Consider the following 118,486-nt stretch of genomic DNA (forward strand, 5'->3'; position numbering starts at 1 on the left):
TGTTTTTCCCAAATCAAAGGAATCTCTCTCACCGGGCCGAGCCATATTAAGATTTGAGTTTGAATCTGAGTTCGTGGATCTCGTCAGAGGCGATCCAGACGGGTGAGCAGTCCTCCCAACTCTGAATGTCTGTAGAGGTTTGGAGGCTGAGCGAGTCCTCGTCCTAGTCCTAACCTAGTCCTCAAGACTATCGTCCCTGGTCACACCGTCCAGACGACCTGCAGCAGATCCTGTTCGTGACGCCAATTTCTGTGGTGGAAATTTTCCTTAAAGAAGCAGATGAGAGAGTTGTCCTTTTGTGCGATTTATTGAAATAATAAAGAAAATAAAAATAATGGGGAAAGCAAATAAAAAGCAAACAACAACAAAAACAAACCAAAAACCAGCTAGGGAGATCAGTGCACACACCACGAAGGTGTGATGCAAAGAGCCCACGATCCTCAAGTTGCTTCTGCCTTTTAGCTTCTCTGTCCGACTAGGGTGGAATGTTTTTCTAACCCAATCAAATTACATGCACCATCTCCTCCCTGTCACAGTGTGTGTGAAGATATTTACATTCTCACACCTGCATCGCTGACGTCCAACTATCTGTGAGAAAGGAGCACCAAGTCTCAACAGACAGAGACACAACTCCCCGACCTTGGGTTTGGGAGCTAGAGTTGAGAGTCTATCAGGCAGAGACAACCATTGAACAATGTAGGTGAAATGTCAAATGCATACAGTAAGACAAAACATAAGATATTAATTGCAGAACATAAGTCATAAATCATATAATAACTGCATAGAAATAAGGAAGAAACAATTTTTCCCATAACATCTGTGTGTGTTTTTTTAATGAAAAATATACCTTGGCTCAAAAAAGGTTGAAAAACTATGCTACAGAATAGTTCCTGTCACAATGTTTGCTCGAAATCTAACCAAGTGTAAAAAAAGACACGCTCACATCATCCAAACAAATTAACATCACTAGAAGATTGGGGCATGTGACACACACACAGGGCTACACCTTTTACTGACACAATGAATCTATTCTGTCTGTCAGTTTGTCTGAGACCTCCAGAGAAGAAACCTCCATCAGAACCAGGCTAAAGTTAGACATGACTTTAGCCTGGTTGAATCTGAATGATCTCTGTGCTGATCACGTCAATAACCCTCCCTCCTTGGACTTGACAGAAATAAATGATTATGAGGCTCTCACACTTACAGTAATTTAGTGACATCACATAAAACAGTAAATATGCAAAGCCTACAGAGACGTTCCAATTTTGATACTTTGTTTTACACTGATTAGAGACAGTGAGCATATTCTCAAAGTTTCGGTTGACAGTGGGTCCATGGCATGTATTGAAGCAGCTGATGTCATTGTGACTTGTGGTGGCTACTTTGTCCCTCTGTAATGACATGACTTCACACAATCTAGACACACCAAGCTAATGAGGGGCATAACCTTGAAGCCCAAGTTAGAACATTTAGCATTTACCGGCCCAAAGCAGCAATAGAAATCGTTCAGGTCATTGGCCAGATGCAGGTCGTTCAGAGAGTGGGGGGCTCTAGGCTTGTAGTTGATTGTCTTGAGCCCTTTCCAGACAGAGGCAGAGTCATTGGCTGAGAATTGCTGTTCCAATCTCTCAACATGGGCTAATTTAGCTTTTCTCACCTCCTTGCTAAATCTGTGCTTGGCCTCTTTTTATTTGTCTCTATACCCACTTCTGAATGCAGCTTATTTCTCTGAGCTTTGAGTTTATCGTTGTTGTAGCTCACCCTGGTGCGTGTTGGAATGACGCTGTCCTCACAGAAGTTGATGTAAGACATCACAGTGTCTCTGAAAAACCTGAAAACGTCCCAGTTTATGCAGTCTGGACACTCCTGAAGTTCCGCCCTAGCTTCACTGGTTCACATCTTTCAGGTCCTCACAACTGGCTTGCAGAGTTTTAATTTCTCCCTATAAGCTTGAATCAGATGCACCATGATGTGGTCAGACAGGCCCAGTGCAGCGCAGGGCACGGCACGATAAACTTTAGATGAACTGTTTGTATTTAAGAAGTTGGCTTTATTCAATTGAGAACTCATGGAGTGAAACTTGTACAAAATAGCAAGTAAATCCACAGTAAAAGTGAGAAATGTTGGAAATAAGTCCACGGGGGTTGTAGCTCTGATATTGATAATAAGCTCATCTCTGGAAAAATACCATTATATAACTGTACCAGTCAGAGACGGAATTAAAACATAAAACAGGACAAAGTAGAGCGCACACAAATCACACAGAAGACAACTCTCTCATCTGCCTGTTTATGGGAAATTTCCAGCACAGGTTCTGCTGGGGTGGATGGCGTTGATAGTGGTCCGTTTTGACTTCGAGTGTCATCTCTGTGGCTGCTGTGGCTCTGCCTGGGGGGTTCTTTGTGGATGATTCAGGTGACACCTGCCCTGCTAAAACTCAAGGTGTGTAGGCTCCCTGGAGACTGGGTTTCTTCCCTCCACTCGTCTGACTGGGAGTGGCAGCCGGGCTTCTCTCATGGCTTTCACAAGTTGCATTGTTTATGAAACCAAAATCTGTCTCACCCTTATGGCGAACAATGTTACAGCTTTACTAACCTTGATCGATAAATAGGCTAAACTTAGCTGTAAATATTGCTGTCATTTACATATATCACTATTAATAATGTTTGATTATGATAGTTGCAATATTGTATGTCACAGTTATTAAGTATTATGTGATTATGTATAATATATATATATGTATAGGTGTATGTATATGAGTGTATTTATGTATGATTGTATGCACATGCCTAAACATTAACTATAGATATAAATATTTAACTATAGTTATTTAGTTATGAATGTGTTTGGCTAAGGTGTATTTTTGTTTTTTTTGCCACATTGACTTGTTTGTTTTCAGCAGCTGGTCACACTCTCTGAACCTCCACCTACCCTCCACCCACCCACACACAAACTCAACCTGTCCACCAGTTCTGCAACATCAAATGTTTAGGAAGAACTAATAAAAACTAAAAAAAACAGCAAGAGGACAGAAAACAGAGAAGATCTGCGATATCTCTCCTTGACACAGCGAGGGTGGATCAGTCTGCTACTGAAGCTGCTCTCCAGAGCAGACAGTGAGTCCTCCAGTGGGTGAGAGTTCTGGTCCATGATGGATGTCAGTTTAGCCAGGACCCTTCTCTCACCCACCTCCTGCACCGTGTCCAGAGTGCAGGCCAGGACAGAGCTGGACTTCTTGATGATCCTGTCCAATCTCTTTCTGTCCCTCACCGTGATGCTGCTGCTCCAGCAGACCACGCCGTACAGGATGGCTGATGTCACCACAATGTCATAGAAGGTCTTCAGGAGTGGCCCCCTACTCCAAAAATCTCCAAAATATTTCTGAAATTATATGAGACTGACAAACCTATGTTCCCTTCTATGTGCAGTGATCTCAGAAATATGCTGAGAAGTCTAATGAAGAAGTTTATCAAACCCATGAAGAATACACATACCACTACTGTATAAAGCCTCTTGAAGTTGACTATGCAAATGCAGTTAACAGAAAAAGCCATGGAGGAGCATATGAAGAGGAAAACTAGGAGCTGAAAAATATATGATATATATATATATATAGACTGATATTCTGGCAGAACTGTAAGTTGTTTTTGCTGAAGATGGTCTCAGAACTTTTAGAAAAGATTCTAATGTCCTCTCGTTTAAAGCCTGTGTCTTCATGGTGTTTCCTCCAAGCCCATCCATGGTTTCCTGAACTCTGAGAGTGGGCTGTCTGTGAGAGTGAGTCCAGGGCCACAAACCTCTGCGTGTTATTAAAGACAAATTCCACAGAGGGGCAGGTTTGTCCCTTCTATGATAATCTATAACACATTTTAATACGTACACCTTGGACAGAGATGGAAAACACTTAAGAGAGATTATTTGTTAAAATCTTTTTTTTTTTGTTTCTGCACCAAGAGTGGTCTTCATTTCTTCATGTCCTGAAAAATAAAATGGACTATTATTTACATTGCTTCATGCACCCACACTCAAATTGTAACATTAATGTTCAGATAAAGTCTTAACCTTAAGGCGATGCTCCAGGATTTCGATTTTGAGTTTAGCCTTTTTGATGGCCATTCTCTTCTTTTTTGAGCTGTATAAGGTCCATCTCCAAGTCATTCTTTTTAATTTGTTGAAGTAATAAAACATTGTAGAAGCCTATGCAGCATATGCAGTTAAATAAAACAAGCCTTTACAATAAAGGTAAAGGTAAATAATAATAATAATTTCAATTTAAAATGTGCTGCATATTTAAACAAATGTCGAAGTGCTACAAATACGTTAGACTAGAAAGCTACGATAAATACATATGTTGTTCACTCTCTGTATGTTCTTGCAGAGTAAACATATGTAGAACAAACTACTTGCTGCATTGATGAGTCTTAGACCCCTGCAGCCGATCATGCCGTCCGATGCTGCCCAGTCTCCCATGGAGTTTTGTCCCGGAGCTGAAGCATTTCTCAATTCTCAATTCTCGCTATATCTAGTGCATCACTCCCCTGTTCCTCTCGTAGCCTGCATTTGCACATCCATACATTGTGTATTGGTCACTCTCTGTCTGGACACATGACTCCGAAACGTGTCACATATCACCCGTGTCTTTGTGGTGGAAATTTTCCATAAACAAGCAGATGAAAGAGTTGTCTTTTGTGTGATTTATTATAAAAATAAAGAAAAAAAAATGGGGAAAGCAAATCAAAAACATGGATGTTGATCATGCACAGTATCAAACCAAAAACCAGCTGGGGAGTTTAGAGCATACACCTCAAAGGTGTGATGCAAAGAGCCCGCAATCCTCAAGTTGTCTCTGCCTTTTAACTCCTTTCCCTGGCCCTGATGGAATGTTTCTCTGGACCAATCAAATTGTTTGTGCCACCTTATCTTGCCATGAGTAAGAATGTTTACATTCTTACTTCTGCATCATCTGTGTCTTATTATCAAAGGGAAGAAACACCAAGATTCAAAGACAAGATGCCTTCACTTTAACAGCCTTGGGTTTGGTGGGGAGTCAGATAGGATGGAGCCAGAGTTCGGGTGTAAAAGACAAACATATATCATAAATTATTAGTCAGTTAAATGGAACATCAGATGTTTAAACTTGATGTACGACAGGGCACAAGAGATTAGTTGTTTGTGTAAGAATGTTCAGTGTTGCACCTAACCAGCAAATGATGACTGTGTTGGATAAGAAATAACACCACTTTTCCCACCACAGTCTTGCGTTTTATTCAGAGTCAGTGATTGGTCGTGAATGCAAACTATAGGCCATTAAGGTTTGTGTAAGTTTTAAGAGTTTAATGTCTCCACCAAAATCAGAGGTAATGAGAGAACAACCTTTTTTTGTTTTCCATTTTTCTCTAAACAAAAAAATATCTTAAATCCAATTACGTGTCTTTTTGTGAAAAACAAATATTTTTGCCTGGTTTATTGGTTTGTAAGGTTCTGCTTTGATTAAAATCCCTTTGCCGCTCATACTGTAGCAAGAGAAATAAGAAAGCCGGTGAAAGTGGATGGATGGGCGTGTGGGAAATAACGAGCTGATTAAGTGATGTCCGCCACTCATTCAGTTAAAATGAGACTTGAAGTCAAAAAAAGCCAAACTGCAGTTCTGCAGACACAGAGTAAACACGTCCGAACAAACATGTTGCTGTAATGCGTCGCTGTTGATCTGCTGATTTCTGGCGTCCTGTCAAAGTTACGATCCTTATTTTTTTCAGCCAGCTGCAGGATTAAAACTCTTTAGTCAGCATCACACCTATTGCAACGTGGCGACGCAATGGTACTGCAGTGAAAACGCTAGTCACTTTGAACTGCTACCATACCAAGTACCACACTTTGCCGTCGTCACACTGCAGCCCTTCATTCAGCACTACTTCAGCATGGCCTTTTTTAATAAGCTGCTCCATAAAGAAGTGATATTTGGCCTTTAACTCTTTAATTTGGTCCTTTTAAAGCTTCCGCAGGTAATGTAGTGTTCCACCATTTTTCTGTTGTTCAACATCCTGATATTGCTGTTCCTCCATGGTAAAGCAATCTGAAAATGACCGTTGATGACTGTCACAGAATGATCCACTAACTCCAGGAACTATAACTATTGACATTGCAGAATCCTCTGTTACTCATCAAACTCAAACAAAACATAACGTAACACATGACCATGACACATGGCATAATCCAGTGAATTATTACAAAGCCATGTACAAAAGAACAATAATAATAATAACCTATAAAGTTCTAAGCTATAATGATTTAAATAGCACAACCATGAACACCAATGGTGTTTATCAGTAAGACAAAGAGTGAGAGTTGTCGCTTTACCCGCACACTGAGCACTGTAAGCTGAGGATATATAAGCTGTGGAACTCCTTTGTGTTGAATTTTATTTATTCAAAAAACTTCCTCTCAACCGTGGAATAGGATTTCAGAACATATGGCATGGATATATATTCATCAAGAAACCTTTAATGTAGTGGGGACACAACCGCACTGCAGTGAAAACAGTCATTTGAAGGAGCAACAACTGTACATACAAAGACAAAGTGTTACATTTAGTTGCTTACAAGACAAAACATCTTGCGACCATATCTGGTAGTTGTACCTTTGTCCATATGATATATTGGCTTCTTGTTGGGTAATTTGTAGAACTGTGCTGCTGGCGCTCATTTTACATAACATTATTAGAGCTTAACAGTGCGTGCATGACCATATTGTGATGTAAGTTGTTCTGGTAAGTGGTAAATGGTTTGCAATTAGTGCTTTTCTACCCCTTGGTCAACAACAAACCAAAACCTGATGTTGAAAGCCCTGCCAATAGATCCTCAGTCAACAATCACTCTTTAAGTCACGTGTACACACTGTCTCACATGTACCAGAACAATTCAGGAAACAGGAACGAGCAAATTGGCTGTGGTCGGGGCATGTTCTAACGGCAGCTTATCATTTTGTGTTGTAAGAAAGTACAGCAATTATTACTTTCTGGCAAAGTAAAAACAACTTCCTCAAATTGTTGCAGCAGCACATGGGTAACGACAGTATAACAGAGCACTACACTTACATAGATAGATAGATAACCATTATATGATGTTATTACCCACTACACATTTCCTCATGAGGACAATAAACTGTACCTAATCTAATCTGATATAGCTCTGTTCTGTGTGGAGAGCACTGTCCTAGATTGGAGGTGTGGTGTCCTCTAGCAACAAGCCATGGGTGAACCTTAGCCTAAAGCTACCGAATAAGGTGACGGAAAGGAGCAGATGTACTGTATAAGATCGTAAAGTTGTGGACTCTTCCCTGGACTGTGTGAAAGAGATGCTGGCCAACCTGACGTCCATCATGACCAACAGCTCTGACCACTGCATCAGGCAGTGGAGGCTTTGAGCAGCTCCTTCAGACTGAGACTCCCCCAAAACTGGAAGGAGCATTACCAGTGTTAAAGTGAACAACTCAGTTTGACCTCCACCTGATATACAGTATAAACTATGTGCATGTGCTTTTTTTTTAAATGTATCTTCATGTGCATTTGTAAGTTTTACATTCCAATCTGTAATTGTAAGTATTTGTGCATTTGTTATTGCCTTTTTTCATGTATTTGAATTAAATGGTGCTTCACCAATGCCTACTAAACTATTCTTTAATGGAAAAACCAAAGTTAATGTAATTTCTTACTTGTGACAGAAAGTGGAACAGTGTGTTTCCTAGTTTAAACTTGCATTAAGTCCATTCTCCAAGGATGTGCTGGCCTGATTAAAGCCTCTCTCTAGGCATTGTCTATACTGCTGATCCTATCAAGGCTCCGACTGGGTTATTTGGACAAGGATTAGACATGGAGACAATGATTCATGGTCACCGCCCCTGTAAGATACTGTAACAGCACCTCTGATTAGGGAATGTTTGGGTCTGATACAGATAAAGCTTGTTTCTGTAGTTAACATCCTTGAAGGTTCACCTATACTCATTTCTTTGTAATATCTGTAGCATATCATAAAACGTTAAGATGAGGTCACTTCCTTATGACTGTCGGTGTCTTCTTTGAGCCCTGCACCCCCCACCCAGTTCTACATCTGTATAAAAGCAGCTGTCAGTCACAGGATATAGCAGCAGCTTCCTTCACCTTCATCTTTGTAAGTGTGTTCTGACTACTACTCACATGTTTGGCTGTTTACTGGTGTACTGTACCTGCTCTAACGCTTCTTCTTCTTGTGTTTAGGAGACACTGAACGAACAGGTTTTCTACCTTCATTTACTTGCCAGCTAATAGTTATTATTACAATGATAATTGAATCAATCCATCAGATTTGTGTAATAAGATGCATGTTTTTTGTCCACATAGCTACAACATGTGCAGGCTAATTCTAACTGCAGGTAAGGAAACTCTGATAAAGGACAGGTTTTCTAAACCAATGTTTACATGATTTGCACAAAAAATATGTTTGAGTTGAGTTGTATTTACTCTAACATTCTGAGCAATATTTATTAGTTAGTTTTAGTATTAATAGGTTTCAGGTGTGTAAAAGATGGAGCACAATAAATTCACAATAAGTTCACTTTCACTTCTGACAGATTCAGGTAGTTAACTGTTCATTCACCTCTGAGGCACTGTAAAAAATCCAAAAAGTAATTTGTTCTTTAGAAGACTTCTACAAAAACTGACTGTGAAAATTTCCTACAGGTGCGTGTTTGATCATCGCTAACTTGGGTGAGTGAATCAGAGTGTCACTTCATTTTTAACATAACCTACTGCAATGGTTTGCACAAAGGTACTAATAGAATTAGAAACTAATTGCAGTCATATTCCATCTTTCAGCTTCTTCAGCCAGTCTCACTGACACAGTTCTGACCACAAAAGGTTCTGTTTTTTCTTGAAAACTCTGCATTCAAGGCAGAAATTATATCTACAGTATCTATATCATCTAGAATCATCCATTTATTTACTGATTGTATATCTATTTCATTTTCCACAGCTCCCAGTGCCACTGACAATTTCTGTGAAGGAAAGACGGATGGGAATTACGCCAACCCCAGTAACCCAAATTCATTCTATGGCTGTTCTAATGGGCTGACAAACATCTTGTGGTGCCCAGAAGACCTGGTCTTCAAACAGAGTTGCAACTGCTGTGACTGGCCCAGAACCAGGTCTGATGGACTCGCCAGAGATTTCTGTAAAGGAAAGAAGAATGGAAATTACTTCAACCCAAGCAACATCAATTCCTTCTACAGCTGTTCTAATGGGCTGACCTACATCATGAAATGCCCAGAAGATCTGATCTTTAACCAGCGATTAAACGCCTGTGTGTGGCCCTAGCTCTCTTTGTTAGAAACTAATTAATGTTGATTTAAAGTAACTAATTGATCAAATCTAATTGAATCAAAGTAATTTCTATAATGATCACGTTGTATCAGTACATAACGGCTTTTACTGTGATTTTGCTTTCATTTGTTGTTCATTTTAGTTAATAGCTTGGTTAATCTGCCTGTTGTCCAACAAGAACCGTCTGCTCTCCGACCTTATCTAACTGTCCTGATGTATCCAAGAAAAAAATCCAGCAAGGTTTCCACTTGTACTGTGTGCCACTGTGTGTGTGCATGTGTTTTTTGTATTGTATTGTTTTGTACTGCAACTTGCTTCCACAGTCAGATTGGACATGGCGCCATAGACGGCTGCCTGGGTGTGCCAACACCAAGACAAGTTCCCAGTTCTGTAGAGTGCACTCTACAGGACCTGGCAATAAAGCTCTTTCTAATTCTGATTCTGATTCTGAAGTAACAAGCTACTACACATGTATGTAGTCAAATTAGGGTTAGATTAGATTTGTGCATGTGTAAACCGATCTGAGCGTGTGTAACCAGATTTGTACTAGAGACTTAGTGGAGCTATACCATGCTTACACTTTGGGCCGTTAAAATTACGCACAAATCGTGGCTAAATTTCCAAGTAAAATTACATGACCTTAATTTGCCTCCACACTCTGAATGGCTGATGAACAAAGTTGTCGCAGTCCTTTCTAAAAGCAGCAACAAGCCAGTCCACTGACTGATGACTTTGATTATATTGAATGATTTAATGACAGGGCGGTGGGTAGCACTGTCGCCTCACAGCGAGAAGGTCCTGGGTTCGATTCCCGGGTGTCTTTCTGTGTGGAGTTTACATGTTTCCCCCTTCTTCGCGTGGGTTCTCTCCGGGTTCTCCGGCTTCGTCCCACAGTCCAGAAACATGCATTAGGTTGATTGGCCTCTCTCCATTGCTCATAGGTGGGAGTGCGTGTGTGAATGGTTGTTTGTCTCTGTGTTGCCCTGTCCGTTTCCATTTGCAGCACCTAGTTTCACCTCGTATCATCTTGTTTTTAGTGACGCTGTACTATGCACATGTTATATAGGCCCATGTAGAGTTATGTGACAGCGTCTCTGTGGTGTAATAGTTAGTTTATTGTTTAACAGTTTTGACCCATCGTTTTTTTGTCCCAGGTTCGAATTTCGGTGGGAGCAGAAGTTGTAATTACTGAACAATCAGCGTTGTTATCTCATTTTTATATTTTCGCCTACAAGATAATAACAAATGACTAATAGGGCTGGCTGCCTGTTTTATTTAGCAGACGATTGTAGTATTTAGTATAGTAGTATTTTCAAATGATGGCAGTTCAAAACTGAAATAAGCAGCTGTATGCTTAGGCAGACCGAGTGCGCGCCCACGTACAGCTTTCGATTTTATTAGGATATTATTCCTGCAGGAGAATCAGATGTCGTAAATAAATCTGAGTAACTCTGGACTTTGCCTACTTTGAAAGCTTGTCTTCGGCTAAATAAGTGTAAAACAGTCCTTATTACTCATGCAGAATCAATATATGTAGAACAAACAACTTGCTGCAATAATGAATCGGAGATCTGCTAACTCCTGGCGTTCTGGCATACCATAGAGAGAGTTTAATACAATTTGTTTATTTTTATCATATAATGTAATTATTATAAATAATTATAATATTAATTATTAATTGAGGCCCCCATTCAGGGGGCATTTTGGAGGCACTGATGTCATTCTCCAAGATTAAAAACAAAAAAAAATATATAGCATTTTAGTTATATTGTCAGTAGCAAGGATGAAAACAGTTGTGAGGTTGTGATCTCAGTCTAATCTTTCTATATATCACATATAAAATGTAATAAAGACTTTATGCAGTTCCTGTGACAATCAGCCTCCACGCCACTAGAGGCGCTCCTGGGTTTATGTTGTGGGTCATCACCTGAGTTTAATTTCCTGTTTATGTAATTAGTTGCCTCACCTGTTTTGTGTATTAAGTCATGCCTTTGGTTTCACATATTGTTGGTGTGTACACGGTCATAGCTGGATGCTACGCCACGTTACCAGTCAAAGAGAGGAGCATTATTTAAATGGAGTTCTTATGGTTTTTTTTTATGTCTGTCTCCAAGGTTTGCCAGTGTCATGTGTTTTATGTTCCATGTTTAGGTTGTTCTGCCCATGGTTACAGAGTGTATTTATTTAGCCGGCGTTAGACCGTGCTGTAGTTGCAGTGATTTTTAGTTCTTGCCTTTTGTGTTTTGAACTGAATCCTGCCGTGCAGTGAGTTTATGTTTGTGTTTAATAAATCATTTGTGTTAAACCTAGATTCTCTGTGTGGGTCGTGCATTTGGGGTCTTCCCTCTTCCTGTTTCCCTGCAACCTGGTCAGCCGGTTGCGGCCAGGTGAGCGTGAAGGGTGACTGAGTGTTTTATTAGCGCGGCGTGTCCGCGGCGTTGTGCTGGATGCACATTGGTCGCAGTGCTAAACTCCAAGTTTCTCCTCCCGGCTTCCGTGACAGCTGTAGCTTCCCCGCTCGGAGTGGGTGCTGTCGTTCGTCCACGCCACTACATCTCCTCTCCTGTCGCCAGGGTTCCGTCAAGCCCCGCCGGTTTGGAACTGACCGAGGAAGTGTTTAGTAGGTTCCCTGTCAAACCCAGCCGGTTCAGAACCAACGGGGCGGGTTCGTAACAGTTCCAGAACTATGTTCACCAAATATACAAAACCCTTGTTCTAAAAGTGTACGAGCACCTTTCATACAAACATGGAAAACAATTATTATTCCAATAATATCCATGCTTTAATATTTGAAACCTACTTAGTAAAACTAAGGGGCAGGCCTTCCAAACCACATTCTGCATCACCATTCACTAATAGAGAAATGGAAACATATCAGTTCATGTGTAAAGGGAAATGTAATTAACATGATTTCATAGATCTAAAAAATAAACAAATAAATAAAAGAATACCTCAAAAATTTCCACAAAACCAGTGCCAAATTAATGTGCAGACAGGCTATGAGAAAAGCCAAAAGAAGTGTTTAAATTTCAATAAATATTATGTCTAGTCATGGATAATTTTAATAACAGTCGAAAAACAGCAACTTGAGAGTCCAATGACTTCCACATCTGTTTGTTAAAATCATTTGGGTATGGCACATTACAGTGATCAGAGTGGGTCAGAGTTAACATCAGTGGACTTTTTCTCACAAAAACACTAAAATTGCTGGATCTGATCTAAATTCAACTTCAGTTCAGTTAGAAAATTTTACTTTGTTAGTTTACAAGGCTAGATTTACACATACTGTCAATGGTCAGAACTATAAATAATATGCTCACCCAGTCCATGCAATGAAAAAGCTTGTTTGTCAATTTGCAAAATCAAAACCAGAATAAAAGTAACATTATTATTTTAGCTAAGCAAAATGCAGATGGAACCATGGCTTCATTCAACATCCATACAAACATTATGCACAATGAACAACAAACTAATGAGTCTGATGGGAAATTACAATAGAAATATACATAAGCGTTCAAAGAATAAGAGTACTTAGATAAAGGTGCATGAAGTTTCTCACCACAGATCAAGTCTTTGCTGAGGCTGCAGCAGAAGCAAGGGAGTTGCTTGAGTAGCATACAGGCATTATGGCTTAGTATTTACAAAAAATTGGCTGGTTTTCCGTGTTAAGTTGCGACCACGTTAACTGGCGACGGACTTCCTACTTACTGTAGTTACCGCAGCTGTTTGTAGCAGGAAGAAGGCATGTTAGCTGTCGACGCCGATACCGTGTCGCAATGTTTTTATAATGTCTTTTCATCTGTACACAATTTAAGTAAAAGTTAAGTAAAGTTTTAAAAGAAACAACCTGACGCAGTCTGAACGCTGCTAGTGTTACAGTTACGTACTGTAAGTAGCTAAAGGAAAGTGAGGACTGAGTGAGTCTGCTCATGAATTGCTACGCTCTGCTTTCAATAAAGGATCAAATGTTAAACCTCTGCGTTTTGTCTTCGGACCCTTAACTAAGTTTAATATTCATCAATTATAAATGAAAACATTCACAAACATGTTGTGAAATTAACAAATTTTAATGGAATTCGATCCCGTTGATATTGCGATAAATCCACTTGTTTTATAAAGTGTCTTCATTTGCTACGTTGGTGCCAGCAGCTGTTCTCGTGTGTCTGTTGTTACTGTGTTGTCAGATCACACATTTAACTTGTCTTTTGTGTCGTGTTTTTGACAAACAGTCACGGTCACTTCAACGTCGTGCAGAAGTGGAGCAGCCAGCAGCTTCTCATTCATAGGTTTGGTCTATTTCTACATATAGGCAGCGTGTGCTCGCTCTTGGTTTTTTTTGTCCGTGAGCATTTCTGTATGAAATTAAACTATTTGGTGGCAAAGACAGGACGAGAATTAAAATGTCAATGCGCAGCAACGAGGGCGCCAGTTACAGTAAACAAGTAAGACGCATAGTAAACAATCTGTCTGTGACCAGACCGTCTACTTCATATTACAGAACCTTTCTTTTTTTTTTTGTTCTGTCAAGCAGTTCAACAAGCAGCATGTATTAGGCTGAATGCCGTATTGTGATGGACAGCTTTGCTTTTACAAGGGGAGTATATATAAGAAATATATACTCTTCTTGATTAATGGTTTATTCAATGATTTATTTAGCCAATCCTAAATATGCGTGAGCTTGCTGTGTTGGTGGACAGGTTGAGTTTTTGCGTTGGGGTGTGTGTGTGCGGGAGGGGGGTGCAACCAGCTGCTGAAACCAAGCAAATCAGTTAAGCAAACAATCGGTGCAAAATAAATAAGATGTTTCTTAGGCTCACACATTCATAACTAAACAACTGTTGTACTGTGGTTTACCTTTGAGATTAATACTAATACCAATAATAGTGTTAAGGTATGTGCACATACATATACATATATCATATGCATACACATATGCATATTTCATACTACTTAATAATAGCCATGACATACAACATCACAATTTCTATATTTACACATTATTGATAGTGGTAGTGATAAGTATCAGTAATAGTTACAGTTAGGTTTAGAAAGCCTGTTTATCAGCTCAGGTGTTGAGTGTCGCACTACAAGGTTGATGGGAGGAGCTCAGCCACTATGCCCATCCGACGAGCAGAGGAAAGAATCCTAGCAGCCAGGGAGCCCACACACCTTCAGTTCAGGAGGGCAGGTGTTGCGACCCAAGCCGCCCACACAGAACCCCCCAGGCAGAGCTGCAGCAGCCACAGAGACAGCACCCAAGGTCAGAGTGGACCACTGTGGGTCAACGCTGTCCACTCCATGAGAACCAGGGGCAAACACTCCCCCCGGTGGGAGGGTCGGCCTGAGAGAATGGAGCCAGAGAACCCACGGTCCATAGGGAGCCCACCAGGAGATGCCCCTGCGCACTGGGCCCACCCCCAGTCCACCAACCCCACATGAGCGGAGCAGGGCCTACCCCATCGGTCTGACCATATCCCCTGGCCCACATGGGGCCCGCGGCACAAGGACAACAATGGGGTGGGGGTCAGCAGAAAAGAGACAAACCAGACAGCGGATCCACGTACCGCTGGCGGAAAACGAGACCCCCCACACTCCAACCACACAACACGCATAAACACACGTACTGTACATCAACACACACTGCCATGCACTCTCAGATACATTCTCACACCCACACCATTCGCTTTCACAATTCTTGTTCATGGGGAGGGTAGGTCTCTGGCCTGCCACCCATGTAGTCCCAGGCAGGGACAGCAGCACCTCCGAGCCATCAAATTGAAGGTTCTGTCCACTGGCCCCTGGAGGCAGCCCCCAAAGTCCTGGATGAGTGTGTATGACTAATGCAATTAAACCTGCAGAGAATCCCACTTAGGAGGGACAGAACCACTTTTCAGTATCCCCGGTCCCTCCATCAGTAGGACGCCCCTTGCAGATCTAAGTGGATGAGTGTGGAGAGATGTAGTGCCAGGTTCCAGACTAGCTCTGCTACCCATCACACCGCCCCCCACAACTCCCAGCCAGGAAGAGATAGACGAGATCCAGGGACTGCAGTACTACTGCCCAGGCACCACACGCAGTGCAGCCAGAACCATCGTCACCCCTCTGTCACACTTACCCATTCTCTCGCTCAAGTATGCTCATGCTCACCCCGTGTAGTGCTCCACTCATCCCAGGTCTTCTTTGAAAGTCCCTATTAAACGTAACACACAGATGACATATTATGAGATGCTAATCTAATGTATTGGGACAATGGTACAATGCCAGTCACAAATTGTGAGCGCAACATGTGAACTTGAAAAACTATCAGATGCAATATCAACACTGCATGTAAGTCATGGTGTTGGAAAAGAAAGTGACCATTCTTTGACCACCTGACTGATACAGATCATACAAGTAACGTCGTAAACGAGGACTTGATGTTTTGGACCACAAACGGTCACAGGCTGGCGGTCACAGGTTAACAGTGACAGGCCGACCGTTGCAGGCTGATTGTTTAATAGAAAGTCAGGGATTGCTGCTGTGGTGAATTGCTATTTTGACTGATATACTCTTCAGCCTGTTTTCCATTTACAGGAGGTTTCATTTCTACCACTATAACTTATGTGCAGTGTTGATATTGCATCTGATAGTTTGCCTTGTTCACATATTACGCTCACAACTTGCGACCATCAGCCTACAAATCATCTTAATTCTGTTTTATAGGGATTTGCAAAACGCTAGTTTGCATATACTGACTGACATTTTACCATTGGCCCAATACGTTACATTAACACCACATCTAATATTTCATTGGTGTGTTATGTTTAATAGTGACATTTTAAAGAAGACCTGGGGTGCTTTCATGTTTTCATGCAATAATTTACAGCCTCCTTAGCTTTTTTTTGTTCATTATAAAGTAGAAAACTAAAAGCGAGCACACACGGAAGTTCACACTTCATAATAATTGCTGTGTACGTCCCACCCTCCGCTAATGCTGGCACAGCTTCTGAGACCCTGCTCTCAGTCACCAGCAGGCAGCAGACACAGCACCCACAGGCCCTCTTCCTGATCTCTGGGGACTTTAACCATGCACCTCCTTCAGCTGATCTGCCTACATACACCCAAGTATGTGACCTGCCCCACCAGAGACAACAAAACCCTGGACTTACTCTATGCCAACACCAAAGAGGCCTACACTGCATCCTCCCTCCCACCACTGGGCAGAGCTGACCACAATATCCTGCATCTCCTGCCTGTGTATAAACCTGTTGTACACAGGCAGCCGGTGGTGCCCCGCACAGTGAAGCTCCATCCACTGTGTGGATGTTAATGTCCTCCCCACATGGGGAGGACATTAACGTGATAACAGACTGTGTAACGGATTACATCAACTTCTGCTGTGAAAACACCGTTCCCTCCAGGCGAGTTTGGTGTTTCACCAACAACAAGCCGTGGGTCTGCTAAAGGAGAAGAAGAGAGCATTTAAATCAGGGGACAGGGAGGAGCTGAGGAGGGTGCAGAAGGAGCTGAGGAGGAAAATCCGTGAGGGGAAGTCCAGCTACAAGAGGAAGATGGAGGAGTAGCTGCAGCAGAACAATGTCAGTGAGGTGTGGAGAAGCCTTAAAACCATCTCAGGCTTCAAAGCTCCACACCCACAGGCTGAGGGGGACCTGAGCTGGGTCAACGAGCTGAACTCCCACTTCAATAGGTTTGACCAAGCACCCGCTCAACCCCCAGCAGCTGCCTCCAAACCTTTTGTCACCTCATCTCACTGGACTACTACCCCCCAGTCTCTTACACCTTTACACAAAGCCCTTTACCGTCAGCCCCGCAGACTGGTGACTCATCCCAACAATACCCCCTCACTTCACATCACACTGAAACAATCCTTCAACCCCTGTCCTTCTCCAGCAACAAGGTGAGAAGAGAGCTCAGGAAGATCAAGGCCAGGAAAGCAGCTGGACCAGACTGCATCTGCTTCAGACTCCTAAAGTCCTGCGCAGGCGAACTGTGTGGAGTTATGGAGCATGTCTTCAACCTTAGCCTCACGCTGAGGGTGGTACCACGGCTCTGGAAGACCTCCTGTGTGGTAGTGCCCAAGACACTGCACGCCAAAGACCTCAGCAGCTTCAGAGTGGCTCTGACATCACACCTGATGAAGACACTGGAGAGACTGGTCCTGGGTCACCTCCACTCTGCAGTGGGAACCTACCTGGACCAGCTGCAGTTTGCCTACCAACCTGGCATAGGAGTAGAGGACGCCGTCATTTTCCTCCTACATCGAGCTCTTTCTCACCTAAAGAAGCCCGGCAGCTCCATGAGGATCATGCTTTTTGATTTCTCCAGTGCTTTTAACACAATCCAGCCGATGCTTCTTAAACACAAACTGGAGGAGGCTGGTGTGGACCTCCATTTAATGGAGTAGATTATGGACTATCTCACAAACAGGCCTCAGTGTGTGAGAGCCAGGGACTGTGTGTCTGACACTCTGACCTGCAGTGTGGACCTGCAGAGGTTCTCTGATGACTTTGTGATCGTCGGACTGATCACCGATGATGGCGATGCAGAGTACAGAGGACTCACTCAGAACTTTGTGGACTGGCTGGCGGAACCACCTCCGGATCAATGCAGGGAAAATTAAGGAGATGGTGGTGGATTTCTGCAAGCGGCAGCCTGCTGTCATCCCACCGATGCACATCTAGGAAAGGGACATTTAGAGAGTGGACTCACACAAGTACCTGGGTGTGCATCTGAACAATGAACTGGACTGGACTCATAACACAGATGCACTGTACAGGAAGGGTCAGAGAGATTGCGGTCTTTTGGAGTGAGGGGGCCACTCTTGAAGACCTTCTATGACTCTGTGGTGGCATCAGCCATCCTGTACGTGTGGTCTGCTGGAGCAGCAGCATCACAGTGAGTGACAGGAAGAGACTGGACAGGGTCATCAAAAGGTCCAGCTCTGTCCTGGGCTGCACTCTGGACACGGTGCAGAAGGTGGGTGAGAGAAGGGTCCTGGCTAAACTCACGTCCATCCTGGACCAGAACTCTCACCCACTGGAGGAGAGTGACAGACTGTGTCACTCTCCTTTACACACCCTCGCTGTGTGAAGGAGAGATTCCGCAGATCTTTCCTGCCTGCTGCTATCAGACAGCACAATCAGAACTGTTAACCACGTCCCGCTACATACTGTGCCAACACGAACTGTTCTGTCGCTGTATTCTCTCTAATCTGTACTGCTGTTGTGAGAAGTAATTTCCCAACTGTGAGACTATTATCTTATCTTATCTTATCTTATCTTATCTTATCTTATCTTATCTTATCTTATCTTATCTTATCTTATCTTATCTTATCTATGGAACTAAACCAAACGTATGAATGAGAAGCTGCTGGCTGCTCCACTTCCGCACAACGTTGAAGCGATCGTGACTGTTTGTCACAAACACAATACAAAAGACGAGTTAAATGTGTGATCTGACAACACAGTAACAACAGACACACGATAACAGCTGCTGGCACCAAAGTTGGAAAATGAACACTTTATAAAACAAGTGGATTTATGGTAACATCTAGTCAAAGTGGTCACAACTTAACTTGGCTGCTGTTGTTACGTGAGACCACCTTATGCTTGTTAGATACGTTTAATGCAGGGTCATAATGGCAGACCTACCTGTGGCTCAGTGGTTCCATATGTGGACCTATGGCCTGTTTTTGTTGGAGTGCTTGCAGGATCGAATCCCATTAAAATTTATTTATTTCACAAAGTGTTTGTGAATGTTTTTATTTATAATTGATGAATATTAAACTCAGTCAAGGCTCCGAAGACAAAACACAGAGGTTTGACATTTGATCCTTTATTGAAAGCAGAGCATAGCGCTTCAGGAGCAGACTCACTCAGTCCTCACTTTTCTTTAGCCGCTTACGTAACTATAACAGAAGCAACGTACCAACTGCATAAGGTTGTTTCTTGTAAAACTGTCAACTGGAGAGGACCGGAGTAAACTGACAAGTGGAGGCAAATCTGTTTCTCCTTCAATTAATGGTGCGCAATTTGCTACATATCGTCAGAAAATTTGTGACGATATATGAACTTGATTGATTCACTTGACTCCAAATTCAGAGACTTGTGTTTAGCCAAAATAAACCAACTGTGTTTATGTACTTTCTCTGCACATAGCTTAGAGTCTACACTATACTATTACATTTTTCTTTAAAACACAAAACATTTGATTAAAGTTCACACAAGATGCTCATTTAAATCCTACAGATGCATGGCTTCCTCTTCTTTAGTGTAGAGTTAACAGCTGGTCTCAGATGTATAGGGCAATGTGTAGAGCTAAGTTAGTCCCTCAGTAAAAAAAAAAAGAGTAAAATAAAAAGCTAAAAACAAAAGAAACAAGAATGTTCTCCCTGTGTGCATACTTGCAGCACCTGGCTGCTGATGTTCTTGTTAATGTATTTATATCCAATTTAAGCCAATTTCAGGTAAATGCCTTTACTTTTGACTCATCCTCTCACCAGCAACCATATGTCCACTCAGTCTTACCCTCACACCTATTAACTGTACCAACTAATTTGACTGCCTGTCTTTGGACCCAGGGAGAACCCCACACAGGCATGTTGAGAACACATCTGTCTGGATGGCGAATCAGACTGATAAAGCTACCTGGAACCTAGAAGCGGTTGAAGCATCAACAATAATATGCAGTAAAACACATTATAATAGCTAAAACCATTATCTACGCTAATGTGATTCTCTTAGCTAAAAACAGAAGCACTGTATATAAAATATTAGTTTCTTGTCAATATGGGGACATTTATTGTAGCAAAACAGTCTATATTAAGTTCAATAAAGTACTGAGAAAAATTTTAAGGAAGAACAAAGATTAACTTAAGTCGTGGGCAGTTTCATTGGATGCCACTCAAGTTTTTAGGTCAAGGTAACAGAGAGATCGCCCTGGGAGCCATGCAGAGGCATTTATACAACACACACTCAGCTTTATGGCTCAGACCAAGATAACATGACGTGTCAAAACGGTTTACACCACAAAGTTATTGCTGCTTCGCTTTATTTGAACAATACAAAACACAGTCATAAGGAACAAGGATTGAGTCAGGTGGTGTCTGAAAGAGCAATGTGACCCAAATAAGAATTCAGGGTTTATATTAGTTTAGTGTTTTGTGTTTCTCTGATTTGTTCTTGCACATCTCCACTGGCAAAATTGTCTTGTTTTTCAGCAGCAGTACAGACAAGTCAAAGCACATCTGTTAGAATACAAAACAACAATGTGCAAACAATAAAAATAAATATATGAAGATAAGATAAAATGTATTCATCAAACAGTGGGAATATTCAACTGCCAAAGCATCAACAAAAAAACAGCAAGATGCATAAATCGTATGAAATAGGAAATGGTTTTATTTTTCATTTCATCATTTCGAAATTTGTGATATCCAATATATTAGTGCTAATAATTTTGGTATTATTAATTACGCTGGTCTCTTGGTTTGGTATGCGTTCTCACCAGATGAACCGCATCAGAGTTTGCTAGATGATACAGATTGAGACCACCTCGTTTTCGGGGTCTGGTGCAGTTGTTTTGGTGCGCACTCGAGTGCGATTGTGGTGTACACACCAGACAAAACAAGCTGCAGCAACAGGGAAAATGAACTTGAGTTCAATTTGTAGGTTTTATTCATCGCGTTGACCTGTTTTACAAAACTAGTTTCCACTCAGTCTTCATCATCCCTATTCCAGTAGATCATCAGACACATTTAGCAATTTGTAAACCCATTCTCGTTAACCTGTCATTCCTCATCAGCTTGTTGAGTATGTTCCTGTCCTGGTCTGTGCTGCCTGCACACCAGCAGACTACAGCATAGTGGAGAACAGAGGTTATCACAGAGTCTTAGATTGTCCTTAGCATGTGCCTGCACACGTCAAAGGACCTCAGTCTCTTTAGTAAATCCTAAAGTGTCTTAAAGTCAGCGAGTGGCTCACAAGGTAAAAGAACACTGGGTCTCCAGAAAAGTGACAGGGTCACAAAGTAAAAGAAGACTGGGTACTCATAAAATACATTATTAATACAGTAGCTTGTCTGATTGAAGCAGCGGCAGAGTGGAAACCTGATGATGTTAAAATAAACTCTGTGATCATCTGAAGGAAATCAGACTATATAAATAGGTGTCATTGCTTGTTGGTCTCTAAGTGAATTTTAACTTCTTAGAGGAATGACATTTTGTGTTGTGTGTCAGATTATGATCAAAATTGAGTAGCATGAGTAGCACTCGCTGCCTCACAGTGAGAAGGTTCTGGGTTCAATTCCCGGAGGCAGCAACTTTCTGTTGTGTGCTGCTGGTATGGCAGCTGGTATGGCTCCATCAGCAGTTTGGAAAATGGATGGTTTACTGAGACAGCTATGCAACTAGTTGATGAACTAAACACTGTGACTCGTAGTGAAGCAAATCAAACAACTTAAAAATGGGAAACAAAAATACTAAGGTTAAAGAAATTGCTGGAAATGTGGAAAAACTAACCATATTTAGCAAAATAGGAAGATGAGGTTGTTAACAGAGTTTATGATTTGCAACCATAGCAAAAGTGTGAGTACAGCTCGATGACGGGCTGGAAGAAAAAAGCTTTGAACTGGATAGTCCAGACTGTGCCCACAGCCCACTATAGAAGAAATTAATTGGTTTGCTCGAAATACACGGTAAGTTTTGAATACTGTGCTTCTGTGCTTTTGACCCTGCCTACAACGTTGTAACATTTATTCCATGTTTTATGAAGACTGCATTGAAAATCAAAACAAGTTGTGCTGTTTTGATGTATACCTGACTGTTTAATAAATGTTTCAGGAAGGAAATGTTAGAAAAATATTGCATTTAATCATTAAAGCATATTTTGCTGATTCATTGTAACCTTGTTAGCTGTGCTCATCAAGAACGGGGAGTACCTGTTTGTATCATTTTTCCTTTGTCCTTGATGTGCTTGATGCTTGAATATTCCCACTGCGCTGTGTGACTATGCACTGCTCCAGGGTATACCAGTAAGCTGTACTCTTTTCTCTCTTTGAATGAGAGGAAGTTGCCTTTGCTGTAAACTGCTCATTCATGCGCAAGTAAAAATCCTAAAAGGTCTGAACTGTTTGTGTCTCCTTTATATAAAGGGGATAAAATTTTTCCCCAACAGTGACTGAGAATCTTTACTGACACCCTCTATTCAGGATGATCATGAACATGAACATGAGACACACACTCACATCATCAGTGGCTCCTCACCCGTCAGTTTGCCTGGCAGAATCATTCTGTGGACAGTCAGCTGGTCTGTGCCCTTCAACTTTGCAGTATGGGCACCGTCCCTCAGTGGACTGGCAATTTTGAGACCAATGTCCCTCTTTACCGCATTCAAAGCACGCTGTTGCTGATTGTTGGTTTCCTCGTCCAGTTCCTCCGTGGCCTGCTCGTCCTCAGGTAGAGCAATTCCCCCATGGTCGTTAAATATTTCCCTTAGACGAAGAAAATCATCCACTGATTCTCCCACTTTTTTGTCTGCAATGTTCATTCTGACAGGGAATGCAGTCTTTATGCCTTCACACAGTGTTACAAACACCCCCAAGACCAGACAGGACGGAACCCGCAAGCAGTAACAGGCGAGGATGGCAGAATACAAAATGATATTTATTATTACTACACAAAACAGAGGGTCACTACAGAGTAGGAAAAAGGTTCACCAACTAAACTGAGGAGCACTGCGAAGCAGGACCAAACTAACTAAACAGAGCAATAACACTAAACAGAAGTAACTACAAAACTAAATCAGGACACAATAGGTCGCTGCACTGAGTAGGCAAAATATAACCAAGAGTAACAAGGCTTTCACAAACTACAGAGTCAGGCTCTACACCACTCTACAAACGTAGCCAAATTAGGAGTAACAGGGCTGTTCACAATCCAAACTAAACAAAAACCAACCGTCATACAGGAAGCCAGATGCAAACAGAGAGTCCACCATGACACACTGAACTGGAGGAGTCTCCATCCTCCACTTAAATGGTCCCCCATGATGATGGGGGCAGAAGGAAACCAGAAGGAAACAGCTGCTCAGTGCCGCCCTCTGAGGTTGGGAGGAGACTCACAACACACAGTTTGTCTACTGCAGCACAACATAGGCTGTTACGATCCCATTGTAGCGTAACACTGTGGATTTGGGGGTCTGGCAGGTTTCCTTGAAGCTTATACATATACCCTGGCTTGACTTTAGAGGTCATCAGTTGTCGTATTTTTGCTCTGCGAAACTCTCAGAAATTGACAAGGGCGTTGGCAAGTTCTACACCGAAAGGTATGGATCTGGCAGATGTTTTCCAGCATTTCTGACATGATTGTCTGTTCAGAGGCAGAACACAAGCTGTGCTTCTTGTGCCCCTGAGACCTCAACCATGAGCATGGACATAACTGAGCCCATCGCGGCTTGTCTGGTCCTGTTTGCAATCGGGCTAAAGTGCAGGCTGGCCCTGCCTGTGTTCGTGATGTAACCTGTTCCCCTGCAGCTCCTTGCAATCCTTCTGTGGTTGAACAGACAGCTGCATGCAAGGGCTGACCATTTTAAAAGAAAAATAAGACAGACCAAACAGGCAAAACATTTGATTAAATGCCAAAATTTTATTTCATAATATAAAACAGTTATCAAAGAAAGGAGTACAAGGCGCATTCCATACAGTATAATTTAATTGGTACGTGTAAAGCAACAGAGGCAGGCGTAGAAAAAAATTGAATACGGCCCTTTTTAATCTTTCAACAGGATTCTCGGCTCATCAAAACTTGACGCGAAGCAACTTTCGCTGCAGCGCCAGCGTCAGCGTCCCGCAGCGTTGGTTGTGGCTCTCGCTCCGCGGCGATCCACACACAACGCAGAGCATCTTGTAGCCCACGCCGACATAGCCTTCCACGGCCTCCTCCAGCATCAACTCGGGGAACGCCACGTAGCCCCTTCTGTAACGCTCCTTGCCTACCATAGATTTCCGGTCGCTTTCTTTGCCAAAGACCTTTTTCGCTAGGAAGCCGCACTCCTCCACTCCGGCGACGTGCACGTGATACACGTGCTCTCTCAACATGTTGTCACCTGTACGAAATGGGACATCCGGACGCCGCACACATCACACACGTTAGTGTCTATGGTGTCCAGCTCATACGACATGCCCTCACGGCTGCCGAGCTCCCTGAACATGTCCGCAGTGCGAGGGCCGACCACGCTCCTCTCACTCTGCATTTTCGTGTACAGTGGAGCCTTGCGCAAACAGATTTACGTTTAGCAGGTAACATTCGCCTCCGCTGGCAAATAAGAGGGCATCTGGAAACGCCACCATGCCGCACCTCCGTCCCCGCCACAGGCACCAAACCCAAAATCTGAATCAGCAAGGGATCCTCCAATCGGCTCATCGTCATCTCACCACCAGACAACTCTGAACCGTCCTCCACTTTGTCCAACATGGAAAAATCCTCCGACCCGGCAATTTATCCCACCAGGAGGATCCTCCAACTTGGAAAAATCCTGGAAAATCGAGGGAAAACTTTGAAACTTGTGTAAAATTGGAAATGCGGTGGCGACTGGTCAATAGGTTCCGCCGCAGTGCTCCTCACATTGAGACTGGTGCAATAGCGTTGACACAGCGCAGACCTCCAAGCCTGCGGCAGCCACGCTCCCCATACATATAAAAAAATGACGCCGGTGATCTCCTACCTGTAGCTCATATGGTCGGACAGCCAGTCAGAGGCAGAGACACAAATTACATCATGAATTTTACACAGTAACAGTCACAAGAGTCACAATACATATATGTGTGTGTGTGTTTTCACAGGCAAATTATTTCACCACCCACCCGTCCCGCGTCCTCCCGGGGTCTGACATGACCCCACGCGCACACACACACACACACACACATTATTTGATTATTATTATATTGTGAGGGAGAAAATAAAGACCAAATAAGCAAAACTTTTGATTAAATGCTAAATATTTATTGAATATAAAACAGTAATCACAGAAAGGGGTACACAATGCATTCATATGCACTCATATTCATAATAATTTTCACATTACATGTATTCATAATCCAAAGGTGTCTGGACATCTTAATCGGCACGCGTAACGACAGAGGCAGGCATAGGTAGAAGCTCAATACAGCCAGCGATGTAAGCCAAAAGCTCAGAGACAGACTTGAACGGGACTCTCCTAGAGCCCTTCACGAGCATGTATTGGAAACCGCACGGGTCGAACAAAACAAAACGCTCTGAGTACACTCGTCGGTAGCAATGTCAAGCAGGTGTCCCGCGTCGTAGCCGCCCATATAACAAAAGAATATCCCCGTGTTTGGCTTCAGCTCGGGCAGCTTTTCCGGATCGGCGTACAGTCCCCACCAGGTGTCGCCCAGTGCTGTTATCACGCCGCGCACCTCACTCAGCAACCTTGCGCCAGACAGATCCTCAAAGTGCACTCCGTCTTCCTGGGAGGGGAATCGACCTTCCGCATGTTTGTGACCCCGGCGGTGGAAAGGATCGTCCTGGAGAACACTAACCTGGAGGGCTCTCGAAAGCTCGGGAGCGCCTGGAAGGGCATAGACGAGGTCGGCCTGAGAGCCTACTTGGGCCTCCTGATTTTGTCTGGCGTCTACAGGTCCCGAGGCGAGGCCGTGGCCAGCCTGTGGGACCAAGAGGGGCAGGGCCATTTTTCGCACCACGATGTCGCTCAACCTGTTTCACGCTTACTCAAAGCTGTTGCGTTTCGACGATCGCCAAACGAGACCCGCCAGGCGAGCAACGGACAAGCTGGCAGCCGTGAGAGAGGTCTGGGACGCGTGGGTGGAGCGGCTGCCCAGCCTCTACGACCCGGGTCCTAACGTGACGGTGGACGAGCTTCTGGTACCTTTCAGAGGTAAAGCAAAAAACACTACATCTCACACACGCAGACATGCAGACATGCAGACATGCAGACACAAACGCAGACACAAACACAGACACAGACACACACACACACGCAGACATGCAGAAAACACCTCTGTAAAAAAATATATATTTTAAAATCTTTCCTTTATTTTTTGTAGGTCGTCGCTCTTTCAGACAGTACATGCCTGCAAGCCAGAAAAATACGGCCTCAAGTTTTGGGTGGCGCCAAGTCCAGCTACGCTTGGAAGATGCAGCTTTACACCAGCAAGCCAGGAGGAGGAGTAGAAAAGAGAGCTTCTGAAAAAAAGCAGGGCCAGCGGGTCGTGCTGGACGTCACCGAACGGCTCGCCCGGCCTCGCAATGTGACGTGCGACAACTTTTTCACTTCCTACGAACTGGGCCAGCGGCTCCTGCGCAGGGAGCTCACCATGCTCGGTACGGCCCGCAAGAAGATTTGTAGGAAATGAAGAAAACCAAATAAATTATGATTTGCATTTATTCTGTTCCTTTTATTGTTGGTGGTGGTTGATTAAGACATTACAGCATATTACATCTCTGACTGTCCTTCCATCCCGGTATTCTGCAGGGATGATGGAGCCTTCCTCAGGGTTCACATTACAGTACTTTAGTGCTGCATAGAAGTGCTCCTGTGAGTGTGTAGTGCATGCATTGAAATAAGTGTATAGGACATACATGTACTTACCACAGTTCAGCCTGTTACTTAAGGTTTACTCAGGATATATTCATGAGTCATGACCAGACCCGGGTCACTTGACCTCCACGTTTGTGATAATATGTGCAGCATCACATATGATCTGTGGTGTAAAAATGATACGTCAGTTACAGTATGGTGATGTAGTCTTTGACCATTGCAAAGAGCAGTCAGTGTACCTGCACATTTATTCGTTTATTTCCAGATGTCACAGCAAGATGATATTAACTGATCATCATTTTTCAGATTAGTGTTACTGAAACAAATTAAATACCACATACCTGCAATCCTGTGAAACTCCTCCTTTTTAATAGTTCTGAGGAGTTTGTTATAAAGAAAACTACCATTTGCAAAACCTTGTAACGCAACACAAAGAATCTGCTCGGATGTAAGAGCACGGCCATGATGGGTGATGTGTCTGATGTTTGGGTGGATAAGATTATTGATATATGTTATGGGGTCTCGAGAAAAACTGTACCGCTCAAATAAATAAACTTAAGGACATGACAAAAAATCAACTTGTGGCCTCAAAATCCTATCGCGGCATAAATTCAATGCCGTGCAAATTAATACAGCCTCCTCATCTACAGGATTGTCTAGAAACGGACGTGCCATTTTAGTCTCTGCGCAAAGGAAACAGGTGAAATCTATGAATGTACTGAAAGATTAAACAGTGATATTTAAACAGTGTTCACTTTAAAAAGGGGCAGGGACCGAAGGAAACTCTGGGTTTCCTGAATAAAACCTGCTTGCGACCAGGTTAGGTTCATAGAGTAAATTGTCATAGTAACTGACTCTGAGTTTAGATTACCTTTCTTCTTGAAACGGGTTTAAGTGACCTCCCTGTCTGAAACAGAAAACTTTTGAGTTTTCCTCATTTCGGGTTTAACAAACTCAGAGTTTCAACAAAAACTCCTTCTTGAAACGGGCCCCTGGTGTCCTGGTCCTTGTGTGAACACAGTCCTACGGGTTGGGTGGAAGGTAGAGGACTCTGTACCAGTAGGACTGTTGTCATGGATCATTAGTGCCACCGAGTGTCCAGACAGGAGTACAACGCCTGGATAAAGTGATACCTCCTTAATCTTTAAATCAAGTGAATCATAACCATTATGAAGTTACAGTGTTTCATTATATCTGCTTTACAGGCTTCTGTGTTCAATCCATCGAACACACACACACACACACACACACACACACACACACACACACACACACACACACACACACACACACACACACACACACACACACACACACACACACTCTCTCAGCAAGACTTTGTCAACTGAAGTACAAAGCTGCTGAGGAATGAGATGCTGTGTTTTGGCTCTTATTATGGCTCATATAATATATGTTAGTGGAAGCACAAGCTTCTGTGAGTTTTCAATAAATTGCTCAGTGTGAAATGAGACATGAGGAGCTAACAGTGGGTACAAACAGAGCCTGAAACTACTGATGGGAGGGAAGATGTCCCAAAAGGACTCACGAGCTCAGTCATCACATGTGTTAAAACACTGCATTTTGGTTCCAGCTGTGCTCACTTTGATTAGCTTATCATGTAAAGAGCTCCTGGGTAACAACCAACTCTGGTTAATGAAGCACCAACAAAGTATTTCAGAAATTAGGTAGGGGATGGAACCAAACCAATGAGCAGATGGAACTGGCCACAACGTGTAAGAGCCCCAAGGCCCCCAGCACAATCGACAGAAGAGGCCTTACAGCGAAATAAGGTGAATTATTTGTCCTCAACACGAACAATATGATGAGACCATCAATGGCATAATAGAAGGTGAAGGTCAATAAACAACAAAAGACATTTTGGTGTGTGTCCAACATGACTTGCTGTGGCAAGAGTCATTGCTTCTCTGACTGCTGGTCTCTAATAGTTAATAAAACTTTAGATCAGGGTTTGTAGACCAGCGGTTTATTGTAATATGTTTCAGTCTGACGGCATTCAGTGAAGGTCTCACCACTAAATGAATAACTGAAGTTCAGAATACGCTGTGATGCTGTTTGAAAATGATTGTTTTCGCGATGGTTTTGTGAATGTAGGGACGAAGGGAGCTGGGCCACCAGGTGGCAGCACAGAGCAGCAGCTGAGTCCCCCTAAGATGGAATTGTACGTTGGTATAAAAACTACTCACATGATGAAACAATTATAAATTATAATAAATGATCAATTTATTTATTCTGATGGGAAAAGTTCAAAAATCCAGATTCTCTAAAACCCTGACATATTTTAAACTATTTAATATGGACGCAGATACTTATATTATATTCCAGGCATGCAATTGGTTTCTGAAGATTTTTTTATGTAAACTCTGATATGCTCAGTTTTAATTTTGTGACTATGTACATTCAATTTGAGTTGCCTTTTTCCTTGATTTTCTCTTTCAAATTACCTAGTAGTCCAATATACTTCCAAGTCATCTATGCATTTGTTATTTTATTTTCTCTCATTTTCATGTTGCAATATATATTCACTGTTGTTATTAATTAGATAATGTATGTTAAATATACATTATACTACAAATACTGGCTTGTAACTATAAAAATACAGTTGAAAATAAAGTTGGCGTGACTTGGCTCAGCTACAGGTGGGTACTCGCCTGTGTTCTTTCCGGAGAACTGGCTTCAGGGCGGGTGGAATTATTTCGTAAGAGAGACCGGACAGACGTTGCTGCTGACGTCACCGTGGCGCACACCACCGTCGAGGGGAGAGACAATGCGGCTATGTTGACGTAGTCTACTTGCTCTGTCTGCAGAGAAGGCGAACGCTGCTCGCCACATTCTATACAACCGCCTGCATTTCCCACAGAGCTTGGTTTCGCTAAGTTGGAGCATCTGGCGGATTTTGGAGCGGCGGCGGACTGGACCATGTGCAGGAAACCCCTCAGCAGCCGTTGCTCCGTGACACACTGGGAAATGACGCGAAGCTTCCGCGTGTTTCGGCTTTCTCTGTAAGAACAGTTGAGTTCTTAGTGGAAAAGGGAACGTTGCCCGCAGCTTCTCTGTCGTGTCCGCTGTATCTTCCAGGCCAAGAATGAAGCCGGTTCGCCACTGTTCAACTCTCCTCAACCAGCTGTGTGCGGTACCGGCATTGGCACCCGGAAGAGCGTATCCCGCGGGACTACGGCAGCTTCGGCCCGGCGTGAGAGGAGGGGCGTCTGTCACGGAGCCGAAAGCAGGTGGGAGCCGTGATGAGCTTCAGGGCTCAAAACACGGGTGTCACAGGCTGGTCCTCTGAGCCAGCTGTTGACTCACTTAGGTGGAAGTGGCAGCAGCAGGTCAAACACATGTGGAGGCTACTCTGTGCAGAAGACGAGCCAGTTTGGGCTTTAGGGACATGTAGGACTTGGTGTCTACCTCTAGAGGCACCAAGCCACAAGTTTTCAGTCTCCTCTTGAACTGGGCTGGAAGCCACAATGTGAGGGACAAGATAATCTACTGCTTTATCGATGATCTGTGTGTATTTGTAATGTGATGTGAAGTTATGAATATCAGTAACAGGACAGGTTGGGTGAAGGGGATAAATATAGGAACGCAGGGAGAGACACCAAGAACTAAACATAATACAAAACATCAAAGTAACACAAAAAGAGAGGGTTTAATGTTTTATGAAGCAGCAGCTAATAACTAAAACATTGATTCTTCCAGAGGCGCTGTCATCTCGTTGTTATTAAATACAACAGAACCATTTGATTTGTCAGCTTCTCAGTGTTTATTTATCACAGGCCAATGCTGCTGTCATTACTTTTATATATTGCTTTTCTGAAACCATGACGTAGGACGCGATGGGCTTAATCAGTTCAGCAGATTTTTCTGCATCCAGGTTATTGTGGTTATTTTAAAGCAGCTGTGTGTTGTTATATTACATGCTGTGTCCTTCAACACACTCCTTCTTTGAAAGCTCAAGTCAAAGCTTTGAGTCAGTCAGGGCTGACTCAAACCCTGGAGCTTCCTAGTAATTACCCACCCTGCCTCATAGAGTTTAGCCATCTAGCTCAGCCTTTTGTCTTCCAAGAACCGATATATGTGAACAAGGCGTTAATCTACACTAAACAAAATGCTTTCAGATGTTTACTTCAACATTGTCACAAAATGGCCTACAAGGTATCATGAAATAATAGATCAAATGAAAATATTCACGCTTTGGATAAGACAACATGAAGACAAAAAGCCATCTTCAGCAAATCTAATGAATTTGAGAGGAGATTTGGCAGCCCAGCGTTCAGATGCTAAATGAAGCTACTTCCCTTCCCAGCTCCAGTAAAATCAATCAGCCAGTGCTTCACTACTGAACACACATACACACACACTTAGTGGCAAATTCACTGTTCTGATAAGAAATGGCAACAACAACAAAAATAAAAAGACCATTTATTAAGCAAACGTGACAACCTGGTGCAGCCTCCCAACAAACTGCCACATGCCAGCGTCCTGCTCCACTGAAGACGTGCGCCATAAAATATCCTACATCCCTGTCCACCAACCCAGCGACATCACATATATTTAGGATGGACTTAATAAAACAAAAAACAAACTGTTAGTCAAGGGGAAAGCAAAACTATCCATCACAATACGACATGCAGCCTAACACATGCTGCTTGTTGAACTGCCGGACAGGACACACAAAAAAAAGCCCTACACTGTGACCGGTAGAAGATCGCTGATGAGATGGTGAACTGGCCTTTGTGCACACAGTGCTGCCTTCTCACATGCGGAGGTCACATTCCAGTTCAGGATGTTTCCTGCATAGCTGTCATTTACTCTTGGTGTCTCGTGAGAGTCACGCTGTATAGACCCACACCCTGCAGGCAGTCCTCTGCTCAGTCTGGCTGTTGGAGGAGTGACACAGACGGAGGAGTTCAGACTGGTAGCGGCTCTTTGTTGGTTTCCTTCTATGTGAGTACGTGTTGTTAATGATGACAGTGAATGTAACAAGGGGAGATCAAATGTTGCTCTTCAGGACTCTGCTATGACGATGATTGGTGTCTCTGTTAGATTGGAGTCTAAACGCGTCAGTCAATGCGCCGTGAACTAGGATCCAAGTTCCAGTCCTGATTCCTGCTACAGCCCGTGTCAGTGCTTCTCCAAAGCACTTGATTAAAGTCTAGGCTGAACCCTGACGCGTGTGCAGTTTACGGTTGCTCCAGTAGCAGTAGCTTTTTGGTAACACGCTGAGTTGTTTTTCCACCTGGGGTAGTATGTGTGACCCTGTGTCAGCAGAGGATGAGGTCTTAGCCTAAACCAGGGGTGTCAAACTGTGGTCCTGGAGGGCAAGTACAAGCGTGCATGTCTCTGTCTGTGTGTGTCTCTCTCTCTCTCACTCTCTATCTCTCTCTCGTCTCAGACAGGCTTAATGCTTGTTCAGGGGTCATTCTGTCACACGTTGACTGGGAGGGAGTAACTGAGACAGACGTCCTAGAGGATGAGAAGGATAAATGATGAGTCAGACAAAAGAAAGAGGATATAGTAGCAGACAAGTGCAGGAGTGAGCGCTAAGGCACAGAGAGAGGAGGGCACGGCATTAGACATGGAGGCCATGGGTAAGAAACTTCAACTTATATTAAACCACACACTGGTGTTTGTCTACTATAGCATTGTTATACTTTCAGCTGGCCTCAGGCTATATTTCCACACATTTTGTGTGCATTACTTGTCTGAACACGAGCATGTTAGTGTCTTATGCCTGTTTGATCCTGTCTATAGAAGTAGTGCTTGGGCTTGTGTTGGCACTGAAGGTTTCCTGCGCAGTTGAAGGTTGACTGAAAAGGACGTGGCCTGGTAGCTCAGTAGGTAGAGCATTAGCCCTCCAGGTCTCCAGGTGTGTCCTTTAGTAAGACACTTCACACTTCGGGTGCCTTGTACAGCAGCCCCCTGCTCCCCCAGGGGATGGGTTGAATGCAGAGGACAAGTTTTTTTGTGACATTTTAGCAGATGTGATAATGACAAATAAATGATTTCCTCTTTGCTTCGTTTTTGTTTCTAAATGTAGAAACATTGAAACATTTTCTCTTCTGCTTCCGTCAGTGTTTTCAATGGGCGGCGGCAGCAGCAGGTTGTTTGGTACGTTGGCCCAGTCCCTGAACAGCATTACCTTGGCCCAGTCGGACCTGTACCCTGAGGAAAGCCCAGACCACCATCAGGAGTTGGCTGAATTAGACCCTGACCAGCTGCTCAGAGAGTGCGAGGAAGCCCTGCAGAGGCGCCCGGCCCGCCCACGCCGGGACCTGGTCTATCCCACTGGAAGGGTCCCTCGCCGCTGCAAAAACAACCCTTCAGTTCGCATCATGCAGTGGAACATACTTGCACAAGGTTGAGATTTTACAGTCAGGATGCAAATGTAGAAATGTGCATTTAACATTGCCTCGCAAAACATTTTGTGATGTGTTATGTGTTGTGCTGATGGGGCTAAGCTGTGTGGCTTTGTGTTTCCAGCTCTTGGAGAAGGGAAGGATGGGTTCATCCGCTGTCCAATGGATGCCCTCAACTGGCAAGAAAGAAAGTATCTGATCCTGGAAGAGATCCTCACCTATAGCCCTGACATTGTGTGTCTCCAGGAAGTGGACCACTTCTACGATACCTTTCACCCAATCATGTCCAGCCTAGGTTACCACAGCAGCTTCCTGCCCAAACCCTGGTCTCCCTGTCTGGATGTAGAGCAGAATAATGGCCCTGATGGCTGTGCTCTGTTTCATCGCAGTTCCCGTTTCTCTCTTGATGCCTCGTCTCACCTGCGGCTGTCAGCCATGATGCTGCCCACCAACCAGGTAGCTATTGTCCAGATGCTGAAGTGCAGAGTAACGGGCCGGCAGCTGTGCGTGGCAGTCACCCATCTGAAAGCTCGTAGTGGCTGGGAGAGGCTGCGGAGTGCGCAGGGTGCTGACCTCCTGCACAATCTACGCAGCATAACGTCCCTGGGTGTTCAAAGCAACACAGGGCCGGTGGCTGTGCCTATAGTAGTGTGTGGCGACTTTAATGCAGAGCCCTCGGAGGATGTCTACTGGCGCTTTAGCTCCTCCCCCCTCGGTCTGAGATCTGCATACAAGCTGCTGAGCTCTGACGGACAGACTGAGCCGCCCTATACTACGTGGAAGATCCGGCCCTCTGGCGAGAGCTGTAGCACGCTGGACTATATCTGGTACAGCCATCATGCTTTGAGTGTGGACTGCCTATTGGACATTCCCACAGAAGAGCAGATTGGCCCTGATCGGCTGCCCTCCTACCACTACCCCTCCGACCATCTATCATTGCTGTGTGACATGAGCTTCAGGGAGGACGTGTAGCTTCTTGTGGACGACAGCTTATCCAGGAACTGAAGCGGGCTATAAAGGCAGCAGACGTCCTGGTAACGGACAATTTGACGTCATCTACTCGAAACAAGCTGGTGGGATTTAGCAAAAATGTTTTGTTCCTTTACCTTCAACTTTACCTGTTACGGCAGCTAAAAGATTTGTTTGCTGAAGCTGGTTTACTGAAAACTAACTGCAGCTCTTTATTTAATTCCAGTAAGTACTGGATATATAAATCTAACTTTATTTTACATATTATTGAAATTTCTATGGTTCTAACAAAGTTGACTCCTTCTGTTGTATGGTTCTTCAATGTTACTGAACATGAAATATATTAACTTATTAAATAAACGAATTATTTTAAATCTGACTGTCTTTTACAGTTCACTACAGGTTTAGTCAGTATATAGGCTCAGTCATCTGAGAACACGGTTTTGTCCACTGGTAAAGACACTACATGCTAAACAGTTTGAACATCACAGTGGTTTCTCTGGACAAACTGACCACAATTCTACTCATGTTGGATCTGACTAATACTGTCCTTTTAGAGAATGAGCTACCTGGAGTCCAATTTAACATCTGGATGTTCTTCAGCGCTGCTCATTTCAGGTCCACAGTACATGTCTGGATCAATTAAGTACATTCACGAAGAATATTTTAGTGCAATGTTAGACTGGTATTGGGCACCTTCTTCCCTCACAATGAATAAGATGGCTTAAACGCGTCCTGACCTGGGCCACTCACCAGAATTCTGGTGCAGTGTGAATTAGGGCAACTACACAGATCTGTAACTCTCTAAACCTCAGCTCACTGTTTCGCATTGATTGTTGTTCATTTGGTTTTATCAAAGTGTCCTGGAGCTGTCAAAGCAGCACAGTGCCTCCCTGTGGCCACAACAGCACAGGGCCTGACATGAATAAAACAACTTCAGGCAAATTTCACATTTCTTTTTTTTATAATATGTTTCAGTAAAATCTACTTCAATACACTGAGTACAAGGAAAAAAATAGGATATTATACTTCAAATGTGGAGCATGTCATTCATTTTTTCCTCTGGAGGCAGACTCCCTTTCTGAGAACAGTAAAAAAAGACACTAAGTGTTGGCAGAAGGAGACAAACAAACCAGAAAAGGAACCAAGGAAAGGATTTTATACTATGTCTGTACTGATACATTTCCGCTGAGTATCAAAAGATGCTTTTTCCATTTACAACAAAGTCTTGTCGGGTTTATTATATTACGTTTGATTACAAAAAGGAGATGTCATTCATTTACAATACGAGGCTGCCCACGTCATTTGAACGCAGGATCTCCATGTGTCCCTTTAATCCTTTGTGGTGCTTCCGCAGGTCCACGGTGAGAGCCACATTATGCTCTCAGTATGAGCCAATGAGAAGGGAGGTGTGGAATGTGTCCTGCACTTCCTCAACAGTGTCCACAGTCACTTCCTGTACCTCTCCTCACTCGGGAAGGACCTCTCAGGATGATAGGGTTTCAGTTGCTGGTGAGCTGGAAGGAAGCAGCACCTCAACCTCTGATTGTGCTGCGTCAGGCTGACTGGACAGCTGTGGGTCTTGGGAGTGGGTTCTCGGCAGGACGGGCTGAGTTTGGCTTACCTGAACAGAAAGCTGAGGCAGTGGCTGGGCCACTGCTGCTGGTTTGGCCAGGATGAGCTGTGGTGCTGATCGCCCTGCCGTTAGCTGAACCGTAGGTGCGGTGCCTGCAGCAGGTTTACCGAAAGCTTGTGTTAGTTGTGTAGCTACAGGCTTAGCCTGAATGAGCTGTGTGACTTGGCCTGACGCATTGGCCTGCATGAGCGTTGCCAGCTGGTTGGCAGGAATCGTGATTATGGTGATCTTCTCTCCTGCCTTCGAACCGGCAGGCAGCATGGTGGGCAGAGCCTGGATCACCAGTTTAGGGGGCGCGCTGACTGAGGCATTAGCCACCGTTACTGGGACTCCCGTGGTAGTGGTGAGGATTGGGGATGAGTTTAACGTCATTTGACCTAATGAGTTAGTCATTACGACTGGCATGGCTCGAATGGGCCTGCAGAAACACAGAAAAGGAAAGACATTACAATTGCCCAGATGACCACTATTGCAGTGTCTCATTTTCTAATAGGAAAACAACCTTGACAAAGACTGAGAGGGATTAATAATAAAAACTAACACGTCAGACCTGTTGCTGGCGTTGTTAGGGATGACGGTGACGAAGGTCTGCTGTGGCTGGGTGGCAGCGAGGGACTTGGTGACCAGGCTGACAGAGCCTTGCTGGTGAGCCGGTTGCTGGCCTAGAACAACCCCCTCCCCATCCTCTACTTCGTCACCCTCTTCGTCATCGATCACACGGATGTTTTTGGGCATGTCTTTAAACTGGTAGGCCAAACGTTGCCCCTCCACCTTTGCCAGAATCCCACGTTGGTAATAATACCTACATACACACACACACACACACATTAATGCTGACAGACAAACAGACAGAAAGAACTCCCCACACACCTGACAGTCCTGACCTCAGCGCTCGGCCCATGGTCTCATAGTTCATGTCAGGCTTGTTCTTGTGTTTTCCCCACAGCCGGGACACCGCCTTGGAATCCACCAGTTTAAAGATGCCCTTCTCTCTCTGCATCCATTTAATGTACTTGGGACAGGTGTTTTTATCTTGCAGCAGCTCTAGCAGAAATTCCCACAGGTAGGTGGTGTTGCCTGAAACACACAAGCACACAGCACAAAGGCATGAAGCAACATACAAGCCTGTGTCTCTACACTGATGATCCACTGTAGCCATCACGGACCTTTGCCTTCCCTTGGCCTCTTTTTGATGCCCAGGTCAAAGGAACCATTGGAGGCAGGCTGGTGTGTCTTGGGCTTGCGTCCACCTGCACTCGACACACAGGTTTATTATTAGGGGTGTACTAAACTTAAATATCATAATACTGTGTTTTGTTCCACTGTATCAATTCAAAAAACTTTGACACTTTGATTTCATGCTGAAATGATAACTTCCAATGAAAGACTTGTGGCAGTTTGTCTCATGTTGCATTTATCTATGTTTGTATGTTATTAATCTAGCAATTAATTGAGCTTTGATCCAAAGGAAGGGTTATTGTGTTAGACAGTCTCTCTTTGCAGTGCAGTTTTAAATATGAAATTGCTACTGACTGAATAGAAAATAGATAATTTTCAATTCAAAAGTAAAACAAAAAAGTGTCTAAATGTTTACTATGGCTAAAAGTGAGCGCTCACAGACAGAACAGCATGTAATGGGCTTTAGCTTTGAGTCCTCTGGACCAACACCAACCTCCTCTCTTCTTCTTGACAGCAGGCTCACAGTCAGGAGGAATGGGGAAGGACTCTTCCTCTATGGGCCCACACTCTGTAGACACTTCTACCACCGTCTCCATCATCACATCCTCTGCTGGAGCCAAACAAATCCCCAAGTTCACACTTCCACTTGACTTTGGACCAAGAACATCAGAGACGTGTCCAAAGACCAGACTCTTAATATCAGCACTAGTTTCCTTACATGTAGAAAAGTTCTGCAGCTAAAAATTGTTCTATGATGCACTGGTTGTCTGCATCAGCCTGCCAAGCACTGGACATCTGATTACCTGTGTTGCGTTCACTGTGTAATCCTCCAGGAGACTCCATGTGGAGAAGAGCCTCAGCTGCTTCAAACGTTTTGTCAAAACACACAATGTCTTGACCCGACATTTCCACTACAGACAAGAGACAGACAAACTCAGTCAGCAGACTGAACCACACATGCTTACTGAGTTACTCCATGTAACAAGGAAACAAGGATTCCGAGTCAGGTGAAAGACTGCTGCATTTTCAACAGAGCTGCAACTATTTTGAAATGCAGACTTCCTTGTTTGTGCTTTGCATTGGCAGTCTGTTCCTTCCTTCCTGTTTCCTGTCATCTGGGCCATACGTTATTCCTGCCAGCAGAGCGTGGACAGCTTGTGTCTTGCAGATTTATATCTGACAAATTAAAAGGAACAGCTGCACCCAATTTCTTACAAATCCAAACAACTATGTTGTTAATTTGACATCAAAGTCAATCTTCTAGACAGATCTCTACAGGCACTCTGAATGTTGTGTCTTACTTAGAGCTCTTAGAGAAACAACTCCTGCAAAATTTGGATGCAGTTAAAAATTACCCATAACTACCTGGTTTTATAGTTTAAGTTCTTATACGGAGACTACACAAAATAATATGGACAGCCAGCAACTCAAGGCAGATCTGACATTCAAGAATTGAGCCTTACCAGTCTCAGCCACCTCAGTGACCACCTCCTGCTCCTCTGCCACATCTTGCATCAGGTATGTCTCGTCATCATAGACCAACACCTGGGCTGAGTAGCACTCCTCCACCTGGGTGCTGGGTATTTCCTCCACAATCACTGCTGGGCAGCTGTCCTCCTGCAACACCACCGCCTCCTCCTCTTCCACAGCCTCCTCCACCTCCTCACCGCCCTCTACGATCACTGCCTCTGACTCCTGCTGGACCATCTCTTCATCCTCCTCCTCCTCAGCGGGAAGCTGCTCACACTACAAAGTTTTAAATGATTCCAAAATAGTAAGATTGTTTTTTCTTCAGTCTGAACTGAAATAATGGCCAAAGACAATGCAATCATTGACATTCCTAAACAAAATACTATAAGTTAGTGCACAAAGGTTTCTTCTTGATCTCTCTCTCGGTGTGCTCTTAATGTCATAGATGTATGTGTGTTGGTTGCATTCATATTCTTAAAAACACTAACCCTAGAGCAGAATTGATTTTCTACTGCAGCCTCTTCTGCTCATATGCTCTCTGTGATGGCGGGTCTCAGCTGACAAAGCTCAAGACTAGTGAGCCAGCGCACATCACACATTGTTACCACTCAAGTGTTCTAGGTCATTAGGTGAGCTGTTACAGTTAGTATGCCCTAGGTATGGTTCTTTTTACTAACTTGATTTGGCCTTGTAGCCACCAGCTAATGCACCTTCTGACCGACCAGTATCATATTGTTTGTAATCCTTAACAGGAATATTATTAAAAGCTGTGTGCCAATGAAAAAAGTGAAAACACTAGTCACATCACACGTCCCTGGGCACAATATCTATGTTCTGTAACAAGACCTTTACTACTTTTCTTTGTTGTAAATGAAATGACAAACAGTCTGGGCTTACCTGCTGGGGCTCCTCCACCACGGTGACATACTCCACTATGTTCCCTCCACTGTCTGACACTACCACAGAGGTCATCACTCATTCCTAACAAATTCAGAGACAGTCAACAAAGGGAGCACCAACAGTTCTGAAATACATACATCATCCACAACATAAAATAAAGAGGTATTAAAACACACACTCAAATCACATATTTGCTTCAAAAATAAACATGCAGTGTCTCTGTAAAAACACATACAGTGCAGTACATTGGTTGTGTCGTTTTGCCTGTGAGTTTCCAGTGGTCCTTGGTATCCTTACGACTTAACCCCTAGTGATGTAGACTTTAATTTGATTACAAAGACAGATTTGGTAACTTCAGTGTGAAGAAAAAGGCTTTTTAGTTTACACTTACTCACGCATCCGTCAAAAGTCTAACTAAACAAATCGATAAAACTCAAGAAATAAATTCGTTCGCTACCAATGTTGTGCAACACACCTGATCTGAAAGTTTATTATATGATCACTGAGCAGATCGACACCTGTGATATGCTGTAATAGCCAAGGACAGAGCATAATAGCAGAAATATAGAGCCTAAACAATATGTAATTGTTAGCATGTGAGTTAAGCTAAGCTTTGGTACCGATTTACCTTCACTTATTCTGGTATGAATCAATAGATTGATCTGACAGTTCATTCTTTACAATAATCATAAAAAAACAATTAGCTCACAGTACGGTGCATTACAGCGGAACTTTGGGCTAAGTATCAGCTTCAGTAAATTCGAATCTGTGTGGGCTGCTGTTTCTGACAGACTCCAGGCACCGATCATCCTCAACGCACAGGCTAATGTTTACTTTCTGAGCGGGCTACAGTTCAAAACTCTACAAGCTAACTACTTGTTCTGCTATCTACTTAACAAAACGTTTCCAACATACCCACTTACACTAGGAATCTCGTGTAACTCATCATAATTAAAACAATAAGGAATCAATTAAGACACACACTGCTTTTAGGCAGATATCTCGTCCAGTCTAATAAGTTAGCAAAGCCTAGCACGAAACAGTTAGCAGACAACAAGCGAACAGAAAACTACACACAATTTTATGAAAGTGCACACAATGGAAAAAAGAGTTGTCAACAAATAAAACAACAACGTTTTAAATGTTTGAGGTGTGATCAGGTGGAGCCCACTGATAGTAATGTAGTGAGTTTCCTTCCCTACCTTGTTTTGCTGTTGCTAGTGAAGTAAGCACCACGGCTAGCGCTAGCTGGGCCTGTTAGCTAACGTTAGCAAAGTTGAGAAGGCCAAAACGTTTACTTCTTCGCAAAAACAAACGTTTGCAAGTCCTCGATCCTTAAAAATTCACCTTGCGGACACTTAGACACGTCCTGTGCAGACCCCAGTAGGTGAACGCGCGTAAAGCCTCTGAACTACTGTTTGGATTCTGCTCGTCGCTTGCTAAACCGTAGCCTTCCGGCGCGCCGCCTCTTCGCTACAGCCGATCCAACGGGTCAAAGCGCAGGCCGCCGTGACGTCATGGGACAAACCCCCTCCAACAACAACAACAACAACCGTTAGCCGCTGGAAAACGGAGCGGCGTCCAAAATAAGCGCCTTTGGATTCAATATTTACAAAACTACATTAATTAACAAATTTGGTTTGCCTGCTATTGATTGCGCGCAACACATAGCGACAAACCGGAAACCAAAAGGACTAACAGGACACCTATACACACATGCGCACAGATTGGTATGTATTCCCTCCTTCCCAATTTAAAAGGCACACGATTTGCTCAACTCTAAGTAACTAATAAGAACTAATGGAAAAGCCAAAAATAAAGCTTTACAAAAGAGGCCAAGCGTGGGATGAGAAACACTTATGTACGTATGTACTAACGTGTTAAATAATGTGTTTGTTGTACACTGTCAGTAACTGCCCCATACATCCATCACTCCTACTTTGTAACAGTTCTATGAAAATGCTGCTTCGACGTCATGTTCTGTAAGAATATACTTATATAATATACTAAAGTTACATGAACCTAGAACAATTGGTTATACGTATTGTATCTGTAATGTCCTACATTAATCTTAGTCTTGCTCTGGTGTTGTAGAAGGAGCTGAGATGCTCAGGAGTTTTCTGGTCATGGGTTTCCTGCTTATTTGCGTTTTTTGCTTTCTTGGCCATATTTATTCTCGTTTTTGTTTACGCCTGCTTTTCCTATTGCTGAACTTTAGCTCCCAGGTATTTCTGCAAATGCGAATCATGAAGCTTCAGTCCTCGTCTTCTCCATCAGGTGGAGCATGTTCTCCTTCGTGTGAATCAGTGGAAAACAGAACGTTTTCATCTAAAGGAGGTCATGTGTGGATGGTTAGCAGATATGAAGTCCAAATCTCCCTGCCAGGATTGTAGGGTCGAGGCTATTTTTTTGTGTTCAGTGAAGTACTAAATTCTTGCCCCTTGAACCTCCCTTCATATCATTAATTTGGACGGGAGTTACCATAAATATGATGAATTTCAGACACTTCCCAAAACTTGCATATAGACTGTTCAGCAAGTACATCCCCTTCAGCTGTTTCAGGTTCCACAATTAAAATATATAGATTTCGTGGTTACAACAGGCAACCCTGAACTCTGGCCTCAGTAATCGGTCTGGAACAGGGTATACCAAGTAACAAAGCCAGAAACAAAACAGGAAATGAAATGTGAAAGAAAAAGTACACATCTTTGCATATTTCTCATATATTTATCTGATAAACAGTAACTTAACACTGAATGGACAGAGAGAAACAGCCGATGTTCTGCTCTCTGTGGGTGAAACATGAACACACTCCAGTCTCTAATGTGTTTACTAGTTTGTTGAAAGACACAATACAAGACACAGCAACATTTAGTTCAGTTTCTTCCAGTTAGACCACACAAAGGACTAGTTGTTTGGCTTAGAAATAATATGCTTTTATTGAACATGGAAGATTGTTTTTGGCTCAGGAACTATAAAACTGGGATCTAGGGTAGGTGTGTAGTGTGAAAACACAAGGAAAACTGAGGTAGAAAGACAGCTACATTGAGGAAAGCCATTTAGCCCAAAGTGTTACTTCACAGAAAGTAAACAAAAATAACGTATGTTCATGTCCTTAGCCAGAGTAGCAGAAGCTGATACCTGCCTAACAGGCTCATAGATGCCAGGTACCAGGACATGATAGAGTGGAGTGATTTCTGACTAAACACAGTGACTAACAGGCTCAGATAGCTGTAAATACTACAATTCACAGATGTAACAGGAAATGTAACTACAAAAGAATTGTGTTTATTATGGAAACCACTGCTACTGTGTTGGTTCCATCAAACTGGCACTGGTCTAAACAGTGTACATCCTGTCATTAATATCAAGCTACATGGAAGTGTTTCAGGGTGAAAACAGGAGAAAGGCACAACCTCCTCTTCTGCAGGGCAGGAAGTCATCCTTATGATCTGCTTACTGTGAGGAAGAAAGAAGAACCAAGGTGAACGCAGAGCACTGAACATTTTGTCTAACCTGCTGAGGATGTTAGACATCAAGCACACTCTTACCATTTAAGGAAAGACTCAGTACTCAGAAACTACTGCATTTGCATCCTAAGAAGACGTCGCCTCCCCTGGGCAGCCAAATTTAGAAATCCAGGTTAGAGTGGTACAAAACCTTGTATTACTAATCCTGTACTTATTCTGGCAAGGACAAATCACCCTATTTCTCTATAAAGGAAAGCAAATATCTGACCCTGGTCTGAGGGGATCACAGCAACTGACTAGCGTAAGGTGCATGTCGATGTGACCGCTGCTGGGGAGACTTACACTGCAAAGTGTTAGGAGTGATGCACCTGTATTTAGCACTGCCCACTATCCCTGTAAAAAGGCTCTAATGCACTAAGATGGATCCGTTCATCAATAAAACATTACGTGATACCTCCGACATGGGGACTTCCTCGTCATCCGGAGCCGGGATGACCCTTCCAGTCATAGGACTCACTCCCAAAACCTTGGGCATCTTTTCTGCTTTGGGTTTCCCCTCCAGAACAACAACAATGTACTTTGCTTCAGAATCTTCTGCCAGGTTTTCCACAGGGCCCGCAGCTGTGCTGGTGGCCACTTCTTCCAGTGAGGTTTCTTCCCCCATTAGTGCTGTAGCCTCTTCAACGACTGCATGGGTCTGGTCAGGTATTAACAAAACCTCCTCATCTGGTCCAACAACAACTGGTTCTGAGGCTTCAACAATGACTGCAACAGCCAGTGTAGGAGCCTCTTCTGCTGCTGCTTCCTTAGCTGCTGAGAGAGACTCCTCTGCTGGTGCAACATCCACTGGTACTGAAGCATCTTCTGCGGGTGCAACTTCAACTGGTGCAATCTCAGCTGGTACAACATCCATTGGTACAGAACCCTCTTCTGCTGGTGTAACATTAACTGGTACAGGAACATCATCTTCTGCTGGTGTAACCTCAACGTGTACAGGAACATTTTCTTCCACTGGTGCAACATCAACTGGTGCCAACCCAGATGGTGCAACATCCACTGGTACAGGAGCATCTTCTGCTGGTGTAACATTAACTGGGGCAACTTGATCTGGTGCAACATCAACTGGTTCAATCTCAGCTGGTGCAACATCTACTGGTACAGGAGCATCTTCTGCTGGTGCAACATCAACTGGGGCAACCTGAGCTGGTGCAATATCAACTGGTGCGATCTCAGCTGGTGCAACATGCACTGGTACAGGAGCATCTTCTGCTGGTTCAACATCAACTGGGGCAACCTGAGCTGGTGCAATATCAACTGGTGTAACCTCAACGGGTGCAAACCCTAATGGTGCAACATCTACTGGTACTGAAGCATCTTCTGCTGGTGTAACATCAGCTGGTGCAACATCAACTGGTACAGGAGCATCTTCTGCTGGTGTAACATCAACTGGGGCAACTTGATCTGGTGCAAAATCAACTGGTGCAATCTCAGCTGGTGCAACATCCACTGGTACAGGAGTCTCTTCTGCTGGTGTAACGTTAATTAGTGCAGCAGTTTCTGTTTTTGGTGCAGGTTCTATTACCACTACATCCTCTGTTGCTAACTTAGTAGCCCCATTTCTTTCAACAGGATCTACTGGCACCCACTCTTCTTGCCCTTCAACCATCTTCTGTACCTCCAGAGTTGAGGCAGCTGCCAGCAGCACTGCAACACAAAAAGCCAGCCATTCAAAGATCACTGATGCTAGTTATGCTTTCATACAGCTACCACTGACCCAAAGGTGGTCAGTTGTTGGGTGTGACAAATTCGAAGGTGCAAAGGATTTGATGCCGCTAATAAATATAGGTCATAAAAATGACAAATAGATCCCCAGTTATGCAGCATTAAATGCGGAACGCATGAAACACCTGAGCAGCTACTAGGGCAGGACTGTGTTGGTCAATTACCTTAAGGTGTTACAGAAAATTACTTCTAATACATGAAAATCAATATAAGAAACTTGTGAAGACAATGAAATATAAAGATCATCACAAGTCAGACAAATCAATGACTGCAGTAAACCTTTGTGGTTTGGTAAAAAGCTTTATTGTATGGCTGAATTATTTACCATATGATGTTCACAATGCTCATTCAGTTGTGAGCAAAATAAATATATGATCACATCTCAACCTATTGTGTTTCACAGTCTCTTCAGGAAACAAACACACTCTAGCAGTAGTTTGTACATCGTGTCTGTGTGTCATCCTGCTGAAGATACACCATGATACCTGGCATAATAGTGCATCATTGAAGCCTAATGGAATAATACAGTGTTTTGTCTTATGGCATAATGCAACAAAGATACAAATGGATGAGATACAGATGGAGGTCCGAGGCGTTTCTGCAGATGTGCATGTAAAGGATGGAGCTTTGGCTAAGAACTGCAAGAAACCAGTGCTGATGTGAATTTTTGATATGTTCACAGTGATCACATTTATTTTACCCATAACTGTAAATGAGCGTTGCGTTAAGATCTTACTGACGTTAACGTCAAATCACAGGACCTGCCCAGGGGGTTATATTTAACTGGAGCAAATACAGACATCAGCAGGAACCTATGCTATGTCATTTTCTGTGAAAAAAACCCTACAGAGTGCTGCCTTTCATACACTCTGCAATAAATATGAGAAAAGACATATTCTTAGGAAGACGAGAGAGAATGTTCAAGACGAGAGAGAATGTTCAAGAAGAGGGAAAACTGCTAGCCTTGTGATTCTACAGGAAGTGTTGTACATCACGTTTTATCGTTTTCAGTTTTGTTAGACACAAAACCACCCACTGTGAAGCCTTTAATTAAACTGGTCTATAGATAATTAAGTTTGTGTCTGTTCATGCCATCATTCCTGCAGTGAATTAGCAGAACCTCAGGCCTCGGAGACAGTTGCCTGCTCTTCAAGTGAAGAAGTCGTACCAGTGCTTTCAGGCTCCTCAGAAGTGATGACCAGTTCCTGGGCAGCCTCCTCCACAGCTTCAGCCACTTCTGCAACTGCCTGCACCTCCTGCGTAACCTCGGGAGCTTCGGCCACGACCTCAGGAGCTTCGGCCACGACCTCAGGAGCTTCGGCCACGACCTCCGGAGCTTCAGCCACGACCTCCGGAGCTTCGGCCACGACCTCCGGAGCTTCGGCCACGACCTCCGGAGCTTCGGTCATGACCTCAACCTCTGCTGCGCTGTCAGCAACTGCAGCCTCATGTTCCTCAACATCACTCCTTCCAGTTGGTTCTTCCTCTCCACCTGCAAGAACCAGACACTGTTTACAAGAGCACTAGTTTGGCAGCCACTAGTGTTAAATAAAAGTCATCATTGGTGCAGTCTGCACAAGCAATTAACATATCATATATCAAAGATTATCTAGATCACTTTAAAAATGCATTACACAGTCATATTAATAATGTTATTATAATGTAGCTGGATTTCCATCCAAGGCATGTGAAACAAAACAATGGAAAGAAGGCTGCTTAAACTTTCCAATTTTGTGAGAACTAGTCAGAAAATGGGATAGAAGTGATAAATTGAGAAGCACCTTATTTTGACCTCAGCTATACATTTACAGTCCACCAGGACATTGGTTCAGTGTAGCAGTAAATAAACTCTCTGAGGAACAGTCCCTCTCCATACTCAAGGTTTATGGGTCAGGCCATGTTTTGTGGCTTACAACATCTGACTAACATTTGTTATGGAATGTGGAAAAACATTTAGCTGACCCTTTGTGAATATGGGCTATGATATGATCACCTCAAAATTTAGACTTGATAGAAACATTAACAACTTAAAGGTTTGGATCTGAGGCCAGCACGCCAGATCTAGAAATCATTCAGCTTCCTTAAGCTTCCTGAATCTTGAATGGATTCAACTTCCTGAAGCAGACAGAGACAGAGCCCCAGGCTGAGACAGAGCCCCGAGGACTGAGTGGCAGCCTGTGTCTACAACAGCAAACCAAAACACAGCTAATGACAGCCCTGTGGACGGACCTAGTGCCGGGCCAAGGACATGCCCCACTAGACTGGACCAAACCAGGCCAGAAACAAGAGGAGACGTATTCACTACATGCAAACGGAAAGACTAGTAGGATGAGAGACAAAGCGGGGGGGAGGGGTTGGGGGCAGATAGACAGAGACAGACAGGCAGGCAGGCAGGCAGGCAAGCAAGCAGGCAGGCACAGACAGGGTTGTGCTTCTTTAAGCTTCAGCTCAAGTTTTCTTGATGCCACTGGCAAAGGAATCGATTGCCTTAAGACCATGAGGAAGCGTTGTCACCTGTATCTAACACACTTGGGTTCACTGCAGGGATCTGATGTCTGGTGCATGTAATGTTTTATCAGCCGTGAGATGGAAGTAATTTTAATGAAGAAACAAAAATAAGGTTGAAACTAATTTGCTCACTGAGCTCATTCAGAATGAAAAAGGTGTCAGACCAGTAGTCACAGCATTACCCAGAGGCTTAAGCTTAGAAGAGGATTCTTTTTGCAGTAGAGGAGAAGAGGAAAAGGGAAGAAAGGGACTTTTTCTTGTTCACATCCAGTGTAGATCTAGGACGAATATCCATGCGGCCACAGAGGACCTTAGCTTTAGCATTAGCTGAAAAGAGCAAAGAGAGACGGTTAGAGAAATAGGAAATATTTATTTACAGTCACTCTCTAAGTTCTTGAATCTAAGTTCAACTACAGTTAAAAATGGATATACGCTGAGCAAAATGTGCTGAAGGTCAATCAAAGGTTATGAGAGGAAGCCTCTCCAAAGTCAGCAGTATGCCTCAGTGGTCCGCTACCTGACCTGAGCTCGAAATGGTGCAAAGCTCTGTTTCTATTTGACTACTCCTACCAAGGTAGGTGAGGAACACAATGAGGGACAAAAGGGGTCCAGTGGGTCACATTAGTGAATGAAGCCTGAGGTCAACAAGGAGGACACATGTTCAAACGTCTACGCACACTGTGCTGCACCGGCCACCTTCTTAGGTACTGAGTCCAAAACAGCAACTCTGAAATTTATTCTACTTTTATGGTTTAGTTCTCTAATTCATGTTTCCTGAGGCCAGGGAGGGGTTGTAGTCCAGTGGAGCGAAGTAGAGATGGTTCTAACATGGTGGTCAGCATGGGGTTCAAATCATTTTTCCCTAACTGTAAATGTATTTATGACTAATCGTGTGATGTATAGAACTTTCCCAATGACCAGCAACCTGTGAGCTTCGCCCAGCTCTTTAATGTAACCTTGGCTAACAAATCTTTGTGTGTGATTAAAAATGCAGTGCTTAGATTAAATCACATTAATACAACTTGTGATCTCAGACTGATGAATACAAGCCATTTCCCCATGCTGTCGTTCCTTTGATCAGGTCAATGTTTAGTAAGCATTAGGTGCCATCAGGCAGTGAAAATTACTAATTATGGTACTCACCATCTTCATCATCCTTGCCTGTAAATGGAGAAAGAGTGCATTTAGACATGTCACACACGACTGCCGTAAGTCTGCCCTTAATGTGTGTACATACATATACATGAGGCCGAATCTCAGTAAAGACAGAGTGGTGGGTCAACTAGGTGAGCGGGGAATATGTTGCTGGACCAATTATCTTAAACATCTTCTACTACTACTGTACTACTACTACTACTACTACTACTACTACTACTACTACTACTACTACTACTACTACTACTACTACTACTACTACAAGGAACATTTAGACGATTGTAATGTGAATAAAACTATACAAGAATTTATGGGGAAAAAAACTGGGTAAACTCTGCCCAAAGGACAGCATTCACATTTGTGAAAATCCTGGGGGACAGACATGAGTGAGAACTATCTACTCACATTTTCTGTTACTTAGTGACTGTGTTGTCACTACTATTAGTGATGTCACAGAAACAGGAAACCGATGACACTGCTGATTTGACTAATCAGTCTCTGGAAAACGGTGAACTAACAGCTATACCAGATTACATGACAGCAGAGTTATGTCATACAGCTGAAGTTCAAGTTCTTTACACAATCGTAGGCAAACATGGCGACTATGGAGCTAGGTGAACTCTGAACAGTTCTTGATGTTGTTCTGCTCCTTTCACAGTGCCTGAGGCCAAATCCCTAGCCTGATTTAACCTTACATACAACTTTAATAAAACCAACCAGCTGTGGCTGTTTATCTTACAGTATGCTTTTTTTGGGGGGGGGGGCATGCGATTCGCTGGAATTAGAAGTACTTACTCTTAGGTGGCCATGGTTTAGGCACCCACTCTGCCTCTAATTTGGCATTGAGTTGTGCCATGCGTTCAGCATACCTGGCGTTGTCTGCGACCACGTTGTTGTACGCCTGCAGACAGAGGAGAAGCTATTTGAGCAGCTGCTGTTGTTGAGAACATGCCGTTAGCCTTGTCAAGCCTGTTTGGCTTATTACGATCAAATGCCCTGAAGCTTAAAGAAGAACTTACATATGACACGGCACCAACAAAGGCTCCACCACATAGCACAGCATAGATCAGGTACTCCCTTGACCCACCGGGAACAGATGACATCTGCCGTTGCATGGCTGGAAAGGGTTAAAGTTCACATGTTAGATCAATGAGGTGTCACTGATTTAGTGTGTACTACTATGAAGTAGGAATGATATACCTATAAGCCTCAGCTCCAGAAGCCTACTTCTCAACCATGCTTCAAACATTATAGCAATGTAAATAAGTAAGTAAACTTTATTTATATAGCACTTTTCACATATAAAATATAAATATATAAAATATAAAAGTGATTCATAAGGTTCTTAAGCAGGTTTTGTGGACGATCACTATGTACTTATTTGAGGAACAAAGAGTACGTAATGTAAAGCAATTTCAGGTGAGTAACAAGTCAAACCAACTGATCCCACAGCTCAGACTGGGAACGACACGTCAGACTGGATCAGAATCTTCACCTTTTCGCTACCGACTCCACTAACAGTTCATATGTGCTGGGACTTACTGGGGGCCTGACTGGTTGTCCCTGGACAATGTCACAGGTTAGAACAGGAGAGTACCCATAAATGCTAAAACTATGAGAGACTGATCATTAGAAGAGACTGTGTTGTAGCCATCTGAAGGGGGTCTGTCAATGATACCACTGAAGCACTGTTCTGTTTCTACAAACGTCCTCTACAAGGCAGCACTTATCCTAGCATTTCAGATGGAGCAAGCAGGTTGAGCTTGGAGCTCAGGTATCACACGCAAATCCTGTGACCTCTTAACCCGTGTTGCCTCCTTTCAGCACCATAACCCTTTAAATGGACTTGAGCTCAAGAGCCCAAATGAAGCAGTTGTCAAATACAACCGATTTCTGACATTTAAGGTTTAATTAGTATCTGGCCTGGAGTCCAATCACTGAGCAAACCACACGTTTTGAGAGGCAGGTCCTCGTGTTACTAACTGTTGGAACTTTGGAGAGAAGCAGCCAGGCCACAGCTGGCAGCACAGGGGTCGTCACCCTGAGTTGAGGGTTAAAGGTCAAACTAGCAAAACACAGCAACAAAAGTCAGAATAATAGACTACATATTATCACTGAATAAAGAAAGGTGACTGTTCTCACGAAGCAGCTCTGTCCACAAGGTGGTTCAACATACAGCTGCTTCTGCCCTTTACAGACTGTCCGCTGTCACACACGCACTCCACGTGACCACGACCATGTTTTACGCTGCCGTCAGTCAGTGAAGGTCACATACAAATGTCGATCGCATATATTTATTATTCTAATAATTAAAGGCTTTGAACGACAGTGATGTCGGAAAGCAGAGGTCGCCTGTCACGTAAACGTGCAAGATACTTCAGCTGAACTACTGTGAGACTAACCCTTTGGTAAACAAGCGGATTATCGGCAGAGGACACGGCAGCCATCTCCCGTGAACACAAACGAATGTGGCCAGGCTCAGGGATCGCAGCCACGCGGACGCATTCCTCCCGTGGGCACAAAGTGTCCTGCTCCGCGCCACGCAGCGTACCGCGTAGTTCGGCGGCTCCTGTCACGCTCGTTTGTGGCTGCTGAAACTCACCGTGTTGCGGCAACCTGTAGGCGGCTCCCCGAGCCAACGGCCCGCACCTCCGCCACGCTGCTCTGCAGGCAAACATCGCTGCTCTCCGGGCTACGCTGTGAAAGCTGCTGCTGCTGCTGCTGCTGCTGCGTGAACGGCTTCTCCGCTGTGGCGAGCGCTGCTCGCGAGAAGGCGGAGAAATGGAATGTGTTGCGCAATGTATGGAGCGCCGTGCTGCGCCTGCGGTATATGACGGGCGCTTTACGCCACAGACAGACGCTCGCTGCGCGAATGATGAGATTGAGAAGGAGAAGGTGATCTAAGGACGAGCTAGAGCACACGAACTACCGTAGAACAGAAAGTCTATCAACATAGCGCCGCACATTACCGGTTCTTCTTGTCTTTACAGGGGGAGTTCATTTCATTAGGTGTATACGTTTGTAAACGAAACGAAACTACATAAATCAAAACAAGTTCTTCCCCATAAAAATACTTTTCACAGAGCACTTGAATAATTCTCTATGGAGCCAAATTAACTTCTGGTAGTGATGTCTGCCTTTACTGATCCCACATTGAGGAATTACCCTCTGCATTTTACCCATCCTGAGGGGAGCAGTGGGCAGCCACAGTGCAGTGCCTGGAGAGCTAGTGCAAAAGTGTATTACTCAAGGACACACTTGGTGCTCTGGAGGGCTTGAACCTGGGACCTGATCACTTATGAAAGCCAGGGTGATGAGAGGAACCCTGCAACTACACCCAGTTCAGTGAGTGGTAAGAGGAAACCTAGTAACCAGGGAGCCTACATACCTTCAGTTCTGAAAGAGCAGGCGTCGTGACCCAAGCTGCTAACACAGAACCCCCCCAGACAGAGCCACAGTAGCCACAGAGACGACACCCGAGGTCAGAACGGACCATTGTTGAGTCAACGCACGCCTACTCCCCACACACCCCCACCAGAGGGAGGGTCAGTCCCTGGATTTGGAGCCCGAGCACACACGGTCTATAGCGAGCCCACCAGGAGAAGACCCCGGCCCGCACCCAGGGAACTGTCAGCACAGACATGCTCATCTGGTCTGGCTACGTTTTCCTGCATGCAAACACTGACAATGACAGACTGTGTCCAGGCTGATGTGCTGTGATATGCTGATGTGTGGTCGAGCAGCTTCTCCAAAGCCCCGTGACATCACCACTGCTGAGAAAGAAAGTAAATACAGGTCCTGCCTGAATGCTGCTTTTAACAAATGATCTCATATTTTTTTATTGAGAATGAACCAAGGTCTCATAGATTCATGGTGTTGGAGGTACACTCTTAGTCACAGACCTGATGTTCATTTTGTCAGTTCAATGATGAAAATATAAGGCTTGTTTTTCTTTTGAATTATTAATGTTCTGTATATAGAAAAAGAAATGAATAAAATTGTATTTGTATGCAAACAATCAACCCCCACAGAGACCTTATGTAAAACACTGTTCACTTTCTGGTGGTCATGGACAGACAATGCACTGACGACGTTTTATTTTAAAGCATTGATCGTTCGATATAATTGTTTCATAAAGTTGTGACTCTGTACGTGTGCTTAATTAAATTAATGTCTTTTAAAATCACTATCTACCTAACAAAAGGCATGAATTGAATTATATAGAAATACTTTGTGTGGGGTCAATTCAAATGGGCAATGACAAAAAAAGCAACAATGATAAGTAATAAAATATGTATCAGGCATACTATGACAGCCGGTTGGAATGAATGTGACCTGTTTGTGTTTGGTACCTTACATATTTTTTATTTCATACAGAATAAAGAACAAAGAACAGGAAACAACAGAAACGAGAGAGGAACAGATGAATCCTATAGACAGAACCTGGTGACATCCTGCACAAAAAAGGAATAGCAAAATTATTTTTTTGCTCATTCATTTACAAAGTATATTTGTACCTGACTCACTAGCTACTTCATAAGATACTTCTCACTAGCTACTATATAAGATAAGATACTTCAATGGCAAATCTGCCAGTGATTCTACTTTTTCATGGCTATAATTTTGACCTTGTACCTAATAAGATGGTTCTTGAGTATATTGCACTATAGGTGTCAGATCACAGTATATCATATATTAGAAACACTTACGTTACATGTTACTACTGGTTAATCCAGGCCATTCCTCACTTTGTACTCGTGAATGTCTGTATTGTGCTGCTTGAAAAGCTGAAATTTGAACAGACAAAAATACTAGGAGGTCAGATTAATGCATGAATTATACATATTTATATGAATGATAAAACCTGCCATTATAACAAACCACATCCCATGACATAAAAATGCTCAAAGCTTTACAGTTTAAAAAACCTGCATGGTGACAAGATGGCGCTCAAACCAAAGATAGAATTTACTAATTCACAGAATACACACAACACAGACAATCTTAGCAACTAAACTAATGATCAGCATGAAACAGAATGGTTGTTTACCAGGCCCCAAAGAAAAGCAGATGATCCAAAGGCAAAGCCCACTCGCACCCAGTTGGGATTGGCCATGTCAGGCTTGGAGCTCTTGAATATAAACCTGGAACCAACTGCAACGAAAAGAACCATGATTTTTTTAACAATACGATAGATAAGATCATATATCTCAATGTCAGCAGGACAGAGAGGAAGAATTCAATGCAGCATGACCTAGTGGGACTCAGGAACAATCACTAACTTGTGTCCTTTTCAATAACACTATTTTATTAAACAATGCAGTAATTCTAAACACACACATTACAACTGAAGCACTGTCTCTATTCTACTACAGCCACACTATTACTTGTAGTGATTAACTATATAACACATGAAAGTGTTGAGTGTCTCATAGTGTTTGTTTATTTATTTAAGGTTTGGCAGCACTGTCACATGAGCGCAATCAAAAATAGGCAAAGCAATTACCCTGTGGGATTAATTAAGTTTTTCATTAATCCAGCAAGTGTGACTGCAGTGCAGAATGCTAAGCTAAGGTCAGGCTTTAAAACAAATACGTTATTCACGCTATAAATAGCAAGCTAAAACACGTCCTATCCAAAACCATAAGCACGAATTGTTGTTATTACAATGGCGTCTTACCCTTGTTGACCACAACAGCTCCAGATAATAACCTGGTGGAAATCATTTTCGCAGTAAAAGAGTTGCCTTCCTCTAGCTAGCGATCGTGTCGCTCTGCGGTTGATTACATTTCCTGGCAGTACAAAGTAGCTGACCGTCAAATCACTGAGTTATCGAGCCACACCAAGTGTTCGCTATTATAAAATACAAAGGAATTAAAATGTAATCTTGAAGTTATGGTCAGTGATGGGGTCAATGCATTATTTACACGAAACGGCACGTAAGAGGATATGAGGGGTGTAGGATACAATAGGCGGCAACATTAAAGATGCAAACCGCCATAACCAGACCAGAGAACGTAGGGACTCCAGGATCAGCCTTTCAAATCTTTCATTATGTAAGAGGTCAGAGCCACAGGTCTGTAGTTGTTGAAGACTCTGGGACGTGGCGTCTTATTCACTGGCACAATACATGACTTCTTCCACCCAAGAGGAACTCTCTCCAGCCGCAGGCTCAGGTTGAAGATGTGTTGGAGGACACCACATAGCTGGGGAGCACAGACTTTCAGCAAACTTGGGCTGATTCCATCAGGTCCTGCAGCCTTTGTTGGATGAAGCTTGTTCAGCTCCTTCCTCATCTGATCTGCTGTGATAGTATGTGAGGTGTGGGTGGGGGAAGACCCCCTTCCCCTCCTTGATCTTGACTGACAGCACTGTATATAGTCTGTACATAACTTCATTTAATTCACCCCTCACTGTACTATTCAAACTAATCAGACACTAATCACTATTCAAATTAATCGTATTGTGTCATGTTGTTGTACTGTTTGTACTGTACTGTTTATGCTGAGATGTACTACCTGCCAACACGTCAAGTCAAATTCCTAGTTCTGTAAAGTGCTCTCTAGAGGACCTGGCAATAAAGCTTTTCTGATTCTGATTCTGAACACGGCAGATGGCGGTAGTGCAACTTTAAGGATGCAAGCAGCCATAAAACGCCGAAGAAGAACATACAGTTTTTATTGCAACAGGTTTCAAGAAACATTATAGTTTTCTTTATTACTGTCGTAAAGAGCATTTAAGATCTACGACGAGCTTATGTTGGTTCACATTAAATAAAAGTCTACAGCCCTTTTGCTAAAAACGACATCTGTCGAATTGTTTGTCGAATCAGATAGCGACGTGACCCGGACGAGAAGTTCCTCGGCCATTTTGCTCGGAAGGGGGCCTGTGCTTCAACACGTGAGCGGCAGGAGCCTGAAGACACTGAAACAAACCTGGATATCTGACTCGGAGAGGACAGATTCATGTGCGAACCCACAGAGACATAGGAAAGCAGCGCGATGCCTACACTCACTCTACCGCCGAAGGAGAATGCGCTCTTTAAGAGAATACTGGTAGGCTAGACGCTTGACAGACGTTAGCTGGCGGGCTAATGCTAGTTTGCAATAGTTAGCCGTCAGTTCAGTTTATTGGCTAGTCAGTTAAGCAAGGTATTTCATACAACAAACGCACTACCAAGACAGCATCTATGTTGTTAACCAGTAGCTGCAGCATTACTACTAAGGAAATAGAATAAGATGTCTAACTTTAGACGTGCTGTGCCTTACTACACGTCCAAGTTTTAGTGACGAAGCTGTTTGACACATGACAGCCAGACCAACACAAGATTCATAACCGTCCAGTCAGTTTAACGGTTGTTTTCTACGGTCCGCATATAAGCTAGGAAAAGTCGCGTCAGACTAAACGGAATAATCAATATATAAACATGTCATTCTCAGGGTAAGCCACATTTATTCTGGCAAATTGGTTATAAAACTGAATCCCCATCAAACCACTACTGCTGTGTGGCTATTGATTTTGAGGTCAGGCTTCAGACTACCTGTTTGATAGACTAATGCCGGTGTACGTGTATGATCATCATCATTTGAATCAGTGCTGCACACTGACCTGCCCATGAGGCAGTGAGTTGTATGTGGTGCTCCACCACCAAAACTGGTTTTATTCCACATGGCGTGATATTAAATCCCTGTCACGAATGTGCAGCTCTCCAACAGTTTCCACCTACATAGCGTATATCAGGAAAAACAATAATGGAGCCTGCTCTGTCTTTTGTTGCAGAGATGTTACGAGCACAAGCAGTACAGAAATGGACTGAAGTTCTGCAAACAGATCCTGGGTAACCCGAAGTTTGCTGAACATGGAGGTAAGAGGAGCGATTTAACATTATTCCTTATACCAAATTGGTTTGAAACTGTGAGAAGCATCATGCTTCTTCCTACTTTGTTCGAGGTGTTGGTTTCCTATTGGTTATCTGGAAGTATGCACATTTTTTTTCCAATTATTCTGATGTGAGCCAGTCCTCGCCTGTCTCCTTGGCAAGATCAGGTCACGAGGTCAGCTCTGCTCCACGTCCCAAAGGTTCTTGTTGGAGTTAAAGTTTGTGGTGTTTATGGGTGAAAATTATATCTGATTCTACCAGAATCACCTTTCTACTGTTTGAGACGACCAGACCCTGGCATTGTTCTCCACTGCTGGAAAAAGTCATGTCATTCAGTACATTTAGGTAGTGAGTCGTGAGCTGAAACACGTTGATTAGTGAAGTATTAATCTGATGCTTGTTTGCTGTGGACTGTTCATGTTCGATCCTAACTTGGGCCGAGACCCAGTATAGGACTAGGTTCTCTCCATTCTCTCACCATTGGGATGAACTGGAATGCAGACTGTTAGGCATGCTCTAGCACCCATTGATGCTGACATTGCTGAATAGCTATGCTCCAGTCAGCTGCTCGTTAACTAGTGACGATGCTAGTGAAAGCTGCTTCTGTGGAGATCGTATGATGCTGCTCAGGTACGAAACAGTGCAGGATCACAGAAGATGACTACTCGTTGAGGTCCAGTCCTAAATGTGTGGAAGATGTATGCTTTTAGCACCTCTAGAGTCATACGGGGGTAATCTAGATGAAAGCTGGTCACAGTTTTGTCCTTTTACATGAAGCAATGCAGTTACTTTGCTTTTAGCTTACACACGTTAGCCAGCAGCTTAAAAAGTTTTTTTTTTATTCATTTGGTATTTTATTCATATTTGTGGATAAATTCTACGCATGTTGCTTTTGCCATCTGAAACATACACAAGCTTTGTATTTTGTGGAGGCGAGCAGCAGTGGCATGTGAATCCAGCAAAATCCCAGTCATCCCAGCCATCCCCACAGGAATGTGGTTTAAAAGAGTTGGAGTTTAAATTCATTTTTGGGATGCCCATTTATCATTTTTAATAAACCCACTTAAAATGTACAAACCTTGCCTCTTCTTTTGTGAATTTGGACATGAAATAATATAGGAATGATCACTGTTGCAGGCTTCATGCTTAAATTGTTTTAATCTACAAATTGTTTAATCTCTGTTGCATTTTGATTTTTAGTCTGCTGCTGAAAACAACCAAAAAGCTCAAAATAGACAATAAGAACAGCGGTGAAGCTGTGGGCTGTCTCTGGTGGACAAACTATGTCATAACCTCAATGTTTGATTTAAAGAGTAGTCCTTCAGTGAATTGACAGATATAAATAAAAAAAACAGATGTGCTTGTTTAACTTTCTTGTATAATTATCATTTATGTACTAATAAATTAACATTGTAATGTTTCTTTATAATTTACTTCTCTCTGCTTTGGAATTCAGAGACACTAGCAATGAAGGGTTTAACCCTTAACTGTCTGGGCAAGAAGGAGGATGCCTATGAGCTGGTCAGAAGAGGCCTGCGCAATGACCTAAAGAGCCATGTCTGTATCCTTCTAATTCACCTTCAGTGATCCTGGCATCTATCACATCAGCCTGATGATCTGTAAATTCAGCCAGTGTGCTGCCACTTGCTGTGTTTGCTCTTTGCTGAGCTTTAACTCTTGCCTTTTACCTGTTTTATATGTGCTTGCGTGTTTTTCCTGAACTCATCTCTCCTGCCAGGTTGGCATGTGTATGGTTTGCTACAGCGTTCTGACAAAAAGTATGATGAGGCCATCAAATGTTACCGTAACGCTTTAAAGTGGGACAAGGACAACCTGCAGATCCTTCGAGACCTCTCCCTGCTGCAGATTCAGATGAGAGACCTGGAAGGGTACAGGGTGAGAGCAATATACACTATGTAGATGAAGACAGCATAAATATGGAGTAGGAATGTGCTCACAAGTCAGTGTGCTGTGGCTGTCCTCTCAGGAGACTCGGTACCAGCTGCTGCAGCTTCGTCCAGCCCAGCGAGCTTCATGGATTGGATATGCTGTTGCCTATCACTTGCTAGAAGACTTTGAGATGGCCGCTAAGATTGTGGAGGAATTCCGTAAAACGCAACAGGTAGGCCAGACCTGAGGCTCCACACATTCTTACCCTGGACGTTCCACTCTGATGTTGTCCTGTAGTGGTGAAATGAAGTGGAATGTTTCACACATGCACTTGACTCTCTGTTAGTTCACATCTGGGCACATAGTGCTCAAGCAAACATGTCCCGTAGATGCATAGTTTTCTCCAACATCTGCATTATCGCTGTAAAACCAATAATGTCCATGGTTGTATTCTTCTGTGCATCGAGCATGTGTTTGTATAAACATCATTCACATGCCTAGTCAAATCCTTAACACATGGACTCGCTGTGATGCCACACAGACTAAGGAGCTTGCTAGTGCAGGCCTTCAGCGCTCACATGCACTTCACGTGTGTAAAGTGCAAAACATCTGTGATGGTTCTCCTTCATCCAGATCATGTTTATCCAAAAGGGTCTGTTCAGTGGACTGTGTAAATGCTGCTTTTAACATTTGTGGAACTGAAGGTTATCAAGTTTAGCAGAATGCTTCAGTCTGTAATTCTACCTTCATGTTCATTCCAGACGTCTCCAGACAAAGTGGATTACGAGTACAGTGAACTACTGCTCTATCAGAACCAAGTTCTGAGGGAGGCAGGCTTGCATAAGGAAGCCCTTGATCATCTCAACAACTATGAGAAACAGATATGCGACAAACTGGCTGTAGAGGAGACAAGAGGTATGCTGATGCTACATTCATACGCAAACATTGTTTGAGCCGAATCGCCTTCTTTAAACACCTTCTGCTGTGCAAAAAAACAAAACTTTCCAATTGTTTTGTGTGTAAAAATTTCCCCTCACACTGCCTTTATCTGCATGTTTGTGTGTGTATAGGAGAGCTGCTGTTGAAACTAGAGAGGCCTGAGGAGGCTACAGAGGTCTACAGTAGACTCCAGGAGAGGAACCCTGAGAACTGGGCCTACTACCAGGGCCTCGAAAAAGCCTTAAAACCAGGTGAACAGATGTCTTTACTGGCGCTTAAATGAAACCAGCCAGATGACATTAATCTGATGCAGTTCTAGTCATAATTCCACATTAATTTCCACACTTTACCTATTATGGGGTGATTTAAGTGCCACAGTCATGCACCTCTTACCAAAAACCAGCTGGACCAGCTGGATGCAGCTAATCCTAGCTACAGTGGAAAGGCAAGTCGTTTTAACAGAAGACATCTCCAGTAGAACAAGGTTCAAGATTTTTATTTGTTGTAAGACTCTGAACTTTCTCTAATTGTTCTGGTTTTATTTGTGAAGTAGTTTATATAAAGTCATTGCTCCTGAGGTTCAAAGGGACACTAGGTTCAACACTGTGACTCTTAGTCAATATTAAACTATATATACCTATAGGACTGCTGAGGCCACCACAGTGTCATAGAAAGTCTGTAACAGCTCTCTGCACACACCTGAGGACAATCCTTTCCATAGCTTTCATCAGGTGGGAGGTTAAGGCCACAGGTCTGAAGTGTTTGGGCTCCTTAAGACGTACTACTTTCTAGTACTTTTTGAACTAGAACCAGACAGGAAGTCCCCCAGAGTACTGGTACCCTCTCTAGGCTGAGGCTCAGGTTAAATATGGACAGGACCAGCTCACAGAGCTGGTCTGCACACTCCCTGAGGAGCCTGGTGCGCGTGCGATCAGGGCCTATTGCCTAACTGCAACTGCATGCTGCTGAGCTGCAAACAGCTGATAGCTGGAGAGGTGTGAAGAGGGGGGCAGTGTGTATGGAGACTGGGGGCTGGGTAGAATCACATCTATTATATTCTTTGCCCAGGCTTGGTCACCCATGACCTGGCGACCATTCGCAGCGTCACCATGGCCTGAGATGTGTTTTAGTCCTCTACACATCACGGACATTGTTCTTCTACGAGCGATGCTCCAGCTTCTTCCTGTAGCTGTCTTTGCACGTGCTTATTTTATATTTTAGTTCCTGCTGCACTCTGCGCAGCTCCTCATTGTCCCCTGAGAGAAAGGCCCTCTACTTCTCATTTAAAAGGGCACCCAGGGGTCTCAGGGGTCACCCAGGGCTTGTTGTTGGGATAACGCCACACTGTCTCACTGAGTTTTCCACACAGAAGCGTATTTAGTTGAACTTGTTATATATATTTATATATTTCCCATAATAAAACATGGTAAATATGGCTTGTACCACCGTCTTCTCTCCAAGCGCTTAACTCCAGCTCTGCAGCCTCGTCCATTTCTCCATATCTCGGCTGATATCTCTGGCTTTCCAGCATGCAGAAGCTTGAATCTGCTAAGAGCTAGCAGCTGATCCCGAGTGTAAACAAATTAAAGGGTCCTCTGAGCATGGCTCAAAAAGTTTACAAAAAATAATAAAACATTTCAAGCAATTAAGTTTGTGCCTCTAGTTACACGACTCCATATGGATTTGTAGGAAATACACACACACACACACACTGGAAATAAACATAAAAACATGCAAATAAATCAAATGAAATGATCAGTTTCAACCCATATTCCATATGTTAGGACAAGATTCAGAGTCTGATTAAAACAGAGTGGGTTCTTTTATATGCTGAGTAAAAACAAAACACATTCATACTGCTGCAGTCAGGTTGCAGTAAGACAATCTACAGAATGTGTAAGACTGACTGCATCCTGGGCTCCATCCAGGATGAATACTCTCTTTGCAGGCAGTCTGCGTTTCCCCAAAACAGCTACAGTAATCAATTTATTTGGTTCAAATTGAAGATAGGATTTCCTTATTGGTAGTGCACAGGGGAAACTTCCACTTTATAGCAGCAGAATGTGTGTGTATAAGGCCAAACCAATGCTCTTCCCACTGAGTCAGTTCTGACTTTTCCACGTTACTGGCACTTATTCAGGCCAAGCATATTCCATTTAAAGACAATGCGAAAGGGTGACACTTTTTTTTTTTTTTTTACCTGGAGCGCAGGTGATGCTGACTCTATTACATCACAGGAGTGGGTGCTGACCTCCTGACGCTCTATTACAATGTAGCTGCTTCAGGCCTAATAGCTGTCAGACAGCGGATGGTGGCTGTGCTTCCAAATTCAAGCTTGATTTGAATTTTCTGGTCCTTTCAGGTGCAGAAAGGATTTAATGGACTGCATAAAGATCTACCACAGTCAACCTCTGCTATTACTTTTGGCTTAATCTGTTGAAATGTTGTGTTCATACCAGTTTTTTTCTGGTTTATTTATGATTCATTTTACATTTTCAAGCATTACTCTGTCTTCAGACATGCAGCTGTTTAACATTGCTCCAGATAAAGGCATGTCTCTCTAATAAAGAATTAATCTTATTTCCAACTTAATGTCCCTGAAGTATCCCTCTGTATCCTTTGCCCGTTCATTGTTAGAATCGTACAATGCGGTCAGTGCTGCTCCTTCTGCTTCTGTTTCATTTTTAATGGGCAGTTGAAGGATGGTTTTCTGTACTTACTTTTTTTTTTAATCCTTATTGTAATTTTGTGTTTCTAGGCAGTGTAAGTGAACGCCTGAAGATTTTTGAGCAATCCTGGGTGAAATTTCCCAAAGGACTGGTTCCCAGAAGGCTGCCCCTTAATTTCGTCACAGGTAACCTAGTGTAAGCGATGTGTTAGTGATCTACTGAGATGAGATAAACTTTATTTATCCCATAGTGTGGAAATTCTATTGCCAGAGCAGCCACAAAGAAACCGCAAGATGCAGAAACAATAGGAACAGTAAGACACAGGAAATGCAGAATTAAAAAGAACATGTGACAGATCCACAACTTATATATTCATAGTCACCTTTAGTTTGGTGGTTGTATTGATTTTGATCGTATTAGGGTATGAGTACTCAGATACTTGTGTATTGACATAAACCATTCACACCCACACTAATTTAGAGTCTCTAACTAATGTGAAAAATATTCAGACCCCAAATAAAGGATCCTGTGGGACCTAGTTTGACCGTGCAGTGCTGCTGAACTCTGTTCCATAGAGCAGAGGTTGGTCACGGTTCTTTGGGGGATACCGAAGAGAGAGGGGACTTGCCATAGTCAAGCTGAGACATGGTTGGATTGTGAAACTAAATTTTGTGAGGCACTGACATGGTCGGCTGATTAAAAATGGAAGTAGCCCGACTGCCTAATGTGTTTAAACTCTACAATCAGACTATATCCTGAGGGAAGGGGGAAACAGAGGAACTGTCAATAGATCTTATAAAACCATCTAATATTTTTCTTCCTGTCATCATTGTTGTAGTTGCGGGAATTGCCTATGAGTCATGATTTCATGGAGGGTGGATGTAGTTAGGTTTTGTAGAAAAGTAGTGTGTGATATGAAAATAAGCACATGACAGGTTGAACATTCCTGAGATGCGGTTGGAGTGGGGAAGGTGTGTTTTGTAGGAGTTCAGGCAGCAAATGGAAGAAGCCAGTGAGGTATTCACTAATAAAACCTCAGCTCTAGGTTCTCTCCAAATAGTAAATTAGTTTATTGTTATCATTCAGTGTTGTGGATGGTCATCATTCTTGCGACCTGTATACCTGGATCGTAGCTGACTGTAGCATTGTTAGTATTTTGTACCTTAACCTCTTATGGTGCCTTTGCTGTGTGTTGTGCTGGCCAGGGGAGAGGTTTTGTCAGTGTCTTGACAGCTACCTGAGGATGAACTTCAGTAAAGGCTGCCCTCCCGTCTTCACTACCCTCAGATCTCTCTACACAGACAAAGAGAAGGTCAAATATTCATTTTCAGTTGTATCCGGTTATCTCCAGGTGCAAAATGAAGCAGATGTTGAAATGGTTGTCTTCTCATGCAGGTCACAATCATTGAAGACTTAGTAGTAGACTACGAACACTGTTTAAAAAGCTGTCGGATGTTCAGTGAGAATGGTGAGTGTTTGTGATTTATTTGCTTAAATTGGTTCAGGCCATTTTAAACACAAAGTAAAAGGTTTGTGTCCACACAGATGATGGGAAGGAGGAACCCCCAACCACCCTGCTGTGGGTGCAGTATTTCCTGGCACAGCACTTTGATTTCATAGGACAGACCAGCCTAGCTCTGCAGTACATCAACACTGCTATTGACAGCACACCCACACTTATCGAGCTCTTTCTCATCAAAGCCAAGATCTACAAGGTTTTATAGAAGGTTTTTTTTTTTCATTAAATTTCTGGTTACCCTGTAACATCTTCTAACCTGCTGCTTTGCCACGCAGCATGCTGGCAACATAAACGAAGCAGCTCGGTGGATGGATGAGGCTCAAGCCCTGGATACTGCCGACCGCTTCATCAACTCAAAGTGTGCCAAGTACATGCTAAAGGCAGGCCTCATCAAAGAAGCAGAGGAGATGTGCTCCAAGTTTACACGAGTAAGAGAGAGGAGCGAGGGGGATTTATTTAATTTAGATAGGTGAGTTTGAAGCTTAATGAGGTGTGTTTTGCTTTCAGGAGGGGACGTCTGCAGTTGAAAACCTGAATGAGATGCAGTGTATGTGGTTTCAAACAGAGTGTGCCTTGGCTTACAAGTCTATGAACAAGTTTGGAGATGCTCTAAAGAAGTGCCATGAGATCGAGAGGGTAAGTCTACTAATGTTATCACTGTAAACTGTGAGTTTCCCCGTGGGTTCGGGACTTGTTAAGCAGGTTTATTGTTGTACCTGCGTGCCAAAGGTATTGGCACTGGTATTGTGGTGATCGGTGTTTCTTCACAATTTCAAGTGTAAGGAATATGGTGCAATATGCATTTAAAAGTGAAAAACAATTAAAAGAGAAAAATAAAGGAAATGGAACATTTACAGCAACAGAAAGAGATGTGAAAACCTTTTAGCATGATGTTAGTAGTGTTTGTGTAGTCTCTGCTATAGTATTTTATACTTCTGCCATCTTGATATTTGAGTTTATTATTACATAATCAATGTGATGTGAAGTTGTAGGTTCTTATACATCTTATGTCTCATCCTTTGTTTTATTCATCAGCATTTTGTGGAGATCACTGATGACCAGTTTGACTTCCACACCTACTGTATGAGGAAGATGACGTTGCGGTCCTACGTGGACCTGCTGAAGCTGGAGGATGGCCTGCGACAGCATCCCTTTTACTATAAAGCTGCTCGAACAGCCATCCAGATCTACTTAGCCCTGCACGACAAGCCGCTGACTGACGACAACAAGGAGAGCCAGGCAGACACGGGTGAGGCTACGTGTGTCAACTACAACTTTCATTACTGATATAAATGCCAACTCTTGTGGTACCAAGGGCACATGAGTAGTTGACATTATGTCTCGCAGCACATCTCAGACAAGAGAAATTTTTGAGTTGCAGGCTAAATTCTACAATTGAAACAATTTGCATGTAAAGTATATCTACTTTTTTAGCACATTCAAACTAATTTCTGAGACCACCAACCCCTGCAACACTTGGCAGTAATCATTAAGTAGAGGAACGTCATTGTCACAGCCTCCTAAACGTGACTGAGCATTAAAAAGGCATTGTATTAAGACAAAGTAAAAAAATGCTGGTGGCTAATTTGCTATTTGTAGAAAACCTTACCGACAAAGAGCTGAAGAAGTTGCGCAACAAACAGCGAAGAGCCCAGAAGAAGGCACAGCTAGAGGAGGAGAAGAAGAATGCAGAGAAGGAGAGGCAGCTGAAGAACCAGAAAAAAAAGAAAGAGGATGATGAAGAGGAGATAGGCGGGCTCAAAGAAGAGCTAATACCAGATAAACTGGCCAAGGTCTGTCAGCAGTGTGAATAGAGCTGGCTTCATGAATTTACTAAAAATGATTAATGGCACATGGTCAACTGTTTTACCAGCCAGAGAATCCTTTAGAGGAGGCTGTGAAGTTCCTGATTCCCCTGAAGAATCTGGTGCGCAACAAGATTGAGACTCATCTTCTGGCCTTTGAGATCTACTTCAGAAAAGGTCAGAAAGCATCTGCGTGCTTCTTATCTGGTCAGATGTTGTGTTTGCACTATTATATTTATTGTTGGAGCCTTGTGTCTAACTTCCTTCCCCCAGAGAAATACCTGCTGATGCTGCAGTCCATAAAAAGGGCTGTAATCATAGAGCCTTCCAACCCGTGGCTGCACCAATGTCTAGTGCGCTTTTTCAAGAGAGGTGAGCACGCCTGTTGCATGTTATTGCGGATGTAACTCTGTACTACCTAGCAAATGCAACTTGGCCTGAAATCTCTCTTAACCAGGTTTTACTTGTTTTCACCCTGTGCAGTGAGTGACAGTGCAGATTTGGCAGCAGTGGTGAGGACAGTGTTGAAGAAGGAGATTGCCAGACTCTTTGGAGAAAGCAACCCTCAAAGCTTCAACAAGAGCTACCTGAGTCAGCACTCCAGCTCAATCCCTCACCGCTTGGCAGGTACACACACTTACACTTCAATTCAAACATAGGTCCAAGATGTATTAAAATAGTTAGGCACAGAGATGGTTAATACTGCTTGAATTATATTTAGTCTTGTGCTACTTGTATAGTGTTAGTAACCTAACTAAACAGAACTGTGTATCCAGACATGAGAACTGCTATATTAAGGCTGTCACATTTGTTTTTCCAGCTGCTAAGATGATGGTCTACCTAGAGCCTTCCTCTGATAAGATGGCCTGTGAGATAGCTACAGCTTTAGATGAGTCACTGTCTGGAAGGAGCATCCAGGTTGGTAACAGTTCACCAGCATCCATCATTCATCTAGGACCTTTGTCACAAATAGTGGGGGATCCAAATTAGAACCAAACACAAGATGAAATTTGGCCTGAACAAAAACAAGTTAGTTGACAACAGGTTTAGCTGCACATGACATCAGACGAAAACATTCAAAGCTTCACGGAACCTAACCTGTCTTTGGACACTTTAAATTATACTGATTGTGTGTTTTGCAGGTTTGTAATGAGGTGCTGGAAGCTTTGCGTGCCGCTCAGCTGGGGGAGGAGCAGCAGAAAGCTGCTGAGCCTTACAGAGTGGCATGCCATAAGCTTTACCCCTACAGCTTGGCCTTCATGCCCCCAGGCTACCAAGACAATAGCACCACATTTACTGCCAACGGCGACCTGTCGGGGGGAGAGCATGACGACATCTCGAATGAAATGTGAGCTTGAACACCGCCAGACGCTTTGACCCATCGGCACATCCATTTCCCCAAATCCTCTCTGTCCCTGGGCAATGGCTATTGTGAGCCGCCCTGCATTGCACTGATCTGGATGGACTGAGCACCAGAGAAGGAGCTACCACATGGAGGAAGATGATGCCCACTTAACTTTTTTTTTTAATTAAAACCCTTTCCACATTTGTTGTGAGAAACTCCAGATATTTGCAGTATCGGGTGGAAAAGCGGGCTTTAGCTGCTCAGATGGCTTTAGCAAACAGTTAGTTTGCTACAACTCCGGTGTTTCACATCATGTCCTTCTTGTAGGTGCATCTGCTTCTCACGTTTTTAAAAAGTAATTTATATATTACAAACCGACAGATGGATTAATAAAACAATGTTTGCAAAACCACATAGTAGCGTAGTGGTGCTGCTTTTTTGTTTTTGTTTGTTCGTTCTTGTTCCTGTAGACATCAAGGGTCCAAACAAATGCCTGAGGCTGATTGTTTAGCTTGGCTGCTTCAGTTTCAGACGAAGGAGCGAAAAATCCTAAGTGTTTTGTATTTGTAAATTGCATGTTCAGAATAAAGCCGCGTTTCTGAAAGGACACACAGTGAGGTAGACATTGAAACTACAACATGTGAACCAAGCACATGTCGTAAATTAAAGGTCGTGAACATTGAACCTATGCATGCATGACAAGTTATTTGCTAAATTTGAATAACGGGAAGCTACAATTCAAGAGTCAAATCATGTCTTTAATGGTTTCCGGAGAATCAAACATACAGTTTAAGATTTCTCTAAATTCTTTAAAACTATTAGTGTACTGAGCTGACTATGGACCCTCTTGAGTAGTGTCCGTCATACCAAAACATCTCCAATCTCCAGGTGATTCACTGGTGGTCACTGCCAGGAAACCAGGAAACTGAGACCTTGTTTATGCAACAGAGCCTGGACTTGACGCCAGTTCAAATAATCAAAAGAGAGCTGTACCAGCTAGTGTTAATGGAATTGCAGATATTATATATATTTTTGATCTTTAAATTTTCTGAAGTATTAAACAGGAATGTACATACTCTGGAGCCGTTCTCTGGCTGAACCGTTACAGTTTAGATTTGCTTGCCTCCAGTGGTCCTATTTTCTGGGAGCTGAGGAAGGTGTGCTCCACATTCAGGTAGGTGGTAATGAACTCTGGGAAATGTCTCTTGAGGACCACCTCCAGGAATATGTCTGCTGCAGTGTGCAACTGCTGTTCAGCTCTGAAGGAGACAGACAACTTCAATTGTGGACTAGAAGGTCAAGGTAAGAACAAAGAAGCTCCCGTGAAAAGGATTTCAGCACAATAGATAAACACAGTAATGAGACAATACTGGGAGTTGAAACTTGTTAAAGCATTTCTCTGCATATACAATGTATTTCTATGGCACAAATTCATATATCTCAAGACACTGCACAAGGTTAAAGGCCTGACACAATGGAAAAACAAGTTTCAATTAATTGTTGGAGGAAGAAATCTCCAGCAGAACCAAGCTCAACCAGTTGGATGCTAAATTGGGTCTGATTTTACTGCAGGGCGGCCCAAGATCATGGTTTGAAGGATTTTTTTCCACCTCCACCAACCATTTTTCTGGACCTTTTAATGATTTTATGAGATTTAGTCTCTTTCCTATAATGTTTGTAAGATGATTTATTTCAAGAATAATGTCCAAAACAGTCAAAACACAGTGTATTTGTGGCTTGAACCCTTGTAATTAATGTGGCAGTAACTGTGATTCACTGCCTGTCTGCTCACCTCACAGAGTGGCAGCCACAGCTGAGTTCCATCCTGACCTCTCTGGTGAGGTCTGTCACCAGCGCCCTGCTCACCACCCTGCTGTCATCCTCCAGCCGAGCCTGATGCCGGATCCACTGCCACACCTGACACACACAGTACAATACTGTAGAGGTAGAGCTTCAGCTGTGCAATAGTAGTAAACAGTTTAACTTGCTGGTTAGTTAAGTAACACAACTACTGGAAATAGTAGTGTCTGAGGCTGTGGTGTCGGGATCATCTGATACCTGTGATCTTGAAATCTCTGCTGTGGCTGAATCTTCCACTTGACCTCTGTAGAAGAAGTGACCTTTACCTGAGAAACAGATATGAAATCATGAATTCTTCCCATTAGCTGCTAAATTTGAGGAAGGAATAGTATGTGACTCTCCTTGTACCTGACAGCCAAGCATCAATGAAGAGGACACCAACTGCAATGTTATACTTCAGCCCATAAAGAGTGACCCCTCCCTAAGGAAGAGCACATCACACCCCATCATTAGCAATATCACCGGTCTTATAAAGCATCAACATTTGCTTTCTATCATCCTGAGTAAGTGCCCTTTTACATGCAGGATGACACACGCCCACACTCCACTAGGATGCTGTACAGACCATGTGTGCAAACTTCCGCAAGGGGAGCAATATGGGCTGTCCAGAAATCTTAGTGACTGACCAATGGCATGGACAGCAGGTCATCAGGAGTTACAGCAACATCTTTTCGAAGCTGCTGAAGTTGATTGTCACCCTTAGTGTGGAGCTGGAAGAGCTGGAAAGGTAGGGATCAGCATTTGGCAAGTCAGCGCTGGGTGTCCTACATTTACAGTATGTTCATACAGCTTACTTTCTGCATAGGCTCAATCAAGCTCAGGTCATACACCATGAACCCATCAACACCTGCCTTGATCTCCAGCAACTTCATTCTAAGCAGAAAACAGAGCAGTAGGCATGACAAATGATTCATACGTTCTGGAGCCGTCTCGTGTAATTAAGTATTTACAGCTACGGGAGATCTTGTATTTTGTTCCCCTGACTACCCAGAGTCACTGTTGATTTTGTTCAGATATAAACTTTGGTGTCCTGCCTGATGACAGAGCTCAGCACCGTCCTGTAGGAGTCAGAGTGCGGGTCCTGAGGCAGCAGCAGAGCAGCCATGCCTCCTGTGGCTAGAGCTCCCCGACGATGACAGGTCTGAACCAACAGGTCCATGTAGCTGTGCAGGAAGAGCTTCTCCATGTTGACGTATTTACTGCGGTCAGGCAGCAGGAAGTCCTGTCGGTGACCTGCAGGACAAACAAGACTGCTTGTGTCTTTTATGTATGATTTTCAACGATATTTTTGATACTATGAACAAATGTGTAAACTCACCAAACTTACTGACAAAGGAGGCTGAATAATCCCAGATGCCACAGTTGAGCCCTGCTGAATGATCTCGCAGCTCATAGAGGATCTCCTCCATCTCAAATGTTGCTAATACATTTTCAATAAGCACCGTGGCCTTTATGGTGCCCAGTGGAAGACCCAGCTACAACACACACACACCATTAAATATGAGCAACACACTCACTGCTTTTCTTTTGAGGCAATGGAGCCACAAGGCAGAGGCTCATTCATGCTGTTTTTAATGGTTTACCAGCATTACTCAATTTCTGACCTGTCATCAAATATGTATATATATATATATATACACACACTCTATTCTCACCCTCCGCGGGTGGTCTCATCCCCTTTCCAAGCTCGGGTCCTCTACCAGAGGCCAGGGAGCTTGAGGGTTCTGCGCAGTATCTTTGCTGTTCCTAGGACTGCACTTTTCTGGACTGAGATTTCGGATGTTTTTCCAGGGATCTGTCGTAGCCACTCCTCCAGTTTGGGGGTCACAGCCCCTAGTGCTCCGATCACCACAGGCACCACTGTGGCCTTCACCTTCCAAGCCTTCTCCAGTTCTTCTCTGAGCCCTTGGTATTTCTCTAGTTTCTCATGTTCCTTTTTCCTGATGTTGCCATCACTTTTCTGGACTGAGATTTCGGATGTTTTTCCAGGGATCTGTCGTAGCCACTCCTCCAGTTTGGGGGTCACAGCCCCTAGTGCTCCGATCACCACAGGCACCACTGTGGCCTTCACCTTCCAAGCCTTCTCCAGTTCTTCTCTGAGCCCTTGGTATTTCTCTAGTTTCTCATGTTCCTTTTTCCTGATGTTGCCATCGCTTGGTATTGCCACATCCACCACTACGGCTTTCCTCTGCTCTTTATCCACCACCACAATGTCTGGTTGGTTCGCCATTACCATTCTGTCAGTCTGGATCTGGAAGTCCCACAGGATTTTGGCTCGCTCGTTCTCTACCACCTTGGGAGGTGTTTCCCACTTTGACCTTGGGGTTTCCAGTCCATACTCCGCGCAGATGTTCCTGTATACTATGCCAGCCACTTGGTTATGGCGTTCCATGTATGCTTTGCCTGCCAGCATCTTACACCCTGCAGTTATGTGCTGGACCGTCTCTGGGGCCTCTTTGCACAGTCTACACTTTGGGTCTTGTCTGGTGTGGTAGATCTGGGCCTCTATGGCTCTGGTGCTCAGGGCCTGCTCCTGTGCGGCCAGGATGAGTGCCTCTGTGCTGTCCTTCAGCCCAGCCCTTTCAAGCCATTGGTAGGATTTGTTGAGATCAGCCACTTCAGTTATGTTCCGGTGGTACATCCAGTGCAAGGGCTTGTCCTCCCATGATGGTCCCTCTTCCAGCATCTCATCCTCTGTTCTCCACTGCCTGAGACATTCACTCAGCACGTCATCTGTCGGGGCCTTATCCTTGATGTACTTATGGATCTTGGATGTTTCATCCTGGATAGTGGCTCTCACGCTCACTAGTCCTCGGCCTCCTTCCTTGCGGCTAGCGTACAGTCTCAGGGTGCTGGATTTGGGGTGGAACCCTCCTTGCATGGTGAGGAGCTTTCGTGTCCTAACATCTGTGGTCTGTATCTCTTCCTTTGGCCACCTTATTATTCCTGCAGGGTATCTGATCACTGGCAGGGCGTAGCTGTTTATTGCCCGGGATTTGTTCTTGCCATTGAGCTGGCTTCTTAGGACTTGCCTTACTCGTTGGAGGTATTTGGCTGTTGCCGCATTCCTTGTTGCCTGTTCAAGGTTGCCGTTTGCCTGTGGTATTCCAAGGTACTTGTAATTGTCCTCAATGTCTGCTATTGTTCCTTCTGGGAGTGAGACCCCTTCTGTGTGGATTACCTTGCCTCTCTTTGTCACCATCCTCCCACATTTCTCGAGCCCGAATGACATCCCGATGTCCGAGCTGTAGATCCTGGTGGTGTGGATCAGTGAGTCGATGTCTCGCTCACTCTTGGCGTACAGCTTGATGTCATCCATGTAGAGGAGGTGACTTATGGTGGCCCCGTTCCGGAGTCGGTATCCATAGCCAGTCTTGTTTATTATTTGGCTGAGGGGGTTCAGACCTATGCAGAACAGCAGTGGGGACAGTGCATCTCCTTGGTATATGCCACATTTGATGGATACTTGGGCAAGTGGCTTCCCATTGGCTTCAAGGGTGGTTCTCCACAACCTCATCGAGTTTGCAATGAAGGCCCTTAGAGTTCTGTTGATGTTGTACAGCTCCAAGCATTCAGTGATCCATGTGTGTGGCATTGAGTCATAGGCTTTCTTGTAGTCGATCCAGGCTGTGCACAGGTTGGTGTGTCGCATTCTGCAGTCTTGGGCGACTGTTCTGTCTACCAGGAGTTGGTGTTTGGCTCCTCTGGTATCCTTACCAATGCCCTTCTGTGCTTCGCTCATGTATTGACTCATGTGCCCACTTATCTTAGCTGCGATGATGCCTGACATGAGCTTCCATGTTGTGGAGAGACAGGTTATTGGCCGGTAGTTGGATGGGACTGTGCCCTTTGAGGGATCCTTCATTATCAGGATCGTTCGCCCTTCGGTTAGCCATTCAGGGTGAGTCCCATCCCTTAGCAGCTGGTTCATTTGTGCTGCCAGGCGCTCATGGATTGCAGTGAGCTTCTTTAGCCAGTAGGCGTGGATCATGTCCAGTTTTTCATACCTGAGACTCTATGTTGGATGTCTGCCACTGTGATAGTCACTGGATTCTGCTCAGGGAGGTTGCTGTGGTCTTCCCTCAGATCCACCAGCCACTGTGCATCACTGTTGTGTGATGCCTCCCTTTCCCATATACCCTTCCAGTACTGTTCAGTTTCCAGCCTTGGTGGGTCTGCTCTGTTGTTATTACCCTGCCATTGAGAGTACACTTTCGCAGGTTGTGTTGCGAACAGCCGGTTTATTCGTCTGGCTTCGTTATCTCTGGTGTATCTCTTTAGGCGGCTGGCCAAGGCTTGTAGCCTTTGCTTGGCAGTTTCGAGTGCTTCAGGTATGGTCATCTGGCTGTACTTCTTGGGCATCGGTCTTTTCATTGCACCTCTCTGGGCCTCTGTCATTTGGCTCACTTCCCTCCGAGCTGCCTTGATTTTTGCCTCCAACCTTTGTTTCCATGGATGGTGAAACCTCCCCTCTGACCTGGCGTCCTGGCTCCCCCTTGCCGTAGCATTTGTGTTGTATCTCGTCAATCTCAAGTCGTGATAGCAGTTGCTGTTTGTGGATGTTGGAACACTGAGCTACTAGTTGCTTCGCCGTCAGCCTGTGGGTTGTGGGTTTCTCCGTTCCCATTCACCGCACATTCTTTGCATGTAGCCCCTCTGACTAGGGTTACTTGAGTAGTAGCATTCCAACAGAGCCTTGTTCTCGCATCTCAGCCATTTCTTTCTTGTTCCAGTAGCCCACTTCTCGCCAAGGTGCTCTGGTTCCCCAACACCTGACGCAGACCTTGTTAGAGCGGGCGACGTCTGAGCCGGTGTCTCATGTGGTTCATTGTCTCTCATGATATGAGGTAGGTAGAACCCCCCGCATGCAAGTCCTGTGACTTTACCGATTGAGCTATCCAGCGAGCCATATATATATATATATATATATACATTATTGAACAATGATTAAAATGAGGAAATGTGTTTGCAGAAAACGCAAAGGTCAGGCAGCGAAACTAAAAGATACGTCACTAACTTATCCTGGATGTTAACCTGCTCTGGATTCTGAGTAGAAATCTCCATATGTATTATATATATTATATATATATATATTATTATTATATTATTATTATATATATATTATATATATATATAGGTGTTTTAACAGTGGATCACCTCTAAACAAGGGGTAAACAGGGGGTGAACAAACAGACCTTTAGTTGTGTCCACACAAATATGCTGTTCCACAGTCTAGCCTCCATGAAACTCTCCACCTAAAACACGAGCAGAAATCATAAACATCACACGCATCAGTTGTGTGTAGTTCAAAACTTCAACCCTTAAGAAGTGATGGTCTATGTTTGCAAAATTAGCTTTTACTATCTAAAATTAATATTCTTGTGATACACTCAATCTATCAAATACTATTTATAACATGCAAAGCAATATGGCCAGAAAAGGGGATTGTGTTTTAGCCTATTTAATTTCTATCGAATTAGAGTTTTCTAGCAATATTTTTTACGTGTCAGGTATGAAATGGTTAATAGCCCCTTTTAGGGGTAGGGCTAAACAAGAGAACAGTCTACATGTGTGTGTTGGATACTTTTGACAGGTAGAGGAATGGTCCACTTTTGTTGTCAAACAGCATCTTTCCACAGTGAAACATGAGAAGTCCAAAGTCAAAGAGAGGGCCTGGAACCTCCTTTCCTTGTACCTGACAAACAACCAACCCACCAGAAGATGTATGAGAAAAAGAGCCAAGAAGCCAGCGGGACAAATATACAAAGACAAGAACACAATCTAGAGGTCCTGCACCAAACCAAAATGAGGGATTAATCAGAGATCAGTTAAACCCAGTCTACCGAGATTTATTCTGTGTTTTTATTATAAGTTAGCTCAGACTCAGTTGCACAAAGTTTACAATGGAGATTTCTACTCTGAATCCAGAGCAGGTTAACATCCAGGAGAAGTTAGTGACTTATCTTTTAGTTTCGCTGCCTGACCTTTGCGTTTTCTGCAAACACATTTCCTCATTTTAATCAGTGTTCAATAAATTGATTTAAGTAGTCCCATGTAACATATTCACAGATGATCATGTCTAAAGTTTTTATAATGGTCACTGACATTCTTCTAAGTTTTAGAGGTAGTCATAGAGTAAGTGGTCCAGATGTGATGACAGTGCTGACCATTACACCATGCCGCCCATATCCCTAGCACTGTCACATAGAAGGTGACTGTTCCTGATGCCTCCGGTTCTGGAGGTTGTGTTGGGTCTTCAATGATTTATTATTGGCCCAGTTATATGAATCCATTTCATATCCCCAAAAATTCTATGAAACTATTATAAGATAAACCCTAAATGAATGGCTTATATTGCATTACGTAATCATCAGGTAAAGTGGAGAAGCTGCTACTACTTCTCCTACCATCATATTATGCTCCACCATGTTCCACGCACGTGGGCGCAGCATCAGTACGGGTGCTTGAGATATAGGTGGAACATCTGTCAAAACACAGAGGAAGGCAGAGGAAGCATTATAAACTCACTAGTTGAACACACACCCAAATACAGATACACTGGAAAACAAACACAGGACAGGCTGCTGGAAAATAATGGAAGAACGCAAAGGCTCAGACATGGACTGACTAAATTAGTGAAAATCCCGGAACAATATTATTTAGAATATGACTAAACTCAAAATTACTGCGAACAAAGCAAACAAAGAGATCACAGGACAGAAATACACACACAAAACACCTTTGCAGGTGCACCAGACTATGTGCTCAACCCGGAAAACAAGGTCATCAGGGCCAAGGTACAACAGAAGGCAGAAGATTATTATCAGTGGGAATAGTTAATATCTGTAATGTCCACAACAATACGTCTTTTAATGCATCTGTGCTGCTGCTGTATGCAAATGAAACACTTACTGGGGAACTGGTTGTGCACCACTTGAACAATGTTGTGAATGCCTTTGATCTGGTTGTAATATGTCGGGCAGTTTCCATCATCAAAATCAACCTGCCAGGGCCAGAAAAGGGATGTACCCTTTAGTTTCTATTTTCTATGTCAGACACAGAGTGGTAGTCTACCGTAGGAGGAGATACCTGTATTCCTTGTGCTCGAGACTGCAGAGCTCTGATGAAGCGCTGGCTGTCACATGGAGCCATATCCCCTATATCCACATGTCTCTTTTGGAGCCTCGGTGGGACCGGGAGTACTTTCCAGGTTGGGTCTGTCCGTATGTGAGTGGTGCCTTCCAGGAAGCTTGGCAGGTCACCTGAAAGGTCCAGCTGGGCTTTTCTCGACACTCGCAACCACAGGACCTGAGGATTAGAGGAGACACCTTTTTTTAGGTTACAAATGTCCTACGGTACATTAGTTCACTAAAAATGGCCTTTGCAGCTGGTTTACCTTATCCACCTCTTTATCAAATGTGGAAATCAGCTCACTGAGGAAAAGGAGGGCATCAGTGGTAAATAGAGTCTCGTACTCTGTTTCTAGACCTGGGGGTGGAGGGGAAACCTCCATGTTGTCCAGCACCTGTGGAAACAAAGTTTGGTATGATTAGAGTTCATCCAGGTTGACTTGCATGTTCCCTAAAAAGTGCTAGACACAGAGACAGTACATGAGCCGGATTATAGGGGAACCTGGGAACCAGGCAGGAGGTCGTCTAAGCCCTAGATACACTACAGATGTACAAGTGGAAGCACTGCTACATACAAATTACATAATGCTAACACATAGTATATAACTGTACCACATTTGCACAGGTATCTGTTCTTACAAGAGAGTTTGCTTTCTCCTAAACAAACAAAAGTGATGACATACTGAGAATAAGAAGGTGCTTCGTTAGTTTTGTCACATTTTGTACATTACAAATAAAAAGCTGAATCTGGGCAAATACTAAACTTTGTAAAGAAATCATAGTGTTACGAGCATAAATTCTTCAAAGGCTAGACTCAGAGTCTAAAGCGAATGAAGCTGCTCCAACAGCCAACGCTCACAACAGAATTGTGCGTCTGTCTTTTTCCACAAACATCACAATACGTTTTTCTGGGTCACGCACTGCTGTAAAAGCTATAAAATGAAGCTTAACAGTGACACTCACCTTCATGCTAAAGACAGCTGCTCACTCTACTCGGGTGGACATTGCCCTGTTTGGTTTGTGTAAAGTCCAGCCTTGTTCACAGTGACATGTAACACGTTGTAATAAGAGCTTCACGTCAGCGTTGTTTTAATGGCGGTTGGCAAACTGTGTAGTGCATTACCACCACCTTCTGTGTTAGAGTATACAGTATCCCAAAAACAAAGAAACAAACAAACAAACAAACTATATCCTACTCACTAACCCCGTCACCACCACAAACCTAAGCACTGCTCTGTTTCCTAATCTAACAACTTCTTCAAGTCTGTCCCTCCTTTTCCCCCTTTCAGTGCCTCTGTCATCCTACCTCTTTGCTGTATGTATAATAAACAGTGTATCAGAACATGCTCTACTGTTTCCTCCGTTCCAAACTCACATCTTCCTGTCTCATGGTTTCCTAATATTTGTTTAGTCTGTTTAACCCAGTATGCCCGAATCTCATTCTACTGATCACATCATCTCTTTTCCTATTCCCACTACATGTTTCCCTTTTATATTTACCTCAACCTCTGGTTTCTCTGTTGCTGATTTCGCCTGTCTATCCGCTCTTTCATTACCTTCAACCCCTACATGTGCTGGAACCCAAATTAACTGAACCACCACTCCTACCTTCCTTAACCTGTATAGAGTGCCCAAAAATCCTACCACATCTTACCTAGATTCAGCAGGCATGTTTGTTATGCCCACTAATGAGCTACTGGAGTCAGACCCTATTAAAACTTTCCTTGGTTTATTTCCCTCTACCCATTGTAACGCAAATGAAATCGCTACTTCCCCTGTGAAAACTGACAATCCATCACTTTTCTTTCTTTAACTTATCCCTACCTGCATCTCGGTATGACAGATGGCATCCCTACTCCCCCCCCCTTTTCTAGATGTGTCTGTATATACTTTTACAGGATCCTTATACTTTAACCTAATGTATTCTTCTGCTTCTTCTACTTTATTCCTCCCATCTCTTCTCTTCTTTAACAATTCCCAATCTACCTATGCCTCCTCTAGTAACCATGTTGGTATTACTGAGCTACAGTTGGACTCATCTCCTAATCCCCTACCTCTAATCTGCCTACTACGTCTTCTATTGTCCACCCAAAACTTTAGTCTACGATCTACATGGTTACTACATACAAAATATTCATTCACCCATTCTGTTAATTCTGACGCTGGTTTTACTTTGAAAACTGTAGCGCGGCAGTCTGACGCGTATCCGCTTCCGTCTCCCGGTTTCGACAGCAGACGTTCTTCATAATTTCCATGCTGCACTGTTACTGGAGATATCGCACTGGGGAAAATAAGTTAATGAAGAGCCATGGAAGATAAGGTTCAGATACAAGAAGCGATTAAAACCCAGGGAGAAGTCGTCCGGAAGTTAAAGTCAGAGAAGGCGAGCAAAGAGCAGGTCAGTACTGAAACACACGCGCTAGCATGAAACGACGTTTGCGCTGGAGCGTAGAGGGCTGTTAACCGGGTAGCCGCATCCTAACAGCTTCTTCTTTTGTTATTTAGTGATTTGGCAGTTTGTGTGTTCACCCGAACATTACGCGCTGCTAGCGTAATATTCACCCAGCTGCTTATTGCACCGTCTTGGTGGAGGCAGCTGTCACACTGGGTCCTCCCATTACAGTGCCGATACTGAACCGGTAGTTGCTAGCGTTAGCTAATATAAGCTAGTGCTAAGCTAGACTCAGTATAGGAGTAACAAGCGGTAGTTGACCGGTTGACAACATACAGTAAACATTTTCTTAAAAAAAACGAAATGTATAGACACAGTGCGATGTGCACAGAGCACAACCGTATTAAACCATCGCATCTGAAATAGCTGATGCAATATCAGTAACTGGTGTTAACGTTATGACTAAGAGCAGCTAAGCGCGGCTGTTTACGTAGTCTGAAATGCTCACAACACTGCAACAGGACAGAAATACACACTGTTCTTTGCCAGTTTACATTGTTTGGGGGGCAATTATTAGCTGATTATGAATTTTTGGGTTAATAATAATTCCTTTACTGTACAGTGAAGCAGGGCTCTGTCTGGGTGTCTGGCTGCTTTGATTGACTTGGTACATCTCATGTTCTGTCCTCCACGCTGTGATCGTGATGCGTCATGCTCCACCCTCCCCTAGTGCTAGGGTTGCTTACCACTTTTTTCCTGTTCTTCCTACCTGGCCTGGGTCATCATCATCATCACCACCATCATCCACCGCCATCTCTCTGGGGAATTCTACACTCCTGGACATCACTGCACACATCTACATTTACTGTGCCTGGACTGTATCCCTGGATAATTCTGCATCGATGATACACTCCTGAACTTTTGTTTGTTCAATTTCTGGATTTTTTCAAACTCTTACTTTTTATATCCCTACTCTGTGGGATGAACATGGTGGTCATGTTTTGTGTTCGTGCTTGCTCTGGTCTGGTGGGAATGCGGATGGCACCTCCTCTTCGATTTTTGCATTCTTTTCCTGGCATGACTGTTTCTCAGGTAAGCCTCAGGTGCTGAGTCTGTACATGTTTGTGTAGGACTTTATTTCTACAGGAAGTGTACGATTTGTGTTGCAGATTGATGAAGAGGTAGCCAAACTTCTGGAGCTGAAGGCTCAGTTAGGAGGTGATGATGGCAAACATCAGTTTGTCCTCAAGACGGCAAAGGTGAGAGTACAGAGCTGCGGTTTTCAAATATAAACATGTTTAAACACAAAATGTTAAATATTGGTTACTGCCACAGAAAACGCTCATAGTGACTGTTAAGACCTGTAGAGCTGTGTGTATAAATTAAACTTCTGAAGATATTTCCCAATCATCTATGTCAATTGACGAAATGTTGAACACAAGCTTGTTTAATCCGTACTAAATTGGACTCAGTTTCTACGGGGAACTGAAACCGCCATTATCAAATATAAAGGAAAAAGGAAATAAATGTACACATTTTTAAATTATGACGATACACATATATAAAACTTTGGAATAAGAAATGTATAAATGCTTATATTTCCACTTATTAATGTTCACTTTTTTATTTTTCTATTTTTTTAAAGAAAGATTTATGTGTTTAGGTTTTCCTATTCTCAATCTGTTTTTCTTTTTCTTTTTCACAAAGTGTAGTTAAATGAATGTCTTAATTGTGTCACTGCACAGTCATTGGTCAATTTGTGAAGCGTTTCCTGATCGATTCCTCTTGTCTACACCCTGGGTGAATGCTACAGCAATGCATCATGGTCTAGTTAGCATTAGCATTGGACCTTCGGCAGATGGAAAACAACTTAAGGCATCTTGCGGACAATTCAGAAAGTTTTACACCAGACTTCATGGTGTTTCAAATTGATTTGATTCAGGAAAACTTGTTCAGTTTATCTTACATTACATTACGGGCAGAGAATTACCCACGTTAGTTTTTGACCCTACTGGATGAAACTTTCCAGAGGCTGAGCCTCGAGGTCGAACAGAGTTCTGCGAGCAATGACTGTGCAGTGACACGCTCGGCTCATTTGCCTACACTTTGCGAAAAAGAAAAACGGCTTGAGAAAAGGAAAAGCTAAATGCATAAAAATTTCTTTAAAAAAATAAATAATAACATAACATGAACATAATTTAAAAATTAGTACATTTATTTCCTTTTTTTAAATATTTGATTATGGCGTTTTCGGTCTTCCATAAGTTTCTCTGGGATTATTTTTTTCACTAATATATTTGAATCCAGATGTGTAGTTCTCCCTTAAAGTCTGGGGCAAATGTCGTCAGAGAGAAAACAGACCTAAAAACAACCGTGTTCATCTTATGTCCCTGAACTGGATGTCTTGACAAAATAGCATTGCAATGTATTTTCATGCTCTTAAATTTGTGTCCCACATGTATGAATTCTAATTCACATTTGGGTTCAAGCATAAACAAAATTGCGTACACAAATTTCTCTTTCTATTAGGGAACGAGGGATTACAACCCCAAGCAGATGGCTATTAGAGAGAAAGTCTTCAACACAATCATCAGTTGCTTCAAACGCCATGGAGCAGAGACCATCGACACACCTGTCTTTGAACTAAAGGTGGATTTTCAGCTTTACACAAGAGAAACCACAAAGCCATGAAATTTGACTGTTAATGTTATCCCCTTTTGCCTGTAGGAAACCTTGACAGGAAAGTATGGAGAAGACTCCAAGCTTATCTATGACCTCAAAGACCAAGGAGGAGAGCTGTTGTCCCTCAGATATGACCTCACCGTATCCTTTATTTGTTCATCAGTGCTGGGATTAGCCGGATCTGTTGAACTCTCAGAGGTGGGCTGTCCTTGACCATGCCACTCTTCAGGTTCCCTTTGCCCGTTATCTGGCAATGAACAAGATTACCAACATCAAGCGTTACCACATTGCTAAGGTCTATCGTCGTGACAACCCAGCCATGACACGTGGACGCTACAGAGAGTTCTACCAGTGTGTGAGTTACTTATGGATCTGTTACTTGGAGTGTTTTTTTTTTCCCCGGTCAATTTTAACACAAATCCATATGGGGTGTTTTAGGATTTTGACATAGCAGGGCAGTACGATGCCATGATTCCAGATGCAGAATGTCTGAAGATCGTCCATGAAATCCTCAGTGAGCTGGACCTTGGGGAGTTTCGCATCAAGGTCTGTCACATGAATAGGCTACCTTCAGTAGGCTTCACTGCTGTAATCATGTACTTTTGTGTCTAGGTCAATGACAGGCGCATTCTTGATGGGATGTTTGCAGTGTGTGGTGTTCCAAATGACAAGTTCCGCACCATATGTTCAACAGTGGATAAACTGGACAAGGTACATAAACAAACTAACTGCTGGGGTAGAACAGTGTCAGTTTAAGCAGCATAGCAGCTCTACCACAGATCTGCAAATGGATGAATGAGAAACACTGTCATGCCTACTGTATCTGTACAGCTGGAGGCGATTTACTACTATTTAAACAGCTTAAAACTGTGACCCTCCTATTTAAATGAAATCCTAAAACTGTAACATTGTCTGTTGCCCCATCATAATGCCAAGGGGAGGGAGGGGTGCAAATGCTAGATCCTTAATCCTAACCCTAGAAATGTGCAGTAGGGGTGGGACACCGTCAGGCTTGCATTGCTGCCTGCATTGATCTCTTCTTTCTTCCAGTAGTGGCTGCAGCCTTTGTTTTTTTACAACAAAGCTTACATGTTTTTATGGTAAAGTTGTAAGCGAGAAACCCTGATTACAAAAAACAGCGTTTTAATGAAGTGAATCAGCTTTAACATTACTTTTTGCATATAAATGCAAATGAGTTATGAAGACATGGTCTGGTCTGTACTGTCTGGTATATTCGTGTATATCTGTAGACTCCTGATTAGCTAGGTGTGTAGGTTGATGACATTTTGTCTAATGGGCACACTTCTCCCAAGCTCTCTTTAACTTTGCCGCTGTGACTCCTAGCTGTGTGTGTTTTGAACCTTTTACTCATGCTCCACTTCTAGATGTCCTGGGAGGATGTGAAAAAGGAGATGGTGAATGAGAAGGGCCTGTCAGAAGAAGCTGCTGACCAGATTGGGGAGTATGTCAGCATGCAGGGTGAGGCTTCAGTTATGGCATGACCCCGTCATGTGTGTGCCGTAGGAACCAGATGTCAGTAACAGCCGACTTTCAGTTGGGGAGTTCAGCTAATGATAATATACAACATGCAAAGTAAGGAAAAGTGATTATAGTGCTCCACCATGGTGCACTATGTTCTAGATCCTTACAGTGCTGCACAAGTGAAGAATAACTATGCACAGACGTATGCAAGACATGGGTTTCCGCTGTTGCATTCCTTGTTTCAAGCCACTCTGAAACAACAGGCAGCATTGGAAGAGTATCGCCTGGGATAAGACAAAAAGGACTGGATGGTTGCTTAAGGTGCCATATCATCTGCTGGTGTTGGTCCACTGTATTTTCTCAGGCCCAAGGTCAACGCAGCTATATACCAGGAAGTTTTAGAGCATTTCATGCTTCCTGCTGCTGACCAAAGTTATAGAGCACCATTTTCCAACAGGACTTGGCACCTGCACACAGTTCCAAAGCTACCAGTACCTGGTTTAAGGACCATGGTACCCCTGTTCTTAATTGGCCATCAAATTCACCTGACCATAACCCCATAGGAAATCTATGGGGTATTGTGAAGAGAAGGATGCAATATGCCAGACCAAAAAATTAAGAGCTGAAGCTATCAGAGCAACACAGACTAATCGACTCCATGCCACACCGCATTGCTGCAGTAATTCAGGCAAAAAGAGCCCCCACTAAGTATTGAGTTCTTTACATGCTCATACTTTCAATGATCATACTTTTCAGATGGCCAAGATTTCTAAGGAAATTCTTTCCTTGTATTGGTATTCAGTGATACTCTCTTTCTGAGATACTGAATTTGGGGTTTTTATTAGTTGTCAGTTATAATTATCACAAAGAAATAAACATTTGAAATATATCAGTATAATGAATAATATATAAAAATAATGAATGAATCAATTAAATAAATAAAACGTTTTGATGATATTCTAATTATATGAGCAGCACCTGTAGAGTCTTGCTTTTAGATTGTAATATTTTTCTGTATATTTATAAACCTATGATTCAGCCAACTGTATCTCTGAAAAGATGTTTGCATGACACACAGGCAGTTTATCCATCAAGTCAAATTACTGATTCATTTTAAACTATAAGCTGGTTCTGCATATGGTGGACAGTTAAGCAGTGTTTTCTTGTAGGTGGCAAGGATTTAGCAGAGCGTCTCCTTCAGGACGAGAAAATGTCTAGGAGTAAGCAGGCCTGTGCTGGCCTGTCTGATATCCAGCTGCTATTCAGCTACTTGCACCTCTTCCAGGTCACAGACAAGGTGAGACTACGGCTTGCAGTTTTTTTTAACATCATCCTTCCTTAACTCTTCTGCTGTGCTTCATCTGTAGGTTGTGTTTGACCTCAGCCTGGCCCGGGGTCTGGATTATTACACAGGGATCATTTATGAGGCAGTGCTGACTCAGGCAGGTGTGGCCCCTGTTGCCACTGAAGCCCAAAATGGGCCCCCTGGAGAGGAAAACGTCAGTGTGGGCAGCGTGGCGGGGGGCGGTCGCTATGACGGCCTGGTGGGCATGTTCGATCCCAAGGGCAAGAAAGTGCCTTGCGTTGGCGTCAGCATTGGTATTGAAAGGATCTTTTCCATCATGGAGCAGAAGGCCGAGGTATGGTTGGTTTGAATGGGTCTTATTGGGTGGAAGTGTTTCTTGTCTCATTGTGTTTGTTGGTGTCATGCTTTTTTTTTTAGGCCTCATCGCAGAAGGTTCGTACTACAGAGGTTCAAGTCATGGTGGTTTCTGCTCAGAAGAACCTGTTGGAGGAGAGACTCAAACTGGTCACTGAGCTCTGGAATGCGGACATTAAGGTGTGTTTGTGTGTCTGCTGTACAGATCTACTGGTAAACAACCAGCAGAGGATTTGGCGAACCTGCTATGCTGCTCATAACTGTCTAGTGTAGAGTTAGTGGCTGGAGAGGTAAGCCTCCTACAGACAGCTTACTGTGTGTCTGTGTCCAGGCGGAGGTCATGTACAAAAAGAACCCTAAGCTGCTGAGTCAGCTGCAGCACTGTGAGGAGTCAGGCATCCCCCTGGTGGCCATACTTGGAGAACAGGAGCTGAAGGATGGAGTGGTCAAACTGCGCGTCGTGGCCTCTAGAGAGGAGGTACTGCCAGTCTACACTTCATTTAACACTACACACAGACTTTAAAGCACAGAGAAAGAGGGGACAGGACACGGGCAACACAATATTTGGACAAACATACTTTGTGCAAAAACCTATTGTTCTGTCTCGCCACAGGTCGATATATCCAGAGCTGAGCTAATAGCAGAGATCCGGAGGAGGACTACAGCCTAGCCATTCCACAGTCACATGATAAAGTACAGAATTCTTTATCTGGTTCTCTGCACGGAAAACTGTAGATCGATGACTCATGAAACATCCTACTGCATTGACTGGTAATGAGTGAAGCATTGAGCTGTTAGTGTGTTCAGCTGCTCCTGTGTAGATGGTGAACCAGACTCAATGAGCAGGAACTTTCTACATCACCCATCACAACATTTGGTGCACTTCAGCTCTTCTCCCCCTGGATCACTGCTCATTCTGTCCAGTGAAATAAAAACATTATGGTCAATGAAACGCATACTTTGTGTTATGTGTCGTAAGTTGGAAGCATTTTGTCTGCCGTCATCAAGTGACAAACGTCTTTTGTCACTTGATTTTGACACCTTGGTTTTTAGGAGTAAATAGTTGGTTTTAGTTCCACAATCTTTTTGTACATATTCAGAATTTTTTAATTGGGCAGTTTCACTCTGGCCGCTTTGTGCTCTGCCACTTCTGTTCTCTAATATGAGAACCTTCGCATCAACATGAAGAAGCCCAGAAGGTGATTGTCTTCTGCAGAGGGAGCAGGTACCAGGGTGTTCAATGACCTTCTATGTAGAGACAGTACTTTGTGCAGTTGGAGGCTTTGTCCAGTTTTACTTCTTCCTTCTGTGGAGCCGGGCTGCAGAGGACTGTGGGTGCATCCAGCAGTGGCACTGGCCAATTTGGCACCCTAGGCAAAACAATGATTTTGCGCCCCATTTAATTTTTTTGCCTATGCCTAGAGCCAGCCATGAGTCCAGCATCCTCACCACATCAGGTGCACCGAGACTATGCCTGTGTTCTGTAAGGTTGGAGGATGAGGTACTTAGTACAGGTATAACTCAGTTTGAACCCAAGAATGAAATAGATCCCATGGTTATGTAGTGTGTTACTGACTTCTATATGGACCCCAATCACTGATTTTGTTGAATCATTATGCAGGTTGTCATAACATTATTTTATTGCTTTAAAGTTAATGATTGACTGCGCTCTGCTAAAACTGATGGAACCGGTTAGTTAGAGTGGATTTCCTTAACAACAGCCCCACAGTGACATGTCAATGATCAGAGAAGAAATATCAAATTCTCTTTTCAAATCTTATTTATTAAAATTTCAAACACAATAAAATGCATGCAGAAAACAAAACATGCACAACAACAAAGAACATGCACAAGCTAACAAACTGTAAGATCCAACTTTTTCCCCTTTTCTTTTTTTCCCCAATACAGCACAGATGAACAAAAATTAGAACACTGCAACAGCATGAGACCCACTTTCATCTCAACAGGTCACTGGTCAAGCTGCTGTTTGTAAACCCTCTTCAACACCTGCTGGGCTGCAGCCTCTCGAGCCTGCTCCAGCACCGTGCTGGGTCTGGGACCCAGCAAGGCTGGGACAAGGCCTTTGTAAGGAGCAGCTGTCCCAGGAATAGTCACTCTGTAGTAGAAATACATGATTCTGTCTTGGCCAGTGTGGCTGAAGTACAGCTCATAGAGTGGCTTCCCAACCCCAGCAGCTTTGCATAGCTCACCCAATACAGTCACGGAGGATGTGGTTGACAGGACATCACCGTGGGATGAGGCGGCCAGGGAGCAGAGAGGCTGCTGCTTGGCAGTGGGTCTTGTCACTGCTCGACAGAATCCTTGGAGAATGGGTGTTGGGGGGTCCGGAAGAGGTGAGGGAGGGAGGCATTTTGGGCTGTGGCGCGGAGGCTTCACAGGAAGCGAGAGGCAGCGGGAGGGCTTCTGTGGCTCCCATGGCTCCTTTGGGCTCATCACCAGGGATGAGTGCCACTTGACGGTGATGGTGAGATTAAACTGCTTCTTGAATACTTGAGACAAACAAAGAAAACACCATGAATGCATCCTGAATGTTTACCACTGATTGGAGAAAGTGGCAGACAGAGGCGTGCATTTGAAGTAAAGGATCACAGCTCATTGTGTCCTTCTCTACCATATGTATACAACGTCTGTATACAGACAGACAGTTAATCCAACAGTTACAGGGATGTTTTCATATCCTGGACCTACTGTGATAGTAGTTCTGTTCTGCATGCAATATGTAGGTCCACTGATTTATTTTAATGGTTGAGGATGGAAGCAGTGATTATGCAAAGAGGTGGCACTGATTGGGTGAGACAGTGACTGAAGCAGTTGTGCGTCAGAGCTCAGTCCTAGTGGTTTTAGTTCATATGACAGTAAGCACCTGCTAATGTTTCCTAAGTTAGAACTAACTCAAAACATTAAATGAGGTAAAGACCAGCAGCATTTCTACTCCTGATTTGCTGAAACAACATCAGGAGTAGTCAGTTAAAATAAAATGTGCCCATGTGTGACGTGATTAACATCACAGAAGCTCACTCACCTTCCACCAGCCTCTTCTTGGCCATTGAAGCAGTGTGATGAGCAGAGAAGGCCACTATAGCGGACACCCCCTTCAGGCCCGGCTCGATCTTCAGCGACAACCACTTCACACCCTCTGCAAGCCCCTGCAGCACCTGGAAGCAGGCATCAGTCACTGAACCTCACCCAACAACTACAGGCCTGAGTCCGAGCCGCACCTAGAAGATGTCAGTACCGACAGCATCAACTGGTTCACCACTGGACTGTTTGCCCTCCTCCCTTTTCATAGTTAAGGAACTACTGTACTTCACCAGTGGTGAGAATTCCTTCTTAAAGTCTGAGTCTTGCCTGCTGAGGTGGAGGGGACCTAAAGGTGTAAGCAGCTACCAATGGTTTTATTATGTTGATTAATCCAGCAATTAATGAAAACATAACCATTTCACTTCATTATATATGCAAATACATACAAAAGAAAATGTCTTTTGCATATATTAAGTATACAAAGGAAAACGATGAACTAAGATGCTGATGAAAAGATGAAACACTATCACAATGTCAGTTTAAAATTAGCTTGGTACCAGACCCGCCTGTCATCTGGACCCTTCCCCAGCTCTACATCACATCTACATCATCATCATTAGTTCAACTCATGCTGTCTGTGTGCCAAAACTCATTTCCCTCAGTCAACTCCATCCTGTGACGGTTGTTGTTGTCGCAGGTTCCAGCTGAAGGAGCCCTCACCTTCAACAGGTCCTCCTGCCTGGTGGTGGCCGGCAGCTCTCCAATGACAAGCTGTCTCTTCTCTGTACTGCGCCGGACATTGAGGCAGACGCCGGGCTCCAGCATGTGGTTGTGCAGCTGGTGAACTGCATCGCTGGCTACAGCCGGTGAGCTGTATTTCGCATAGGCAAAGCCCCGGTTCTGTCCACTGAAATTCATCATGAGACGGAACTCCCAGAGCGGGCCCACGGAGCTGCAGAGGGGGATGAGCAGGTCCTCGTAGGTGTCCCGTGGGATCTGGCTGATATAGATCTCACAGCCCTCCCCCGGGGTGGGCCCGTGCCAGTCTGACAGAACAAAGCCAACAAACATCACTTTACCTCTGCAACCAGTAACTGACTCATCCACCATAAAATGTGACTTCACGTTGGCCTCTCACCCTCTGGTGGGCCTCCATATTTCCTCTGGCCATTCACTTGTGTCAATTTAGTTTTGGTGGCTTCCAGCCATGTTTCCAGCGCCTGGACCCGCTGGAGGTTCAGCACCTGCAGGGACGGCAAACGCAGAACTTTCCTTCAGTGAGGGTTATGGTTCAGTTGGCCCCGTCAAGAGGCACTTCTATTAAGACCAGAACCAGTAGCGGACACGCTGTGCATCTCGGTTCTTTTGTCTCCGTCCGTACATCCGTCGTTTAGCAAAGAGCGCTACAAAAATGTCTTGCGCCCATATTATACGGTTTATTGCAGAGCAGAAAACGCGCTCGTTGCTACTTTTTGTTTTCATAATAAGACGTCGATCTGTAGGAATTATGGAAAACTACAAACAAAATGTTGCATATCTATAATAAAGCTCTCGCCTAATAAAGATCTGTGTACTTTTACTGCATAATTTAGGATTTATTAGTAGTTCAAAGAGGCATGTAATTCTACAAAACAGTATTAGTTTGGTATTGAACACAATCACTTTGGCCCATAATGCCAGACTCCTAGTAATATTTCCTTGTACTAGAGGTAGTACACTATCACCTCAAAGACCTGTGTAATATTAATGCAATTATTAGGATTTATGTATAGTAAAGAGGTATCTTAATAAAAGGAAACAGACATATTGGTGTCAGGCTCTCAAATTAGGGGCCAATATTTCTGCTCATCATCCACCACAGTTAGCTGAGATCATAAATTAAAAAAGGCACCACTGCCACAACCACGTTTGAATCCTTTTTCTAAGACGCCACTTTAAACCCCTGATAAATCCTAATATCTACAGTACAAGTAGTACTTACTAGGAGTACTACTAGTATTGCTTTGGAAGTGATAGTATACTACCTCTAGTACATATACTGCTTAGGCGAGAGCTTTATTCTATATATGCAATATTTTATTTATAGTTTTCTATAATATATAACAGATCAGACGTCTTATTATGAAAATAGAACGTAGCGACGAGCGCGTTTTGTGGTCTGCTGTAAATCGTATAATACGGGAGCATGACATTTTTGTAGCGCGACAGATGAACGAATGAAGGCTTACTTGACCGCAGGTTCTTAAGACTCAGTCCTCAGTAGAGACGGAGCGTGTGGAGGCCTCCAGGAACGTACTGATGCCTCATTAAAGCCCAACGAGCAGCAGGTGGGGCCAAAAAAAAACGGGCATAACAGCAAAACAATTTTGAAGAATAAAATACGACACAACGTGAACTGTTGCAACCGCGAGGATAGTTTTTTTTTTTTGCAAATGTGCAAAACTATGCGCGTGAGTTCATGACACTTAATCTGCCGCAGCCTTAAATCTGCGGGAGAAGTTTGTCTGCTGCGCTTAGCCTTAGCTTAGTTTGGTTTCAATGTGCGAAGCGAATAATACACAGAACTCACCTGGCTCTCCATCGTCGACGTCTCTTTAGCGTCCGTCGTTCTGGCGCACAGACAAGCGTGTTAAACCCTTTGTCATAATGAAAAGGCTCAGACCCAAACGCACCTTCTCAGGAAACGCAGGTCTTTTTAAGGCAAACACTACCACACTTACAAAACACAAACTTATTGGGAGGGCTGGCTCTGCCTTGGGGGTGGAGCTGCACCTCTACACGCTGTTGCTGAGAGGAGAATGCTGGGCAAACTCCTTTCAATCCCCCCTCCCCTGCACAGTGTGCAGGCTGGACACAGGAGCATCTTCAGACATTGTACTATATAAAAGACATATCTGTCGTCATTCTGTTGTTCCTTTGTAGTTCAATTTCTGTCAGCTGAGAGCAATCAAAAGTGTCCAAAGCGATTCCCAGTGGGATTATTAGGGTATTTTTAATCGTCCGTACAGTTGTCACCTGAGGCTGAGCCAAGAAAATGTCTTAAATAATATGTAATAATATATAGTATTTGATAGTATCACACCCGCTACTTCCGTTCACGAGTTATGTTGCACACGCCTCACGCATGTTAGGGTCCCGTTCAGATACATGACTTGTGTTAAAAAAATGCTACAAATTGTAGTGAAATCAACCGTGTCAGACGGGTGATACGCTGGTTGGCGTTAAATGAGAGGCGTGCGTCAGACGCGCTGTCTGGGGTTAGACACCCCTGGTGTCAGTCCTGGTGGCGCTCCAAAAACACGTGGTACCCCGACGTCTACTGAGGAACAAAGATTGTCGCTGAAGAGACAAGTCTGACACGTTTAGGGTTGTTAGGAGGTGCACCGGTGGTACCGTGATGTCTAGAGCTGATCAAAGGCGTTAGTTGCATCGTATGAGACCGAATAGTCTCTTCAGGCGGGAGTTGTGTCTGGGTATTTAAAAGTGTGTCCAACAGTAGCGTGGCTACTGGCTCTGGTCCAGCCCCGCCATTTGTTAACAAGGAGTGTAGTAAAATCAGCCGTCACTAATGTTGAAGTGCGCGATTCATGCGACGTCTACGGTAACAGTGTTGCGATCTTGGGTTCTGATTGGCTGAATGACGGTAAGCGCATCGTGTCACTTTCTGCCACTGAGGTTTGTCGCTGTACTTGTGTACGGGTTTCTCTCCGTTCACATCTAATTATTATGTCGCTTACTATCTGGTAGCGACTTGAGTGGCAAAATACGCTTGTAACATTCCTGCACCCTTTCATTAAACGTGCTGATAAACCTTATAGTTATCAGTATCAGAATCAGCTTTAATGGCCACGTTTGCACAGGGCAACCAAGGAATTGTACCGTATGTGGTCTGAAACACACAGTCAGTAGTGATGCTGACAGCCCGTTTTTGAGTCTGGCCTGGTACAGATGCTCCAAGGACCGGAGCTCGGTCCCATTGATCGTTTCTGCTGACCGAACCACCTGCTGCAGTCTGTGTCTGTCCTGCTTGGTGGCTGAACTAAACCACAGAGTGATAGAGGTGCAGAAGGATGGATGGATGATGGTCGTGTAGAAGATGGTCAACAGCTCCCAGGGAAGGTTGAACTTCCTGAGCTGCTGAACTTCAGGTCCTGTGAGATTGTGGACCCTAGGAAGCTGAATGAGTCCACGGTAGACACTGTGTTGTTGTGGATGGTGAGGGGGAGTGGGGGGCAGGCAGTTGTTCCTGAAGTCCACCGTCATCTCCACAGTCTTGAGCGTGTTGAGCTCCAGCTGCTTATGACTAGACCAGCTGCTCCACCTCCCATCTGTATGCGGACTCATCACTGTCCTGGATCAGCCCAATGACGGTCAGGTCGTCTGCATACTTGAGGAGTTTCACAGACGGGTCTCCTGAGGTCCAGTCGTTGGTATAGAGGGAGAAGAGCAGTTGGGAGAGAACGCACCCCTGTGGTGCGTCGGTACTGATGGTGCGGGTGCCAGGTGTGATGCTGCCCCGCCTCACCTGCTGCCTCCTGTCAATCAGGAAGCTAGAGTAGAGTATTCCAGGGGTGATTGTATTAAAGGCAGAGCTCAAGTCCACCAACAGGATCCTGACATATGTGCAAGGGAGATCCAAGTGCTGCAGGATGTGGTGCAGCCCCGGTTTACTGCATCATCCGCTGACCTGTTTTTCCTGAAGGTGAACTGCAGGGGGTCTAGTAGGGGGTCTGTGAGGTCCTTTAGATGCCTCAGTACAAGCCTCTTAAATGTCTTCATGACCACAGACGTCAGGGTGACAGGTCTGTAGCCATTCAGGCTGGTGATGGAGGACTTCTTAGGGAGGGGAACGTTAGTGGACTGTCTGAAGCAGTTGGGCACTGCAGACATCTGCAGGGAGAGGTTGAAGATCTGAGTGAAGATCGGTGCCAGCTGGTCAGCACAGACTCTAAGGCAGGATGGGGACACACCGTCAGGTGTGAAGGAGGCGACAGATATCTCCTTCACAAACCTTCGGTGCCGGTAGGGGTTCTGGTGACGGGAGGGTGTGAGTGTTGGGGGGTGTAGGTGAGCTTATTGTGTGGCTGTGAGGTGTGAAGTGGTTCTTCCTATTTCTACTAGCTTATTACCTATCTTTCTGTTATGGCTTCTCCTGCTCACTGTTTCTCCTACCTTGTTTAGCTTCTACTCTGTCTCCTTTAGTGATAATGGCATATGTAATATGTGAAAGCTAGTTGCTTTTTAATTTCATTAAGTAAATCTACTAAGATGTTCACTTGTCTCTAAAACTCAATGCAAACTCAAAGATTTTTTCTTTAATGAATACCTCCATTTTAGGTCAAATTAACCAATTAACAGTGATGTACTAATTTGAAGAACATTCTTCTTCATCTTCTAAGAATCTTAATCTTATCTGTCTTTCTATTGTTGGCTATAGTGAGTTTTACTGCTTAAAGTGATCGCAACACTATTACCATAAACAACATAAGTCGCGTACTATAACAAGTGACCACAAGAGTCCAATCGGCCAGTATAGGTAATGTGAACTGCACACACAAGACTTGACCGCTAAATGACTTTTACTCCGCTATGTGATGATGATGATCCGTATATGATGAGTGAGACATTATTGCTGACATTGTTTAAATTATGGTCCTGGTGTAACCTTCTCAACATTTATAATGGGACAGTTCTCATTGTTCAATTTAAACCAACAAACTATTTGCAGCCTGAGGACTCAAACAGGCAATGCTGTTGATAAGAGGGAATAATAAAAAGTAAGTTCTTAAAAAGGATCCAAAAGCTGGACTAGAGGCCTCTTCTAAGTGAAATAACTGCTATTAGTTACTTGAGGACCCGTTTTCATAACTTTAATATGTGCCAGCACAAGAACTATAGGAGTTATGTCAGCACATAGTGGAATAAAAGTCATTTATTGCTAATGGAAAAGAATAGAATAGCTTTTGTTGTCATTGTACATCATCTATACAATGAAGATTTGGTGAACAAAAACAAGTGAAAATGTAACCTGCAATAAGGACTGTGCCTAGCTAATGCACCTCTTTTTTGTGATAGATACCTACGGAAGAGAAATTTTACTTGAATAGCTCAAATAATCCTAAAATGACTGTTGCTGTGAAAATGCATGAATGTAGTTGTGGATATTACATCATTATTCACCATTAACTAATTAAATATTTGTTTTGCAAGAGTTTTAGTATTTGTTGTGCATTTGTTTGTCTGAACAAACCTGCAAAGGTACAATTGTTCATGGATGTACCGCAAATTACTTGAGGAAGGACTCTATCCACAGTGTATTGTGCTTGAAGATCAGTTCCTCTCATTGCATGCAACAGACTCATGCATTGTCCAAACACATACCTTTTACACCTGTGTGTGTCTGTGTGTGCTTGCGTATGTGTGTGTGTGTGTTTGTGTGCGTCCGTGCGTGCGTGCATGCATGCATGTGTGTGTGTAGTTCAGTGGGATCAGAGCTAACATTTGGATGCTCTGTGTAACTATGATGGATCAAACAGAAAAGCCAAAACGAGCCTGCTTTCTTTTGTAAAACAGATGTAATGAAACACTCACACTTCATGATGTTCATGTTTGATTTAATGTAAAGATTAAAAAGGTAACAGTCTATTCAGGTGTTTTACTCCTGCCTTGACACTAGGTGGCACTAATGTTTCATTACGGCAGTCCTACCAGTACACTGAGTCCTCTTCAATCCACCCAGACCGTGAAACTGTGTGTAGCTTAGAGGAAATATAGCAATAACAGCAATATAATTATAAACACGCATATTAAATAAGATACGGTAAAACAGGTAGGAATTTAAACAAACAGATTGGTAATGGGTTTATCATCCACCCCAATGCCTGGTCGATAAGCAAACTGCAGCGGGTGCTGAGCTGACTGAGCACAATCCTCTCCATGGCCTTCATCAAGTGGGAGGTTAAGGTAACGGGTCTGAAATGGTTCGGCTCTTTAGGACGGGGTACTTTAGGAACTGGAAACAGACAGGAAGTCCTCCAGAGTACTAGTGTTCTCTCCAGGCTACCGAGCATTTGATTATTTTCAGGATGCCAGTTTTCCCATTTGAAGTATTCGTTTTTTTTTTTTTTTTAAAAACTCACAAAAACAAATCTTTTTAAAATAAACTAAATAGTAAGAGGACAGGGTTTTGGGTGGTATTTAAAGTCTTGAATATGCCATTACACTATAAAACCATGGATTCTGTAATGTCAGCAGTTAAACTTAAAGAAAAGGTTCAGCCCCTTTTCCATTGTAGGCTGAAACAAAGATCTTGTATTTTTGCTAGTCATATTATGAAGGTGTGACTACAAGGTGTCTTTATTGGTGCATGCGTGCATACATGCGTGTGAGACTGTGTGTGAATCAGTAAGCAGGCACTAATAATTTCAGGGGTCAGAAAATGGTCATATGTCTGATGTCTGAAGGTTTTGGGATCTTGTGTTGTCATGAAGTGCTTAAGTAAATAAATGTATTTGTACACAAAAACAAACAAATATAACTATTAGCTGTATATGACTGTGTATATTCAACTGACTGCCAAAAACAAAGATGGGGCTTGCCAGAGGGGTCATTGCATGAGCAGAGGAGTAAAAATGAAGAGGCATTTTACTGCAGAAGAGGCTTTATAACGCGCACACACACACCCTCTCTGATGCCATTTATCTGATGCTCTCTCAAATACACAAATTGCATATTCAAACCTTGTTTTGAACCCTGTTCTCATATTTTATATTTTTCTGATGTCTGAAAGCTTTGATGTGTCTTCCAAGAGGCACTTGAGTAAATAAATGATCTTGATGTGTTTCCTGGAGACCTGGCTCTATGATGGTATCCAACGTTAATATTGACAGCTTCAGCGCTGTGCGCTTTGACAGAGATCAAGCGGGGACCAGGAAGAAGCAAGTTAAACCACGAATGCTGCCGTAGCGTGTGACGTCATACAGATGGTGGTCTCCAACCTGCAGTCCAGACATCCTGATTCTTTCTTTATGATCTCCGGTCACTTTAACCACACCAGCCTCTGAAGTCACTTCCTACATTCACCCACTTTGTGAGCTGTCCCACCAGAGGTGTGAAGACACTGGACCTGATATGTGCTAATGTTAAGGAGGCCTACTCCACTGCCACTCCCCCCTGGGAAAGTCAGGTCACAATTTGATTTATCTGCTGCCACAATACACACCTCAGGGTCGAAGGCATCCTGCCACCATTAAAACTGTTGAAAGGTGGACAGATGAGGACCATGTTGAGCATGCAGAGCTGCTTTGAAGACACTGACTGGGAGGCTCTGTGTGAACCTCATAGGGAGGACATTGATGGACTGACAGACTGCGTCACAAGGAGCTGAACAAGCTTCATCCAACAAAAGCTGCAGGAGACTGATGGAATCAGCCCAACGGTGCTTAAAAGTTTGTGCCCCCAACTTATGTTGAGGTTGGAAAAGTCATGCATTGTGCCAGCGAATAAGACGCCTTGTCCAAGATTCCTTAACGACTACAGACCCATGGCTCTGACCTCTCACATCATGAAGGCTTTTGAGAGGCTGATCCTGGACTCCCTGCGTTCTTTGGTCAAATCCTCAGTCGACCCCCTCCAGTTTGCATACCAACCACAACTAGGAGTGAATGACGGTAGTGATGAGTCCGGCAAAACACTGATGCGTCGGCGCATGCGTCAAGCTCATAGAGCAAAACACTGTGTCGGGCTGAATCAGCCAAAAGGAACCCCTGAGCGTTTGCCGTTCATCATCAAATTCATCTATAATTCATCTCATCTGAAAATAACGTGTCTCTTTTGATTTAATTTTATAATACAGTGTATTAATAAAATAATTTATTAATTTAAAAAGGATTTCACTTGATCTATCTGAATTCAGATTAATTTCAAAGTGTCTCTTACCAATCATAATATTTTATGCAGGTTAAATGTTGCATTTGTTCGACAGAACAAAACCACCTCAGTGTTCTGACCCCAGCAACACTTCTAGACCTTAGATTTAAATCACTGGTTCCGCAGTTCCTCCAAGTGCAATGAGGGCGTCAGTAGACTGCAGTCAGAACAGCAGCTGTTTACACCCACTTCAGGCATGTTATTCAGCATTATTTGTTTCTTGTTGTTTGGAAATCATGTACTAAAATGCCAATTTGTTGTTTCTAGATAACCTTTGGAAAGATCTCCTCATTGCAGTGGGCATGCAGACCAATAATAAAAAAAGGCATCCTATCTCACATTACAAAGTGGACTTATAGACAGGTGTGGTCTCTATATGTAGACATTTGTCTTAAATTAAAATCTAATGGGTGCATCTTAAATTTGGGTGCACTCTATAGCCCAGAAAATATGGTACATATAGTATCTCCCACAAGTGAGTCCACCCCTTATATTTCTGTACATATTTCTTTACCTTATTTTTAGTTTACATTATTACATTATTTTCTGTAGTATATATATTTATTTGAGTTATCAGCCACAATTTGAAACAAATGAATGTCATAGATTCAAAGCATTTCTTCATCTGGATCCAATTTTTTCTAATAAGACAAATCTGACACAGCCTCTATTGGAAAGACATTTCTACTGTGCAGTGCGATGGCCAGACTGCAAAGCTTCCAGTTTATGTTACCAAGAGTTACCATCCAGCCTTGATGGGACGCTTGTGCCTGGACAAAATCAGACTTAACTGACACACAATAAAGAAGGTGTCACACAGTTCTTCTGAACTTCAGGCTGTGAAACTACATGTCAAACCTGATAGCAAGCCAGTGTCCATGAAAGCAAGGCCAGAACCATACGCCATGAAACCTAAAATAGAAGCTGAGTTGGATGCATTGGTTCTGGAACCTGTGACTGTCAGTAAATGGCCCATGCCCATTGTACTGGTATCAAAAAAAGATGGGTGAATCCGGACACGTGGAGGCCTTAAAGTGTCACTTAATCCTGTTTTAGAGTCAGAGCAGTATCTACTTCTACTTGTAACAGCTTCTAACATCTTCCCCTGCTACAGATTGACTCACGCTTCAACTGATGTTTATGATTTAAACACCTTAAACACAGTGAAAAACTGAAAAGAAGAAAATACAAAAACATTTTACCATACAATCTTCTGATAACGTATTGAAATAATACCGCATGAAAATGACATTTTCAATATTTACAAAATGTATGTGCAACAAACAATAAACATACCGTTTGTTGTGACTCGGCTTCCACGCAACCAGGAGTAGCCTGGTTTCACCCTTTTGGTTTTGTGTCCTTGTTTCTGTCTTGTGTTTCCTGTATTAGTTTGATTGCGTTCACCTGTCTTGTCTTGTATTTAAGGTCTCAGTTTGTGCACAGTCTTTGTTGATGCATTACATGTTACATGTTACCGTGTCATGGTGCTCTCCGTCCAAGTTTGTGTGTTTGTTCACTGATTGTGTTTGCATGTTCGGTGTTCTTAGTATGGTTAATTTAGTTTCCTGCTCAGCAGTGATCTTCAGTTGACCATTGAGTACTTCTGTTAGTTTTGCGCTATTTAGGTTTTGATCTCAGATACAGTTTGCATGTTTTGTGTTTTAGGATGGTCATTTAGTTTCCTGCTCTGCAGTCATCTTTAGTTTACCTGTGAGTTATATGTGTTAGTTTGCATTGTTTTTTTCTTGCCTATCCTGCATACGCAGCATCCTTAGTTTGTATTGTCCTCTGTCTGTATGTTTTATTTATTAAATCATTTATTGTCAGTCCTGTCTGTGGGTCGTGCATTTGGGTCCTCCCTCCCAGTTCAGTTTGTAGGCCATTGTAGCCTGTCTCCCCGCTCAGGTAGCGTGTTTTAGAATACTGTTCAGGTCCAGTTCGACCCTCGGTTGTAACAGTAGTATACTGTTCCGAGTCTAGTTTGACCCTCACCTGTAACACCGTTTGCGCCTTCTGACCAGGAAATTAGCAATTACTGAAATGCAGTAGCTTAGACCTCTTCTTCATAACATGCGTTACTTACTAAATTATTCCTTAAATTATTTTGGGTTATAAACTAGAAAATATAATTACAAAGGAAAAATACACTTTAAATCAACTTAATATTTTTGGATAAATAAAAACATTTGTGATCAACAGCTGCTGACAGCTACACTGCTAATTGATGATCTTTTCGCTGGGTTGAGTGGACAACAAAAATTCAGCAGGATAGACCTCAGTAAAGAGTATCTACAAATGCATGTAGAAGAACAGTCTTGTGAGTTTCCTACTATAAACACTCACAAAGGACTTTTTAGATACTGCAGACTACCCTTTGGCATCACATCCAGCATTGTTTCGACAAGCTATGGCTCAAATCCTGAGTGGGCTGTCAGAATTGCAACATTATTTGGATGACATCCTATGCACTGGAGCCACTAAGAGAGAGCACCTACATAACCTAGACGCTACTCCACAAAGATTGAAGGAATACTGTCTCAGAGCCCGAAAGGAGAAATGTCAGTTTTTCCAGTCATCGGTCGAGTACCTCACGTGATTGACCTCAAATGACTGCTCACTGTGCCATCTAAGATAACAGCCATTGTGGATGCGCCTCCACTTCAGAATATCAGCCAGTTGAGATGGTTTACAGCAGTGATCCCCAACCCCTGGGCCGCAGACCAGTACGGGTCCGTGGCTCATTTGGTACCGGGCCGCGAAAGAAATCTCACAATATTTCAGTTTTATTTATTGTGTGATTCTGCATGATGTTACTTTGGAAAATTACCGGGATCTCTTGGCTAAATCCGCTTGTCTCAGTCACGTGCTGTACTAACAACCACTACATTTTAAACGGGCTGCTCCCGTCAGTAACACGTAACACATTACCGCTAAATTAAAACCCCCAAGCTAGCGAACATGTTTCTTTGCGCAGCATAAAAGAGCCAAAACAGTGAGGCAGAAGAAAAGCCAACGACTACAAATAAAAAGAAAGCTGCATTTAACAGACAATACCAGGATTTCTACCTGAAACATGGACTTATTACGTCTGGTTGTTCCAAGTCTGCTCTGCATAATGTGCAGCGACTGGTTCTAACAAGGAAATCAAGCCTTCAAGCTGCTTCATCACTTGGAGATCAAGCATTCTACATGTTAGGCGACGTTACAAGGATGTTGCTAATAAAGCTGCACACATGGTGAATGCATGTTTATTATTATAAAAAGAAAATACCAGTTTTCATGCCAATCGTAACACTTTATTATGTTAGGGTTAGGGTTACAGTATATTTCCGCCCCACCAAAAGGACTGGTCCATGGCGCAAAAAAGATCGGGGACCACTGTTTAAAGGACAGCTAAACTACTAAGCCTTTTACTTCATGAACATTGAACAAGACAGAAACAAATTATGCTCAACTACAGAGGGAAACACTATTGTGTATTGGAGTACAAACGTTTCACCAGTACTTATATGGATGGAAGTTTACACTTCTCACCACAATTTTGGGTCTGCACACAGGAATACTACTACTTGCTGCAAGCTGAATAGGCTTTGCTGTTGTCAGCACATTGTACAACTAATGACCAATACCATCAATGAGGTGCTCATTGTAACGCAGATGGCTTATCTAAACTACCACTTCCAATTGCAAAGCCAGACTTATATATACACTATAGTCAATATCTTTTACTTCAAGAAAGTGGAAAGACCGCGTGTGCCTGCGTCTTAAATAAAGAAAGAGACCCGCAATGATCCTGAGTTGTCTGCTTTTATGGAAATGATTGTGAAGGAACAATCTGCTGGTGAGGAAACATTTTTAAGCCTTTTCTGGGATGGAAAGTGGAGATGTGCCTGTCCAAGTCTTTGTTCTGGTTAGCCTTGTAACTTTTCTGCCTCGAGTCACTATCATGCCTTTATTCAGTGATGATATGAATGTATAAACTTTGGGATACTGATAAGCATTGATTATTTTCCAGCCATTGCTCAGACTCTTTAAGTTGCATGACACTGCCGATTTCTGTCGGGATTGTCTGGCATGTTTTTCCACCTTCAAAAACATTTATTAATTTTGTTGGACTTCCATGCATTTCAACGGCGAAATCTCACACTATTGTGTTGAGGGATTACAAAACTAAAGCCGGGTGTAGACCCACCTGCAGAGACGTTCGGGAGGAATGTGGTGGAAATTTCCCTTAAAGAGGCAGATGAGAGAGTTGTCTTGATTGATTGTGCACATCAACAAACCAAAAAACAGCTGGGAAGATCAGTGCATACAACACGAAGGTGTGATGCAAAGAGCCCAAAATCCTCAAGTTGCTTCTGCCTTTTAACCCCTCTGTCCGACTACGGTGGAACGTCTGTGTAGCCCAATCAGATGCATGCACCATCTCATCCCTGTCGCTGTGTGTGTCGAGATGTTTACATTCTCATACCTGCATCACTGACGTCCAACTATCAGAGAGAAAGGAGCGCTAAGTCTCAACAGACAGAGAGACACAACTCCCCTGCCTTGGGTTTGGGAGCTAGAGTCCAGATTGAACAATCTAGGTCAAATGTCAAATACATAAAACAGAAGTAAGACAAAACATAAGATATTAATTGCAGAACATAATTCATAAATCATATTACAGCATAGAATAAGGAAGAAACATTTTTTCCCATAACAGGTTTTAACCTCAAAGCTCTAGGTGGTGTTTGCATTGCTTTTTTTTGTCACTGTGTTTTTTCTAGATCGAGCTGGAGTCTCCACCACGTCAGTTACTGGCTGGGAAAATACCCAGACTAAATCACTACCTCCTACTACTCTCTGAATGTTACCCAGTCAGGCCTTGGAGGAAACCACTGCTGTCGTTGAGATATCGGATCACCAGTTTCTCCATATCCTACCACGCCATTTTTTTACCTCCGTGCCTCTGATCCTGCCTGCTTAGAACAAGGTAACTCAGTAGTTGCCTGCTTGAAGGCCCCTCCAATAAACTCACTTTCGAGATCCTCGTGGCGAAAAAAAGGCCACCCACATAAAAACTGCTATAAAACTATCATATCACTTCATCACGTCAATGCTTTATTTTCCCGTAGCTTCCTTTGCAAATTTGTCAGCAGCCTCACTATCCTCCGCTCCTTTATAAGCAGTGAGTACCCACTTGTCTTTTATTCTTCTCTTGACATGGCATGAACAAACTTGTTGTAGTATGGTTTTGACTATGACCTCTTAGATTCGCCCAGTAGGTACTGTAGCTATTAACTGTTGTCTTCTGAACTTTAGCAACATTCGTTCATCTCCACCTGTACACTGGTGTTGTTCTCATTGCTCCACTGCATAACTAATTTATCAATGATGTTGTATCACATCCAATCTTTCTAGCACCATTTTCGAGCCTGAAGAGTATATAACACATCCATAATCTATTACTGATCGTATTAATCCATTATATATTATTCTTAAGATATTTTTGTCTGCTTATGTTAGTGATGCTTATCAACTTTTCCGTAGTTTTTCCACCATGGGAAGTCAACGCCATCGGTCTATAACTCTCAGCCAACTCTGGATCTTTCCCTGGCTTACAAATAGGAACTATAATGGACTCCTTTCATTCTGGTTGTAACACCCCTTGTCCCCGCACCTTATTATATAATGCTAGAAGCACTGTTTTACCTTTATCACTTAGATTCTGAAGCATACAATAACTAATCTGGTCTCCCCCTGGTGATGTATTTTTAGTGTTTCTTAAACTCTTCTTCAATTCTGTCATACTAAACTCAAAATTCAGCAAACTTTCATTGTTTTTGTCGTCTTCCAATTGTTCTATATTTTGTTTTTTGTTTCCTCTCTACCTCTCTGCTCAAATTTCCACTATGAATTTTAACAAATGCTTGTACCATAACTTGTGCTTTGACCTTATCATCCACTATTATTGTTCCTCTCGCTTTCATTATGGGGTAGCCATACCTTTTCCTCTGCCCATCCATATTTTTAATCGTACACCATACTTTCTCCAATGGACTGTCCCTTTTTAATGACTCACAATAGCTTTTCCAATACTCTTTCTCTGCACTTTTATACCTTTCCTTTCAATTGCTAACTTCCTTTTGTACTCTACCAGATGTGAATAATTATTTGTCCCTTTCAGCTTTTTAAAGGCTTTGTTTCTGTCTGTGCATTCTTGGCACATCCTAAAACACAAAACATGGCACTAATCCTCCCCTAGAACCTTTCCCTTTTAGAAGCTTGTGCATCTTCTATTATGATTCTACTTATTTCCTTGTTATTTCCTTATTTCACATAACAATTTAAATTTTCCCCAATCTGCCTTTCTAAAGGTTCATTTCCCTTCCCTCTTTTCCTGCTCTACTCCCTTCTCTGACCCTATTGAGATTTCAATTGGATACTTGTCACTAGCCATGGGGCTTCCCCCTAACACTTCCCAACTACATTCTCCAGGTAGTGATTGTGAAACTATTGCTGATTCTGTTCCTTTTACCAAATTTACTCTTGTACCTGATCCACCATTTAAATATACTAGCTCCTTTTCATCCATTATGTCTTCCAACATCTTGCCATTTGAATCTTCTCTATGTCTCCATACTTTACCATACACATTGAAATCTCCACACCAGACAAGATTAGACTTCCAGCTATCCACTATCAGTTACAGTTTATTTCTTTCTTTCTTGCAGGGATTGCTGGCCGGGCCTATTCTCACGTGGCCCAGCCAGACATAGCCCGAAGGAGCGACGTGGGACCGTCCTCAGGTGGACCCACCATCCTCAGAAGAAGCCATAGGGGGGCGGTGCCAAGTGGATTGGGCAGCAGTCGAAGGCGGGAGCCTAGGCGACCCAGTCTCTGCATAACCAACCTATTGGGACATGGAATGTTACGTCACTGGGGGGGAAGGAACCTGAGCTTGTGCAGGAGGTTAAGCGGTACCGGCTACTCCTTGAGAGGGGCTGGACCCTCTTCTACTCTGGAAATGCCTGCGGTGAGAGGCGGGCTGGTTTGGACTTGCTCATAGCTCCCCAGCTTAGCCGCCATGTGTTGGAGTTTTCCCTGGTGGACAAGAGGGTTGCCTTTCTCCGCTTTCGGGTGGGGAATAGGTCACTCAGTTGTTTGTGCTTATGAGCCAAACGGTAGTGTGGAGTACCCGGCCTTCTTGGCATCTCTGGAGGGAGTGTTGGAAAGCGCTCCAACTGGGGACCCCATCGTTCTTCTGGGAGATTTCAATGCCCATGTGATACCTGGAGAGGCGTGATTGGGAGGAACGGCCTCCCAATCTGTTGGTGTTATGTTATTGGACTTCTGTGCTAGGCACAGTTTGGCCATAACAAACACCATGTCTGAACACAGGCCGGAGGAGTTTGTAGTAGTTTCACCTCACCTACAGTGATATGTTTTGGACACTCGGGTGAAGAGAGGGGCTGAGCTGTCAACTGATCACCACCTAGTGGTGAGTATGATCCGCTGGCAGGGAAAGAGGGTTGGAATGACTTGGCAGGCCCAAATGTATCGTGAGGGTCTGTTGGTAACGTCTGGCTGAACCCTCTGTCAGACAGACCTTTAACTCACACCTACAGGAGAGCTCGATCAGATTCCGAGGGAGGTTGGAGACATAGAATCTGAGTGGACCATGTTCTCTGCCTCCATTGTCAACGTGGCTTTTTGGACCTGTGGATGCAGGATCTCCGGTGCCAGTTAACTCCCGAACCCGGTGGTGGACGCCGGGGGCAAGGGATGCCATCAAGCTGAAGAAGGAGTCCTATCAGGTCTGGTTGACCTGTGGGACTCCTGAGGCAGCTGATGGGTACCAACAGGCCAAGCGTGTTGCAGCCCGTGCCGTTGTGGAGGCAAAAACTCCGGCCTGGGAGGAGTTCGGGGAGACCATGGGGGAGAACTATTGCTCTGCCTCGAAGAGATTCTGGCAAACCGTTCAACGCCTCAGGAAGGGGAAGCAGTCCTTCACCAACTCTTTTTTCAGTGGAGGTGGGGAGCCTTCTGCTGAGAAAGCAGAGGCAGGGGACTCAGAGGTGGACTTGCCCATCACCCAGACTGAGATCACTGAGGTAGTTTGTAAGCTGCTCGGTGGCAGGGCAGCAGGGGCGGATAAGATCCGTCCTGAGTACCTCAAGTCTCTGGACGACAAAACTATGTTTGTAAACCAGAGTTCCCAGGTACGTTATGATTAATCTGTAAATAGTAAAATGTTCTAAAATTGTTTATGAGTTTCTGAGATACTGATTTATTCCATCCATCCATCCATTTTCTGAACCGCTTACTCCCTAGTGCGGGGTCACGGGGGTGCTGGAGCTGGCTACGGGCGAGAGGCAGGGTACACCCTGGACAGGTCGCCAGTCCATCGCAGGGCAACACATAGACAGACAACCATTCACTCACACACTCACACCTACGGGCAATGGAGAGAAGCCAATCAACCTAATGCACGTCTTTGGACTGTGGGAGGAAGCCGGAGAACCCGGAGAGAACCCACGCAAACACGGGGAGAACGTGCAAACTCCACACAGAAAGGCTCCAAGGCCGCCTCCGGGAATCGAACCCAGAACCTTCTTGCTGTGAGGCGACAGTGCTACCCACCGCACCACCGTGCCGCCCCTGATTTATTCCATGCATGTGAAATTGTCTGATGTACTGTATATTAAATGTATTCTGTAATAAATACACATTCAATCATACTGGCTCCAGTCCTAGAACATCAACCATACATGACAGTAGGTTTGGCAACTGGTTCAGGCGTCTTGAGGTAAGATTTATCAACATTTTAATTTTAAATACCATGTCATATTAATATTAAAGTATTAAACACATGCAATATTTTGACAGCAACAGTTGCTGTCACACCATGCCTCTGTTGGCATTCACTGCCCACATTGGCACTTAGTTACAGACAAACAGAGAAACTATTTTTACACAGCAGCAGCACGAGAAAGAAAAAAATGTGTAAAACTGAGTTTATATTAGTTTATCCAGCTATGCTCCCAAACAGGCAGTAGTTGTGAATATTCTGTTAATTAATGTAGGCTGCTTATTGGCAACCATTAGTATTAGCGTTAGCAGCCACTAATCAAGTTGTGTATTATATAAATCAATAAATTAAATTAAATGTGAAATTGCCAGTTAGACGTACCTTGTGCCAGTCGAAGTGTAACCACTTCAACAGCCTTCCATTTGACTTCAGAGTCAGATTTGGGATCAACCATATGGTTGAACTCCACTACGAGGACAAGGTAGCCAGTTTCGCTGTTACAATAGATTCAGTGACCGTGACTTTTGATCCCCAAGGCTGATAACGGCTATGCGCATCCTCAAAGGGGTGTGGCAATCAACTTCGTTTGCGACACACCGCTAAAACAGAGTGTTGTAGACAAGAGCTTAAAAACACACTTTCAGATGGGCCGTGTGGGCGATCTACAGAGCATTTGGCATGAAAAGTTACAGACACCTTACTGAGACATCAAGGTCCAAGAATTAGCGGCGATCCTCAGACCATGCTTCCTTATTAGCTCGGTGAGCAGCATACTAATGCCAGCCAGGTGGTCTGCATCTGCAGACGCTGTTTGGCAAAAACACACACAAACCACCCAAAACAGAACAAAGAGAAAGTGGTCTTGGCCTGGCATTATGCACCAAAGCCAAGTTAATAATCATCAAATTTTATTATGAAATGGTACTTTTAAATACTAATAAATCCTAAACTATACAGTAAAAGTACACTTCATTTTGAAGTTATAGTGTACTACCTCTAGTACCAGGATATTCTGGTGTGAGTCTGGCATTATAGACCAAAATCATTGCAATTAAAGACAAACTAATACAGCTTTTTAGCATTAGATGCCAGTTTAAGCTAATGAAGAAGATTTTGAAGCGCGGCTGTCTAAACAACAGTTGAACAAACAATGGCTCCCTTGGACAGTCCCAAAATGTCAGGATGAGGCAGAGAGAGCACCCAAACGCACAGTGCTGAGGCAGCAGACAGATGGTATAATTAAAAGGATTTTAATACAGGAATCGTAGTCACAGGCAGTCCAGGTCATACATGTGTAAGCACAAGGCTTGAGGCACAGAGGGAGCAGGCGTAATCGGGTCTGGTAACAAGCGTGGATCAATAACCGAGAAGTCAGATTAACGGATTGGAATCAGCAGGCTTAGTCAGGTCCAGTTAGAAAGCAGAGTTCAGGAACAGAATCAACAGAGTACGGTACCGGTCAGGATCAGGCAAGAATCAACAGTCGGGAACACGGAACAGGGTCGACGACGAGATGAGCTGAAAAAATTATTGCTGGAAAGTGACGACGTGCGTACGACGATCTAGCAACTGGCTATGGTAAGTACTGGTGGTTAAATACAGAAGACTGATAGCTGAATTATTGACAGGTGTGCATGGTGAGCCGGGAGTGACAGGAAACGGCTGTGATCTGGGCGAAAACCGTAAGTCCATCAAAATAAAAAAACGGAACAAGAACATGACAACATGGATAAAACTTAGACCCTTCAACATAAAACTGGAAACAAAACCAAAACCTGACACAAAACACCCTCTGCCCAATTGCCTCTCACAGACTCGATCTGCCATTTCACATAGTGGATCATACAATTTTTATTAGTTGCTTTAACCCCTTTTACATAACTACGTCCCACTTATTTTCATCATCACTATTACAGCAGTGCATCAGACACATGAAGCTAATGTATAAACCCATTCTCATTGGATTGACACATTTTCCCCTTCCTTTTGCAAAACAGTTAACACTGACGCCATTCAGACAATCCAATCTCCGTTGTTTTAGCCTTGCTGACCAAAGAGAAACTATCTGTTCCTAACTATTAGAAACCAGTAAGACCAGTATAAACCCACCACAGCACCCGTTTGACACTCCTCCACAAAAGACTGTATCAGCTTTTAGGCCTTAAAAAGGTGCCAGGTCTGTGTTCAATAGTGGCTGTGTCTCATCCTCCAATTGATTTGACTGTATTTTAGCTTATAGTTTTGTATTTTCTGTAACATTTACAATATTTCAGTTGTCAGCCTCAGTTTGGAGCAGCAGAATATGTTGTTTCATTAGACAGCTGCGTCAAAGCAACCAATAAAAACTAACAGAATCACCCAGCCACAAACAGACCCAGTCAGAGCAGGACAAGGAGCCTTTGTCATCAGGACACTGTACAAGCTCCCGGCAACAATCCTTGAACTCCCTGATGTGCAGGCCAGACAGTGGACACTAGACTGGGCCAGGACCATTTGTTCCTCTCTTCCCTGGCTGACAGAATGTGAGGGCTTCTTTGGAGTTAAATAACTTCTTGCCCTGTTGGAAGACCCTCTGACCCTGCCTCGTTCGGCTGCAGGTTCACAGTTTGCTCCTCGTTCTGCTGCAGATTCACGGACTGTTTCATGACCCGCTGTTGCCACCGTGCAACAGGGCCCACCTTCTTCAGCCAAGTACAGCGAACTTATTCCCTTGACTCAGACTCCAGATTGTCCCCTTCAGAGGCCTAGCAATTTGGAAGGAGTTAAAGGCTCAGAGTTCAATGCTCTACCTGACCACTGCAATACGTACAGCCAATACTGCCACCACTTCACCATAGTTCATTCGTGCTGCTGTTTCTGCACCACGTCCAGCACATGATCCAAATGTCACTGCAGCCCCTGCTCCACGTTTCTCTGTTGCTGCAGCATCATGTCCAAGCCACAGCTTCACTACCTGCCTTTCAGCCAGCCTCTGCACATGCCTTCCATTTCACATCAGCTCCATGTCTCGTGCTGCAGCTTCTGCTCCATGTTCTAGCCAGTTTCCAGGGCTCGCCTCGGCTACTGGTCTCCAGCCCGCTTCTGCTGCCTGCAGCTTTTGCTTTGCAGCTTTTGCTTTGAGTAATGTGGATTCTGTGAATAATTTGTGTTGCTAGTCATAGAAAATGTGTTCATGCAGATTTCTATACGGAAGTCAGAGTTGGGGGACGGTCTTTTGGTCTGAGGAAGATCTTTTTCCCACATTGATATTGGGACTGTTATGATATAGTCTATTTTTTTAAATATAGGCATATAATTAAGATTAAAGAGATCAACAGCCTGTGGGAAATAGTTAGAACTAAATATTGAATGTTGCCAATGTGAAATGTAATCCTGATAATCCTGTGCTGCAAAATCCCAGGCATTAGTGAGTGGGCGAATAGTTGATTTGTATTAGTTTATTGTGTAATTTGAGATTGTGGGAAAAGCATTAAAAATATTAAATATTTCCTTGAGTGAGATCATGGGGCCCTGTAGGTGTAGTAATATGTCATCTGCATAAAGACTAATTTTATGTGAGTTTTTGTCCTGGATTTCTTTGATTCTTACATTTTGTCAAATGGCTGCCACTAACGGTTATTTAAAGATGAAGAGAGTTGACATTCTTGTCTGGTTTCCTAGTGATACCATTATACATTTGGTTTGTTTTTGTTGCAAGAGGGTAATTAAGTTAAATAGTCTGCTGGCATTGTCTGATGGATTCCTAGTTTTGATGAATCCTGTTTGGTCTGGGTGGATTAGCATTGGGGTGACTGTCTCTATTCTGATAGCTAGTAGTTTGGTGATTATTGTTAGATCTGTGTTGATGAGAGGATGGTAACTAGAGGTTGTGGTGGAAATTTTCCATAAAGAGGCAGATGAGTTGTCCTTTTGTGTGATTTATTGATATAATAAAGACAATAAAAATAATGGGCAAAGCAAATAAAAAGCATGGATGTTGATCATGCACATCAACAAACAAAAAAACAGCTGGGGAGATCAGTGCACACACCCTGAAGGTGTGATGCAAAGAGCCCACGATCCTCAAGTTGCTTTTGCCTTTTAACCCCTTTCTCTGGCTCTGGTGGAATGTCTCTCTGCAGCAATGGAATTGTTTGTGCCACCTTATCTTGCTGTGAGTGAGAATGCAAACATTCTCACTTCTGCATCATCATGTCTTGTTATCCAAAGGCAGGAACACCGATGCATTCGCTTTAACAGCCTTGGGTCTGGTGGGGAGTCAGATAGGATGGAGCCAGAGTCCGGGTGTAAAAGACAAACATATATCATAAATTATTAGTCAGTCAAATGGAACATCACATGTTTAGATTTGATGTACGACAGGGCACAAGAGATTAGTTGTTTGTGTAAGAATGTTCAGTTCAGTATTGCACCTAACCAGCACATGACGACTGTGTTGGATAAGAAATAGCACAAAGGCAAAATTTTTCCATTACAGAGGTATGGTTTGGGTCTTTCTTGGGTCTTAGTAGAAGAGTCATAATGGCTGTATTCATATGCGCTCGTATTGTTGAGCTGTTTTTTATTTCCGTGGTTACTCAGAAAAATAATGGTGACAGAATTGTAGAATTCTACTGGAAATCCATCAGGACCAGGCGATTTATTGTTAGGTATTTTAATTAGTGCTTTATGGACTTCATCTAAAGTAAGTAGTGCATCTAAATATATTAATAATAACGTTGGTAGTTGGAGCTTGTTTATATGTCACAGCTCTGTTTTTCTGATCGTCATTTTTGGCCATTTCCTGTTTTATTTTCTACTGCTTCTGGGTTTTGGACTTGCTATGGACTCATGGAATCTTGTTGATTAGCTTTGTCTTTGTTACCTGGTCTTGCTTTGCGTTTGTTGTGACTCTCTGTCCGTCCTCTCTCCGCCCACCCTGTTGGTGTCTGCGCTGTGTTTTGGGATTTGGCCCTCCGCCATTCCTCTCTCTGCCCACCTTGCTTGTATTTTCTGTTGTTGTGGCCTTTTGGGCACCTGGGAATTCACCCTAGAGTGTTTTTGTTCACAGCTCTGTTTCTCTGGTCATCATTTTTTTGTCATTTCCTGTTTTGTTTTCCATTACTTCCGTTTTTTTATCTGTCATGTTAGTTTCTGCTTTACGTTTCTAGTCACATGATTTCTCAGCTATTTCTGTTTAGCGATCGGTCTGTGTATTTAGTACCATGTCTCACCACGGCCATTTGCCAGATTATTAGCTCATGTACATGTGTCTACTCTCCAGCATTCATCCAAGTGGGTCCTAATACTAGTGATGGGTAGATGAGGCGCCATGAAGGGCTTCGATACATTGCAAAACTGTATTGATACTGTGCCAATACTGTGTCACTGATTACTGACCCCTGCTGGACCTTAAAAATCCCTACAGGCAACCTAGTTGACGGACTCATCTGACACTGATTTGATGACCTAATGACCTAATATATACAATAATATAATTTAAGCCATTGTATGTTACATAGTATTTTTTCATTTCTTCATTTAAATTTAAAATTGATATTTTTAGATGCAGTCAATAAAGTGGACATGTATCATAACGTAAAAATCTAAGTTAACATGTTGTGAATGAGGATGCCTTTTTTTTAACAAATTTGGTCTGCCTGCCCACTGCAATGAGGAGATCTTGCCAAAGGTTATCTAGAAACAACAAACTGGCATTTTAGTACATGATTTCCAAACAACAAGAAACAAATAATGCTAAATAACATGTCTGAAGTAGGTGTAGACAGCTGCTGTTCTGACTGCAGTCTACTGATGCCCTCATTGCACTTGGAGGAACCAGGGTGATTTAAATCTGGGGTCTAGAAGTGTTGCTGGGTCAACACACTGAGCTGGTTTTGTTTAAATAGGAAAGTTCTGTCTAACAAATGTGACATTTAAGCTGCATAAAATACTATTATTAGTAAACTAAGAGTCACTTTGAAATTAATCTGAATTCACATAGATCAAGTGAAAACTTTTTAAAATTAATTAATAATTTTATTAATACACTTTCACTTTATTATAAAATTAAATAAAAAAGACACCTTATTTTCCGATATGAGATGAATTATAGATGAATATGACGATGAACGGCAAACGCTCAGGGATTCCTTTCGGCAGATGCAACTCAACACATGCGCTGCCTTATAAACACAGTCTGGCGCATCAGACGGTGACTGATACAGGAACTGTATCGGTCATGTGCTTTCCCAACGCAATACACGCACCGACACAGTGTCTCGCTCTTTGAGCTTGACACAGGCGCCGACGCATCGCGTTGCCGGACCCATCACTACCTAATACGTATCAGTTCTGGATCGTGTTTCTACTTCACCTTGCCTGCTCCCTTTGCAATGGTTTTGGATATTGAACACTGCCTAGAGATCGACTGCCTTTGCCTTATTGCAGTGATGGGCAGATAAAGCTTTATGAAGCCTTTAATCCTATAGGTTTACTCCAGCGCAAAGCTTCATGAAGCTTCATTTGCTCTAGTAGGACATCTACTGGATATCAGTTGGCATGAATTTGAAGCGTGTGGCATTTTGCAGAAAGACTGTAGATTAAACTGTCAGTTTTAATTACGGAAAAAAGATGGCTCATTGTTGTTTGGGCCGTAGATGTTAATCAGTGTTAGTTTTGTTTGATTAATTGATGCATAATAAATCTTCCCTCTGCATCAACAATAGGTGTATTGGGGACTAGTGATATGTTTTTTTGATTTGATGGAACACTACCACACCCAGAAGGTGTCATTTGACTTTTTCTACCTTACACATGTAGGCAGTGGACATTAACACACTTGCTATAGCCGACATCCTGTGAACAGCTGCGTTTGACATTTAAACAGGGCCATCACTAATGCAGGTACTATGGTCGGCTTGTGAGCCACCAAGCCACCAGGGAGAGACCTTATGTCTAAAAAACAGTGTATGTTCTACCGTTTGTAATACTTGTGCTACTGGGGAAAAAATCAAGAGTAAAATGACAGTTTTCGATCTTTCACAAATCCATGACAGATTTATTGATACATCCACATCTTTTTGACATTTTTTTAAATATATTTGGAAATATACCAATAAAAGGTGAGTTTGATTTTAGTAGTCACCCACAATCGAACCTTTAAGGGGAACCTTTAAGTTCTGACTTTATTCGTAAAAACTTTGTGTGTGCTACTGGTCATAACAGAATGTAAAAACCCACAAAATCCAGTGTGTGGCTAGATTCTTACAGCTTGAGTGACACAACTCTTTGTCCTGTATGGAAATGCGCCCATACTGTACCTGGCTGGCCACGCCAGCCCCACAGATACCGCTTCCCTCCAAAACAGGGCACCTGACTTTATGTGTAAAAAACTTTGAGTTCTTTGTGCGTGCTACTGGTCATAATACAATATTGAGCTACTGAAAAGATAACAATATAATGAGTTTTATTGTATTTTAGTTGTATTTACCAGTAACACATACTATAATTTTTAAAATAATGTCCCTGTTTGTGTAACAAAAGCAGCTGTTCACAGATAAAATCATCTGTGAAATGGATATCAGCCAGAGAAAACGGGGTCTTTCGACCTGGCCTAGTTGTGCAAGCTAGGTGCAGAAATGTCCAGAAGTGCTAGTGACACCTCGAGACACCTCCTTGTTTACTATATGTCGATGAGAATATTTTGTCATTTTTAAATGTTAACTTTGGCAGGTCTGCATTTGTCAAACATGTTTCTTGTAAGAAGCATAAATCTGCTTGTATTTTAGTTAGGTGATTAATGATTAATGAAAATTTTTTTTGGTTTTTGAACTAGACACATTCCTTGAAATGGTTTAATTTGCTATATGGTTGGTTGTGAGTTAATAAAAAAGTGTTTTGTCTGCCTAAATATACATTTAGATAATACTACTAAACTTGACATTCCTCTGGACCTATTAGTTAGGCAGCAGTAGTCATTGCATTCAGCAAGGACATTTGCTCATAGGAATGGTGATCATAAACCTTTCACCTCCAAGCCCCTAAAAGACTCCTACAGGAGTGGGGAATATGCTGGGAGATCATCATACGAGTATGTACTCCAAACAACTTACTAACAAAGTGAAAGTGGTGCAACACCACATTCTTCCAGATGATGACAGTCCTCTCTCCTTGGGTGGGATCAGCCACCAGTAAAGTACATTCAAGAATGTTATGAAGCATTTGGTGTTGTGTGGGCAAATATCGGGGATTTGGCAAAGAACACCGTCATTGGCCATGGCAACACATATACTCATGTTGCCTGTGTCCTGGAACTGTGATAGTGGCCCTGTGCACACTGAAGTTCCTTCCATGCCTCCTCACTTTGCTGAGATTGAAGTTGGCTTCATCTACATACTGTAAATGAAGACATGATGTGCCCCCTCAACTTCAGCTTCAGATATTTCTGCTTTTGTAACCTCTGATAATTTAATGCGGTTACTTTCATATACAGTAATGGCCTTTAAAATAGTACATTTTAGAGGCTAATGAATATCTTCACCACCACCACACAGCGTGTCCTTCACTGGTTCCTGGTAATGGTAGGATATTACAGGGACTTTTAGTCCAACCTCTAACAAGTCTCTATGTATCGTCCCAAGCTTGCCAGTCTGAAATCTCTGTTATGTTGCACCCTGATACTCGCATCCCCTGACATCATCCATTTTAAGTAAAGATCTTTATTTCCCGACTGTCCCTATGTCGAAAGCTGCATTTATTTAACTTATGGACACAGAGTAGTTGGTCCCACCCAATGCCAAGCAAGGTGGGATCAACACCAGACCAAACTGCACCAGCAAAACAAGCATGCACTGCTTCACACTAAGGAAACCCAAACTCCACCCAGACAATATTACCTGCACAGGTGCTCATGTTTAGTTTTTGAATTATGACCTTGATTTGTTGGGTTCTGTGAGGATGTCTGCTGTGAGTTTATGCTACAGAAATGAACTTAATTAGCAAGTATTGATTTTGTGTCAGGTCAACATACACATTTTGTAACAACGTTTGTGACAAAAAAAAAGGAAGGGACAAGACAGACGTGCAAATGAGACTGATGTAATGTGCCCAGACATCCACACGAGGTTGCTGTTGAATCATGTTGGTTTAATCTACTCTGACAAGCAGGTTGAGCAGAGGCTGAAGTCTAAAGGCTAAAAAATGGTTCATATAAACCTGTGATGACATCAATTACTATAATAAACCACTGACACATTATGACTTCACTTACTTTGCATTGACACAGTTAGGCTTTATTTTGCACGTACTACTCAAATGTGAGTTTAGACTGTAATGATATGAGAGCAGCAAGACTCAACATCACAACAAAGATCAATGCAAAGACACCAAACCAACCCAAAGCACAAAGTGATCATCAACTGGACATAAAACAAATAATGACAACATATACCTGTTGTAAAAACAGCAACAGCAACGCATCACATATGAAGGAGGCTCATAAACACATTAGTTAAAACACACAGTGTGTGTGTTGGGGGGGGCACAGACTTTAACAGAGTCTGTGGCTGATTGTTGGATTTTATTCTTGTTTATTTAGAGAATGAACAAAGCTTGACTGAGGTACACAAACCCTATAAAAAGCTTTACAGGCTCATACGGGACTGATCCACAGAAACAGGTTAAACACTATTTTCAGATTTTTTGTATTCAAATATGATAAATCACTGATGATTAGAAACGTATAGTTGAACAGATACAAAGCAAGTGTAAGTAAACTGCATTGATCAGTTGAACCATTTATCTTGAAGTCAGCTAAATGTAATCTGTAATGAAACTGTTTCAGTTTATTTGGTATTAAATTCAGCATCTTCCAAATGCACACACAGTCTAAGTGTTTGTTCTATTAAGACATTTACAAACAGTCAGATTTCTTTTTAATAAAGAAATAAATAATTAAACTGCATTACTCTGATAGTGCACCCCTGGAACAAAAAAAGGCATTCATGGACAAGAGATGAGAACAGGGAACTTCCAAAATGCTACTACAGCAGTAACCCTAGTGAGCGGGGCTACATGAGGAGAATGTGGGAATTATGAATACTAATACGAAACCCAACATCTAAACTAACACAGAAACAGCTCAGTGCTCTAATATCCGCAAGAAACACCCAATTTCACAACTAGAGTTTGACGAGGTACAACACAAGCTAAATGCTATAACAAGGGGGAACCAGGACGCCAGGTCAGAAGGGGAGATATCATCATCCTCCCCACAATCAGAGATTGAGTTCTAAGCCCCAATAATAACAGAGCTTAATGCAAGACTTAAGAATGAAGTTTGTGGCTAAGATAGACAACCAGAACCCCCAAAGCAGATTACCAAGAATAAGTGAAGCACCTTCTGAAAGTCTGCTAGAAGATATCAATACAGCATTACAACACTACTAAATGATACCAACCATGACCATCACTGAGACCAATCAGCTTATAAAGCAGAGCAATTGTGATCCTTAAGGTTCTTGGCTATAAGATCAACAAAAGGCATACGAAAAAAGTCTTTATTGGTCATTATCACATACAATGCAACAACAAAATTTGTCTACTGCATTTAACCCATCCCTTGGGGGAGCAGTGGGCTGCCACGCACGGCACCCGGGAAAGCTAGTGCGAAGTGTCTTACTCAAGGACACACTTGGAGGTTGGAGGCTAAGATCAAGAGAATAAACAGGATGTTCTCCACTGAGCCATCCAACATGTACTCACAGTGGCAGGGTAATAACACAAGAGCAGACCCACCAAGGCTAGAGACTGAAGAATACTGGAAAGGCATATGGGAGAAAAAGCCATCATATAACAGCAAAGCCAAGTGGCTGGTGGACTTAAAAGAAGAGCACAGCAACCTTTCTGAACAAGATCTAGTAACCATCACAATGGCAGATATCGAAGATCAGTTGAAGAACTGGAAGAACTGGATGGCACCAGGCCCTGACATGATGCATGCCTACTGTTTGCCTACTGGCGGCACAGATAAACAAGCAACTAATGGATGGAACACACACTAAATGTTTAACAGAAGGCCGAACAGTCCTGATCCTGAAGGACCCCAAGAAGGGGGGGCGCTCCTGTGTTTTTGTTGTGGGTAATCACCTGAGTTTTTGTACTAATGATATAATGATACCTACCAGCTTGTAGGCGTATTTAAGTCATGCCTTTGTTTTCACACACTGTTTGTGTGTACCCGGTCGTAAGCTGAATGCTACGCCAGTGTTACGTTTGAAAGACAGGCGTTAAAGAAGTGGAGTTCCTTTTGGTTTCCTTTGATGTCTTGTTCCCTGTGAAAGTTTGTGAGTGTCTTGTGTTCACGTTCCATGTTTTGGTCGCCCGTTAGGAACAGAGCGTAGTTAAGTTTGTTCAGTAGTATTGTTAGTCGTCTTCAGTGATTGTCTTGTGTTTCTGCGTTTAGGATTCTTTTGCCCCGTAACGTTTTAGATTGTTTAGTAGCGTTTACTTGCGTCAAAGTTATTTTTAGTTCTTGCCTGTTGTGTGTTTGAACTTGCTCTGCAGTGAGTTTATGTTGTATTTAATAAACCATTATATGTTAACGTTATTTCCTGTGTGGGTCGTGCATTTGGGTACGGCCAGGTGTGCGTACCGGTTTGTTAGAGAACCGAGGGTTTTATTAGCGCAACGGGTTCAGTGTGACAGTCCCCTGACAGTGTGAGCCCGTTTCTCTTCCCGGCTCTGTGAGAGCTGTAGCTTCCCCGCTCGGAGTGGGTGCTGTCGTTCCTCCATGCCACTACATCTCCTCTCCTGTCCCCAGTCCCCAGTCAAACCCTGCCGGTTCAGAACCGACGGGGCGAGTTCGTAACAGCCTCTGCACAACATGGAAGCTCCTGTCAGGCATCATAGCAGCCAAAACAGGCAGAAGGAACAATACATGAGCAGTGCCCAGAAAGGAATTGGTAGTGACACCAGGGGAGCAAAACACCAACTGTTGGTAGAAAAAGCAGTCACCTAAGACTGTAATACCAGACAAACCAAACTAAGCACTGCCTGGATTGACTACAAGAAAGCCTGTGACTCAATGCCTCACACATGAATCAAGGAATGCTTGAAACTATACAAGATCAACAGGACCCTAAGAACCTTAATGCAGAACTCAGGTGGGAAAGTGGAAGACAACACTAGAGGCCAACTTCAAGCCGATTGCCCAAGTCAGCATCAAGTGTTGCGTATACCAAGGAGATGCTCTGTAAGGGTAAGGCAAGTGCTGAGAGGTCAGCTGAATGGAAGAACACAGTCTGGGCAATCTGCACCTACGCCCTCCTGGTCATCAGGTACCCCACTGGCATAATAAGGTGGCCAAAAGAGGAGATGGCAGCCACTGATGTCAAGACAAGGAAGCTCCTTACAATGCATCAAAGCCACGATGCAGGATGAAACAACCAAGATACATGAATACATCAGGAAAATGGCCCCAATAGATTATGTGCTCAATGAATACCACAGGCAGCAGAAACCAGTTTGTTTGTTTTTGGTGGATGATTTGCTGGCATAAAAGGTGTTTATTGCATTTACAGTAAGTGGTACTTCAGATACAAAGTACTACGGTGGCTCGAAGTACTACAGTGATTCAGCTGATTCAGGATTCAGCCATGCTGTCGCTATAATGACTTTCCACGAACTCCACCATCCTGAAGATTTAAATTGATGTGACCCTCTGCAGCTGGTGTACCACACACATACCCAGTAGGTCAGTAGAGTCTACAGAACAGCAGCAGATAATGATTTCTGAGGAGTATCACAATGCAAAGTCTCTGCTGGGCTTGATGCTCAGATATTAGCATTCCACGACTACAATGCCCAGACACTGAAAGTTAGCCTTTTCCACACATCCACATTTGTGCATTTATTCATGGTTCCTGGGATATTTCTAATTTCTTCCTCCTGAAGTCCACAATCATCTTCATCTTGGTGGCATGCTCAGCCTCATTCTTGTGAGTGGACTCATCCTTCCATAAAGAAGTACCACAATTTTAATTGAGTAGGTCAGGGTACAGTCAAGTTTAAAAATGCTGTGTATAAGGTAGCACACAGCCATGTGAAGAGCCAGTCATGGTGTGATGGATGTTATTCACACTCGAGATATTCATAAGGAAGTCCAAGGACCCACAGCAAATGGACAGAAACAGTCCTAGCCCCTTCAATCTGTACACTGGTCAAAGGGGGGGGTGATCTAAAACCAACAAAGCGCAGCCTTGAATAGTGCACCTGATCTTAGACAGTCAGACCAGCATAAAGATCTTTTGCATAATATTCTGTAGACAAGCCGTCTTTTGCATCTACTGTATCAGACATGAAGACATGTGGCCCTGGAGGGCGTTCAAGCCGCTGTCAAGTCAGCTTCTGTTTTTGGGCAGTGGAACAAAAAAGAGGACTTCAGGAATAGTCAGAACACAGACATGTATTTGAGATAAACTCTAGTGGAGTCACTAGTGAGCTGGTTTGCGCAGCTCTTGAGCATATTCCCAGATACCCAATGTCCAGCAGCTTTCCTTGGGTTCACCCTCAGAGCATGCCGACATGCCGTAAAGTGTGTCACTATCGGTCACAGAGATTGCTCGGGATGTATTGCTCTCCCTGCCGCACCTGCCTTGTATTGTTACTGTTGGGCTGTTTCTCAATCTTGCTCCAGAGCGTCCCACCACTAGGAGAAGAGGGGGCAAACGGTTGACTCTCGCAAAGTCATTGACCTCTGCCATCACAAACCTCAACCATATTCCTGCTACCACCGGGAGACACCACTAGTATACTGGAGAGACGCCAGACCTCCATCTGTCAATTGAGCCCACAGCCAATGTGCTGTTGTCATTGATGGATTGAGATTATTATAGAATTTAGACAGAGGCAGGAATAAGGTTCATATATTTCTGAATTTATTCTAAGTAAAAAATCAAAATTACTGTAAGACAGAGATACAGAGTCACAGACAGGTCTCAGGAATTCACCCTATCTCAAAGATTGGGGCGGGTTTAAGCCTCCACAATCAGTCTTCCACCTGCTTCTTCCTGTAACCTTGGACCAGATGATGTCACCAATCCTCAACATTCACAGTG

The 118,486-nt window shown here is 43.3% G+C and overlaps 9 protein-coding genes and 1 long non-coding RNA gene across 21 annotated transcripts; 5 read left to right on the forward strand and 5 right to left on the reverse strand.

Annotated features, from left to right (window-relative positions):
• Positions 1-8,129: 8,129 nt before the first annotated feature.
• On the forward strand, positions 8,130-9,791 carry LOC114865073 (chondroitin proteoglycan 2-like). The gene is made up of 6 exons (XM_029166096.3): positions 8,130-8,165; positions 8,252-8,269; positions 8,375-8,406; positions 8,714-8,740; positions 8,849-8,890; positions 9,006-9,791. The coding sequence occupies exons 3-6, from the start codon at positions 8,382-8,384 to the stop codon at positions 9,344-9,346; spliced, it is 435 nt and encodes a 144-aa protein (XP_029021929.1). The 5' UTR covers positions 8,130-8,165; positions 8,252-8,269; positions 8,375-8,381; the 3' UTR covers positions 9,347-9,791.
• Positions 9,792-29,715: 19,924 nt separating this feature from the next.
• nocta (nocturnin a) lies at positions 29,716-34,650 on the forward strand. Of its 3 annotated transcripts, XM_029165928.3 has the most exons (4): positions 29,716-29,945; positions 30,022-30,173; positions 33,019-33,303; positions 33,427-34,650. In XM_029165928.3, the coding sequence occupies exons 1-4, from the start codon at positions 29,863-29,865 to the stop codon at positions 34,272-34,274; spliced, it is 1,368 nt and encodes a 455-aa protein (XP_029021761.1). In that variant the 5' UTR covers positions 29,716-29,862; the 3' UTR covers positions 34,275-34,650. The 3 variants fall into 3 exon arrangements, with proteins under 3 accessions (XP_029021761.1, XP_029021762.1, XP_055368592.1); XM_029165929.3 differs by lacking the exons at positions 29,716-29,945; positions 30,022-30,173 and adding an exon at positions 30,203-31,890; XM_055512617.1 differs by lacking the exons at positions 29,716-29,945; positions 30,022-30,173 and adding an exon at positions 31,925-32,534.
• Positions 34,651-35,216: 566 nt separating this feature from the next.
• elf2a (E74-like factor 2a (ets domain transcription factor)) lies at positions 35,217-40,940 on the reverse strand. 2 transcript variants are annotated; one of them, XM_029165923.3, is made up of 9 exons: positions 40,659-40,940; positions 39,454-39,537; positions 38,550-38,832; positions 37,890-37,997; positions 37,580-37,693; positions 37,074-37,157; positions 36,792-36,984; positions 36,458-36,709; positions 35,217-36,325 (listed from the first exon to the last, which is right to left on the reverse strand). In XM_029165923.3, the coding sequence occupies exons 2-9, from the start codon at positions 39,526-39,528 to the stop codon at positions 35,758-35,760; spliced, it is 1,677 nt and encodes a 558-aa protein (XP_029021756.1). In that variant the 5' UTR covers positions 39,529-39,537; positions 40,659-40,940; the 3' UTR covers positions 35,217-35,757. The 2 variants fall into 2 exon arrangements, with proteins under 2 accessions (XP_029021756.1, XP_029021755.1); XM_029165922.3 differs by having other exon boundaries at positions 37,580-37,696; positions 40,659-40,938.
• Positions 40,941-41,044: 104 nt separating this feature from the next.
• LOC129604799 (uncharacterized) lies at positions 41,045-49,095 on the forward strand. The gene is made up of 2 exons (XR_008696021.1): positions 41,045-41,186; positions 45,815-49,095. It is a non-coding gene; the product is annotated as an uncharacterized LOC129604799 (long non-coding RNA).
• On the reverse strand, positions 42,269-51,490 carry mgarpa (mitochondria localized glutamic acid rich protein a). 4 transcript variants are annotated; one of them, XM_029165920.3, is made up of 8 exons: positions 50,974-51,488; positions 49,391-49,488; positions 49,167-49,272; positions 48,360-48,377; positions 45,877-46,200; positions 43,381-44,630; positions 43,008-43,072; positions 42,269-42,915 (listed from the first exon to the last, which is right to left on the reverse strand). In XM_029165920.3, the coding sequence occupies exons 1-7, from the start codon at positions 51,047-51,049 to the stop codon at positions 43,037-43,039; spliced, it is 1,908 nt and encodes a 635-aa protein (XP_029021753.1). In that variant the 5' UTR covers positions 51,050-51,488; the 3' UTR covers positions 42,269-42,915; positions 43,008-43,036. The 4 variants fall into 4 exon arrangements, 3 of the variants coding, with proteins under 3 accessions (XP_029021753.1, XP_029021754.1, XP_029021751.1); XR_005898269.2 differs by having other exon boundaries at positions 43,008-44,630; positions 50,974-51,490; XM_029165921.3 differs by lacking the exon at positions 43,008-43,072 and having other exon boundaries at positions 50,974-51,484.
• Positions 51,491-52,709: 1,219 nt separating this feature from the next.
• ndufc1 (NADH:ubiquinone oxidoreductase subunit C1) lies at positions 52,710-54,259 on the reverse strand. Its single transcript, XM_029165930.3, has 4 exons — positions 54,052-54,259; positions 53,422-53,525; positions 53,081-53,158; positions 52,710-52,825 (listed from the first exon to the last, which is right to left on the reverse strand). Exons 1-3 carry the CDS (start codon positions 54,095-54,097, stop codon positions 53,099-53,101), a joined length of 210 nt encoding a protein of 69 aa, XP_029021763.1. The 5' UTR covers positions 54,098-54,259; the 3' UTR covers positions 52,710-52,825; positions 53,081-53,098.
• Positions 54,260-55,055: 796 nt separating this feature from the next.
• On the forward strand, positions 55,056-66,829 carry naa15a (N-alpha-acetyltransferase 15, NatA auxiliary subunit a). 2 transcript variants are annotated; one of them, XR_008696020.1, is made up of 20 exons: positions 55,056-55,426; positions 56,151-56,235; positions 57,707-57,811; positions 57,989-58,146; positions 58,238-58,372; positions 58,902-59,055; positions 59,211-59,330; positions 61,838-61,933; positions 62,954-63,060; positions 63,144-63,216; positions 63,294-63,463; positions 63,543-63,695; positions 63,775-63,903; positions 64,303-64,516; positions 64,867-65,060; positions 65,141-65,249; positions 65,346-65,444; positions 65,556-65,695; positions 65,893-65,990; positions 66,215-66,353. XR_008696020.1 is itself a non-coding variant. In XM_029165917.2 (20 exons), the coding sequence occupies exons 1-20, from the start codon at positions 55,373-55,375 to the stop codon at positions 66,422-66,424; spliced, it is 2,607 nt and encodes an 868-aa protein (XP_029021750.1). In that variant the 5' UTR covers positions 55,058-55,372; the 3' UTR covers positions 66,425-66,829. The 2 variants fall into 2 exon arrangements, 1 of the variants encoding a protein (XP_029021750.1); XM_029165917.2 differs by having other exon boundaries at positions 55,058-55,426; positions 65,556-65,699; positions 66,215-66,829.
• Positions 66,830-67,171: 342 nt separating this feature from the next.
• On the reverse strand, positions 67,172-78,708 carry ugl (ureidoglycolate lyase). 4 transcript variants are annotated; one of them, XM_041072725.2, is made up of 16 exons: positions 77,550-77,681; positions 76,371-76,441; positions 75,674-75,802; positions 75,367-75,585; positions 75,190-75,280; positions 74,685-74,761; positions 73,862-73,972; positions 73,473-73,532; positions 69,596-69,752; positions 69,312-69,510; positions 69,072-69,150; positions 68,904-68,996; positions 68,626-68,698; positions 68,476-68,543; positions 68,210-68,334; positions 67,174-67,676 (listed from the first exon to the last, which is right to left on the reverse strand). In XM_041072725.2, exons 2-16 carry the CDS (start codon positions 76,374-76,376, stop codon positions 67,520-67,522), a joined length of 1,644 nt encoding a protein of 547 aa, XP_040928659.1. In that variant the 5' UTR covers positions 76,377-76,441; positions 77,550-77,681; the 3' UTR covers positions 67,174-67,519. The 4 variants fall into 4 exon arrangements, with proteins under 4 accessions (XP_040928660.1, XP_040928658.1, XP_040928659.1 ...); XM_041072724.2 differs by lacking the exons at positions 76,371-76,441; positions 77,550-77,681 and adding an exon at positions 78,569-78,708 and having other exon boundaries at positions 67,173-67,676; XM_029165924.3 differs by lacking the exon at positions 77,550-77,681 and having other exon boundaries at positions 76,371-77,250.
• Positions 77,664-84,579, forward strand: hars (histidyl-tRNA synthetase). Of its 2 annotated transcripts, none has more exons than XM_029165927.3 (13): positions 77,664-77,805; positions 78,969-79,058; positions 80,329-80,448; positions 80,527-80,622; positions 80,711-80,836; positions 80,920-81,027; positions 81,094-81,192; positions 81,867-81,960; positions 83,133-83,260; positions 83,331-83,603; positions 83,687-83,803; positions 83,955-84,101; positions 84,237-84,579. In XM_029165927.3, the coding sequence occupies exons 1-13, from the start codon at positions 77,716-77,718 to the stop codon at positions 84,291-84,293; spliced, it is 1,545 nt and encodes a 514-aa protein (XP_029021760.1). In that variant the 5' UTR covers positions 77,664-77,715; the 3' UTR covers positions 84,294-84,579. The 2 variants fall into 2 exon arrangements, with proteins under 2 accessions (XP_029021760.1, XP_040928661.1); XM_041072727.2 differs by lacking the exon at positions 77,664-77,805 and adding an exon at positions 78,732-78,891.
• Positions 84,580-85,385: 806 nt separating this feature from the next.
• On the reverse strand, positions 85,386-89,460 carry dnd1 (DND microRNA-mediated repression inhibitor 1). Its single transcript, XM_029165998.3, has 5 exons — positions 89,235-89,460; positions 87,804-87,909; positions 87,386-87,711; positions 86,667-86,799; positions 85,386-86,133 (listed from the first exon to the last, which is right to left on the reverse strand). Exons 1-5 carry the CDS (start codon positions 89,244-89,246, stop codon positions 85,592-85,594), a joined length of 1,119 nt encoding a protein of 372 aa, XP_029021831.1. The 5' UTR covers positions 89,247-89,460; the 3' UTR covers positions 85,386-85,591.
• Between the last annotated feature and the right edge of the window lie 29,026 nt (positions 89,461-118,486).

Source organism: Betta splendens, chromosome 10 (assembly GCF_900634795.4).
Source record: "Betta splendens chromosome 10, fBetSpl5.4, whole genome shotgun sequence".
Lineage (NCBI taxonomy): Eukaryota > Metazoa > Chordata > Actinopteri > Anabantiformes > Osphronemidae > Betta > Betta splendens.

What these genes read in the sequence shown, in the direction of transcription:
- LOC114865073 (XM_029166096.3), top strand. Translation starts at nt 8,382, where the DNA reads ATGTGCAGGCTAATTCTAACTGCAG. An exon ending in CAGGCTAATTCTAACTGCAG is followed by an intron (nt 8,407 to 8,713) that starts GTAAGGAAACTC and finishes AATTTCCTACAG; the next exon opens with GTGCGTGTTTGATCATCGCT. An exon ending in TTTGATCATCGCTAACTTGG is followed by an intron (nt 8,741 to 8,848) that starts GTGAGTGAATCA and finishes TCCATCTTTCAG; the next exon opens with CTTCTTCAGCCAGTCTCACT.
- nocta (XM_029165928.3), top strand. Translation starts at nt 29,863, where the DNA reads ATGTGCAGGAAACCCCTCAGCAGCCGTTGCTCCGTGACACACTGGGAA. An exon ending in CGCGTGTTTCGGCTTTCTCT is followed by an intron (nt 29,946 to 30,021) that starts GTAAGAACAGTT and finishes TGTATCTTCCAG; the next exon opens with GCCAAGAATGAAGCCGGTTC. An exon ending in GTGGAACATACTTGCACAAG is followed by an intron (nt 33,304 to 33,426) that starts GTTGAGATTTTA and finishes TTGTGTTTCCAG; the next exon opens with CTCTTGGAGAAGGGAAGGAT.
- elf2a (XM_029165922.3), bottom strand. Translation starts at nt 39,528, where the DNA reads ATGACCTCTGTGGTAGTGTCAGACAGTGGAGGGAACATAGTGGAGTAT. An exon ending in TGGTGGAGGAGCCCCAGCAG is followed by an intron (nt 38,833 to 39,453) that starts GTAAGCCCAGAC and finishes AAAACTTTGTAG; the next exon opens with TGTGAGCAGCTTCCCGCTGA. An exon ending in GAGGCCAAGGGAAGGCAAAG is followed by an intron (nt 36,985 to 37,073) that starts GTCCGTGATGGC and finishes TGTGTGTTTCAG; the next exon opens with GCAACACCACCTACCTGTGG.
- mgarpa (XM_029165918.3), bottom strand. Translation starts at nt 51,049, where the DNA reads ATGTTTGCCTGCAGAGCAGCGTGGCGGAGGTGCGGGCCGTTGGCTCGG. An exon ending in CTACAGGTTGCCGCAACACG is followed by an intron (nt 49,489 to 50,973) that starts GTGAGTTTCAGC and finishes AACCCTTTCCAG; the next exon opens with CCATGCAACGGCAGATGTCA. An exon ending in TTGTTGGTGCCGTGTCATAT is followed by an intron (nt 49,273 to 49,390) that starts GTAAGTTCTTCT and finishes CTCTGTCTGCAG; the next exon opens with GCGTACAACAACGTGGTCGC.
- ndufc1 (XM_029165930.3), bottom strand. Translation starts at nt 54,097, where the DNA reads ATGATTTCCACCAGGTTATTATCTGGAGCTGTTGTGGTCAACAAGG. An exon ending in AGCTGTTGTGGTCAACAAGG is followed by an intron (nt 53,526 to 54,051) that starts GTAAGACGCCAT and finishes TTTTCGTTGCAG; the next exon opens with TTGGTTCCAGGTTTATATTC. An exon ending in CTGCTTTTCTTTGGGGCCTG is followed by an intron (nt 53,159 to 53,421) that starts GTAAACAACCAT and finishes TTCAAATTTCAG; the next exon opens with CTTTTCAAGCAGCACAATAC.
- naa15a (XM_029165917.2), top strand. Translation starts at nt 55,373, where the DNA reads ATGCCTACACTCACTCTACCGCCGAAGGAGAATGCGCTCTTTAAGAGA. An exon ending in TCTACACAGACAAAGAGAAG is followed by an intron (nt 63,061 to 63,143) that starts GTCAAATATTCA and finishes CTTCTCATGCAG; the next exon opens with GTCACAATCATTGAAGACTT. An exon ending in TCAAAGCCAAGATCTACAAG is followed by an intron (nt 63,464 to 63,542) that starts GTTTTATAGAAG and finishes TTTGCCACGCAG; the next exon opens with CATGCTGGCAACATAAACGA.
- ugl (XM_041072724.2), bottom strand. Translation starts at nt 78,655, where the DNA reads ATGTGTGCAGTGATGTCCAGGAGTGTAGAATTCCCCAGAGAGATGGCG. An exon ending in TTGTGTGGACACAACTAAAG is followed by an intron (nt 69,753 to 73,472) that starts GTCTGTTTGTTC and finishes TGTGTGTTGTAG; the next exon opens with CTGGGTCTTCCACTGGGCAC. An exon ending in CAGAGATTTCAAGATCACAG is followed by an intron (nt 68,335 to 68,475) that starts GTATCAGATGAT and finishes TGTGTGTGTCAG; the next exon opens with GTGTGGCAGTGGATCCGGCA.
- hars (XM_041072727.2), top strand. Translation starts at nt 78,781, where the DNA reads ATGAACATGGTGGTCATGTTTTGTGTTCGTGCTTGCTCTGGTCTGGTG. An exon ending in TTGTCCTCAAGACGGCAAAG is followed by an intron (nt 79,059 to 80,328) that starts GTGAGAGTACAG and finishes TCTTTCTATTAG; the next exon opens with GGAACGAGGGATTACAACCC. An exon ending in TCGTGGCCTCTAGAGAGGAG is followed by an intron (nt 84,102 to 84,236) that starts GTACTGCCAGTC and finishes GTCTCGCCACAG; the next exon opens with GTCGATATATCCAGAGCTGA.
- dnd1 (XM_029165998.3), bottom strand. An exon ending in ATATGGAGGCCCACCAGAGG is followed by an intron (nt 87,712 to 87,803) that starts GTGAGAGGCCAA and finishes TTGTTCTGTCAG; the next exon opens with ACTGGCACGGGCCCACCCCG. An exon ending in GGCAGGAGGACCTGTTGAAG is followed by an intron (nt 86,800 to 87,385) that starts GTGAGGGCTCCT and finishes GCCTGCTTCCAG; the next exon opens with GTGCTGCAGGGGCTTGCAGA.